This window comes from Hemicordylus capensis, chromosome 1, assembly GCF_027244095.1.
Source record: "Hemicordylus capensis ecotype Gifberg chromosome 1, rHemCap1.1.pri, whole genome shotgun sequence".
Lineage (NCBI taxonomy): Eukaryota > Metazoa > Chordata > Lepidosauria > Squamata > Cordylidae > Hemicordylus > Hemicordylus capensis.
In genome coordinates this window covers 344,446,486-344,562,016 of record NC_069657.1, presented here as the reverse complement: position 1 = coordinate 344,562,016, position 115,531 = coordinate 344,446,486, and the positions used below count along the sequence as shown (strand labels likewise).

At 43.5% G+C, this 115,531-nt stretch overlaps 1 protein-coding gene across 1 annotated transcript; it reads right to left on the bottom strand.

Annotated features, from left to right (window-relative positions):
- Positions 1-12,734: 12,734 nt before the first annotated feature.
- RSPO3 (R-spondin 3) lies at positions 12,735-113,342 on the bottom strand. Its single transcript, XM_053285665.1, has 5 exons — positions 112,244-113,342; positions 59,772-59,963; positions 57,105-57,254; positions 55,100-55,294; positions 12,735-13,956 (listed from the first exon to the last, which is right to left on the bottom strand). Exons 1-5 carry the CDS (start codon positions 112,338-112,340, stop codon positions 13,769-13,771), a joined length of 822 nt encoding a protein of 273 aa, XP_053141640.1. The 5' UTR covers positions 112,341-113,342; the 3' UTR covers positions 12,735-13,768.
- Positions 113,343-115,531: the final 2,189 nt, after the last annotated feature.

Below are 115,531 nucleotides of genomic sequence, written 5' to 3'. Positions count from 1 at the left end.
TTCCAGATGGTTTCCCTTGGAGACTACTGTGCTTCAAAATCTGAACTTTTGTATGGGGTCCCTCAGGGCTCCGTATTGTCTCCGATGTTGTTTAACATTGACATGAAACTGCTGGGAGAGATCATCAGGGGATTTGGTGCAGGGTGCTATCATTATGCTGATGACACCCAAATCTATTTCTCCATGTCAGCATCATCAGGAGAAGGCATAACCTCCCTAAATGCCTGCCTGGAGATGGTGATGGGCTGGATGAAAGTTAACAAACTGAGACTGAATCCAGATAAGTCGGAGGTACTCATTGTGTAGGGTCGAAACTTGGGAGATGAGTTTTATCTGCCTGTTCTGGATGGGGTCACACTTCCCCGGAAGAAACAGGTACGCTGCCTAGAGGTGTTTCTGGATCCAAGGCTCTCCCTAGTGTCCCAGGTTGAAGTGGTGGCAGGGGTGCCTTCTACCAGCTTCGGCTGATACTCCAGCTGCGTCCATTTCTTGAGAAAAATTACCTCTGAACAGTGGTACATACATTGGTAACCTCCAGACTGGATTACTGCCATGCACTTTTTTTGGGCTGCCTTTGTGTGTAGTCCGGAAACTACAGCTGGTTCAGAATACGGCAGCCAGGTTGGTTTCTGAATCATCTCAGAGAGACCATATTACTCCTGTATTCAAAGAGCTACACTGGCTGCCGCTATATTTCCGGGCAGAGTACAAGGTTTTGGTTATAAGCTATAAAGCCCTAAACAGCTTGGGCCCTGGGTATTTAACAGAACGCCTTCTTTGCTATGAACCACACCGCCCATTGAGATCATCTGGAGAGGTTCATCTGCAGTTGCCACCGGCTCGTCTGGTGGCTACTCGGGGATGGGCCTTTGCTGCTGCCCCAAAGCTTTGGCATGTGCTCCCTGCTGAAATAAGAGCCTCCCCATCTCTGATAGCCTTTAAAAAGTCCTTAAAGACACATATGTTCACCCAGGCTTTTAATTAAATACTGTTTTAATATTTTTAAGATTGTTTTATAACATTGTTTTAAAATTTTAAATTGTTGTAATGTTTTAACTTTTTTACTGTCATTTATTTTAACTAATGTTTTCATTTTTTCTGTTGTCATGTATTTTGTTTTGTTGTAAACTACCCAGAGGCATAGGTTTTGGGTGGTATAAAAATATGTTAAATAAATAAATAAATATTTTGATGGCTTATTGCTTGCAGTAAATATACTAGTGACTGACTTCCATCTACCCAATTTCTATGTCAGGTTTTTGTTTAGAGGCGCTGGACCAGAGTCAGTAAAAAAGGGTGACAGCCCAATTGTAGACTGATAAATATGTGTGTGTGGAGAGGGAATAATTTTATTTGTTCACCACATTGTGAAGAGTTTTACTTTTAAAAGGTGATGTGTACATGCATTTCGGTGTAAATGGTGGCTCATGTGGAAATCTTTGCATGTGGCTCCCTGCTTTTAGAATATTCTGTCTCTGGTCTATAGACTGGTGGATATGGCAAAATTATACAGAGAGGATACCTTTTATCAAAGCTGGACTAAATTTGATATCATCAGCTGTCTTGGAGAGAAGACAGAGGAATAAGCTGTAGCTTGAGCATACCTTCCTTTGTGGACTCAAGTCTATTATGCAGTGCAGTTCCTGCTATATGAGAGAGGGAACTACATTTGTATCAAAACTTGAGGAACTATATGAGGACATTGGCTAACTTGTCGTGATGTATTTGTTTTGTGTACAAGATAAACATGTAACTATAAAGGCTGTTCATTTTCTGTCTGCAGTCATCAGTGTTAGAGAAAAATTCCTGACGGAAAGATTTCAAGCAACACCTGAAAACCCTTCACCCAAGCTTTCTCAGCTTCCTAAATTGTGGGGGTTTTAATTTCTGGTTTATTTTAAAATTCAAAACCTGATTTTGGAGTTTTTAATCACTGTAATTGTTTAATTGTTGTTTTAAAATGTTTTTAAATTGTTAAATTTTAAATTGTTAATTGTTATGTTGTTTTTTTAATTTGTTTTAGTTCTTTACTGTTTTAGTGGTGTGTTTTAATTGTAAACCACCCTGAGCCATTTTGGAAGGGCGGTATACAAATCAAATAAATAAATAAATAAATTGTAGTTGGGGTGAGGGTGGGGAATTCCTGCATTTAAGTTGCAGATTTTTGTTTGGACCTCTGTGACATTATTTTATTTGTAAGTTCTGCTGTTTAATTTGTTTTTATTGGATTTTATTATATTGTTTTACTACTGCTTTGCTATGATGACTGTGTGCAAATATTGCCTATCTACCTATCTATCTGCTTATCTGCCCTTCCTGAGCCATTTTGGAAGGGCAGTATATAAACCAACCAACCAACCAACCAACCAACCAACCAACCAACCAAATATATATATATATATATATATATATATATATATATATATATATATATATATATAATGTCAGCTCTGGGATGCAGCCCCTACAGCAGCATCTAAGAGCCTTGCCAGGGTACCTGTGTGACATGTGTAGACTGGGCCAAATAGCTCTGAATGCAGAATCCTAAGTGTCCTTGGAATGGCACAAATACTTCATCACAGGATGTGTACTGTATTTGTACAGTGCTAATTTGCACACCCTGTTTTGTAATTTGTATTACAAAATACAGGCCACTCAGAACCTCTCTAGCCCTATTCAAACATTATTTGTGGAGGCATACAGCCTCTGGAAGCGTGCCAGAAGTCCAGTGTTCCCTCTAACATGGATTTCCAGATGTTGTTGACTACAACTCCCAGAATCCTCAGCCAAAGACCACTGCAGCTGGGGATGCTTGGTGTTGTACTCAACAACATCTGGGTATCCCTGTTAGAGCAAACAGTGCAGAAGTCCCTCCCCTGGTGTGTCACTTACTCATAACACCTACAGCATTCACCTCTTCAGGTGACCACTAAGTGTGGGCGACCTGCTGGGAGGGTCAGTGAATGATGTTCTGGGGGGAGGGGTTTCCAGCACAGTTTCAGAGTCTGTACTTTCACGAATAACTTCTGAATAGGGCTTCTCTATTGCTTAAAATTGAGCTGCTTCTTAACAACAGGGGTTGGTATAACAAAAAATATCAGCCAACATGGTGGTACAGTATAACCTTCTTTATATGATGAATCTGTGATATATCAATGTTGTTTCAGAGCTATTTGACATTTGTTTTGGCCATGTTCTGCTTTTTGCATAAAATCAGAAAGCATGAATTTTTGCTGAGACAACCGTTAGTGATTATCTGTGTTGCTGGGCAGAAAATCTGTGGCCTTCAGCAGCTAGGCTCTGTGATAGTCAAAATAAGGTGAGATCATTGGCAGCTGTATGCTGAAACTAGTAGCACAAAGCACCTGGTTTTGGTCAATGAGTTCATTATACAAAAGGAAGTCTGAGCCAAAACTGTACAATAATCAGTATGTTCAAGAGCATACACAGGGAGCAGAGCAGAGAGCAGATGCTGAACATCATGAGAAACCACAAGTTTGTGCCTAGCTCTTCTATGAGTTAAGTGTTTTAAAGGCCCCTACCCCACCCCCAAGAACAGAAAGCATCTCCTATGATTGTGCCTAGTCACTTTGGCTATGGAGAGAGAGAGAGAGAGAGAGAACTGGATTTCTAGAACACTGTTTGAAAGCCTTTTGAATGTAAGACTTAGCAATGGAAACGTTTTGAATCAAACCAGGTTTAAATCAAGTTTCTGTGTGCAAACTCTTTATTAAACCTGCTTTGGCATAAGTTGGACCCTAATGCACCGTAACGTGTTTGAACTACTGTTTTTGATCACTGAATTTTGTATAACTTTTCAGTGTACTTAATAAAGACAAATTTAAAAAGTTCTCTCAGTCTTTATTTTTGTCTGAAACTATCTTTTGGAGAACTAGTTCCAAAAGCATTCATACTGCCTTAGAGAGCTAAACTTCTAAGACAGAAATACACTTCCAAATAGAAGGGATCTCATTCCGTGACAGATCTCTTATAACAGGAGTCGCCAACCTATGGTATTCCAGATATTGTTGAACTGAAACTTCCATCATCCCCAGCCACAATAAACTGTAGCAGAGGATGATGGGAGTTGTAATCCAGCAACATCTGTAGTGCCACAGGTTAGGAACCCTGTCTTATAACATTCGATAGTCACCACTTTGAATTTGTAAGTCATTCCTATGCTGGGTCAGACATAGGAACATAGGAAACTGCCATATACTGAGTCAGACCATTGGTCTATCTAGCTCAGTATTGTCTTCACAGACTGGCAGTGGCTTCTCCAAGGTTGCAGGCAGGAATCTCTCTCAGCCCTATCTTGGAGAAGCCAGGGAGGGAACTTGAAACCTTCTGCTCTTCCCAGAGCGGCTTCATCCCCTGAGGGGAATATCTTGCAGTGCTGCTCACACATCAAGTCTCCCATTCAGATGCAACCAGGGCAGACCCTGCTTAACTATGGGGACAAGTCATGCTTGCTACCACAAGACCAGCTCTCCTCTCCAACAGATCAAGGGTCCGCTGTCTCATCTATCCCACTGCCTCCTGCAGTGGCCAACTAGATGCCGCTTGGAAGCTCACAAACAGACCAAGAGCATCCTCCTTATCCTCTCCATTTGATCATCATGTATATTGCTCCTGAATATAAAGTTTGAACTCAGCCGTCATGTCTGATAGTTACTGATAGACATAAATCTCCATAAACTGGACTAATTCATTTTTAGAAGGTTGAAAGGCAGGGTACACTTTTGAAAAAATAAACAAACCAGCAGCCTTATTATAATGTTTGACAGATATTTGCTTTCTTCAAAGAACGCCATGGCTGTGAATGTTTATATACAAGTCGTGAGGGATTCTTTCTGCCATGAGAATAAATCTGGAAGGGCTGTCTGGAAATATCACACGCAGTCTAGAGGGCTTGATAACACTTTGCTTCTCTCTGGTGACATTAAAGCCTTGGCGGGGTGGGGCAGGGGGGCAATCAGAATATCTTGGCAAACTGTGAAGCAGCTGGATAAGCATCCCTTCTTTCTTCTGAATCACCAGTTTTATATGATTATGTTATGAGGGAAGGATCCAAGGTTATCTAGTCTGTTCCACTTGCTGAACATCCCAGTGGCTCTTCTTTTTAAAGTAATAGTGCAGCATGTAACCATGACAATGATGTTTTGCCAGTTATAAGGTTGTAATTAAAAATGAAAAACATCTGTGGCTGCTTCAGAGATTGTTTTCAGGGAGGACTCGAGCCCTCTGTCTCTTTGTTATACAGACTTCAGTGGGACTAATTAGGGTGCATCGATGCATATGCAATACACAGCACAATGGGACATCAAACCTTAATTAGTCCCCCCCCCAGCATTTACTATAGCAAATTAATTTATCATAAATAATTCATATTTGGAATTGACAGGAATGGACTGCTGTCAATTAGTCCGTTCTCTGGAGGGGAGGGTGAGTATCCATTTTGTCTTAGATCCCCATCCGGATGGTTTACTAAGCCAGTATAATGATGAAGGATGTTGTTTATGACACTAATATGTTATTCCAAGAGCATATTTTCTCAGTACAATCTTATCCATCCGCCAGCCACTGCCCACACACCTATCCATCCATCCACAGATTACATGATGTGATTGTGGGAAGTCAGCAATGCTTCGAATTCATTTCTCTTTCACAACCCAGTCTACTTTTGATTTTGATAAGTTTTGTCACTGAGGTAAATTAGAAAAGCAATAGCCTTCAAGCCTTGTGAATGGACCAGAGTTACAAAAAGACCACAAAAACAAGGCAGTTTTGACATAGCATCCATCTCTGTGGAAAATTTTAATGTAGAAATACACATTACACATGTTTATGTTTGAGATGTAAAGGCCAGTACACATGTTTATGTTTTATTTGTAAACATTTTTAAAGATGATGTTACCATCTCATTTTCAGGTGGGACAATTCTATATGAAAAAAATCACATGAGAAGAGTTTGACTGCTTGAAATCTCTGGCATAGAAATTTCTTACTGTGTTTTTTTTTTAATGAGGTCATTCAAATTGCTTCCCAATATGAAAATTAGGTGACAAAATCACTACATGTGAATGAATATGTGAATCAGCCCTGTGATCTCATAGATGTCTATATAGAGCAATACTGCACAACCTTGGCCCTCCTGCAGATGTTGGACTGCAACTCCCATTATCCCTGACCACTGTGGCTGGGGACGGAGTTGTAGTCCAACAATAACTGGCCAAAGTTGTGTTGCCCTGATAAAAAGGTATTTGGGTGTCCATCTTTTTCTTTCTATAAGTCTGCACTGGTGTGTGTGTGTACAATACAGACATATATAATATGTATTGTATATTTCCTATTGTGTATATGTAGTGGTGGAGTACATCCTTCCAGAATCCAGAGCCTCCTGGCAAGCCTGTTTGTAAGTTGCTTTTCAGCATTAGCCTACTACACACACATATATACATCTGTATATATAAAGCTCCTTGGGCCTCCCTCACTAAATGACATGAAATTCCCAGACCAAACCACGAAAGATATAAACATGCCATTTTGGCAGGTAGGTTCCAGACCTTGCCCACACTACCAGAAAAATCAACCCCTCCAAAAAAACCCACCTCATTAATTTCCTGGAAAATGTGGGTGAACTCTCCCACTGAAAAAGAATGGGAAATGATGCCTTTTGACAAACTTTGGCAATTTTCTTGGGTACTTTTATAGACAGGAAGTCCAGACTTCCACAAAACGATGAAGAAATGAACAACAGGCTATATTTTTTCAGGTCACTGGATTTCTATCCCTGTCAGATTTCCATGAAACTTGCTTAAGAAATCAAAAACATGAAAAAGCAGCTCTTTGTCAACTAGCGAGGAGTGAAGGGAGAGTGCATAGTTGTTTGGTGGTACAGAAGGAATGCCTGCAATCTGCAAGCCCGTTTTACACGTGGGTGTGTGTGCGTGCATGCATGCACACCCACTATACTCTGTAAAGTGTCTGTAAATATATGCATTTGACAATGCTACATGATGTCCACGTGGATATAAGAAGATTGTCTTCACTGGAGGCCTTCAGGAAAGCCGTAAAGACCCATCTTTTTAGCCTTGTTTTTAATGATATTTTGCTTTAATGTTCTCTAGTTTTAATTGTAATTTTAATCTGCTTTTAATTGGTTTTTGATTTTAATTGGGGTTTTTTTTTAAAAAAAATATTAATGTAAACTGCCCTAAGCCACCTTTGGAAGGGTGGTATATAAATCAAATAAATAAATGAAAGTATAAATAATGTCCAATATTGACTTTGGATTATTGGATTATAGTTTAAAATTATCTCGGCTATGAAGTCACGTGCCTTGGGAAGCATCACAAACCTACCAGAATGGTTGTTCTCCCAAACTTGCCAGAACTGATTGCATAAGCGTAACTTTAGGGGGGGCAGGGGGGGCACATGCCCCGGGCGCCACTTGGCAGGGGGCACCAAAAAGTGCCCCCGCCGATTTGCCGAAAAAAATTTTTTTTAATTTATTATTATTATTTTTTTGCAGAGCAGTCCCCCTCCCCCGCAGCGCAGGGCAAGCTGTCTGTATTTTAAAGTCTTGGGAACAAACAACGTCCCCCTGCAAACCCAGCCGGAGAGCACTGCATAGACCGTGCATGTTTGGTGTGCTCTCTCCAACCCCCGACCCATCTGGGAGATCTTGCTTGCTGCTGTTGCTGTTGCTGCTGCTGCTTAGCTGGTCAGCAGCCACCCTTTCATGCCAGCCGTGAGCACCATTTGTCCCCCTTGGACTTCATCCTGATCTCCTTTGTCCAACTCATTCCCTTAACTGGCACAGATTTCCTCTTGCACCAGCTCAGTCGGGAAATGGAGTGGGGAGGGGGAGGGGCGGGCTGTTCTCCTCAGCTACATTCTGCCTGCTGCTGCCAGGGGAAGGGGAAGGGGGAAGTTTTTTCCAGTTGTATTTTTTGCCACCAGTTCCCCTTTTTGCTCATCCAAGTCCTTCCTCCCCTATAATCTAACCACGTTTTAACTGAAAAGGTTCAGGGAGGGGGAGATGGGGGGCTGTGGAACCTTGGGTTCCACATCCCCCCATCTCTCCCTTCCTGGACTTTTTCACTATGTAATGCAAGCTAATTTAATTATATGTCATCATCAAAATGGATTAGCTGTTTCAGCCCATCAGGAAAGTCTAAACCTCCACCGATTTAATTAACCAGACTGAAAATCAGATGAACAGAGAATGTTTTAATGAAAGGTGGTATATAAATTTAACAATAAGTAAAACTATCATTAGGAGCAATTAGCGATTACTTAAACATTGGTGCTGCCAAGCAATTTGTAAATAAAACTAGAAGCCCTTTGAAAATAAGCTGGAATTAATTGTAGGTTGGGCAGGGGGTGAAAGTGTATACTTCTAAACATTTATTGTTAAATTTATATACCACCTTTCATTAAAAACAACCCCAAAGTGGTTTGGTTTTAGTCATGGATTTTAATTTTAATTGCTCTTTTTGTCAATGTGATGAAGATTAGTTAAATCTGAGTGGTCTTAGGCAACCAATGTTGCATCTGAAATCCCATTTCATTTTTTATTGTCATAAATACTCTCCAACCAATTTAAATAGCAAAGGTGTATATTATCGCTTTATTCAATTGCAGGGAATCTCAAAAAAGCAGGATTTGCAACTAAGGCAGTGCATATCTTCTCTAAAATGGCCCTTTTATAGTTTTTCTAACTTTGAAATCGTAACCTAAAACAAAGCATAAATGCATAAATGCTTCCCCCTCCATTTGAAACCTTTTCTGGTGTAAATAGCGCACGGTTTTGGAAAAGGGGAGTCTTTCTTTAACAGCAGGAGAATAAGGAGTCTTTGGCACTATCACCCTAGTCCCTCGAATTACTTTGGAGTCCTTGGTTTTCGTTTTGTTAAAATACAGTCACTCACAAGGGAAAGTCAGGAACAGAACCAGGGCGTGAGGGAGGGGCATCATAATCATAATAATCATCATTGCATCATAATTCTGATGTTTGAGATACAAGCCAACTTCACAGGGTTGTTGTGAGGAAAAACCTAAGTATGTAGTGCATTTTGAAATTTTTGGTAATTTTTGTAATTTTTTAAATCTTTAAAATAAAAGTTTTCTGAAACATGTGTGTCAGTCAGATGTATGTTGGGGGGGCGGCAGGGGGGGCGCGGTGGGGGGGGCGGCAGGGGGGGCGCGGGGGGGCGCAATTTCAGTGCTTGCCCCGGGCACCGTTTTCCCTAGTTACGCCTCTGACTGATTGCCCTGAGGAATGAGTTCACACGGCGTCATTCTGATTCTAAAATGCTCACATCGAGAATTTGTATATTAGGTATCTGCATCCCTATTGACTTGGGATTGTTTTCATTTGGGTGGTCTCTGTACAAGAGCATGGATGTGCTTTGACTATATGAAGAATTGCATGTACTCACTACTGTGGAACAGAATTGTGAATGTTTAAATACATATAACAAACCATTTTTATTAATCCTTCCACAGTTGAGATCCATGAGCTTCCAGCTCATATACTGTGCAACTTGTATCGTGCAAGTGAATTCAAAAAACCCCAGGCCTATGCATTAACATGGTGTCCATCAGTAAAGTCTAAAAATGATAGTCACTATAAGATGCTGAGTTCTGTTTAAAAAGCGACATATTTAAGCATAACACTTAGGTTTTTATATATGCTTATAATAAAACAGAATACCTTTTAATATCCATTTTCAAACCACAAGCAATCCAGATGGTGCTGCTGCTCTGAAGTGCCGAATGATGAACTCTTGGATGACATTGACTCTGTGATAACAGTATTTTTGCTGTCCACCTGAGGCATGCATTAATCAGCAGTGTTCTGCCTTCTGTTATATCTTACTACTTAATTAACAAATGCAGTGAGGAGAACTTGCAGCCATGGGCACTGACAATGCGATAAGCAGCATAGCTTGCAAAGGGATGTTTTTACACTTTATTTCAAAAATTGTGAACGTTAATCATTGTGGTTTCACACCAAGCAATCACTTCTTCGCCTTGCTACCATTCGCAGTGTGAGTAGCATAAATAACAGTCTTAAAGTGAAGCATGAGCACAAGTGGCTTCATATTCAATACTCTGAAGATTCGCTTTAAGCTTTCATTGTCTAGAAAGGGTAAGACCAAGTGTGCGTCTTTCTTGGAAATTCCGCGTGTGCTGAGTTGAAGCTAATTTAACAGGCAGCGAACTCACGTGGCAGGAGTGTTGCTAGGTACATAAAAGATCCGGGATCCAGGCCGATAAGCCGTGGATAATTAATAATTGAGTTTAATTTGATACCGTATTTTACGGACTATAAGACGCTACAGACTATAAGACGCACCTTAATTTTAATCCACTTTTTCAGAGTTTTAACATATTAAACTGTTAAAACATATAAGACGCACCTGAATTTCGGCGGATATTTTTCAAGGAAAAAAGTGAGTCTTATAGTCCATAAAATATGGTAATTAAAGTCGATCAGCCCCCCCCCCCCCCCGCCGCCGCCGCACACCAGATAATTACATCTGGCTCCTTCTCAAAGGGAAGCTGGAGGAGACAAGTGCTGTACTGGGGGCTAAAGGGCCTGTTTTGTGCCCAGCAGAACATCTTTTAGGGAGGAGACAGAAGCCCTATTTGGTGCCCACACAATTAGAGCGCTGAAGTGGGTTGGAAGTCCTACCCTGGTTCCTGCCACTCCCCACTCAATGTTACAGCTGCGTTTTTCTGCATAGGGAAACACAGTAACTGTGATGGTGCTTCCATGATCAGCAGCGTGGGGGGATCCAGGATCCTGACTGCAGAACCACCTGCCATCGTGGTTACGTCATTTCCCTATGCAGGCAAATGCAGCTTTAACCGTGAACAGTGAATTGGAGGGGGGCGGCTGATGCACCAGGGCAGGACTTCCGACAAACTTTGGTGCTGTAACTGTGTAAGCACTGAATGTCTGGATAGGCCTAGAGATGGAAACAATTGTTGCTGGTGGAGCAACAGGAATGGTAGTGATTGCCCAACCCCCGGTCGAGACAGAGGTGGCTAATGAGATTAGGGGCTCTGAGCCATTCATTGGGAACCTGAGCCCCATGGGCCACCACCTAATGATGGGACATAGGAACATAGGAAACTGCCGTATACTGAGTCAGACCATCGGTCCATCTCGCTCAGTATTGTCTACACAGACTGGCAGCGGCTTCTCCGAGGTTGCAGGCAGGAGTCTCTCTCAGCCCTATCTTGGAGATGCCAGGAAGGGAACTTGGTTGCCCTTGTCACATGGTATATATTGGTGTAGGTGCCACAAGGCGCATGCTGCTTGCAGTGGCCATGTTGAGCTAAGTAGCTGAGAGAGAAGTGCTTCAACCAGATCTAAAGAAGAAAGAAAATTGTGTGGATATGGACATCAAATGGATCTAATACTCAGACATTATGGTTCTAGTACCTTACCTACTGAAACAAAGTAGTTTGAACTCGGCGGAAATGGCTTTTCAGGCTGGGGATAGATGGTGTGCTTTTCAGAGTTGTAGATGGTGTAAAGAAGCCAGTGGCTGACTTCCTGATAACAAAGCTTGCACACAGAGGCTGTGTCCTCACTATTGCAGTGGGTAGGTGTGGGGAGCGATTTTTGGGCTGATTCCCCTGCCTGGAAGTGCTCTGTGCTGTCTCTGAGAGCCGTGCAGCCTTCAGAGACATATTTCTGGAAGGCATAGAACACTATCAGAGGCAGAGGAAATCAGCAAATATCTCTTTCACCCCGCACACATGTGCTGCAGTACTGGCAAAGTCTTCAGCTGCATTAAGAGCAGCCTCATTTTGTTCCTCAAAATGTCAGCCATTGTTGCTAATTTTTTTAAAACAACTGCAAAATCTGTTTGACCAGCAACAATAGTGCAAGGAAAGAAACCACAGTAAACTCTCACCATAAACACCACCATCAGTCTCTATTGTTTGTCTCCAGCCTTAGTGACATCTTGAATTTAGCTCTTGATTAAAATTAAAAAGGAAAACAAAGAGGGCCTTTTCTCACAACATGAAATGCTTCATAGATGAGATGTTGCGGCTATTTAGTTTTCTCGGAAGCTAAAGCTGAAATTGATTTGGCCAGTTTGTGGGGGCATTACTCTGGAGATATTGTTCCATCTGTAGCTCACTTAATCATTTTTGGTCCTGGAGGAATTATAGCACATGAAAGGGAATGAATTCTGCCACAGTGAATGTAGTTTTGGGGGATAATGTAGATTTTCTCCTCCACCCTACTACAGTTTGTTTCATCAGAATAGATGTATGAAGGAGTGGAGTATTAGAACTCTTACTAGGACTGTCAGTTTCTGAACTGGCCCCTGGAGAAATTGGCAGATGCTATACATAGAACTCCATCCTGTGAAGAATTCTACCTACTAACTGCTACAGGTCAATACCCTGTTAAAGGCACAGCTGCAGGGCTGCTTCAAAAGTTGGCTGCACCATCACTTTCCTCCCACCAATAGCTGGTTAGTCCACAGTCAATAATTTGGATTAGTGGAGATCAGCATATACATTGTTACGATGCCCGTGTTGCTTCTGGGTGTTGACCATGTTGAATGAACATGCCTGACAAGCCCCCATCCTCCCACCCGCCCACAGCAAAAAAAAAAAAGCATTAAAAAAAAAAAAGCACCTCTGTCTGGAAATATCCTTTGTTTCTTTTAATTTCATGTACTCCATCCACAAATATATGTGTTTAGAAAAGTGGCATTCATTTATTAGATAGCACATTTCTAAAGATCAGCATCCTTTTTCTTCTTCTCTGTTTACAAAGCAGCATGTGTGATAGTGTTTAATTCAAAGAGAAACGAAACAAATTGACAGTGCAAATGACATTATGTTTCTGTGGTCTATTTTCTCTTTTCTTTATTAACTTGGTGTTTGTTTCCTACAAATATGATTTGCCAGTCACTGGAAGATCCAAAATGTAGATTTAAATTATACAGAGTTGCAAAACGCCTAGAGCAGCACACACTGTAGGATCATGGTTTAGATCAGAAAACATTGTGCTGTGCTGCAAACGGGAGCGCTACATAGCTAAGCGCTGTCACTGGTCCTTCAGAAGAAGAGCTTCTGATGCGTTTACTGTTGTTTCCACTTTTCCCCTCTCCATTTTATTTTAGAGCCCCATAGCTGTTCAGTCTGGAGTTTCTGGGGCAAAATCCAGGGAACCACCAAGTAGCTTTTATCGACTGTGGGGTATAAACTCTCAGATTTCCACCATCTCTTAAGAGATTGTTTTCCTCTTTAGAGGGAAAATCCCCTCTTTATGTAGCATGTATAATTATGCATGTAGGGATACTGTGTCTGTTACTTAGATATCTCTTGCTTCATAAACAATAGATTGAAAAATATTTTACAAAGAACAAAAGACAGTCCCCCCCCCACAGATGTCATTCAATATATTGCTATACCTTATACCATATTGATATTATATACAAAACTTTTAAATTGCCTCTTAGAGATGCATGGAAGCATATAATATAATAGTTTGGAAGTATCCCATTTAAAGATTTGTTTAAAAACATTCTTTGCTTATGTCCGTCTCTTGAATAAACTATGACTGCATGAAGAATATAATACGAATTATTTGGAATGTTGTTTAAGATGTAAGTATAACTGATAATATTGTCCATTTGTGGCTTATTTGGGGAGCACCTGCCCCGGGATCTGGTGGAGATAGCAGCAGCAAAAGTCTTAAACAGTGGTGTCAGGTGATTAGTGTTCAGTGCTGAGGGTTAGGAGTTTCTGCCATTTTTTCCTGCGCTCTTCTTTTCTTCAACTGCATTTTACTTTTATTTTCCTGCTGTTCTCGGTTTTGGCTTCTGGATTCTCGGCCTTTGTTTTCCTGCCTGGCTTCTTTGCTTTCTTCTCTCTTTGGCTTTTTTCTTCTTTCCTCTCTGTTTTTTCTCCCTAAAATAAGATAGATAAATAAATACTAGTTCATTACAAAGCACATTAACATCGGGGGGGGGGAGGCAGGGTGTCCTTTTTTTGTTGTTGCTTCCCCCCTAGGGTGGCCATATTCAAGCTTCCCAAATCCAGTTGGCCTAATTTACATATTATGCAAATTATGCTGCACCTAATTTGCATTTTATCTATTTATTTGACAGATTTATGTACTTTACGCTCCTTCTCTGCCCTCTCATGTGATCGGATCCAGAGAAAAATCTGGGCAATCCAGGCAGCGCATTTGAAATCTGTGTAAATCTGGGTGGAATTTAGTAGCCAGGTGGAGGAGCCAAAATCTGGGGCATGCCCTAAATTCCAGGGGACATGGGGGCCCTATTCCCCCCTCTTTAAATTGGGTGTTCTCAAACTCTGCATTTCTAAATCAGTGAAGTGAAGCGGGGCAGGGCGGCTGACAAAGGGCCTCTTTCAAGGATTACAAGATGCATCAAGACCAAGAACAACTGGAAGGACACAACTTCAGGCTCTTGTCCCAGTTGTGGTAATCCTGTTTGTTTCTCTGATATCCATATGGTACCTCTTTTAAAAAAGGATAAAAAAAGGTCTGGCCTTCCTTCCTTCAGTGTTATCATACACACACAACTTTACAGTCTTTTTGGTGATTATTTGTGTAAAAATGACTTTATCTCCAGCTGTTTGCAATTATCATCTGTATTATAGTCAACAGCCCTGGTGGTGTGTGTGTGTGTGTGTGTGTGTGTGTGTTTTGATCTTGTTCCATATCTTTTTTACCCTTTGGCAATGCTCCATGATTAGAGTTAAGAAGGTATTTTTATATATTAAGGAGATTATGTTAAGAAGGTATTTTTTAAGTTGTAGATCATTTCAAAGATCAGATGCTGTAATAAGAATCTTATTTTACAATAAATTGGTGGACATTAAGGCATTACACCTACAAACTGTGGGGAAAGAAGACATAATAAAGGCAACAGCTTTAATATTTTGTTTTTATTGTTGTAGCTAAGATGGGTAATATAGAGTGGTTGAAGAGAATGTGATTCCTGCAATATATATTTTTCTATGAAGATATGAAACAAAGCATGACAAACAAAAGTCAGCAATTGCTCTGGTTCCAAATGACTATCCTATGGATTGCATTGCTTTAGTGCACTACCCAAAACAATCCACTAAGGGGCACCATTGAGCTTTCCAAGCCTATCTTCTGCAATCTGCTCAATTTAGGATTCTTTTAAAGGGGAAAGAGGGGGACCCACCTCTTCTTAGAAGAGAAGAACCCTTAATCCAGGATTGACAGGAAGAATAGTGCAGAATAGCATGTCACTGTTTGATGTACATCCCCCGCCCCCTTTTCTTTGACAATGCTTGTGCTCTCTGGACCGATTGGCTTACCACATTCAAAGGTTACAAGGAAATAAGTATACAAGGTTATCACTGTTACCCAATTAGGCCTTCAGTTACAGAAATATCTTAACACAAAACTTATTATGCCTTATTGCTTACCCACAGAAAGAAACAAGAGTAAGTATAGATTGATGTAAAATTGATATTAAAATTTGTGACACGGGGTGGGGAGTTGGATAATATACACTGATCAAGATGAGGCATCAATATAGGCTGCTGGGCCTTCACAGACATAGGAGAATTTTGCATAACAGTTCAGCTGTTCTTATTAACAACCCTGTGCTAGTGAAATGATTGCTTATAAACCTAATCCACTCTCATCTGTGTGCACGTACACACACACACACACACACACAGCATTAGATATCAAAATAAAAAGGATGAATACTGTCAAACCAGGTGCATGTGACTGAGAGTCTTATGGGCTATATATACCCCAGCCAGGCTTTTCCTCCAGGGTGCTTTCCAGATTAGACCGGCAATAGGGTCACGATGTATCTCCGAAGTGTGCTTCCACACTTCCTGTGTTGCAGTCTGTGTTGCAGTCTGTGTTGCTTCCACACTTCCTATGTTACAGTCCCTACGCTGACAGCAGGATGCTGTTTGCATTTCTGATGCCTTGTTTCAGATTTAATTGCTGTGATTTATTGCTATAATGTTGTATGTCCAGCGTAAAAAGGTTGCTGTATTTTCCGGTTGTTAGTTTTTGCGAGACTGCTCCCCCTGCTGGGCACTTTGCTATTTATGTTTTGAATGCGATTTGCCTGAACCAAAGCATTTCGCCGGTGTTGAGTGGGTAATCTGGAAAGTGCCCAGGCAAACTTCCCTCCCCCTCCCCCCACTCTACACACCCTGGCACAACTAGCCTTCAATTTAATAACGACATGCCGGGGCTGTGTGAGCCAAGGGAAAACTGAGGTGGACTGCCATACAGCCTATGTCATTTTGCCTTCCTACATCCCATAAAACCCACTAACTGTAGCATAAGGGAAAGTGTGTTTGTTTCTGTAACTCCAGTTATTTCCTGGTGGAGAAAACACACTGGCAGAGTCAACTTCTCAAGAACCACTGATGCAATTCTTGTTTGCTTCTGGGCAGCTTCAAGTCACCTATAGTCTATTAATGCAATACTATGTAAATTCCTAGCTCCCTTCTCATTTCCAAGAAGCATGATCAAATTTTTGGAGGAGGACCAGCTTCCAAAAATACTCAGACCAAGCTCCACAATGTCTGCCAAAGAAATTGGACCCCTCTATCCCAAGGCATCCAGTGCAAAAGAAGCAGCATTTTCATTTGCCAATCTCTTCATTCAAAGAATAATACCACCCTCCAGTATTTCAGGTATGTAATGGCCTTCCAGATGGCAATGGAGGAGGACAGACGTCAAGCTCCCTGCCTCTAAGAAATGTCCTGTTAAGATGGATTGTAGGATGGAAAGGATCTACCACACAACGGTTCCCACTAGCAGAGAGAACAGGAACAAGAACATTATGCATGCTGGCATTAGGACATGTGTCTCCTAAGTTCCCATTAGCAGCAGAGAATCTGCCCTCTCCTGGGCTGGAGCATGTACATGTGCAACTGCACACACAAGCAAAAGCAGCAGGCTTCCCCTCACCACATTTTGCAACAAGACTATTCCCTCCCCCACAGGCCTCCAAGCACAATTTATAAAACATGGACTGGTCTCTATGTGGGATAATAGTGCTAAGAAAATAGTTATTGGGCATGTATTCAATGATAGCTGAATCACTGGAAAAGCCACAACTTCAGACATGTTTATTCAGAGTAGTTCCTTAAAAACTAGCTTTTTTGGTCATTGGAGCTGCAATTCATACCATCGAAAAACTTTGTCCCAAAGAAATATTGGGCTATTAGCTGAAATATCTATATCTGAAAAAGATTGGGCTCAACCTTCAACAAAACAGCTCCAATTATAGTCCCTTGAGGCCATGGATGTTGCTTTTTAGAGAATGCTGTTCAGCTAATGCAGGTGTTTGAGTGAAGCAGAAATTCAAATGTGATGCTGTATTATATCAGAACTACATGTTTAGTCTGCCTTTCGAGAAATAATCAGTAAAAGTTATACATGACAAGAGACAGATGCTCCAACCCTAGCAAATATCTGAACTTTTCACAGTATAATATTACAACAATGAGACAGAAAACCAAGGAATAAATTGATTTCAGGTTAAATAGATTTGCAATTCAAGTGCATTGAAATGAACAATGGTAATATTTCTTTGAAAACTTATCATTTAAAAATAACTGCAGTAGACAAGCATGTAATGAAAAAACAAAACCTCAGATAGTGTAGAAGATAACACAAGCTTATCTTATGCCAGTGCTGCTATAAGTCTCTAGTTTTGAAAAGCATACAACTTCAAGAGACTAGAAGGCTGTGAAGTCCAATATCCCTGCTCCAAATGGAACCAACCTGTGCATCATTTCTGCTGTCTCTCCTTGTCCCACCCCATCTCTGGCTTAACCCACATAATGAGGACCACAACATGTCACCAAAAAGTAAGGAAAGAATCAAGTTGCAGTGTCCCAAGGAACTTGCAGAGCAGATGGTTTCATATGATTGAGGGAAATAAGCCAACCCATATTGGGGTGGGGGGGGGAGAAAAACCCAGAGAGAAATGTTTTCTAAAACTAGAGTAGGAAACAAAAAGCATCTCATTAGGTCACATGCAAATGTTACTGGCTTATATACATTCTGTGAGCCGCACTGAGAACAATTGTTATGGGGTGGCTAATAATAAAGTTGTTATTTGTCAGGGTTTGTTGTCCCAACCCCGTGTCCTGCTTGCCTGGCTGGGTGGCTGTTCAGCAGCCGCCCTGGCTTGCTTGCACCCGCTCCGCTGGGCCTGCCTCCAGCCCCTCTGCCCTCCCAAGCTGCCAGAAATGTGTCAGGCTTCTCCCCACACCGTGGGCCAAGTGTCAGCTGGCAGGGCCGGTCAGGAGGACCCACAGCAGCAAGCAAGCAGATTCCTGACATTATTATTTATTTGAACTCCACCAAGAAACAAAAACGACACACGACCTTGCTCTTGGTCAAAAACATTCCATGTGGAAGGAGTAATTGGTAAGTAGTTTCTTACTTTTGTACCTGGTGTTTCTACTCAAAGTGTTAATTGAAACAGTATATTTACATAATGGATTCTCTGTCAACAAAGTGGCACTCATAGCTGTGTATAAGATGACCTGAACAACATTAAGCTACCTAATAAAACAAGCTAAAACAAAAACCACAAGTTAACACTCAAACCATCAGCAACTATCAAATCAGTTTATTTTTAAAAGATTGCCCGCAGTATCCCACACTAGAGCCAGATTGCCCTCTTGGCACTGACTTACAGAGAAGAGGTGTGTTTCAGCATCTCTGCTACAGAGAAGAGCATTTTGGCAATAATGTTTGACCTGGTCCTGAAGTTGCCCGAAATGTCTCCTAGGGTATAGAAGCCCTTTGGGTCTTGTTTTGTGAACTGCTTGGAACTCCTCCTAGCTGATACCTAGAGTGGTGGCTCCTGTTGGATTAAAAAGTACTATTGGAGAAGTTCACAGAGAACGTCGGTAAGGTTTGATGAAGGATGGGATATAGCAGGCCTTGGTCATTTTAAGGTTTAATTTGTGCTCCTATGCAAGCCTGTATAAAATAGTAGTTCCCCAAAAGGTGCCACCCCACCTAGTGATGGAAAGAAACAACGCACGCAAAGCTGGAGGTACGAACACCTACCTAATCAGCACTAATCACAGCCATAGCATGTTTAGTTGTAGGTACTGAGGAAATGGAGGGGCATAATCGATATACTGTTTCCAAATTGATATGCTGTTTTAGAACGTGCTGAAATGTGGGTCTCTTATGGACAGAGAACCAGAGCACCTGCACGCAAGTGGGAGGTACCGGCAGACCTGGGGTGACCTGCAGATATGTTGGTGTTCAAAAAATCTAAGAAAAGAAAACCCTCACCACAGAGGTCATGGAACTCTGTGGTGAGGGGAGGAGGAGGACTTGAACAAAAAGAGTGGGGGATTTCTCAAGTTGAAGAATACTCCCTCAAGACAGCCACAACCCCTTCTGCTTCTAAGGGGAAAAGCTGTCTAAAAGTCTTATTTTCTCACCAATCTTTTCAGAGCTTTGTGTTTCTAAGGGGAAAAGGAATTTGAAAAAGCCTGGGACTACATACCCCCCCACACCACAAACAAACAAACAAACAAACAAACAAAACAGAAAACACCCAGGAAAAAAACGGGGGAAATGTATATGAAATAAGACCCAGGTTAGAACAGGCACTCCTGGAAACTGGTGTTTGCTTCTTTGTTCTTTTCACCATGCTTAGCCACAGGCTCAGATAACATTTGCGCACCACAGAAATACTGCACATTTTTTCAAATACTGCAGGGCCAGGGGCGTAGCAAGGTTGGAGTGGGCCCAGAGACAAGATTTTAAAATGGCCCCCACCCTCACTGAAGCTCAGCTCATGAAGTAAAGAAATCTTAAATGAGGCTGAATAGTGGTAACAAAAAGCATAGTAAAATGTGTGTGCGCACGCACGCGCACGCCACAATAGACATCATCCTTTAAAAAAAAAAGGTTTTGTAAATTGTGGACGATGCAAGTCATGTAATGGTACAAAAGAAAGACATGCTGTTCTGGTAGCTCCAGGTCTCACTCACATCAGTTTTGGAGGATGAATACAACTGAAGGAAGCCCGGGCGGGTGTGCGGCTGGGGGAGTCAGTCATGTGATTTGCCTCTGCCCCCCCCCCAAGGCATTGGGCCCCCAGACAACTGTCTCCTCTTGCCCTATTATAGTTACGCCCCTGTGCAGGGCCATTCTTGTTATGTTTAGGATCAGATTTGATATCATCTGCAGAATTTTGCTCTGGCTATCAGGAAAAGAAGTCAGTGGTTGACATCTTGACTAACAAAAGACAGAGTCCTTGCAAAACTCTAACAGCCCTCTAGCACTCTTGTGCCAGAGTCCTAACACTTCTGAGCACTGCCCATGCTCTGGAGGTGCTCTGCAAGGTCAAGAACAATTCACTGATGTTCAGCTATGTGTTTTGATCTCTCAGAGTGCTTCTAGAGTGCCGTTAGTGCTAAGCAGTATTAGGACTCTGGCACAGCACTGCACATGCCAGAGGACTGTTGCATGGAGGCTCCCACTGGGTGCCTGCAGCAGGACCTCAAAGCATGTACGCTTCATTAGGATGTCAGCCACGATAGTATCTTTTCGGAGCTAATATTCTTGCCAAAGAAGATGTGCAGTGACCACTGCAGTATAGGCCTCTTTCTGTCTGTAACATGTGAAGTGGCCCTTAGAAACGTAGCTGTTTCTGTTCTTCCCAGTAGCTGCTGTCTTCTACTGCTTTTTATCCTGGCTTTGCGTCTTAAAATTGCAGCTGGTTTTAACCATCAGAAAAATGATCCAGCAACATGTTGGATATTGATAATTCTGCATTGTGCCAACATTTGCTTGAAGCTGAAAATCATGAGGCAAATTTGCATACCCTGGTGGAATTCTGACTTCAACCCAAAATGAAGCTTTATGAGAATATCCTAATGTAGGTTTTATCCTGTTTGGCTTTTGCAAGAATGTGGTAAAATTTAGTCTTCTTAAATCCCCAGCAGACTGAGCAGTGAGTTGACAGTTATTTGTTGTACCATAGCTTTTGCACAAACTGAAATTAGCTGCCAGATTTTTATAAATAGGCTAGGCAAAGGCAGAATGTGAACTGTCAGTGCTCTGATTCATCCATGTGTTTTATTTAATAGGTATCATTGTGTGGGTTTTAACAAGATGTTTACCAACCTGTTATCTTGTCTTATCTTTAAGACAATCTCAAAACTTCACTGTGACTAATTAATATTATAATCATGAATTTGGTTCCATAGCATTCTGCACAAAATTCTTAAATGACTGGAATGTTCATCGGCAGACTGCAACATCAAATGACAATTTGCACAATGAACAGACTCTCAGAAGTATAGCATCACAAGCAATTGTACTTATCAGTTTATCAAGTGCAATACTTTTCAGTGGTATCTGGTCACACTTTCAGTACACAAGTATGCAGTAATCAAATGCAAAGAAATCAAATCACTGATGTCTCTTAAATTTACAAGCAACAATGCATAGGATTTCTTCAGTTAAGGCTTATCTAATCACTAAGAAGATATCCTGGTGCTTATGAAGATAAGAGTCTTGTCAGAGCCTGTCCAAGAGCAAGAGCAGAGATCCAAAGGCTTCTCTTCATACTTCTCACACATGCACACCAATTTGACACTGCCTCCCCCTACTTGGCTATTCATGACTCTGTTTGTTCTTCATTGCTGGGTAGGCAGCAAACAAGGATGCTCTGTGCCCAGCAGCAACAGCAATCAACAGTAGCTCCACTACTGATTAATAGGGATGTGCACAAATCAATTTTTTGGTTCAATTTGTGCCCCAAACAAATCACTCCTGATTTGTTTGGTATCCAAATCTACCCCCTCCAAATCACCCCAGATTCGATTTGCATTTGCTTTGATTCAATTCAGATTTGAACTGATTTGGGCCACTTAACAAGGTCCTGGGGCACCAAATTTGGGTGGTGGGTAGGTCCCCCTTCCACCCAAATTTTAAGGCAGTGGGACACTTGGTTGATTTTTAATGGTTTTTTTTTTTTAAGTTTTTACAGTTTTTGAACATTTCCACCATAGGAAACAATGTGGATTCGAAGTTGCCATATCCTAACTCTAAAATGGATCCCCAGCTTTCTTTTAAAAAAAGAAGAAGCTAAGCTCTAGCCCTTGTAGAAGAGGAGTTATGGTGCAAAATGTGCAGTCATTATTTTTCATGTGTTTGGATTCTTTGGCAAAAAAATAACTTTTCCTCATAATTAATCCCTTTGAGGATTCATTGCACACTTTCATTTCTTCTGCTCATTTTGACTGTCACTGGACAGTGCCAGCTGTCAACTGCCATGTGCCAACTACAACCCCCACCACACACACACACACCTGCAAGGCAGTGGGGTACTCATTTTAATTTTTAGAAATATTGAAATGTTTAGATTCTTTGGTGTCTAATAACTTTTCCTCATAATGAATCCCTAGGAGGATTCATTATACGCCTTCGTTTCTTCTGTTCATTTTGACTATCATTGGACAGTGCCAACTGTCAACTGCCATGTATCAACTACACCCCCCCCACACACACACATACACTGAGGTACTCAGTTTATTTTTTATGAATTTTTGAAGTGTTTAGATTCTCTGGTGTCTTCATTACACACCTTCATTTCTTCTGTTCATTTTGACCCCACTGCTTTGCAGGTGGAGGTGGGGAATTAGTGGCATCCCATGTTCCAATTACCCCACAAACCACAAGCCACTGGGTACTCAGTTTATATTTTAGTAATTTTTGAGGTGTTTAGACTCTTTGGTGTGTAATGAATTCTCATAGGGATTCATTATGAGGAAAGGTTATTAGACATAAAAGAGCCTAAACACTTGAAAAAAATCCTAGAACATAAACTGAGTAGTACCCCACTGCCTTGCAGGTAGGAAAGGGGTGTAGTTAGCACATGGCAGTTGACAGTTGGCACTGTCTAAAAGACAGTCAAAATGAATAGAAGAAATGAAGGTGTGTAATGAACCCTCATAGGGATTCATTGAGGGAAAGTTATTATACACCAAAGAATCCAAACACTTTAAAAATAGCGACCACACATTTTGCTACATAACTCCCATTCTACAAGGGCTAGAGCTTAGCTTTTTTTTTTTTTTTTTAATGAAAGCTGGTAATCTGGGGAAATTAATAGGAGGGATTTGAATTTTGAATAGATTCAAATAGAATCTGGTGGGATTTGATTTGCACCCGAATCCGTTTGCACATCCCTACTGATTAACCTCCAGCCTTACCATCAACAAAGGCTGTGGTGCACAGCTACTTGTATTGGACCAGCAAAAGGTGGTTACAACAAACTATTTAGTAGGCCTGTGCAGTCAGATAGTTTTGACAGTCATGATGGATCCAATAGTCTCCATATCAGGACTATTGGAATTAATTTCAGAACCGATAGGTGGTAAGCCCCAACAGCTGGAACTCTGACTAAATTTCCTCTGATCAGTGGTGAATTAGTCCTAGTTCCAACATTCCTGTCGGAACTAACCTCCCCTTGCCCTCCTACCTCCTCCACCCTTTCCCTGCCCTTTCCTGCCTACCTTTATAGTTGAACGAGTGGCCACTCTGAGTCACCTCTGCTGATCTCCACATCACTACCACTGCTCCTGATTCTCCTGCTTCAGGCTGTCACTGTGCTGCTGCTCCACTGGCAGGTCTCTATTGCCAGGCCTTTGGTGTTGTCACTGCTGCCACCAGGCCGCCTCTGGGCCACTGCACCGCCACCAGACCTCCATTGCCGGCACTGGTGTTGGCCGTGCTGCTACAATGACAGCAATCTTCATTATATGCAAAGCAGAGCGGGAGGGGCATTTTTAAAGGCAAGCACCATATGCAGTGCTTGCTTTTTCTAGGAATGCCAGAAGGACCCTGGGGCTTGGTGCATTGTAGGGATTGTAGTACCTTTAAGGGATGCAGAATTTCACTTTGCACATAATGAAGACTGCCACTGCAGCAGCAATACCAGCACCAGAATGTTGATGATGGAGGTTTGATGGTGGTGCGGCAGCCCAGTGGAGGCTTGGCAGCAGCAGCAGCAACAACTGGAGGCTTTGTAATGGAGGCTCATCAGCAGTGCAGTGGCAGAAGCACAAGTGGCAGTGGTGATGCTGAGGCCCACCAGAGGTGACCCAGAGTGGTGGCAGTGTGTGGGAGGGCAGGGAAAAAGCAGGTGTGGGCAGGGAGGGTAGCTCTGACATTATGTCAGTAAAATGTCAGGTCAATACCAACCTGACTCCAATGGTGCTGGAGGGGCCATCTTGGCCTCCCCGACATTTTCTTTCTTTTGTCTGCTCAGATTTGTTCAGAATTGACCCAACATTTTTGCTGGCACACAGGCCTACTGTTCAACTGCACACTTGCACCTGAAACACAGTAGAATTCTTCTTACTATTTGGCAAGATGGTATGGATAACAAGCTGCTCAGGGTGAAAGAGCACACCCCAAAGTAGTCTGGTTATCTATACAGCCTCCAAAAATAAAAAATAAAAATGGAACTGTGGTAGGTTTCTACTTATAGACATTGGGATGGGTCAGGATTCAGGAAAGAACATGCACCTCTCCCATCCCTCTCCAGACAACTCTCCATATCACTCTGAGAAATTCTAGCCCTTGTTTATTACACAGCTGCATCACAGGGCACACCCTTATTTTAGAATAGCCTCCTCAGCTCTACAGTGTGTACAACATGTACAACAGAGTCTTTAATTCCAAGATGTGTCTTTTCATTTGTCTTAAAAATATTTATCAACCCTACAGTCAGCAGTATATAAATATTCATAACACTAGTATTTCCAGAGACTAATGCTAGTACTATATTAATGCAGTATTTAAAACAGGTCTGAGGGGGTGGTTTGGACTAATCACCTCCCCACCACGCTCACAATTATGAAAAGTGGCATGGCATTCTGGGAAAGGGTGTGAGATGCACATTTGTGCCCCTAACTGCATGGTGCAAAGGGCCAGTCAGACACTTCAACTGAACTGGCCCTCAGGAAACATACGTTCCCCCCCCCCCCCTTTTCTAAGTACTCATCTAGACTTGAGAACTGGAGGCCCGTTTTGCAAGAAAACCTGCTTGGATCTATTCTCAAAACACTCAGGGCACATGGGTCCTTAAGGACTTATTCATGAAGTAGAGATACTGTGATGTATAATGTCAGATGTTTCTAGTTAACAGGCAAAAGTTTGGGCCAATATAACATTGTTTTAATTAAATATAGCTTTGCTAATTGAAGTAAAAAAAATACTATTTGAGCTTCTGCACAGCGAACTGAAAGGCAGAATAAGGAGGGGGAAGGAAGCAAGAAGTATGACCTATTATAGCAACTGTCTGGCTAACTTTATAAATTTGCCAAATATATTGGGTAAAAGGAATGAGGGAGAACAGGCTATTTTCTTTCTTTCCTTTTTTTTTAAATAGGAGCCTGCAGGCCTTAACATATGTTAGAAATTTCTGTTAGAAATCTACAAGATGTAATTAACACTTCTGCAGAGTTAGTTCAGACATTACTTTGTATGGTTGCAATTTGTGGGGAAAGAGGTAGCTCAAACAGGCTATGATACTGTCTCTTTGACTAGCTTTAGGTGGTTTATAGCACTATACTGGCATGGTAGCTGCTTCCATGTGGCTGTAGTTCCATGCTGCAGTGATAATGGGTGGATCACATGAAAAGTCCTCATGCTAGTGTTATACCTCCCTAGAAGCCCGGGTTGCTGCTATGGGTATTTTTCATGTGTCCTGCGTAGTTGCCAGCTGCATGATGCTGATGCAGCATATGGCAGCAATCGCATGGCAATGATATGTATGAATGGGCCCTTCGTTTTTTAAAATAGATGTATTCATGGAGGGTAGTTCTATCAATGGCTATTAACCATGAGAGCTAAAATGGAGATTCTGTATTCAGGAGCAGTACCCTTTTGATTACCAGGTGCATAGCTATAACTGAACAGGTGGTGGGTGGAGGGGGGGACACACACACAAATGTCCCTGGGGCCCTGGGGGTGACAGCTTGCTCTTTGCTCTCCCACTCATCCTTTCAAGAAAAAGGTGGGGAGGTAGGGGCTTGAAGGCCCATCTTCTTGTCCCAGGACCCATTCCAACCTTGCTATGCCCCTCTGGGGACAAACAGTTGAAGATGGCTACCTCCATCAAGCTGCATTAGCACGTTTCCCATGGAATTTGATTGGCTACTGCTGAAGACCAAATGCTGAACAAGATGGATCCTGTTCTAACAGAGCAATTCCTAGGTTCTTTCCACTTGATCAAGCAAGTGAACTAATTCTTCTCTCATTCATGCCCAAGGATGATGTTGTTACACCACTGATTGGATGTCACTCCAAAAACAGCTGAAAGAGAGATCCCACGAATGTATCTGTCGATGTGTCTTGGAAGGTCTTTGAGGAAACAGAAGCAGAAAACAGCTGTGGCTGAGGATTCGGATGTACGGTAACCACTTCTTCATGTTTAGTTTTTGTTTTAAACCACCACTGGGGCCAACTAGACACATAAGTGATTTGACAATCCCTTGATATGCTGAGCAAGGGCTGACACTTGTGCAAGGGCTGCTTACTGGAATCTATGAAAATAGGACTGGGGCTGATCTTTGGCAAGTCTCCCTGGTTGCAAATAAATCTTGGATATGGGCTAAGAGGCAGGCAGGAGGAGCCTACATTCTCAGGCATCTTAACTGGAGTCTAGCGTATTACACAGGCAAGCAAATTCGGACAGAACTAGGACAGAGAGAGAGGCATTCCAGTCTCTTCTTGAGCCCCAGCATTTGCCAGAACTGGGTCCAAACCCAACTGAAGGTGAGCTAACAACAGCTTGATTCAGTAAATCAGCCATTGGACTGAAATGCAGGAGATCTGTGCCAGTTTCGATGGTGTATTTCACCACTGCTTTGATATGTGACTGTGTGCACTACACTTGTAAAACAAGGACAAAACTGGCCTGTGAAACACGGCTGTTAGTACAGCTGACTTTGCTGTACTAAATTGTGCAAATTCTTCAGCTAAAAGGCACTGTATAATGCAGTGCACGTGCAAGCCAGGAGGAAGACTTTTGATTAAATGTAGGCCACATTCTTTGAGTGTGCCCTACATGAAGAATAAGTATAATAAAAGGCAGGTGAAACACCTTATATTGCATTGCGTATTTTGGTGTTACAGAGCTTGGATCACTTATTGGCAAATTCCCCTCCTCCCCTCCCCAGTCATCTGTCCAATTAATGAAATAGATTTGTTGGACTTTAAACTAAATCCTCCTGGTTTTGCAATGCACATTTCTGCGTAGGCAATAAACAGCTGTCATCTGCCATTCATTAATATTGATTATAAATAGTTACTGGCTCAAAGAATCCAAGTCCAGCAGCTGAGATTTCCCCCCAATCTGGCCTTGTTAGATTTGTATAGAAAGTATCCCGTTAAGAGGGATTCTTAAGCTCCTCCAAGCCAACAATAAGTGGAGTTTGCAGAACACAGCATGGAACCAGATCTGTAAGGATGATAGGAAAGAAGGAGCAAAGAAGCAGGAAGAAAATGAAGCCTGGCAGAAAGCTCATTTAAATGTTTACACATTTTAAACTTTTTGTGTAGGCTTAAAAAAAAGAAAAGGCATTGTCTAGAAACATAGGAAGTTACCTTCTACCGAGTCAGACCATTGGTCCATCTAGCTCAGTATTGTCTACACAGACTGGCAGCAGCTTTTCCAAAGTTACAGGCAGGAGTCTCTCTCAGCCCTATCTTGGAGATGCCAGGGAGGGAACTTGGAACCTTCTGTATGTAAGTAAGCATGCAGATGTTCTTCTCAGTGCAGGGCCGTACCCTAAGGGAGTATCTTATAGTGCTCACATGTAGTATCTCATTCAAATGCAATCCTGGGTGGACCCTGCTTAGCCAAGGGCACAATTCATGTTTGCTACAACGAGACCATCTCTCCTCTCTAAAATTATTACATCCATTACATGTTACTGCAAATGAGAGGTTGTGTGAATTAAAGGTGGTGCATCTCATAAAGGTGGTACATTCAGGAATGTAGCAGTGCTTCATGTCTGAAGCCTGTTGTTGTTTTAAACTGAATCTCTTAGATGATGACAAATGGTGGAGACAATGAGAAAGCAAAAGAGCTGAAGTAATTATCAGTGGAAGACCAAAGCAGAGACGTTTATGCAGTTGTAAATCTTTATACCTGGACTGCTATATTCCATAGGCCTAAACTTAGAAGAATTACATTTTGGACAGTTAATTACTGGGGATTTTTTATTCTGCAAGTGGAAGTTTCTTGGTTAATTATATAATCTGTAAAGAAGGGGAAAGAAATAATATAATATGAATGGACAGAGGAAAGTCAGTATTGGGTATACACAATAATTATGATTAAATTATTTCCCCCAGATTCCTCCAGCTATGACATTTAGCTAGGTTAAAAGTTGTGATTTATGCAGCCTGCTCATATAGGTGCTTACACAGAAGATTACTGGATTAATCACTGAAGATTAATCACTGAAGATTAAGATTCACATAACTGTTTAGGTAGTGAAGGCATTCTGGAAGCACCCTGCAGAAATGGTATTTTTCCTGCACTTAAACAACAAATATTTTGTTGCTAGGAATATGTGATTTTCCTCAAGTTGCATTTCATTTTGTGAAGTATGGATGCACAGTTGTCTGGAGCACATATAAGCTGGTGCCTATGATATCACTGGTATACAACACCTTAAGGCTTTCACAAGCAGCCCAACCAAGGCTAGGGCAGACCAGCCTGGATTGGGCTGCTCATGTGGAGCACTGGGATCGAGCCCTTAACCCTGGCATGGGGGTCGTGTGTGTGTGCATGCAGCCCAAACGCACACAGAGTCAGGCACCTAGAGTGCCTGATTCACAAGGAATTCCCCCAGTGCACTGCACCCATTGCGCAGTGCATTGTGGAATCTGGATGGGATGCATTGTCATGACCTCTGGAGATCTGTGCTGTTTGGAACAGCATGGATCATGTGGGCGTGTGATCTGTGTGTCCCACCAATGAACATGGGCAGGGCTGGACTGGGGGCACTGAGAGGGCGGTGGAATGTATGCGGGGAGGGCACATGGTTTTGAGCAGAATGGGTGGGAATATTCACTGCTGCTGAGTGTGGCGGGGCTCAGGGGCGCCCCATGGGTGGGGTGCACCGGGAATATGCCCTGTTGCCCTGTGGGCCAGAGCCTGAACATGGATCGTGTAGGGGGAAGGGAAGACTACCACCCTCCTTGCCCTGGGATTGGTAATGAGAATAGCTTTCTTCTTTCCTCCTGCCATCCTAAAGTTTCAAATTGATTGTTCTTGTTCTTAATATATTTTTGTGCTCTACAGAGACTAATTCCCATTCCACCTATAATATTCCAGCATGGGAGAATCCGTGCATTCTTCATAAATAAAATAAAATAAAATTCCTAAAATAAAATAAAGGTTTAGTATAGTATACTAAGGTATAGTTTAGTATATAAAATGAAGATTTGTTTCCATGTTAGTTCAATATTATATAGACCATAAAGCAAAACTGAGGATACTATTTACTTTAATGATGGTTGCCTTTCCCCGCCTAAGGTGTGGTTTTAGTTTAGCTGCTAGTAGGGTTATAGCAGCTTGATAAATATGGTTTGTATTAGGCAACCGTCTAGACTAGATGATAATTTAACAGTCCCTTTTGGGCCTAATGTCAATGCATTTCAGAAACTGTAACTGTTTTCTAATGCCTGCACTGACCTGGACACTTTCTAAACCACTTCCTAATAAGTCAAACTGACTGTGCCTTGTGGGCCTTCTCTTCATGAAAAAAAAAATAAGAAAAGAAATGTTGCTAAAGGTGATGCTTGGAATAATTTGTCTGAGAAGAGGGGATGCCAGTGATTCTGTTCCACTTTGAAATCATCCAATAAATCCTCTGGCTAATATCACAATAAGTAAATACTACTACACTTTGTGGCTAACAGTGTCGTAACTGTACTGCTATACATGGAAATATTCCATGGAAAAATAATTAAACTAAATTTTACAATAATTACATTAAAAATGACCACTCCTCTATGGCTGACATTTCCAAAATGTTTTGCATACCTTGGCCATGTTTATGAGAGGTACTTATAAATGATTTCTCCTTCTCTTCCTCTCCACTCCTCCTTGCCCCTCCACTCACTCCATTTACAGCATTTAAGACTGAAATACTAACTAGAGGATCCAAGAACGGGTTGTGCCAGCATATCTCTACCCAATCTGTACAGTTCTCTTCCTTTCCACTATGTGTCAGCATTCTCCAAGTTAATAGCCACATGCAGAGCTGAGCAAAACTGGACAGCTTATTATTTATCTTACTGCCACAGGACACAGTGTTTGTTTGGAACAGTCCTGGCAAAGACGCTTGGTAAAAAGAGTTGGGTGTATGAAGGCTATGAGCAGACTGGTTGTTCATGACATGTGTGAAGATATATATATATATATATAGAGAGAGAGAGAGAGAGAGAGAGAGAGAGAGAGTTTGTTTTTACCCAGGCCCCACAATGGACTAAAATGCACATAGTCTGGTTTATGCTACACCAATCTGGCTTCAGTCCAAGTCATTTGGCATAATCAGCATTCATGGGGTGGTTTTTAATGGAATTTTCTTTCTTTACTTATTTATTATAAAATAGATGATACATATCTCACAGTTGATATGCTATTATGGTTTTTAGTCAATGATTTAAAAATACCTATATCAGAAACATATCTTTTTCCATCCTTACTTCAAATTAGTATTGTAAGATTCCCCATAATAGAAATAATTCACGATTTCCTTTAGTATTCTGCAGCCTTTCTGTACTTTTCCAGATTCCCAGTGCCTGTCAAAGATGCAGAAGGTCTGCTGCAGAATATATATCTTCAGCCTTGATGGAGTCTTTAATAAAACCAAACAGCTGCCCTGTCTTTTACAGCACCCACACAAGAGAGGAAGTGTTGCTGAGTGCAGCCTTAGGGCATAAGGACATGCTTGACAGCATAATATCCAGCAGCACTCAGTGCAGAAAGAAACCGCTGTGGTCTTAAGGAATTGAGCAAGAGTCCATTTTGGATGCTCCTTTGCCCTCATATCACATCCTGTGGCCTCACACACTGCCATAGTTGTACAGTTGCTGCTGAAAATATGGAGGGCAGCCAGTACCCTCTAGGTTTTAGAGGGGTCCTTTGAAAAGTCACTCTTGGTGGGCCACCCTTTTGTTGTGGCACTGCCACAGTTCCTCTTCCTCATCATTGCTATTGCCTGTTTGTTCTCCCAGACAGCAAGCTGTTGGGAAAACAAGGGGACAAGCAGCAGTGAGGAGGAGGAGGAGGAGTAGCATCTGCTCCACCACCTATTCCAGAAAAGGGGAAGACGAGCAAGTAGTGGTGGTTGCCACTTCTCTCTTGATGGATGAACAAGCAATGATGCCATTGATGAGTACATAGGAACATAGGAAGCTGCCATATACTGAGTCAGACCTTTGGTCCATCTAGCTCAGTATTACCTGTCTACCCAGATTGGCAGTGGCATCTCCAAATTTGCAGGCAGCAATCTCTCTCAGCTCTATCTTGGAGATGCCAGGGAGGGAATTTGGAACCTTCTGCTCTTCCCAGAGCAGCTCCATCCCCTGAGGGGAATAGCTTACAGTGCTCACACATCAAGTCTCCCATCCATATGCAAATAGGGCAGACCCTGCTTAGCTAAGAGGAACAGTCATGCTTGCTACCACAAGACCAGCTGGAGCTCTGGGGCTCTGGGGAGAGATGGGCCCTTCTGAGGTGCTCCCGTCTCAGCATCTGTTTGAGGCTACCAAATCCTGCTATCCTCAAGCAGCACCAAAAGCTGAGTGAGGAAATGGAAGAAGGGGAACCTTCCACAGCTGCCAGAAAAACAGTTTATTGGAGTAAGCCCAATGTGTGTGGGGTATGGAAACTTAATTCAGGGCAACTGTAAAAACATTCATATACATAATAATTCAGAAAAAAGCTCTTAAAAATAAATAACATTAAAATAAAATAGGACAATATATTATCTTTGAACATAGTCTAATCTACAGATCAAATCACTACCATACTTTCACTAAGCAAAAATAAGTTTTTACCCAGATAATAAATAAACTGACACATTATATTCTGCCTCATTTTACTTTCAGACCCTGGATTGTGAGTGTCTACAATATCTTAAACCAGTCAATATGATGGTTACTGAAAGACGTTAGATGAATGTTTCTTGTAAAATCTAATTCCTTCACCAACTTCTGTGAGATAATGAGGCTGTTCACATGCAGAGGTGCACCTAGGTAATTTTGGAGCCTGGACCTAAAGGCCTTTGGCGCACGCACACACACACACACACACACACACACACACACACACACACACCGCCCCAAAAGTTAAGCATAATCACATAAAGGCCTTTGGAGCCCACCACCAAAGGCCTTTAACATATTCCCATCCCACACATTTCTTTCTCTGCTCCCCCCTCTGTCTCTAAAGCATGCAGCACAGGTCACAATCACACTCAGCCGCCCAGCACAGTCTGGATCATCAGCAACCACACCACTCAAGACAGACTAAAGAGGATTTGGGGTACCCCAGGGAGTGTGGAGGCCCTGGACTTTGGCTTCAGAGATAAGAGTGCCACTGTTCACACGAGCACACCCCGCCCAACTTGCACAGCTCTACTTAGGTAGGGTTTCTCGTGTGGAGCGCCAGGATCAGACCCAATCCCAGTGCTGCCCCACCAAGCAGCCCAAGTTTTCTACTTTCACTGATGAAGAAGGGCCACATTCCTTCCACCCCATTCCACAGCCGTGTGCATGCTCGGGCTACCTGGAGCCTGAGTGTGCACAAAACCAGGCCACAAGAGCGCCCAGCAGTGGAGTAATCCCCCAATGTAGCATGCTTTTGGTGTGGTGCATTGTGGCATGCTGGATGACTTCCTCCTCCAGCTTGCAGCTTTGCTGCTCACCATGGCACCACCTTCAGATTGGCACCGATCATGTGCGGGGAGGCAGGAAGGAGTGTGCCTCCCTCCCCACCCTCCCCACTGCCAGGTACGTGGGTTGTGTGATGACCTTAATATATAACAAATATCCTGAAAAGTGGAAGTTGGACAAATGTAAGGGTAAAATTTTTATCTATCTATCTATCTATCTATCTATCTATCTATTTATTAAAACATTTTTATACCGCCCAAAACTTACGTCTCTGGGTGGTTTACAACAGGAAAAACACAAAGTAAAACATTCGTTAAGACAAAAAGCGGGGGGGTGGGGTGGGGACGACACACACATTATAACAATTTTAAAAATTTAAAATAATATTTTAAAACAGCATTAAAACCATTAAAACAACATTAATTAAAAGCCTGGTTGAAGAAATGTGTTTTTAAAGACTTTTTAAAAGCTGTCAGAGATGGGGAGGCTCTTATTTCACTAGGGAGCGCATTCCAAAGCCTCGGGGCGGCAGCGGAGAAAGCCCCTCCCTGAGTGGCCACCAGACAAGCTGGTGGCAGCTGCAGACGGACCTCTCCAGCAGATCTCAGTGGGCGGTGGGGTTCATGCCGAAAGAGGCGTTCCCTTAAATACCCAGGGCCCAAACTGTTTAGGGCTTTATAGGTTATAAAAAAATGATTAATCTATAAAACTGTGGAAAATTGCCTTGTGTTATCCTCTCATAGTTTTTCTTCACTAGTGGCTGGATGTATGATTCATGCAGATTTTTGTTTTTGTTTTTGAGGCTCAGTTTTTACATTGTTTGAATGGCACTGAGATACCAAAGTGAACTAAGCCACATGAGAACCACTTCACACAAATATTTCCTCATAGGACTAGTTCTCAAATTCCCCGAATGTCATATTTCCATCTATTATGCTTGTACTAGAATAACATTGCATTAGAAAAAATGTAACATGCCCACCAATTATGTCACACTGGCTTCTAATAAATTTCTAGGCAAAATACAAACTGCTGGTTATCATTAGGGATGTGCAAACCGGTTCAAATTTGAACCAGTTCAGATTTGAAATGGTCCTGTTTGATGGTTCAAATTCGAACCAAACCAGCCATCAGGTTTGAGCTGCAGGTTTGAATTCGAACCAAATTGGGGGGGGGTTCGATTCAAACCAGTTTGAACTGGTTCAAACAGCTTCAAACCTCCAAAAGTGGGTGCGGTGGTAGCAAGTACCTACCACCCAACCCCCAAAGCAATCGGACACTTCTATGATTTTTTATGAATATTTGAAATATTTTTAATTATTTTCTTTTAGGGTATAATGGGACTCAAACCAGCCCATTATCCCCTATTGTGGAGCATCTAGGGGCACAAAGTGGATTGGGTGGTGGGCACCCGGGGTGCCTACCGCCCACAAAACCCCAAGACAATCGGACACTCCTCTGATTATTGGTGAATTTTTAAAGTGTTTTTTAATTCCTCATAGGGAATAATGAGGATTCCAGCAAATGTATAGCTTCACGTTGGGGGGAAAGGGGTGGCCTGGAGTGGAGTGTGGTGGGTGGTAGTTCCCAAGGGCGGCAAGGAAGCTACCAGAATTATTTGAAAGGAATTGGGCAAAGGGTTGATTTTTAAGTGATTTTTGAAGTTTACGCGTCTTTAAGGTTTCTCTCCATAGAGAAGCACGGAGGTTTCAGCAGCCCCATAACTGCACTTGGTGGGTGCTGGGGTGGCCCAGAGGGAGTGGTGGTGTAGTACACGGAGGGTGCCAAGCACCCCCATGGGTTGCTAACCCGTGGGGTACTGGGTTTTGTAGTTGCTGAGGAGTTCTTCTGAGTGTAGATTCTCTGGTAGAAAATGAGAGTGGATTCATGGTTTGTCATTGAAAATCTCATTAAAAATCGTAGGAGTGTTAGATTGCTTCGGGGTTTGGTTGGTTGTTGGCACCAATGGGTGCTCCACAATAGGGAATAGTGGGCTGGTTCGAGTCCCATTATATCTTATGAGAAAAAAATAAAAATAAAAATTCAAAAATTCATTTAAAAAATCATACGATTGCTTTGGGGGGTTGGTTGGTAGGTACCCATGGGTGCCAGCTACCACCCCACCCACTTTTGGAGGTTCAAGCCAATTCAAACTGGTTTGAATTGGAACCGAACCAGGGGGGTGGGTTCAAGCACAACCAAAACCAAACCAACCCCTCCTGGTTCGAACCCGGTTCAAATTCGAACCAAACCAGGCAAACCAGTTTTGTGAACATCCCTAGTTATCATCTATAGAGGTCATTCACACAACTGAAAACTATGTCCTACCCAGGTTTGGGAGCTGTGTGTGCTCCCAATTTTCAGTTGTGTGGGTTCAAACAACTTGGTAGGAGGAAGTGATTATGTGGAATCAAGGTAGGAGGAAAAGCCTTTTCCTTCTATCTTGATTCCACACAATCACTTCTCCTTCCTCCTACCTAGTTGTTTGCACCCACACAACCACAAATTGGGAACACACACAGTTCCTAAACATGGGTAGGACACAGTTTTCGGTTGTGTCAAAGACCTCATAAAGTCCTAAATGGTTTAGGCCTCGGGTTCTTAAGAGAGCACCTTCTTCTGTATAGACCTCGTTGCTCTTTACGATATTATGGAGAGGTCTGTTTATAGCTGCCCTTAGCTTGTCTGGGCATCTCAGTGGCTGCTCCTGAACTCTGGAACTCCCTCCCTGCCAAGTTTAAGGGTCTGATTTCTCTTCTGGCATTTAAGAGGACCTTAAAAATGCATCTTTTTACCCAAGCTTTTGGTTATATATAACTGCTCTGTTTTTGTTTTTTTAAACATTATTATTATTTAAAATCATCTAGATGATTTAAACTACCTAGAGACAGCTGATTTTGCTTTTTGTTTTTTGCATATACTTTTTATTCAATTTTCACAACATCAAGAGACAAACACAAATAGTACAAACACTCACAAACACACACAGTAGGGACTTCCATCTCATCCTTGGAACAAGTGTTGTTAACAATAACCAGGATCTTGCCTATAGGTTAAACATTCTCTCCCCAGTAGTTCATATAACGATATCTGTTAATTGTTATCAACACATCTGCATTGGCCCAAAAGATCTATTCTCATATGCGTTTTATATCTATCTAAAAAGAAAGTATACTCCCTCGCATCTAAGATTTGATTCTCCATATGCCATGTAAACCAAAGTGCTCAGCCATATTGAAAGAAAACTCTTGGTGATTTCCCATCACTTTCCCTCAAATCTGTTGTATCTCTATCAGCCTATGTTGAGACAATTCCATTGAAGTCTCCCATTAATATAATCTGTTGCCTATCTATCTCTGATAGTTGCTTTTCCAATTTTCTATAGAATTCTGCTTTTGCCTCATTGGGGGCATATATGCCCAGTACTATGTACTTTGGATCTCCAACCTTTATTTCTACCACCAATACTCTTCCATAATCATCTTTATATAACAATTTTGGCTCTAAAAGGTCTTTTGTATAAGAGACCATGCCCCTTTCCCCCCTTAATATCTAGGATATCAAATTGCTAACCTAGTGCTTTATTTTGTAAATACTTTCTATCTCTCCATTCTTATATGCACTTCCTGTAGGCAAATCAAATCCAGTTTTCTTTTTCTCAAACCATGAAATATTTTTTAGCATTTTATTTTTATGTTTAAGCCATTTACATTTTTAAAAAGAGTTTTAATTCCATACTGACTATTTGTTTATATTGCTAATTCCTCCCTTATTTAGCGCCTGATGTCTTTTGGACGTCGTTTGAGATCTGAAGATCATTCCTATACCTACGAAGAAATTGTTTTACTTTTAGGTCTCCGGTTAGTCTATGTTTCTTATCTTTAAAAGTAAAAGCAACCCCTTGAGGGAACTCCCATCTAAAGGGGATTTTGTTTTGTTTTAAAATATCAGTCATATCTTTATAATCTTTTCGTTTCATAAGAAATCTCCTTGGGATTTCTTTCATCACCATTATAATTTGACCGTTAATTTTCCATTTATCTTGAAAATGGGCTTGCCTAGAGACAGCTGTTTGAGGTGGTATAGAAGTGTAATGAAAGATGAATATAATATATTTTAATGTCATAGTTATGCCATGCAATAATTAAAATATCTAAATAGATTACAGGCCTCCAGCTTATGTTATTTTGCCTGTGCAACCTGTAATGCTTAACAAGCTACCAACCCTCAATAAAGGGTATCACTTAGCATGTCAGAACCAGCACTCAGAATACCAAAAGGTCAGTAAAAGGAAAAAAATTGTTTCATTTGCTTTGTTCAGCAATTTGGAAAAGGTAGACATAGTGTAGTCAGTTGTTAATGTAAAAATAATTAACTGCTTCATTTAGCTGTAGAGCGACAGATTGTTCAACATTGTTCAACATACGTTTTAAAGTTTCAAATTGATTTATAATCTGGTTAATAAAGTTGTTTACTTGCATTACATCCAGCACATTTTTAGCACAAGCTTCAGCGGAGATAAAGTCTGCCAAGTGACCCCTCAGTTACATCTCAGCCTGTCTGAAGAGGGAAGAAGCAAAAAGAAAAACTGGAGGAGGTGAACACAATGAGCAGCCAAGCAATGCTCTGAAGCCCTGGGCAAATGTCAGCATTGTCTTTTGACCATGTGCATATTGGAATTTGATGCAGAAATATGACATGGAACAGTGGTAAGAAGAATGCCAGGAAAGGAGAGGCATTGATCTGGTTCATACCTTATGGGAAACAATGGTTTCTTGCGACAGGGGTGGTTCTCAGAATTGTGGACTACCTTCCCCCTCTCTTTTACACATTAGAGAAGAACAGTGAAAGCTCCACTTTCAGCTTGAACTAAGCTACAGTTCTGTGTTATGTGCAAATTTGGGATTAGGTAGAACAAACCAGGATCAAAAGGTGGTGTCACATCTTGGTTTGTTACTAATAGAGGCTATTCTCACAACCCCTGGAAAGCAGTCTAAGAGAGCCCAGCCCGCTTTCCAGCAGTCGTGAGAACCACTAGGCTCATGGACAAGCCTGCTGGCTAGCCCACTTAATTCACCCTTCTCTAAAATGCGGCTAGCAGAGCAAGCACTCCGACTCCGCTAACTCCGTTTTCCTGATTGTGAGCTGCCGTGGTTGTTCACAAGAAGACCCCCGACCAGGAGGTAACAACAAGCCTACCAGCATCGGGGATCTCCCCAGAATGTCCTGTGCACTCACGTGGGGCATCCTGGGAGTTGTGGGGGCCAGGAGGCCCCCGATCCCCACCGCCCCTACTGGCTCCATGATGGAGCTGGTAATCATGTGGGTGGCCAATCCAGTCACCCAGGGAGGGAGAGGGCTCGTGTGCGGGGAGGGCGGACCAAACCCACTTTCCCCGCCAAACCTTCCTTGGCTCTCCACACTACTGGTGTTGAGAGCCTCATAATGTTTTGAATAAATAATAGTTCCCAAGGGTTCATACATAAAACAAAACTGTGTTCAAAGCAAAACGTGGAAAATTTCACTCTCCTTTTCTTGATGGTGGGAGGGGAGGGGCAGCAAACAAACCTGTTGTTCTGTGAGGCTTGTTCTCATAGTGAGAAACTTTGGTTTTCCATTATATCCGAATCAGGCTATTATCTTTAGCTCCTCTTCCTACCAGCATTCACTTCCAGCAGCCTGGTGGCTCATCACCAACCAACGCCAAAAAAAAAAAAAAAAAAAAAAGCCCTCTTGCATTACACCATGTATTCTAATCCACCATTTGTGTAGCACTGAATCCCAAGGATTCTCTGCTTTCCAATATGCTGCAATCTCTCTCCCACCAAGAGGCTAGAATGCAAATTTATCAGGCACCTCTTTCATTTGATATGACGTCCTAGCTGGGGAAGGGGCTTAGTGGTAGATACTTTGAGTGAAGAAAGTCCCGACTCAAATCCATAGCATCTGGAATTGAAACCTTCTAGAACTGAAAGGTTAGAAAAAGACCTGTGCCTGAGGTCTTAGACAATCACTGCCAGTCAGAGCAGACAGTGGCTGACATCCAGACTAATGCCGCACTAGTGCTGTGGGGGAGCAGAGGTGCTCTTAGGTAATTTTGGAGCCTGGACCTAAAGGCCTTTGGTTCCTCCTGCCTACTCTGGAGGCCCCCTCCCACTGCAAGTTAAGCATCATACCCCTACACACAGACACACAGACAGACACAGACGCAGTATTTTATATGTGGGGTAAATTTATGCAAATATGCAGTAGCAGAAACATTTCAACACACAACTTAACATATTCCCATCCCATATATTTCTTTCCCCACTCCCCCCTCTGTCTCTAAAGCACCTGGCACAGGTCACAATCATACTTGGCCACCCAGCACAATGCAGGCCAGCAGCGACCACACCATCTGGGGATTTGGGGTGTAGAGGCCCTGGACTTTGTCCCCAAAGTCCAGGGGTATGAATGCCACTGTGGGGGAGGAGTGATTTTTCACTAGTCTCTCCTTCCCTCTGAAGCCTACTATGCCCTCTCTCAGCACCAGTGCTGCATTTAATGGATATGTTAGCCAGTATTAGGTTAGATCCAATTTAGTGACAGGCAACTTTATATGTTCACAGTATCCAGGAAGAGCTATATAAGGGTGGTGAGGATTGCCTCTTATCCTTCCTCTCAACTATTTTGGTGGTGTGAATCATCATTGCACACCTTGCTGAAGTCAAATGCTACAAAAAGATCATACTGGGAGGCAGCAACTGAGTTTTCTCTACAGTGCTTAAACTGAAGCAGAAATATGCTACATTTGCTAAAATCATTGCAAGAAGAGGGGGCGGGGGGAATTCCTTGCAGGAAAAATAAACATCAAAAATAAACAGCCAAACTCTTTATAAGATTACAATTACAGTAGTAGCTAGCACTCATAGAATCGAAGTTATGGTGACCCAGCAGTGTATGCAAAATGTCAGCACTGCTGAGATACGGTAATTAGCTGCATGTAAATTTTGAAGCCTCAGCAGCCTGGGGAATAACCACAAAGAAAGGGCATTAACCGTAACCACACTGGTGTCATCATGCTAGTGGATATGCCTCATCTGCAAGAGGCTCAGAGATCCAAGTTCCCAAAGGCAATGTGTTTTTGAAGTGCAGAGGAAAGAAAATAGACTGAGAGCAAATTTTATGCCTCTCAGCCTACATATGTTGGAAAACTGAATGTTGCCAACATGCTTATCAGTTTATAATCCCACCATCGCCCTGGTGGGGATTTGTAAGAGGTCTCATAGTTCTGTACTGCATTCATTCTTTGCCCCTTGCTTTGCTGCACTGTACAGTACTGGATTTAGTCACACGCTGTAAGCTACAGCTTAGGGCCTTACATTATGAGGGGCTTCAGAATACAAAAATATTGACTAAATTTCAAATTTTACATAATGTACTATCATTTAAAGGAATTTCTAATGCAAATAAGCTTATTGCAGGATAACTGTTTTTGTCAGATTATTAGTTATTTGTTGCATCTTTGCAAAGTAAAATAAAGCTTTATTATTTCTATTTTCATTGTCCGTTTTGTTTTGAGAGATAATGCTGCAGGGCCTTTTAATCTTAGGGCCTCTGTAGGTCATAACCCAGCCTTGACTATATACCTTCTCAGTTTCTCAAGGATTGAAGGCAGTGTGTCCTTCTCTCTATTTCATCCACCTCCCACCAAACTGAAAATGTTGGCCTACAGAAAAGTATATTAACACATGATATTGATACCTGTGAGTAGTTATCAGTATTACTAAAAGTATTTTGAGTAATCTGTATTATAATAACCCTACATATGTTATTAACATTAATAATATACCAGATGAGAATCTTATTAATGTATTGGAATTATAATGCTTAATTAAATTGGTAATCTTTAAGTTCCATGGCATGCACTGTTGAATATATTGAACAGAATTGTGTCATATTTGCTTATACAGACAAATTTCATTATATGCAGAACTGCTGTTCGTGGTTTCGCTTATCCAAGGGTGTCAAATAGTCACCTAATCTCCTTATCAGTGGATACAAAAAGGTTACCCACATATCTGTGGTTCCTAGAAGGCCAGACATGACGGCTGAGGTCATTTCTGGCTGCCATTTTGTCCAGAGGAGCCATTTTGTGGCTCATTTCAGCAAAAAAGGGGGGGATCTGTGACTTTTGGGGACTATTTGGGTCTTTCGGAGGACATTTGTGGGGCATTGCTGGATGCCTGCGGACCTGCAGAGCACGGGCACTTTATTTTGGGCACTTTATTTTGGCCCATTTTTGTGATTTTGGGTGATTTGGGGGTGTTTTGTTTTGTTTTTTAAAGTCTGGGAACCTAACCCCTGCATTCCCATAGACTCAATGACTCCTTATCTGACTCATTATCCGCTGCCCATGTCAGTCTGTGGGAACGGCACCCTGTGGATAATGAGGTCCACCTGTACGCAGCCATTTTCTTCTGCCATTTTGTTGAGGATGGAATCTACTGAATCCCCTCATCTGCAAAAAGGGGAACAAGTGAACTAGGTGTGCCTGATGTGCAGCTGATGTGCATGCTGTGTGTACATGATGTCCCAGTCCAGATTATCTCTTACGCCCCTCCCCCACCCAGTTGCTATTGAGTAAAGAAAAAGTAAGATTGTAAAGGCCAAGGATGTATTTGACATCATATGTAGCCTAGCCTTGAGTGATGGTGGTGATGGTGTGCTGAGCTGAAGACAGTTGTCCTGCTGTGCATATTCATGGGGCTGTGCATATTCATAGATGAGAGAAATTAAATGGAATGTAAACACATGAATGGTCATGACTTTGAGAGCTGGTCACATATTCTGGGGCTGAGAAAGATGTGGTAAGAATACATATTCTCTCTGGTAGATGGTCAGAAGGAACTTGGAGACTATGCCTGTGGGCAAGAGCTACTTGAAGCAATGGAACAAAGTGGACTGGCAGGTGCAGTCTACAACACATACACAAAATAATAGAATTGGAAAGACCCTTGAAGGCCATCTAGTCCACTCCCCTGCTCAATGTAGGAAACCCAGAGCTACCACATCCTCAACAGGTGGCTGACCAGCTTCTTTCTGAAGAGCACCAGCAAGAGAGAGGGAATTCTCTCACAGGGAACTTGGCCCACTGTCAAACTGCTTTTACAGTTACAGTTGTAAAGTAACATTAAAAAAATATTCTTTCAAACATTTTGAAGTTTCTTCAACTGTTCAACCCAAATCTACCCTTCTAGCCCTGGAGCAGAAGATAACACATATTTGCCCTCTTTTATGTGGCAGGTATTTGAAGAGTGCTATCCTGTCTCCCATTAGCCTTTTTTCCAAGCTAAACATGCCCAGTTCCTTAAACCTTTTCACCAGTCTTGTTTTCCAGATTCTTGGCCACCTAAACATATCCAGTTCCTTCAGCCTTTCCTCATAAGGCTTGTTTTCCAGATTCCTGACCATCTTCACTTCCTTCCTCTTTGTCTACATCCTTTTAAAACTGCATTGCCCACTGGACACAGTAATCCAAGTGAGATCTGACCAGTGTGGAATAAAGTGAAGCTAATATTCTTTGTTATTTAGAAGCTACAGTTCTATTAATGCATACTATGATCACATTTGTCATTTTTGCAACTGCATCACACTGTTGGCTCACATTCAGTTTGTGACCAAATGTAATCCTGAGATTATTTTCACATGTACTACTGCCAAGCCAGATACTCCTCCATCCTCTACCTGTACATGTGGTGGTTGGTGGGTTTTTTGTTTTTGTTTTTACTAATTGCACAACTTTGTATTTGTTTCTGCTGTTTGCATAGCAAAAGGTATGAGGAAATGTTATTTATGTCCTCTGAAGTATTAGCTATGCCTTCATTTTGTGTTGCATGCACATTTGTCCCTGCAGCACTATGCCAGAAATATTCCTGCAGTTCGATAAAAAACTGTTGATGAGTATGAGTTTCCAAGCAGTTATGAATCTATGTATATGGTATGAGCTAGGATGGTGTTGGCCTATCCTTTAGTTATCAGGTTTTCAGTACAGCATTAGAACTGACTTGCAAAGGGCCTAAGGGTCTGCAAGTGTTTTACTCCCAATGTGGGTATGCTTCTTGAACTTTCCTGAGGTTAACTAGGGCATGCTTCAACAACATGTCTAGCTAGGCACTCCCAGTGTGCATATCTAAATCCCCGATTAGGAAATCAAACAACTAAAGAGTCTCACTTATTTTATTTGATTACACTAATAAGAAAGCTATGTGTTCTGAATATTAATAGCCAAAAATACCCTCTGAAAGAGTTAAGGCAGATAATGCCCTCTACAAGAGATATCAAACCTGCATGAAGGAATTACATAATTATCTTGGTAGAGAAATCATGCAGCTGCAAGAATAATACTGTAGCAAAAATCCAGATTGAATGCTTAAAAACCAGCTAGTGGAAAGGTTCATGGACATTTGAGAAAGTTTCTGAAGCTCCCACTGACTTCATTAATTCTGTGTTCATCTCAGATGTCCAATATAACTTTTGGTCAAAGACGGGTAGGCACCAAAATACTTTGACGGAATCCAAAGTCAACGAGACTGCATAGACTTGGATAATTATCAAACCTTTCTGGCTTAACAGTGTTTGGGGAATGTATGTCAGACTGTAATATATTTCAAAGACTGAATGCAACCATTTCCCCACCTCTTTTATGTGCATCCTGAGCCTATCCATATTTACTCAGAAGTAAGTCCAACTGTGAGCAGTGGAGCTTACTCCAAGGTGAATTAGTTTAGGATGTCAGCCTTTGCTTACTTTGATGGACCCTATTGTGCTGTTTCTGCTAGTTCTCTTTGGTGTAGTTCCATTGAATATTCATTAAATCTACACTCATAAAGGCAATTGTTAGACCACTTTTGAAGAAACCTGCATTGGATCCCTCAGAGCTGGGCAATTATAGGCCTGTCTCCAATCTTCCATGATTGATCAAGATGATTGAGAGGATGGTGGCTTCTCAACTCGTCAGTCTTGGAAGAAGCAGGTAGCTAGATGATCTCCAATTAGGAATTGACAGGGGGAGTGTGACCATGTTGATTCTCTTGGATCTCTCAGCGGCTTTCAGTATAATCAACCATGGTATCTTTCTGGACTGCCTGAAGGTGTGGAAGACACTGCTTTGCAGTGGTTCTGCTCCTACCTCTCGGGGAGATTCCAGATGGTGTTGCTTGGAGATTGTTGCTCTTCAAAGTGAGAACTATTGTATAGAGTCCCACAGGGCTCCATTCTAACTCCAATGCTTTTTAACATCTACATGAAACTGCTGGGAGGGATCATTAGGAAATTTGGTTCAGGGTGCTATCAATGTGCTGATAACACACAGATCTATTTCTTCATATCAACTTTGTCAGGAGAAGGCTTAACCTCTCTAAACACTTGTTTGGAATTGGTAATGGGCTGGATGAGAGAGAACAAACTGAAGTTGAATCCAAACAAGATGGAGGTACTCACTGTGGGAGGCTGGAACTTAGGAAGCCTGTTCTGGATGGGGCTACACTCCTCCTGAAAGATCAGGTACGCAGCGTGGGAGTACTTCTGGACCCAAACCTCTCCTGATATCTCAGGTTGAGGCAGTGGCCATGAGTGCTTTTTATCAGCTTTGGCTGATATGCCAGCTAAGGCCATTTCTTGAGACAAACAACCTCAAAACAGTAGTGCATATGCTGGTAACATCCAGGCTTGACTATTGCAATGTGCTCTATGTTGGAGTGCCTTTGTCCATAAATTGGAAACTACAACTGGTGCAGAATGCAGCAGCCAGGTTGATCTGCGAGGCCACCCACAGAGACCACATTACTCCTATTTTTAAAAAACTACACTAGTTGCCAATTAGTTTCCAGGCAAAATACAAAGTGCTGGTTATTACCTATAAAGCCTGTATGGCTTGTCCCCAGGGTATTTAAGAGAGCGCCTTCTTCTGCATGAACCCTGCCACCTATTAAGATCATCAGGGGAGGTCTTGGTTGTAGTTGCCACTGGCTTCTTTGGTGGTGACCCAAAACTGGGCTTCCTCTAGGGTTGCCCTGAGTCTCTGGAACACCACCCCCCACAAATAAATTCAGAATATCCCCATCTCTGTTTGTTTTTCAACAACTTTTGAAAACACACTTGTTTTATCAGGTTTTTAGTGTATGATATTTTAAAGTTTTATTTATGGTAATTTTAATCTATTTATATGATTTATAGGTTGTTGTCATTTGGATTGTAAACAGCCCTAAGATTTTAGAAAGGGTAGTACATAAATGTGACAGATAAATAAATAAATAAATAAATAGATAGATAGATAGATAGATAGATAGATTTGAGTAGAGATGAACCACACAAAAATGCCTTCCCCCAGAAACACTAAATGAGCAGCCTACTTTTCTTTGCAACCCATTGTATTTCACTGATGTCTGCATCTGCATGGTGTGTTAGTGGGTGTTTAAATAAGAGGAATTTAATCACTTAATAGTTTAAGCCTGGTGGTATTGTGTTACATTGTCTTCAGCTAAAACCACAGCTACCCTAACACTGATGAATGGCTTTGGGAATTTTAGTTAAGCAGTGTTTTAGGAAATCTACTGAAAGCCCAACAGGACGTCCGACTCGACTGCCTCTGTATACACAAGAATCAACTGCATATTTATCAAATCCGGTCTACAAATATGTTGGATGCACTACATGGACACAAACTAATTAGGGATGGATGGCCTGCTCTGAAAAAATAAATAAAGCTATTATATGTGTCCAGAATTTTGATCTTCCTCTTCAAAAACCAAATGAAAATTTTGTATGGATTCCAATGGATATATCTACCTTGCTTCATCAGATCACTTAGATAATAAAGTCGTTCACACAACTGTTACTGGGGCAGGAAGGACGGGAGGTGGAGAGACAGGGTCGAATCTACCTTCTCCACAGATGATCAGTCATTGCCTGTGCAGTGCCCAGCTTACGCACCCACACAATCCATGCTACTCTGAGCATTGCGGGGCGCTGGAGGCTGGGAAAATGAAGCCCGGCCTCCAGAGCCAGGCACCTAGCGCTCTTGGCTTGAGGGGAAATCCCTCAATACACCACTCCCCTTGTGTGGTGCATTTAGGGATACCTACAGGCACCACACCAGGAGCCGGGTCTCACAATCAGTGGGACCCGCTTTGTGAGGATAAGTGGGGAGAGCGCCCCGCAGATGAGCAGGGCGGGAGACCTGGGAGGCCGGATTGGCCACCCACACGACTGCTGGCTCTGGGATGGAGCCGGCGGGGGCTGGGAGGATCGGGGGCCGCACGGCCCCTGGAAGCTCCGGTATGCCTTGCGCGAGTGTGCAAGGCATACTGGAGAGGGAGGCTGCTTTTAAGCCTCCCGGCTGGGGGTCTACTAATGAATAGCCGCGGTGCGGAGCAGTGCCACGGCTACTCACAATTTTGAAAAACGGGTTTGCGCTGCGCTCGCTCTGCAAACCTGGTTTAAGGGGAGGGGTAGTTAAGCAGGTTAACTACCTGGAAGCCACCAGGCTCACCTGCGAGCCCGGTGGCTCACACTGTCAGACGAAATCAGGCTAGGCTCTCCTAGCCCGATTTCGCCTGATCGTCAGAATAGCCTCAAGGAGTGTGGTATACTGAGGGATTTCCCCTCAAGCCAGGAGCACTGGGTGCCTGGCTCTGTGTCTGCTTGGGCTGCTTGAGCATACACATGACCCTGGACCTGGTTTAAAAGGTTTGCTCATGCCCTTTTATCCAGATAAAAGGCTGGGTAAAAATCCCGAGCTACCTGGAGAGGCAGTGATGGAATCGACCTTGGCCCCAGCACTTTTCATGAGCAGCTCTACCTGGGTAGGGCTGCTCATGTGAACAGCCTCAATGGTTTCCAACTATATTCAGAGTTGCCCCACAGTTCTTGGGAAACTGTTCTGGGTTTTTTTTTTTTTAATGTGAAGGTCAGTAATGGCAGAGAAGCTTCCTTGAAAGCAGTTTTGACTGATCTTCCACCAGAGCCACAGCAGAGTGTTGGGCGAGTGTGGCCAAACTCAGTTCACACAGGGCAATGGTGAGACCCAGAAGAGACCCAGCCTGTGCAATGCATGACCTTAGTGTGTACCCTAAAACATGACTGAGAAGCATTTGCAATAGTTTCTTGACAGACAAGTTGATATGCTTGTCTAAAACCCTGCTAACTTGGCAAAGGTACCTTTTAACATGGTGATTATCTTTATTTAGCAGTGGGAGAGTAACTGGTCCTATCCACCCCCAGCACAGTACCTCCAGTGACTGTTGCTGGTGTCTATCTTATGTTTCTTTTTAGATTGTGAGCTCTTTGGGGACAGGGATCAATCTTATTTATTTGTTATTTCTCTGTATAAACCACCCTGAGCCATTTTTGGAAGGGCGGTATAGAAATCAAATTATTATTATTATTATTAATAATAATAATAATAATAATAATAATAATAATAATAATATGGAAGAATATGGCAGAATAGAAGAAAAAGAAATAGAAAAAATAACAAAATACAAAGATCTACAAATTGAAATTGAAAGGCTATGGCAGAAAAAGACCAAAGTAATCCCAGTGGTAATTGGCACCCTAGGTGCAATTCCAAAACAACTTGAAGAGCACCTCAACACCATAGGGGCCACAGAAATCACCATCAGCCAATTACAAAAAGCAACTTTACTGGGAACAGCCTATATTCTGCGACGATATCTATAATAATAACAAGAATATTGTTAATAAAATTCAGCCACCCCAGGTCCTTGGGAAGGACTTGATGTCTGGATAAAACAAACCAGTCAATAACACCTGTCTGACTGTGTAAACAAGAAATAATATGAAATGGATTTCCAAAGAAGAAAGGTTGAAAGTATTTGTCTAATATAAACCCTCTTTCAATAACTGGATATGAACCACAGTGGGACTTGATCCAGAGATACCTACTGTATGTATGTATGTATGTATGTATGTATGTATGTATAAAATGAGGCAGGAGGACATTCACATCCACTCTCTAATTTTCACTAGTTCCTCTTTTTTGCCCATGTACAGAGGTATTCTGCAACAATCTATGTGTCTGAAAGATCAGTGTGTAATTGTAGTAGAAGGTGGAACATTGGACTTGCATCAAGAAGAAATTTCTACCCAGCCTGAAGCTTAATGAATGGCTTAGGGCAAATAGCTATTGTTAACTTAAACTACCTCTCATGGATGATGTAAGAATCAAATGGATACCCCTATGCTGGTCTTGGACTGTAAAAAAGATGATTGATTGATTCCCATACTACCTAAAGGGAAGGTGAAGATACACATCTACATTCTGAGTACTTTTAAAGTACTTTTAATGTGTTTTGCTATTTTAAGTCTGCTATGCTATTTATAATAGCATAGCCTAACCCACCTCACAGGGTTGTTGTGAGGATAAAAATAAGCATGTACACTGCTCTGAGCTCCTTGGAGGAAGAGCGGGATATGAATGTAATAATAAATAAAATAAATAAATTAAATAAATAATTTTGATATAGAATAACAGAATTTTAGAGTTGCAATGAATTTTAGATGTTGAAGGTCTTCAAGCCCAGCTCCGTATTCAGAACAAGAATTGGTGGTCAACATCCTAATGTAGTGCTGGTGCTCTGTTAGATTTGCAGACGCTGCAAATAAGTCCAAGCTAATGCAGCACCAGCACTCATGGTATGTGTGTGTGTGGAAGTTTAACAATTTCCCCTTTCCCCAAGAAGCCCTCTGTTTCACCTGAATATATGTCCCCTGAGGGGTGTGTGTGTAAGTTCAACAATATTCCCTTTCCCCAGAACTGCTCTGTGCCACCTGGAAATATGTCCCTGAGGGCTGAATGATCCTCAGGGGTGTATTTTCAGGTGACACCAAAAGTTTCTAGGAGAATGGGAGGTTGTCAACATTGCCCCACCCCCCATAAGTTCTGGTAGCAGGTGAGTGACCCTGTCCATAGCGCTGGTGTATTTTATAGAGCATCAGCTCATAGGATGTCAGCCGCTATGTGTGCATATGTGTGTTTCTGTTACTTTAAGCCACTTTGTTTCTATTATTTTAAGCTACTTTATATTTTTTTAAATAGAAAGGAATATTTGAAATTGAATGTAAAAATAATGAGAAATAAATGACTCTGATAAACAACAGAAGTACTAAAACAGCCTTGATTTCATGAATAGTGGGATCAAATGTGAGTTGTGCATCTGGAACAGATGTTCTACATATACAGGCACACAGCCCTGCACACAGTTCAATTACCGGGAGTTTTACTCCTGGACTAATGGCTGCTTTCAGAATCCTTTTGGAACTATCTTGAATTTCTGGCTCATATAGTAGTAACATGAAGTGAAATGGGTACAATTCATGTTTCAGTGGATTCTATTTTTGCAGCTTTATTATATGTTTTCTAAAATAATGGTGATTTGGAGCCAAATATATGCTATCAATTGTGATCCCACAATAGAGTTTATTTGCGCATTCAGGTGACAAGTTGTATCAGAAAATATGTGAACACTTAAAGTTCATTTCCCGCAAATATTCAGTTCAAACAACTTTGAAATTTGCTTTCAAGCCAGTAAAAACCAAGACTGTTTGCAGATGGTAACCGCAAAAGAGACATGAAGATTGCTAAAGTACATTTATTGAAATATGTAAGTGAAAAATTGGTGGAAAGTTTGCAGAGTCTTTAAACAGCGACTTCTATTTTCTCAGTATATCACGCATTCTTCTGGAAAATATATATTAATATGTTGAGCTACTGGGAGCCCTTTAACATCTTGGATATCAAACTAATTTGCCATATGTGATGGGACATTCATTAAAAGTTAAAAAAAAATCAGCAATGAAAAAAGAATGAAAACTACTGTGGCCTAAGTAAAAAAGACACCAGAAAAATAGGAAAGTATCTAAACTTAAAGCCCACCAATTCCATGCATTGCACAGCAGAAAGCTTTGCTGATACCAGCCTTCCTTTTCCCCAGGCCTAGCAAAACCTAGGGATACCCGAGATCCAACTACCACATAGCCTAAAAGCTACAGAACACCTTTGAGACTACTGTAAATGGTGGGAGTTGTTGCAATGACTCTTGGCAGGACATGTAGTCTTCTGATCGTCTTGTCCATAAGTTTTTGCAGTTCTCACCAGTCTCAAAAAGGGTTAGTTATTAAGATCTTTCACACAACCAAGTCAAGAACCAGGAGACAGGAGGTAGTAAACCCAGCTTATTCTGCCCATGAGAACCCATGGGATACCTGCCTACCTAGCCCGTTCAAATGTGGGGATCTCAACTTCTTTACATTGATTTTACTGAGGCAGGACAAAAACAGAAGCTGCCCTACTTTGATCTGCCAATGATGTGTTGAAATCACGATTTTCAACAGTTCCCAGCAGCTGGTGGCCATGTTTGTCAGATAATTCTGCGGCTAAAGGGATCAGTCAGAGGAGAACTAGTGAGGGCTGCATCTCTACTGGGAGCACAGTGCATTATGGGATACCTCCCTTGATCCAGAGGACCCAGCTCCCTGATTCTAAAATGGAGATTCCAGCTGCAATTTGCAAGAACCAGAGGCTAGGAGGTAAGACAGTCTTATTTCTCCCCACATGTGATAGATTTTAGTAGCTTTTAAAGTTATTACTACCATGAAGTAACACACATTGACTGATATCATGATGAAATTTACTCAAGGAAGTCTCTGTGAAATTAAGAGCAAAGTTAAACATGCCTAACCAAGAGGGCCATGACATACCAAGGAGGTATTAGTATATGTAATACCCTCCTTGATAGCAGGGCTGGGATATTACTACTAGTAGTAGTATTTTATTTATTTATTTTGATTGATTGCTCGATCATATTTTTATAGTGGGGTGTGCATGGAACTGGCACAGGTGGTTCAGTTCAAATTTGAACTACATTTGAACTGAACCTCATTGTCTGGTTCGTTTGAACCAGTGGCAGTTCAGTTCATGCTGTTGAACCAGTTTGACCCAGTCTGACCTGGTTTGAGTGCTTTGTTTGTAAAGGGGAATCCAGTAAGGATTCCCTTTTACAAGCAATGGGGGATTTCTTATCTAAAAAGGGGTTCAGGGGGGCAGGCAAGAGGACACCTTACCCGCTGTCATGGCAGTGGATGTGGTGGCAGCAGTGGCTCCATGGCAGCCACCCCTCTCAGCCATGCCAGCACTCCTCCACTGCACCATGGGCCAGCAGGCAGCCTGGTTCTTGCCTCTATGCATGCACAGAGGTCACGCAAATGTCCTTTGTGCATGTATGGAGGCCAGAACCTGACCGCCTGCCAGCCCACGGTGCAGGGGGGAGTGCCAACAAGGCCTAGAGGGCCTGCTGCTGCCATAGCAGAGCTGCCACCAGCACTGCCAGGAAGCCACCACCACAGCTGCCACTGTGACAATGGGTAATCTTTACCAGATTCCTCTTTACAAGCAAGGCAACTGAAACAGGCCAAAACAGTGTGTGCTGGGTTTGTAGAGCCAAACAGAGGCTCTGCTAATCTGTCAGGATCAGGGTAGGAACCTCTTTACCCCCACCTGCACCACAAACCACTCCCCGATGATCATGTGAAAGACCTTATTGTGTCGTCGTCGCCTACAATACAGTGTCCCAGCTGCCAATTATGTCTGGGGATTGTGGGGACTTGGCTGATTCTGCCAGTGCCAGTCTAGTGAAGCTGAGTTCTGGGCCATGCCCATACAGAAGGTGATCAGAATAAGAATACGAACATGCCAGAACAGCCCTTGGACTCCAGGCAAAGAACTGGGGTCATGCTAGGTTGAAGAGTAGAGTAATGGAGAGGGCAACAATTAAGCAGTAATTAAGTACTAAAAGGCTAGAATGCCTAGCAGGACAACAAGCCTTGCTTGTCTTATGATCTAAGATTGTTGGGTATGGAATTATCCTGATTATGCCCATCTCTCAATAAGGTGAGAAGAAGCACCACAAGCATTTAAAACAGAACAGCTCGTGCCAGTTTCTGCTCCTTTGCTCAGCAACAAGAGGGATGTTGCACTATAGTATGCTACATCATAGGGAGAAGCAGAAGAGACAGATGGGTATGTGAATACAACTGCTTGCTATTCTTGAAGAAAAAGCAGAAGATGTATGTCTATGGTACACATACAATTTCAAACTAGAATATTCTGGGAACAAAAAGTAAAAATAATCAAGAATATCACATGGTATGACTTGCTGTTAAAACCAGTAATAATCTTGATGGTTCCCATGAGTGAAGAAGACAGATGGTTAAGTTGCTTAGTTATGGCTGGAACTGAAGTACCCAGCTGATAGCTAATGTTTTAGAGAAGAACTGGATATTTTTCATGTTGAAATTAAATAGGGTAGAAAAGTACGAGCGGGAAGGATAATTGAAATCTTATCTATGAGTCCACCTTCATTCATTTATTGCAATTTCTGCGAAGTGGCCTAAGCACATAAACTTGAAAACCCTTCAGTTCTGCACATATGATCAATATACTGAAGATCTTCTCATGATCCATGGGAAGAGCTTCTGTCGGCTCTGTGGGGAGAGCGGGCTTAGCCTGCTCTCCCCCACAGACGATCAAAGGGCAGCCCTGGGGCAGTCTGATCGGCTGCCCACACAACTGCTGGCTCCATCACAGAGCCGGTGGGGACTGCCGGGATTGGGGGCTGCATGGCCCCCAGAAGTCCCAGGATGCCCCGTGTGTGTGTGTCACATCCTGGAGAGACCCCCGAGCCCGGGAGGCTGGCTGCAGCCTCCTGGTCAGGAGTCTACTCGTGTGTTGCCATGCGCCACAGCAACACACAAGCAAAGAAATGAGGTTAACAGAGTGTTCGCTCCATTAACCTCGTTTAAGGGTAGGTTTTTCTAGGTGGGCTAGCTCTCTTAGCCCGCTGTCTGTCGATCGTGGGAATAGCCTCATTCTCTTTTTTTCAGGGTATAGATCCAGCATTGGGTATGGTTCCCAATGCTTCAATGGCTCTTAGTATTTGGGGTCTTGCTAAGGGCTTACCGATTGCAACAACCCTTAGGAAGATTTCAGATTCCAAGGATTGAAGCACCTTTGTTCAGCATGCTGCAAAGCAGTGCTTCATAGTGATGAAAGGGTAAGGATGGAAATAACTTTCCCAATCCCTGTGGTGCAGTGCCACCACAGCTTTTCTGCTGGTCTGCTGGTCTGAAGAATGCCATGGTGATGCAGAAGAGGGGAGAAACCAAAGCTTCTCTCCTAATTTTGCAATACTGTTATTGCTGATGCTTCTCCCACTATGCTGAGACTGGTGTTTAAAGGGCAGGGAATTGTTGGGGAGAGATTAGTTTCCAAGGCTGAGCTGCCTCAGTTTAGCTTCGCAAATGATCCTATTTCCCGGGGGTGGGGAGTGGGAATCAAATCATTTCCAGGCTAGTCCAAGTCAAGCTGTGAAGACAGGGGCGTAGCTAGGGGAGGAGGCCTGTGTTTACCCCTCTCCCCGGCGGGCCCCTTGAATGAGGGAGAGAATGAAGATAATAGGGAGGGGTAGAGCTGGGGGGGCCCTCATGAGCTTGGGGGCCCAGGGTCTTTGAACCCATGCGCTCAATTATAGCTATACCCCTGTGTGAAGAATTCATCCATCTCTAACCCCCCCCCCTCTATGCGTACAATGACCATAGGGCTTAGTACATTGAGTTAGAGAAGGGAGAGAAACAAGTAAAATATCTATAGGGATATGGAATAGGTATGTTACATATTGGAATCACAGAGGTCAGAATGTTTACATTACATTTCCATATCAGATGTTTAGTTTCCCCAAATAAAATGAAGACTGCTGTTCAAGTTTCATTAATATAAAACAGCCAAGCAAGACTAAACATTGACCGTTGGCTGACATTCAGTCTCACATTGTGCTAGCACAAGAGAGGTTGGGTTCACTTAAGGAGTTTGCAGAACTACACAGAGTTGTGGTGATCTGTGATGCTGCGCATTGTATAATCTGTTGTGGAACACTTTGTGCAATTTGTCAGCGTCTTTGCTAGGGCAAGAACTAACTAGTCTGGAACAGGCATTCCTTTCTTTGCGAACCATCGTACTATGCCCTTGTGCTAGGGCAATAGCATTTGTCTGGAGGTAAGGTAATGTTTTTAAGAAATCCTTAATGTATATAAAAAGTGGTATTTTCTTGAAAATTCATAGTTTCACGAAATGACCATATTGGATATCCAGAATAATTATACAGATAGAAGTCAGTTATCTATTTCTCATAGCTAGTGACTCCATATTTTTGTACATATATAAATGAGGAAATAATTCCTTATCATATCCTCTATCATACTCAGTCCCTGCCACCCTCAATGTATAAATGTTGTAATTAATTTTGAGCAAAATGTCTAGCTATTTATTTTTGCTCCTTGACCTTTTGAATTGTGATTTGGGATTGTGATCTGATGTTTGGGAAGCAGCCTTAAAACATAGGGCAGGCTCTTCCAGATGACAATAAACAGCTCTTTGAAAGGAGCTTGCCTGCAAGTTGGAAATGATTGTTTACTCAGCCTCCACATATACCCACAGGCTTGTGTCCCAGCACAAATTGATGGGTTGGTCAGTTGGTCTGCAGAAACCTTGTGCGATTTGTACATCCTCACCTGCCAGCCAGCTCTTGCTTTCTGTAATCAACCCGCCATATTAAATACTACTTTTCTGATGAACAGTGCAGTAGGGGGAAAGGTGGCCAGCAGCTGGCACTGTGGAAATCATGCAAGGTCCCTGCAACCAGCCTATCAGTGCATGCTGGGACTGGGAAGGAAGATGCAAGCCTGCAGGAGGGTGTGAATGCTGAGCAAACTCTCGCTTCCAGCTTGCAGGCAAACTCTTTTCAAAGTGTTGTTACTGCCATCTGGAAGGACCTATAGCTACTGAAAAATGCAGAAAGAGAATTTTGTTAGAAGAAACAAAGCCAAGAGTCAAATTTCAAACATTTCAGTTCTTTCCCTATTCAAAGCCATCATTAAGGCCCATGGATATTCTGAAGAAATAGGTCTCAATAAGGAATTGGTGTCTTTCCTTTCAGATATCTTGAACAATTATAAACCAAATGGTCAAAAAAAGAAAAGAGAAAGTACCTTTTCCTCCTTTCTGACATTTCTTCCTTTGTACAACACATTTTCTTGTCTCACTTGTATGTGGGCATGGGTTGCCCTTTGTAGAATGAAGTTGCAGGATTTCTCTGACCCTTGTTTTATTCCCTCTTTTGAAACATGTTTTCCCTTTCTTTGTGCAAGCGGTCCATGGGCTCCATTCACTAGTTTTACAATCCACTGTAACAAAGATATGAGATCAATAAGACTCATTGTCAGTTGTCTTATATATGTGCAAAGCTATATAGTATATTCTTTTCACACATGGCACATCATATATACATGGCCCAATCTTATGTATCTTTGCTTAGAAGGAAGTTCACTCCCAAATAAGTGTACATAAGGTTGCCGCTCCAGTTGGTATCTGCTAGAGGTCTAAGAAAAATTAATCTCTGTCAAATTCAAAATCTTTATCACTTGAAATATGATCAGTAGATATCAGCATGTGATAATCATTATCTCTATGCTGCGAAGAGCTTCACCTGTTTATTCCTGCACATGAAGCTGCTGTTCAAACCACAGGAACATTTATGGACAGTAGGCATCCCTGACATGGAGTGACTCTGTGTTTTCTGTGACGTAAATGAAAGAAAACCTTGGCTAGTATGACATATGCTCAGCTGTGATGTGATTATATTGATTAGGTATTTCCGATAAAAGTGGGATAGAGAATTTAGCTATTCTTGTCTTTCTTCAGTAATTAAATCACCAAGACCAGGGTTTGTCTGGATGGCTGAGGTGGTAAACGCTTCCTTCAGGGAGGGTCATATTCCTACAGTTCTAAAAGAAGTAGTTGTGTATCCTTTACTGGAAAAGCAATCTGTCTATCTGACTATCTCTGACTATCACAACAAATGCTGTTTGTGTCCAATATAGCATTTCTTGGTAAGGTACTCGAGTGTGTGGTGCCATCTTAGCTTCAGGTTTTCATGGATGATATTGATAAATATCTAAATCCTTCCCAGTCTACTTCAGCCTAGTTTTGGGACTGAAACCACCTGGGTCACCATAGTGGACGGTTGTGCCAGGAGATGGACATTGGGAGGGTGACCATGGACTTTCTTCTGGACTTTTCAGCAGCCTTCTGTACCATCAGCCATGGTATCTTTATGGGATACCTGAATTATATGCGATTGAGGGCACCATATAAAGGTATCTCTGCTCATTCCTGGAGAGTAGATTCCAGAGGTGATGTTGGAGGACTTCTGCTCAACCCCTTGGCCTTTGGCCTATGGAATACTGTAAGAATCTACCTTGCCCCCTATGCATTTCAACACCTACATGAAGCTGCTGAGTTATGTCATCTGAGGATTTGGATTGAGAAGTCCTGCTTTGGCTGCCTGGTACATCTGTAGGCACCTAACTTAAGGAAGGGCCTTCTCAAAAGTGGCACCACTTCTGTGACATGTCCTCCAGACAGGCTTTCACACTATATGCTATTAGACACTGGGTTAAGAGATGTGGCTCGTTCAGAAGGCATTTAATGCAGGCTGATCTGGTGCTTTTGTGAAATTTTCTTATTGAGCTGGTTTTTTATGACTGCTTAAATGAGTGTATTGTTTATCCCTTATTGTATTAGTGTTTTAAGTACTATGTTATGATTCACTTTAGATCTTTTTGAAGAAAAGAGGAATATAAAGTTCTTAAATAAATAGAGGCACTATACTTATGCTAATGTTCTCCTAGTATTTTTTTCCCCTAGCATGTATTTTAGCACAGATGTCTGATTAGGGTAAACTTAAGATGTTTGATCTTCTTTCACCTATCTTAAAATCAGTCTTTGGAGATAATATGGAATTCTTTTTCAATATTCAAATGTATTGAGCTTAAGGAAGAGGAAAATACTTTCCCAAAGTATATGTGTTTTGTTTCGAACGTGGATCCCTTTGCTAACTTTGCCTATACGGTAAGGGCAATCAATGCAGCCAAAAGGAATCCCAAACAGAGAGGGCTGATTGGGTGCAATTATAATGATAAGGAGTTTACTTACCAATATCGTTGCACTCCATAGTGTGATTGTTGGGTTCCAGCCGTTCAGGGCAGTTTTCAAGGCACTTTCCGCGGAGTAAGTAAAACCCATTGTTACACTTTGTGCAGAAATTGCTATTGAATTCACAGGCATCACAGTCAGCTTTACATTCTGAAATACAAGAAATTCAAATGCAAGAAATGATCGATTCACGATGTCTGCTATAGTCAGGTTAATGTAAGATCATATGTAAGACAGAGTTTGTATATGTTAAAGGTGCCAAGGCAAATTTGGCCCATGGAGGAGTCTTATTTCCCCGGTAATTAACACAGATGAAAGGGGTTGTGCGGAGGAAGTAGCAGCTGTACCACCTATAATCTGGTTCTTGATATGGTATGGCTTGCTTATAAATTTTAGGTGCAGACAGATATAATTATTTAAACAGATGAGCTACTATGGAGGAATGTTCACTTCATTGTCTATTGATGTACAATTCCTTGCCTGAGACTGAGCTCCCAGGAAACCACTTCTGCCAGCTTGCATCGGAAACTCAATAAGGTCATTGACATGACCTGTGAGCAGAGTGGGGACGCATCTACCTTCCCCTATTTCTGGCTTTGGCTGTGCAGCTCAGGAGGCGTGCAGCCATCTAGAGTCCAGGGAAACACAAAGCACCACGTGAGGCAACGCAATGCACCCTTAATGGACTAGGGGTGTGCATGGACCGGTCCGGGGCCATGCAAGAGGCCTCTGGACCAGTCCGGAATTTGGCTGGTCTGGTGGTCCAGTGAGGGGGGGAGTGTGGCTTTAAGGGCGGGGGGTAGTACTTACACACACACCCCGCCGCTGTTCCCCCTCCGGTGCTGGACTTTGCTAAAATGTTTTGGGGGTGGCAGAGTTCCTCCCTGCCACCCCTGCCCCCGTTGTTGTCTCCCGAGAATACAAGCAGTAGAAGCTGGTGCCATACATGCACCCGTTGCGGTGCGCACGTGCCCGTCACCACCGGCGCGCACACGCCACATATGTTATTGTGATGTATGCAGCGCGCATGCTGGCAGTGGCGACGGGGGCGTGCGCACCGCGACGGGTGCATGTGTGGCACCAGCTTCTACTGTTTGTATTCTCAGGAGACAACTACGGGGGCAGGGGCGGCAGGGAGGAACTCTGCTGCCCCAAAAACGTTTTAGCAATGTCCAGCGCCAGAGGAGGAAGAGCGGTGGGAGGGGGGGAAGTACTACCCCCCCACACCCTTAAAGCCACATTCCCCTCAGTGCCGGACCACGCCTCCGTGGTTCCGTGCACATCCCTATAATGCACCACATGAGGCGCATGATGCATTGGGGGATTTCCCCACAAGCTGAGTGCTCTAGGCACTTAGCTCTGTGGCTGCTCAGGCTGAAGACAACCTGAGCAGACACACAATGGGGTACTGGGGTAGAAGGGCGCATTTGTGCCCTTTTATTTTGGTAATAGCCTCGGGAAAATATTCAGGCTACCCAGCAGAGCAGCGCTGGGATCAAACCAGATCCTGGCACACCACATGAGCAGCCCTACTTGGGTAGGAATTTGCAAGCCTAGGTAGCGCTGCTCATGTGAACAGCTTCAATGTGCACAAACTTGATTGGCTTGCATTTGTGATATCACAAAACCAACCCTTATTTTGTATTTATTGTAAGATCAAATTTCCATTAAAAAAATTATAGGTAACCATGAACATTCACATAAATAAGAGTTAATGTTGTGCTTTTAAAAAATTTAAGACAGACAGCCAACTGGAAGTTTGAGGGGAAAGCAAGCAAATAAGGTGGAAAGCAGGCTCTCTACAGCAGAAAGAGCTAAGATGAGATTTATTTAAAGGATCCTCAGTTGCTGGCCTAACCACACACAGGAGCACTATATTTGCATCTTCTTTTTAGAGAGGATATTAACAGTAGCAACTTCATAGATGGGTCATTGTCTCTGTCTAAAATGGGATTTATGTCTCTAAAATTTATGTGCTAAAGCTTTTGAGGCATAGTTATTGCTGTGATTATGGTTGTAAAATTTTGGTTCAATATGTAGGAGACAATCTCAACTCACTGACAATGTAGTAAGTAAATCAGCTCTACAGAATCTATGTCTCCTCTCTGTTTTGTGTATGTCTTTGTGTGTATAATATATATATAATATTTTATAATACACACACACACACACACACACACACACACACACTGTATCCCATAACCAATAACATCTCCAATCAAGAACAAAATGTGAAAATCAACCCAAGGTATGCTACATTATGTTTGATAATCAAGAAGAAATGTACACACTGTTTGATAATCAAGAATAAATGCGCACACGCACACACACACACACTCGCACATTTCTTTATAACAGTCATGGAAGCTTCCCACTCAGCCCTGCAAAAAGATGTGAAATAAAACCATGTAATCATAAATAATGAAAATAACATTACCTAAAACAGCAGTAGATTAACACACTTATCATAGAGACAACCATTTGAACCTTATCATAAATTGTACTCAAATGGACACGGGGATCTGCTGTCTGAATAAATCCCAGTTAATGTTCATAACTCTTCTATGAATTCAAAAGTTCAAGGTTTTCATACTGAATCCCAACATATAAAAGCATAAACATAACATAAACAAAGAAATGGTAGCTGTGACTTGCTCCTTAACTTACTTGTACACCCATTTGGTTCTGGAAATCGTGTTCCAAAATATCCACGGGGACACGAAGAAAGACACAAGCCTGTCTGTCTCATGCCACTCCTCTCCAGGAAAAAAAAGTATCGGGGTTTACATGTGAGGCATCCATTGTATTCGGAACATGTTGCACATCCTCCTTGGCAAGCTTGGCTCACATTGGGAGGCACTAAGAAGATAAGTCATGGGGGTGGGGGGAGAAAGGGATTCATCATATTGCTGATAACATCTCTCTGATGGTTACATCTATGAAATGGCATGAATTTTTTTGCCACTTGCAACCCAATATTTCACATGGAGTTCTCTTTACTGTTTTATTAATATTTATCTTCATATGAGAATGTTTTATAACTTGTAAAGAAAAATATAACAATCAATAGTTGCAGCATGACCCTATGTCTGTTTACTCAGAAGTAAGTCTCACGGAGTGAAATAGATAATATTATCTAGAAGTGTAAATAATAGAATTTTAGGCCCATTATTTACGTCACAGGTCTAGTCAGTGCCCTGCGTAAACTGAGTAGTAAACTGATGCCTTACAAAAGGAGTTCTGTTAGATCAAGTGTGTAGCACAGCTCCTCTCTGTACTAAGCAAAGACAGATGGTAAAAAAAAGCAGCCTCATTTATACTATCAACAGAGAAATCAAAGTATTCTATCTTATCCTACCCTTCCTCCAAGGATCAAAGAGCAGGACACATGGTGCTCATCCTCTCATGTTTTATCTTGACAACAGCACTGTAAGGTACAGGGTAGGGGGTGTGATGGAACCGGTTTGGCTGGTTCAGTTTGAACCAAAACCAATGGCTCATTAAAGGAGGGGGTAGCGCACTTGCCATGCTGGGAAGACAAGTGGCAGCGAACAGCCAGGGTAAATAAGTGGCTTTTCCCCACTCTAACCACTGCCGCCACCTCAAGAATGCCCCTTACCATCTCAAACCGGTTTGCCCAAACCAGGCCCAGTTTGGTTCAATCATAGAATGAACCATGATCAAACTTTCGAACTGGCCACGGTTCAAGGAGAACCGGTTCTGGACTAACCATTTGTGCATAGCCTTAGGACATGGACATAGCTACAAGCGGCAGGGGGATGTCCTTGGATCCCCAAGGGAGGGGGGCCACCAGCTGGGCAACAGTTTGTGCTTTACTGTTCCTCTCATACATGGGACTGGGTCGCACGATTCATGAGACCCGGTTTTGTCCGGTGAGCAGGAAGTGTGGGCTAAGCCCGCTCTCCCCACTCACGAGCAGGCAGGGAGCCCTGGGCGGCCGAATCGGCGGTCCACATGATGGCCGGCTCTGAGAGGGAGCCAGCGGGGGGTGGGGGGAGCGGGGGCCGCGGGGCCCCTGCAAGCCCCAGTATGCCTTGCGTGAGCGCGCAGGGCATACTGGGGAGACCCCCAAGCCGGAAGGCTGCTTTTAAGCCTGCCGGCCAGGGATCTACTCACAAGCAGATAGCCTGGGTTTGCAGACCGCTCACTTTGCAAACCCGGGCTAAGGGGTGGGCTACAGGAGCGGGTTAGCCGCTCCAGAACTACCGGGCTCGGCTGCGAGCCCGGTGGTTCTTACGATCACAAAAATTGGGCTAGGATTTTCCTAGCCCGATTTTTGTGATCGTAAGAATAGCCCCCTCATAGAAGAAGGAATAGAGCGGGGAGCAGGAACCATCTTGACTTCTTGTCCCAGGACTCACTCCAACCTTGCTATGCCCCTAGTGAGGTAGGTTAGATGGAGGTAAAAATGTTTGTCCAGTGTCACCCAATGAACTTCAAGGCAGAGCATGAAACTGAACCCAGGCCTCCCCCACTCCCAAACCCAGGAGGAGTTTATCCTTTGTTCCTGTGGATTCTCCAGATCCTCAAGTAGGAACATAGGATGCTGCTATATACTAAGTCAGACCATTGGTCTATCTAGTCCAGTATTGTCTTCACAGACTGGCAGTGGCTTCTCCAAAGCTTCAGGCAGGAATCTCTCTCAGCCCTATTTTGGAGAAACCAGGGAGGGAACTTGAAACCTTCTGCTCTTCCCAGAGCGGCTCCATCCCCTGAGGGGAATATCTTACAGTGCTCACACATCAGGTCTCCTTTTCATATGCAACCAGGGCGTCCCCTGCTTAGCTAAGGGGACAAGTCATGCTTGCTACCACAAGACCAGCTCTCCTCCACATATTATCCATGAACCACTGCCTATAATATAGTTTTTTAATGATCCAGTAGAAAATAGGGGGGGGGGATCATGATAGTTATTTTCAAGAACTTTATTCTGGTTCACCAGGAAGTAAATTAAATTCAGTGCGGCAAAGATTTGCTATGGACCATCTGGACTTACCATGGACCCACTCCATAGACCCCAGGTTAGAACCCCTACTTTAACCACTACACCACATCAACTCTGAGTTATGCTCAGAACAATGAATGCTGAATGGAGATGTGACAGAGATGTGAAAAGCGGTCCTTTCTGGTAGAAACTCAGAAAACTGCACTATTCTATGACACTGGGCTCACTGTTTTCCTGTGCCTTGCTGCCCTAAAAGAATTATTGTTCAACCAACTCAGAAAGCCACAAAAAGACAGAAATGTCAGTAAAAATAATGTTTATCTTGTCTATTCTATAGTTTTTACACAACTGCAACAATGAGAACTAAAAATCTTATTGCTCTCATTGTGAAATGTGTTCTTAAATGTTTCCTCATCGTTCTTTTTTTGTTGAAGCATGCAAAAAATGGCCATGAATGCTGATGGCCATAAAAGGGTTTTAGTTTAAGATTGTCATTTAAAATGTTTTACTGAAAATCAAAGAGAATATTCTAGCAAAGCTGCAAGGCCATTTTATCCCCACTCCCATTTCAAAATCTATCTGTCTATCTATCTGTCTATCTATCTATCTATCTATCTATCTATCTATCTATCTATCTATCTATCTATCTCTCTCTCACCTTTCTCACCAAAGCAACCTGAAGTGGCTTACAATAAAAACAAAAACATAATAATACAGAACTCCAAAATCAAAGAACAAACTTCAATTAAAATATAAGATACAGGTAAGTAATAAACATGAAGTCACAAAATCAGAAGTCAGCAAACCTAGCAACAGTCAGCATCTCTAAAAAATACACTGCTTCCCTGTCCCCCAGCTCAGTCCTGGATGTATCCAAAACTTTGAACCTGGCTATGGCTGGGTTCAGGTGAAATACAAAATTGGAGGTCCCTTCATCTCCGATTTTGCTAACTGAATGTCCGATCCTGGGGAATTACAATTAAAGGGGAAAATGGACCTGCAGTTTCCCTTCCCAAACTCCATTTGTCACCTCTGGTTATCTATAGGTTTTGTTGTCCCAGCCTCCAGTGTACCTGTGGCAGTGGTACATTCGAAATTGGCACCACTGTTAGCCTTCTCTCACTTGATCTTAGCCAAAAGGCCAAGAAGCGATCTGTTAGCCTTCTCTCAAGCTGGAGTTGCGGGGGCAGCTCCTCCCTTGCTCTGGCTGCTATTGGCTGTGCAGGCTGTCCTCCAGGAAAGAAGGAAGCCTGCACGGCCAGCTCCTCCACTTCTCCCCAATGTCCGAATGAGGAAGGGGAGCGGGGGATGATGAGTGTGGAACTGTGGGTCCATTGAACCCATGGTTCCATATTACATATGAACTGGGCCTATGTGGCTTACCTCCTCTCTCTGCCCATGCTGGAACCCAAAACATTACCTCTGTAGTCTGAATCTAACCTGGCAGAAAGTTCAAGTTGTTCTCTTTTTGATAACAGGTCTGGTGCAATATAAAGGCTATGAGAGAGTGAGTGACAGAGAGAAGAACCAGCATGTTCTCTGGCATACTAATACTTCCATTTCAGATAAGTTACCATCCATTTCTCTTACCCATGTGAAACTGAGATGATGGATTGAAAGGGAACAAGGACTATGTCATTTCCACCTCAGAAATGATCATATGTGTCAGTCTGATTCATTCAAGGAAGTGATTTTAATCTTGCTGAATGAACCGTTGAGAAGGGGAAGAATCAACATGCTAACCTCACCATTCTCTACATGGTTCACTTTGATTCTGAAGCTTAGGGATACATTTAGATGGGTTTACTAGCCTTTCTTTCTTGCCAGAGAACACTGGAAACTACAGTGGGGGAGAGTAGGGCAGAAATCTCTGAGAATTCTCACCACCAAACTACAGTTCCCTGGACTGTTTGGAAGATCCATCACAGCTGAACTATTATGAAACCAATATTTATATATGTGTGATGTAGATATTCCTCTTGATAGGCCTAGTGCCGGGGATAGCATTATTGGTCAGTTGTTTATGATGATCCCTGAGACCAACTCTGTACCAATAGCCTTTATGTTGCAGTGGTGGAACAACTCTTTCAGGACCCACCTAGGTCGGTGGGGCCATGGAGGGTCTTTTGAAACCTGGAACAGGACCAGGCTTGACAGTTTGTTTATTAACTTTTTATACCACATTTCTACTAAAAGCGGTCAAAAGAGGTGACATGACAGGAAAGTGCTGGAATGAATGCATACCCTGGGGTTACAGAGCATAGATTTCTGACTTTTGCTTCCTTATCAGTAACATGACCTCTATCTGAAACAAGATGATTAAAAAACAGAGTGATAAATACATCTATAAATTGTTTGTTGTGTTCAGGGACATAGCAAGGTTGTTCTGTCAGGTCTATAAGCAGAATCGGGGGTATAGCTATAATTGAATGGTGTGGTGAAGATACAGATGTCTGTGGGTCCCTAAGGGAGGGAGGCCCTGCTGGCTGGGTGATAGCTTGATCTTTGCTCTCTCCATTATTCCTCTCTGAAGAAGGAGGGGAGGCATGGGCCTATCCTCACTTTTTGTCCCAGGGCCCACTCCAACCTTGCTATATCCCTGAGCAGAATGGACAGCTTATAGACCATTGCTCTGTAACCCCAGTCATCCAAAGACTGATGGTTCCTTCACTAACATGCAGCTGTTGCTCAGCCAACCAGGGATGTGCCAGCCAGCTCAGGTTGAGCTGGGCTCAATGGGTTCAGGGTTAAACCAGACTGGCCTCGGCCAGTCCAAGTTCAAACCAAACCAGACCCAGCTCATACTGGGCCAATTCTGAGCTCTACCGGTAAAGGGGTAGGCAGGGAGGCTTCCCTAAACCTAGAGGGGGTACCATGAGGGTAGTGATTTAGTACTTACCAGTCCCAGCGGCACAAATGGCCTCTGCACATGCATGGAGATCACTAAAATGGCCCCCACATACGCAGAGGCCTGAACTGGGCCAAAAAAGGCCCAAACCCAGCTGCCACCAGCCTGGGCTACTCTAGGGGAGGCTGGCGGGGATGGGGTGGCTGCCACCACCCCTACAGCCACTGCCAGGACTGGTAAGTAGTAAATGACTCCCCTCCTGCCCCCTCTAGGTTTAGGGAAATGCCTCCCCACCCCCCGCCTGACCCTTTACTGGTAAAGAGGGATCCTCACTGGATTTCCCTATAGCTGTAGAGCTCCAAACTGGTTTGAACTGGTTCATTGGTTGAACGTGACTGGGTCCAGTTTGACCAGTGCTAAAAGCAAGCTGGGCTGGGTCGGTTTGAATCTGACCCAGATTCAAACCAAACTGGCCAAGCTGGTTTTGTATAGACCCCTACAGCCAATACTTTCTAAGTGGCTACAGCTTAAAATAGTCACACTTCGCTGTGCCACCATCTTCAGGCAACTGGGATTTGGCTTGCTGCTGATAGCAGTGACTGCCTCAAAAAAAAAATAGGCCCACCAGCGTTGACACTAATGAAGAAGGAAAAAATGATTTATCCAATACAATAGATAAACACAAGAGCACTGGAATTGCGGACCAGGAGGTGAGTCAGAATCATTTACATTTAATTCTGTTTATGAGCTGTCTGTTTATGGATGAGACATCATAAAAGTTTGTATATACTATTGTATTATATTGTAGAATAAGTTCTGCTTTTCATAGCCTGTTTCATATGAGCTTGTCTCAATGAGTTTTGAAAAGACTCAGGCCTCATTCATACATGCACACATACCAAGCTGTACAGGAATGGCATTTTTCTGGTGCTATTCAATCCAAGGGTGGCTTGTGGGGGAGGGCAGTGTGTGTGTGAATCTCCCCTCAGAAAAGTAGTGGCCCCCTCAGCTGCCTCCCACCATTTCTGTTTCAGAAATCTAACACATGGGATTCAGTTCACCCTCCCAGAAATGCTGCTACTATTCTCTCTATATATCTATATCTATATCTATATCTATATCTATATCTATATCTATATCTATATCTATATCTATATATAACACAACATTGTAGATGAGTCTGGACATGTCAGTTGGGTTTGGATGGACATATCTACCTGATTGGCTTCAACCATGTGGCTGGAGTATTCACACGACACAACACAAGGTAGAGCACCCCAAAGAGCTACCATGTAGCTCCGTGTGTACATGTTTCAGCTCTGCTTGGCTTGCTAAATTCTTTTTTTAACACAGCTTCTATTTGAGGAGGAGTTTTTTCATATGGTGACTTTACCACAACTTTACTGTGGGAAGGTGGGTATGCATTTATATAGCCAGATTTACTCCGAATCGACCAGATTTACACATGATTCAGGTCTTCCCCTCTATATTGGAACCTAGCCCTATTTATGTCTGGGATTTTTTAAAAAATCCTCTTTTTGCGTCAGAGTATCCATTATGCCCTGAACTTGCAGTAAAGCCTCGTGGTAAACCCACAGTAAAGCCTGCTGTCTGAGAAAGCTTCTGGTATTACTGTTTTGCATCATAAACCAATAAAATCACCAGCACTGTTCTTTTTTCAGAATACTTTCCAAACTTTTACACTGGCAACAGTGAACACAAATCTTCCTATTAAAACAGGGGAAATAAGGCCAAGGAGCTAGTTAAACCTAATTTTAAGTGGCAGCATAATGTGGATATTTCCACAGAAGGCAGGAAATAATATCCAGAATGTGACTGGATAGATCTTTTCTAAATCAACTGTTGCAATTCACACATCCTGGCTGACATGCTGAGGAAAATTATTCAAAGTAGTCCAATTGAAACTAAAAGGATAAGTTAGACAATGCCTAACTAGGCAATGAGTAATTTACTTCATCATATCAGTTCCTGTCATTAATATTTGTATTAATAAATTCACAATATCAAATGACTGACTAGCAAACATGATTCAAATCCTTTGGAAAATAAGCCAATTAGATATCTAGGATATTGGATTATGCAGGATTTAGATAACCTCATCACTTTATCATTAAAAATTGTTGCAGGTTATTAAATTAGATTTGGCAAAGTGGTCACAGAAGCTTTTATCATAGTTTGGAAAAATTGCTGCCATTAATATGAATGTTCTTCCTCGGATTTTATTTTTATTACTAAATATTCCTTTAACAGTCTCATCTATAATTCTGAAAGAATGGCAACAGCTAATTGTGAAGTTTAACTCGGTATCTAAACCTCCAGATGTTGCAGCTGAAACACTTTATAAATCTTTGGATAGAGGAGGATTGGCTGTACCCTCTCTAAAACATTAATATAATGCAGCTTTATTGTTTCAAATTTTAGTTTGGTACTTACAAGACAGGGCCACCTAATGCCACAGCAGGGAAGTAACTTGCCGAGGGAACAAGAGGTTGCTAGTTCGAATCCCCTCTGGTATGTTTCCCAGACTATGGGAAACACCTATATGGGACAGCAGCAATTTAGGAAGCTGCTGAAAGGCATAATCTCATACTGCATGGGAGATGGCAATGGTAAACCTCTCCTGTATTCTACCAAAGAAAAACCACATGGCTCTGTGATCACCAGGAGTCTACACTGACTCGATGGCACAACTTTACCTTTATTTACAAGACAGAACTATCACACTAGAACTCATGGATATCTATATTCCTTTAAAGGATACATTGTGGTTTTACAATAGGAATATTATATCTAACGTTAAGAGAAACCCGTGTACTAGAGCAGTTTATTTTAATTGGTTAAAATTTAAAAGAAGGCTGCCCGGGCTTATCACCATTGACAGCTTTTTATTTTAACAAGGAGATTCGAAATCAAAATTTGTTTGTTAATTAAAAACTCTGGATTAATCATAGATTCACACCCATAAATAGTCTAGTTGAAAAAGGAACCATGAAGACACTCTCAGAAATCACTCACCTTACAGGGGATAGACCTCTAGAAAGACCTATTTCAATATCTTCAAATAAGACATGTGGTGAATAAACTGCTCCAGGATTTGGGACCTCTAAGGGAGCGGATATATTTTTGATTAATACTTACACAATTTCAAGGCACAGGTAAACTAAGTCTGATTTACAAGACATTTAGACAAATGTAAATCTACATTTTAGATGTAATAATCTAAATATGGACCAACATCTATATATTTATTTCTCCTGGGTGTGCCTTCGAATGCCTGATTGGCTGTGTGGCGGACGCGCCTGATTGGCTGAGGCGCACCCAGGAGAATTGGCCAGCGGCGGGCCAGGCCGTGGCGATGGTGGCGGCGGGTCCGGCCCGGCCGCGGAGGCGAGGTGGAGGGCCCGGCCGCGGAAGTGGCACTCGCCCCAGCAGCCTGGGCCCATTCCCACCCGGAGACTGGGGCAGAAGGTGGGGGTGGGGGTAGAGGTAGCCGGCCCTGAAGAGGCTGCTACAGAGGCGGCACTTGGCAAGGCGGGCTGGCCGCAAAGGCGGCTCCCGGCCAGGAGGTGGCGGGACCAGCTGTCAAGGCCAGGCACCCGTGGGGTGCTGGGGTGGGAGAGAACTGGGCGGCAGGACTTCCCTGTTCATCGCCCGGGAGGAGGAGCGGCAGTGGCGGGGCCCCATTTTGGCTGCCCGCCGCCTGGTAAGGAGAGTAAAATGGGGAGGAGGGAAGGGGGAGGAGAGCGTGGGGCAGGGGAGGGCAAGAGAGCGTGGGGCATAGGGGAGGGGAGGGCAAGAGAAAGTGGGGCAGGAGGGAGAGGGGAAGGGCAAGAGAGAGCAGCAGGGAGTAGGTAGGGCAAGAGAGAATGGGGCAGGGGGGAGAGGGGAAGGGCAGGAGAGAGGAGCAGGGGCAGGGGCAGGGAGGGCAGGAGAGACTGGGGCAGGAGGGTGAGAAAGAGGGGAGGGAGGGGAGGGGGCAAGAGAGTGGGGCAGTAGGGAGGGAGAGGGAGAGGGAGTGAGAGTGGGGCAGGAGGGAGGGGGGAACAGCCGGCCCCAAAGAATGCACAGATGCTCTGTGCGGGTTGATCTGGGTTACCATATTACAGACAGAACATGGTGTCAAATATGGAAAGTTTCTAAATATACTTTAAGTACCAATCTAAAAGGAAACTTTTGTAAAATGATCATATGTTGGTACTTAACACCATTCAGGCTATCTGAGTTATCTGCAGGGGTTCCATGCTTGGGTGAAACTGCGGATTGCGAAACTGCAGATAATGAGTAGGGATGGGTCCGGACCGGTCCGGAGGCCATTCTAAAGGCCTCCAGACTGTCCGGACCAGTCTGGACCTGGTCGGTTCGGTTCGGATGGGGGGGGGTTCCTTTAAGGGCGGGGGAGGGTTTACATACCCCTCCCGCTGCTTTCCCCCCTCCAGCGCTGTATTGTATGTAGTAATTGGGGTGGCAGGATACCTCCCTGCCGCCCCTTCTCCCTCTTCAGTGCAAAAGGCTTCACGGAGCCTTTTGCACACATGCACATCACACGCGAGCTTCACGTCTCCCTGGCGTGCGTGCATGCGTGCGTCACCAAGGCTGTCTCAACCCCATAGCCAGCTCTAAAGCTAGTTTGAAATGGGTCTAGATAATCAGTTTCCTCCAAGAGTGCCTGGAGCTGGTCGGCCACCACCCTCTCAATCACCTTGCCCAACCAAGGGAGATTGGCCTGTAATTATCCATTGCTAAGGGGTCCAGGAAAGGCTTCTTTAAGAGTGGTCTAACCATTGCCTCCTTCAGACAGGGGGGCACCCTACCCTCCCTCAGCAATGCATTTATGATATTAACTAGGCCACCTCCAACAATCTCCCTGCTAGACAGAAGCAGCCAAGTCGGGCAAGGATCCAGAGAACAGGTGGTAGGCCACACCGCCCCAAGCAGCTTGTCCACATCCTCAGGAGTCACAGATTGAAACTGATCCAATCTAATACTGCAAGAGGGATCACTGGACACCTCCCACATAGAACTTGCAGAAATAGTGGAGTCCAAGTCGGCCCAAATACAGGAGATCTTATTTGCAAAGAACCCATTAAAGGCATCACAGCAGAGCAACTCCGGGGACTGATTGGAAGTAAAAGGAACAGAAACTAAACTCCTCACAACCCGGGATAGCTTCGCAAATCGTGAACCTGCAGCCGCAATGCGCGCAGACCAAAATCTCTTTTTCGCTGCACACACTGCCACTGCATAAGCCTTCAAATGGGTCACATGCTGAATCCTATCAGATTCAAACCGAGTTCTCCTCCACTTGCGCTCTAGTCGCCTACCCAACCGCTTCAGCCCCCGCAACTCCTCAGTATACCAAGGGGCCATTTTTGCAGCAGGTTGGAAGGGACGCTTAGAAGCAATCATGTCTACTGCCCTGTTGAGTTCCCTGTTCCAGGTTCCCACCAGGGCACCAACAGAATCACTGGCTGCACCAATGTCAAAATCCTCCAGGGCCTTTTGAAATCCCACTGGGTCCAGCAGCCTTTTTGGACGGACCATCCTAATAGGTCCACCACCCCTGCAGGGGTGGATTGCGGCTGTGAGACCAACCTTAACCAGGTAGTGGTCCATCCATGACAATGGGGAAACCACTGGATCTCCCACCCACGGAACAGCCCCCTGAGCCAAACAAAAGACCAAATCGAGTGCATGGCCGGCAACATGAGTTAGTTTAGAAACTAATTGGGATAGGCCCATAGTTGTCATGGCCGCTATAAACTCCTGAGCCGCACCAGACAAGCCAGCCCCAAAGTGGATATTGAAGTCCCCCAGCACCAACTCCGTGACCAGCTCCGTCAGCTCAGTTAGGGAGTCAGTTGGGCAGCAGGGTGGACGGTACACCAACAGAATCCCCAATCTATCCCTAGTTCCCAGCCTCAAAAATATGCACTTAATATAAGTCAACTGTCTCACAGGGGCCCTGGTAAGGGAAATGGTATTCTTATGGACCACAGCCACTCCACCACCACCACCCCCCGCCCACTTCCCCTGGCCTGTTCCACGACAGAGTAACCTGGTGGGAGAAGCTGAGCCCACACTGGACCACTCGCCTCCCTCAACCGGGTCTCACTTATACATGCCAGGTCAGCTCCCTCATCCACGATCAAATCGTGGACAATTTCGGTCTTATTCTGAACTGACCTGGCATTGCAGAGGAGCAAGGCCAGATTCTGTGGGTCACTGGAGCTGCTCCTCAAGGCCAAAGAGTTGACAGAGCAGTTGGAAGTGGAAACAGTTACTACATTACTGATTTCCCTTCCCCTGTAACAGCCAGCTGTTCTGCCAGCACCGATTCTTCTATTCCCCAACACTATAGTAATAGCTGCTCCCGAACTGCCAGGCACACCCCCAGCACCATCCCACTCAAGAGAGCCCAAACTCATATCTGTAAAAGGCCTGGCCCAACCCAACCCCCCAGCCCTCAGTTCCACCCCCAAAGGCCCAGCCCCAAAGGCCAGCCCCCTTTGGCCTTTGGCAAGTCTCCTTGCTTTTAAGCTTGCAAGCCCCAGAAGCCACTCCTCTCATGAGCAGCTCCCAAGACAGGCAGCAGGTGGAACGATTCAGCAGTCTGGGAGGCTGGCAACCAGCCAGCTGGAACTTGGCAGCCGACAAGCAGGTTGCACTCTGTCTGAGCTGGAATGTCCACAGGAGGCAAAGGGGCTAGATGGTGAGTCCCAGCAAGGCAGATTCTCTGGCCACCGTCTCAACCTGGGACACTAGGGAGAGTTTTGTGTCCAGAAGCACCCCAGACTACGCACCTGTTCCTTCTGAGGAAGTGTGACCCCCATCCAGAACTGGAAGATCAAAATCATCTCCTGAGTTCCAACCCTGCACAATAAGTACCTCCGTTTTATCTGGATTCAGCCTCAGCTTGTTACCTCTCATCCAGCCCATCACTGCCTTCAGGCTGGCATTTAGGGAGGTTATACTTACACCTGATGATGTTGACATGGAGAAAAAGATTTGGGTGTCATCAGCATACTGATAGCACCCTGCACCAAATCTCCTGATGATCTCTCCCAGAGGTTTCATGTAGATGTTAAACAACATCGGAGACAATACGGAGCCCTGAGGGACACCATACTGAAGTTCCCCAAAGGACACCATCTGGAATCTGCCTGAGAGGTAAGAGTGGAACCACTGCAAAGCAGTCCCACCCCGAACCTCCTCAGACACTCCAGAAGAATACTATGGTCGATAGTATCGAAAGCTGCCGAGAGGTCCAAAAGGACCAACAGAGTCACACTTCCTCTTTCAATTTCCTATTAGAGATCATCCATCAGGCCGACCAAGGCAGTCTCCACCCCATAGCCCACCCGAAAACCAGTCTGAAATGGGCCTAGATAATCAGTTTAATCCAAGACTGCCTGGAGTTGGGAGGCTACCACCCTCTCAATTACCTTGCCCAACCACAGAAAGTTGGAGACAGGCCTATAGTTGTTCAACTATGAGGAATCCAAAACAGGCTTCTTCAGAAGTAGTCTAATAATTGCCTCCTTAAGACAAGGAGGCATCCTGCCCTCCCTCAGAGAAGCATTTTTGATCTCTACTAGGCCTTCTACAACAACCTCCCTGCAGATAGTATTAGCCATGTCGGGCAAGGGTCAGGAGAACAGGTGGTAGGCCACATCGCTCCAAGCAGCATGTCCACATCCTCATGAGTCATAAACTGAAACTGATCCAGCCTGACCACATAAGAGGAGTCGCTAGACACCTCCGCTTCAGATACTGCAGTAATTGTAGCGCCTAAATCCAAGTAGGTCCGAATACAAAAGATTCTATCCACCAAAAAAATAATTAAACACGTAACAGCAGGTAATAGATGGTTCAAAATACTGATTCAAGGTAGGAGGGGCACTTTCTAGCCCTCTCACAACCCTGAACAACTCTGCTGGATGTGAACTTGCGTATGTAATACATGGGTTGTGTGTATGCTTGGTCTGCATGCAGCCTGAGCATACACAGTCTCACGGGGGTATCCCCCAATATACCATCCTTACTGTGCAGTGCATTTTGGGATATCCAGAGGCTGGGACACATCATCCCAACCTCCAGAGATCCGCACTGCTTGGAGCAGTGTGGATAGGCTGGGAGCGTAAGCCACACTCTCAGAAGCATTACTTTGATTGTCTTGTGGGAGAAGTAAGTTGGACCCTGCCTCCCCCACCCACTGCCCTCCTGGTCATGTGAATAAGCTTAAAGATGTTTAATCCATGGCACAATTAAGAAGATCTACAAAACCAAACACAGAATAATGTATATTATGAACATGCACCAATTACGTAATATAATTGAATTTAGAACTTGCAATTGTATTGCTTTACAAAGTTAAAAACCCTCACCAGAAATGGCCAAGAAGAACAAACTGGGAAGAATATTCAAGATACTGGAATACTTTTCATATAGTATATAATGTTAAAGGGTAAATACATTGAGCCTGATAATGGGATTAAAATCTAAACCATAAACGTCTGATCTTGAATTGCTGAGAAATTGCTCCAAAGTTGAGAGGGGGAAAACACCAAGGAAGAATGCATAATGTATTCACTCCTTTAGTTTCTTTACCACAACAGAAATAACCTCCGGATTAGCCACATAAACCACAACTGGTTTGCTCCAAGATTTTTTATAAATAAACTGAGAAGAATTCTTTTCATACAAAGTGAAAGGAAATTTCTCTCTCTCTCTCTGCACTCCACTTAGTTTCTCTAAAATTTATAGAAGGTCAATTAGAGCAAAGGCACAAATAAATCCAGAGGATTAAGGTATTTTTAACTAGGTCAGTATAGCTTGCTTTGAAATGGAAAATCCAGGCAGCATAGCAAGACTCCCAACAAAAGGCACTAATAGGCACTTTTAGCACGGTGTTTATTTACCATTATCACGGGCATAGGCAACTTTCTTTCCCCTCTCCACCCCCATTCCCCCCAATCTTGACCTACAGAACACAAGAGGTCTATAAAATATAATACTTCTTGATAACTGAGGGCTGCAGGCTGTATCTTCCATCCAGGAAAGAGAGCCTACAATGATTAAGGGTTGACCCCTTATTGACCCCTACTAACTGGGCAAAGAGGCACCTTTTTAACATGGTGATTCTCTTTATTTAGCAGGGGAAGAGTAACTGGCCCTATGCACCCTCAGCACAGTACCTCTAGTGTCTGTTGCTGGTGTCTGTCTTATGTTTCTTTTTAGATTGTGAGCCCTTTGGGGACAGGGAGCCATCTTACTTATTTATTATTTCTCTATGTAAACCTCTTTAGAAACCTTTGTTGAAAAGCGGTATTTAAATTGTTGTTGTTGTTTGTTGATAAGGGGAATGTTGAATCAGCAATTTACTGTGTTTAATGAAGACTTGTCTCACTACATTGTCAGTGAGGCTGTTCACATGAGCAGCCAGATCCAAGCTTGAGCAGCCCTGCCTGGGTTTGGCTGCCTGTATGAAGTGCTGGGGTCAATGCCTGCCCCGTAAACCCAGGAATTTACCACAGGTAAATTCTATCAACTTTCTCTACATCATGCATGATCTTATAGACCTCTATCATGTCTTCCCTCAGTTGTTTCTTTTTCTAAACTAAAAAGCCCCAGGTCTTGTAGCCTCACCTTCATAAGTAAGGCCCCTGATCATCTTGGTTGTCCTCTCCTGCACATTTCCCAGTTCTACAACGTTCTTCTTTAGTTCTCCAAATGTGGCCACACCATAGTTTTGTATAAGGGCATCATAATATTAGCAGTTCTATTTTCAAACCCTTTCCTAATTGACCTTTTTGACAGCTGCCTTACATTGACACTTTCAACAAGCTGTCTACCACAACCCCAAGTGCCCTTTACTCCAGATACCAGATCATTTGTGTGCTCGATGCAGCCCGAGAACACACAGTGTTGGATGCCTAGAACACCCAACTCAGGGGGGAATCCCCCAATGCACCACAGTGGTTGTGCAGTGAATTTTGGATATCTGGAAGCCAGGTATCCTCCCCCCGACCTCCCTGCTGTTGCACTGCTCACTGCAGTTGCACTCATCTGACTCCAAGAAAAGTAGTTGTGTGCATGACCTCTTTGTGTTGCTCAGCCCCTAGGGGCTGGTTCAGATAATTTGGTGGGGGTAGGACGGAAGATGGATTGTGCAGTTTGGTTCTGTGCAGACAGTGAACTTTCCACACAGAGAAGCTGTGCAAGCATGATGCCCACACATGTACATCTGGACGCACATCTGGTGGACTCAGAGGTGAGGCAGTACTCTAAATGGGCAAGCAAGTAGCCATCATCCCACTCCCCTGCCACATATAGCCGGTAAGGTCCTCTGCCAGAACTATATAAGGAAGCTATTCTTTAGTGCCAGTTCCTTCTGATTGTGTCCTTTTATCAATACGAACATCCAAGATGCCACTGTGAGGATACCGAATTATCCTGATTGGTACGGTCAAAAGCAAAGTATCTGCTGTTTGTTGCCACAACAGATTTCTAGCTTAACTGCCACTCAAGTCCTATATAAAGGGGCTACTTAGGTGTGCTCAAGAGCTACTTGGCTGTGTCCAGGGCTTGTGCGCATTATTTACCTTGAAAAGCAAACCATATCACAAACTACTTTTGAATATTCACTTTGAAAAACAGTTTGCCATGGGGCATGAGAAGCTGCTGTTTGAAAAGCAGGTCTACATCCAAGCCTTTGAGCCCCTGGACATGATAACAGGCTTTTTGGACCTTGGCCAACGTCTGTGATTAATAGCTCTGCCTTTGCAGAGGCTTCCGATTCACTTTGGTGAGAAACAAATGTGTTTTGAACTGGCACAGACATATCTCAGCACTCATAACAAGTGATTCCACATCCTCCAACATTTCACTGATGAAAACAGGGACATGCCTGTGAATGTGTAGAGGATGTGGCCAAACAACCTGGGAGGTGTGGCATACAATTCTGTCTACACGTATAGCACAAATGGAAAGCAGTTAATCAAGTGCGTGCAGAACACATTATGCCAGATTTCCAAAGGAGATGAGCCAAGTTTCCATCAGCTAGGGAATGGAGAGTTCGTGTTTGACCAAGGCCCCGCATATAATCAGCTGTCCGACTATGGCTATAATGCAGAAGAAAATCACATTTCAGTGGCGCTTCTAACAAGTAAGTTAGTTTAGACCTAAACCTATTGTTATTCATCATAATTCCTTGCCAGGTTTTACAGCTGCAGTTGATATTTTGCACAATAGCAAAGAATGCAGTCCGAACAAAGTACTGGGAAATCATTGAGTGTCTACTAGTGTAACAAAAGCTGAGCTTAGCTATTTGGTTGGTAACTTTAGAGATGTCTGTTGTTGAATACTGCATATTTGCTAAACTCTCAAGCTATATTGGCCAGGAATCATTCCGCTCGTACCATTGACATTACACAACTACAGTGGCATTTCCAAGTTTCCGGACAGTTTTCTGAGACCAGCTTTTGTAGGGCATTTTAAACACACATTAGAAACAACAGAAAGAACAGCAGGAACATATTTGACTTTAAAGGCTCTTCTCCCCCCATTCCACAACATATAAACTACAAAAGGTCTGTAAGCCTGTCTTAGAACATATGATGCTGCCTGCAGTACTGGGGGTGGGGGAGGGGGCAGAAGTAGTCATTGTCCTTTATTGCAAACTTGCACAAATTACAACTCATTAGACTGAACACAACCTGACATCAGTCATGTCTGGTGATTTCTCAGGTACTCAGTGCTGCTCTTTTGTTTCTGAAGTTCAGACAAGCACCCCAAACAAGGATCTTTGTTGATTGAGTGCTTGAGGGAGAACTCTGTACATGGCTATGTTTGGCTTGGGGCATCACACATACAGCCATGGCTATTATCCCTGTTCAGAACTTACCCTTCCATGGTCATGGTCCTGCCACAATCCCATTAAATGTGTGGAGGGAGGGCAAGTGGGAGCATTGACTGGCCATTCCTTCCATATGCCAAAAACACCCATTGGCAATCCCCTTCATCCTGGAAGTCCCTGCATTCAGGGCTTCAAAAATATATATATTACTCTAACAAAAAGGCATATACAAATATATTATTTATATTGAAAATATAAATAATAAAGCTTTATTTTTACTTGTCAAAGATGCAACAAAAACAAATAATTTAACAAAAATTGTTGTCTTGCAATAAGCCTATTTGCATTAGAAATATCTTTAAATGAAAATATATGGTGTAAAACTTGAAAATTAGTCATTTTAAAAAAAAAAATTGGAGGCCCTTCCTAATGCAAGGCCCTAAACCGTGGTTGGGACAGGAAATATAAGGTAGGAATAAATGGACAGTTCTCTAAATGGAGGGAAGCAAGATGTGTGCCCCCACCACCCACTCCCGGGATTTGTACTGGGACCAGTGCTCTTTAACTTGTTCATAAATGATCTAGAAGTTGGGGTGAGGAGCGAGTGGCCATATTTGCAGATGACACCTAACTATTTAGGGTAGTGAAATCCAAAAGAGATCATGAGGAGCTCCAAATGTATCTCTCCAAACTGAGGGAGTGGGCAACAAAATGGCAAATGTGGTTCAGTGTAAGCAAATATAAAGTGATGCATATTGGGGCAAAAAAAACCCCCAACTTCACATATATGCTGATGGGGTTTGAGTTGTCAGAGACTGACCAGGGGTGGGATCTTGGGGTCGTGTTGAAAGCATCAATGCGAGGCAGCTGTCAAAAAGGCCAATTCTATGCTTGGAATCATTAGGAAAGGGTTTGAAAATAAAACTGCTAATATTATAATGCCCTTTTACAAAGCTATGGTGTGGCCACATATGGAGAACTACATGCAGTTCTGGTCACCGTATCTTAAGAAGAACGTTGTAGAACTGGGAAATGTGCAGGAGAGGGCAACCAAGATGATCAGGGCCCTGGAGCACCTTCCTCATGAGGCAAGACTACAGCACCTGGGGCTTTTTAGTTTAGAAAAAAAAAGACAATGGAGGGGAGACATGATAGAACTCTATAAGATCATGTATGGTGTGGAGAAAGTTGATAGAGACAAATTTCTCTCTCACACACATAATACTAAAACCAGGTGTCATCCCATGAAACTGATTGCTAAGAAATTTAGGAGAAAGGGAAATTCTTTTTCACACAATGTATAATCAACCTATGGAATTCCCTGCCACATTATGTGGTGACAGCCAACAGCCTGGATGGCTTTAAGAGGGGTTTAGATAAATTCATGGAGGACAGGTCTATCAATGGCTACTAGTCTGAGGGCTATAGGCCACCTCCAGCCTCAGAGGCAAGATGCCTCTAAATACCAGTTGCAGGGGAGTAATAGTAGGAGAGAGTGCATGCCCTCAGCTCTTGTCTGTGGGCTTCCCAGAGGCAACTGGTGAGCCACTGTGTGATGCAGGATGCTGGACTAGATGGGCCTTGGGCTTGATCCAGCAGGGCTTTTCTTATATTCTTATGCAGCTTACTTAGCCTAAATCCAGTACTGCCTGCATTCAGTATGTATTTGAATGCAGGGAGAATTCTTCTGCATGGTTTAGGACCATGGCCAGCCAAGAAAAGTGTTGAATGTGCAGGTGCCCAGGGATGTAGCCAGCAGTGTCAGAGAGCTGCAGGCTCATGTGTTTCTCCTTCTTGTTCCTTCTTTGTCACATACAAGAGGAGCAAAGTGTAGGTTTTTGCTTTCACTTTGATAACATATTTCAGGTCTGTGTTACTGTATTTACCTGTATAGAAGATGACTCTGAATTTGAGACAACCCTCTAAGAAAAGGTTATCCTGTATTTACTCCAAAGGAAGAACATTCTAAATGTAAAATGACCCCCTCCTCCAATTTCTAACAAATAACTTGGGGGAAACCTAGTCTTGGATTCAGGTAAATATGGTACATGCGAACTCAGAGAACTGCTGTTGGATTGATATCCTGATTTGTTCTAACAGTAGTAAGTTAACAAAACACAGCTCCCTGAATTGATAACAGGGAACTACGATGTGGTCTTAAAGTGAGAGTGGAAACTTTCATTCTCCCCGTACACAAGGAGGAACGTAGGGGAGAAATCAAGTCAATGACTCTCTGTGGTTCATCTGTATAGCTGGAAAGCATGATTTCTTTGTCATGGGTAGCCTATAGGTAGAATCCCCGCTGGTACTATATCGGGCAGCAGCGATATAGGAAGATGCTGAAAGGCATCATCTCATAATGCTTGGCAGGAGGCAATGGTAAACCCCCTCCTGTATTCTACCAAAGACAACCACAGGGCTCTGTGGGTGCCAGAAGTTGAAAAATTGACTTGACGGCACACCTTACCTTTAGTCTAAATACTGAGGTGTGAAAAGTCATCTTTCTGGGGTTTTGGGTTTTGGTTTTTTGGTAAACTGCCATGAGATGTTAGTATGAGGCAGTATATAAACAAACAAACAAATGGACAGACAAATAAATAAATAAGAGGCAATCTGCAACACCTTGTTATATCTGCACCCAACCTATGAAAACATCATGAAATGTTATATGAGACATCACACAATGTAAGTACTTTTTCATTTTTGAGATGCTGCGTTTTGGTTTTCTAAGCAGTAGTCTGGTACCTTAAGATCTGACATTTGTATGGTGACATAAGTTTTCCTGGAACAAAGCAAAAGTGAAAAGAGCTTTGTTTGGCCCACCACAGGTTGCACCACAATAAATGTATTAATCCTTAAGGTGCATTATTCTTTGTTTAATGCCTGTTCTGTTCTGATTATTTGCACTTTGATAAGGTTCTCCTAAATATTTAACCTATAACTGTTGTAGTGAATACTGAAAGTTGGTGGTATTCCACACATACTCACACACACACACACCCCGATGAAAACAAGGAAAATAATTTTATTTCTTCACTTTTATTTGGTTGGTACTGTGTCGATCTCCTAACATCATAAAAATGCAACAGAGGAGTGATTAGATTTCTTGCCGGGTTTCCTAGCAACCACCTGAAATTTACTTGTGGGTTTTGCAGGAATCTGTATCCTGTGAACTCTGCTCACTGCATCCTGTGAAACATCTAGGAGAGCACTTGGGTGACTCTTCATAAGATAGTTCTGGTACCTCCTGCTGATATCACTTGGTTAGAAGAGTCCAAAGAAATAAGTTTATCCATGTCATAGTAGAATTTAAGGTATCCTACTGTGTAAACAACATGGGGCCATTCACAAGACTGGGCAGGCAGGCAGTGGGGGGAGGCTGCTCCAACTCACCTACCCCCCAGACGATAAAAGAAATGCTGCTGGGAGTGTGGATTGTGCTCCCAGACGATCCATGCTGCACCACGTAGTGTGGTGTTCCGGAGGCCAGGACAACGCATCCCAGACTCCAGATATCCCTCTATGCACCGCACCACAAGCAGAATGTGCAACTTTGTTTGCTCTGCTATTGCAGTATTAGTCTGCAATGAATGTTTATTTCAGTGTCAGTGAATGTTTATTTATTTATTTACACAACCGGAAATCAGAGCTAAGCATTTCAAAAAGAAAAAAGGAAAGTGCAGTTCTAATTAATTTCACTGTCCTAATTTATGATGGTTAAGTAAAGGCACAGTACCAATGATTTGCTACAATTTGTACGTTAGGAGTTAATTGTTCAAATCAGTACCTAATTATTGCTTGCCAGAACATGCAATCACTGTGACCAGCTGTTACAGAAAACAGGGGTCATTCTGCTTGCATGGCTACCAGCCAGTGGCACAAGACCCAGAAAACAGAAGCAAGAGACATTATCCTAGAAACTCATAACTAGACCAGGAAACTCATTGGACTCATAGCCAGAACAGGAGCTTTTTCAGACCGCAACTTTGCCACAACTTTACTTTGGGAGGGTGGGTGTGCATTCACATATTGGCCAGATTTACCCCAAAGTATGTGCAATATTTCAGAGAGCACTTCACACACAATTCGAGATTTTCTCTCCGTACTGGAATCTAGCCAGATTTCAGGCGTGGAGCCTGACTGCCAGCAGCCCGTGTGTGGTGGCGACGGCAGCCCCGCTGACCCTGCCCCCCACATCTGACGGTAGGAGCTAAACTAAGGCTGGTGCTGCTTTTGCAGCACAGTCAGGAGCGGCTCTTCCCGGAGAAGAACTGCTCCTGACTGGGCTGTGAACGCAGCACCAGCCTTCTAACTCCTGAAGGGGCCTTAGGCAGGGAAGAGCTGCTCCTGGCTGCGCTGCGAACACAGTGCCAGCCTGGCCGTGCGGGAAACCAGCACCCCCGCGTCTGGCGTCAGATGCGGGGGCGTGTTGAGTCGACGAGGCGCAGCCTCTGATTGGGCGCGGCCCTGGTTCTTTCAACCCGTTGGCCCAATGGTGGCTCCACCCCTGCCAGATTTATGTCCAAGGTGAAAAAAATTCCTCTTTTTGCATCAGAAAATCTGTTATGCCTTGAACTTGCAGGTAAGCCTCATGGTAAATCCATGGTAAAGTCTGCTGTCTGAAAAGCCTCCAGGTGAGTTTGCTGACCACACCTGTACCTATGACAAAGGGACTTAAGGTATATATAAGTTTCCAGTAGCCAACTGAAAATATCCAAACAAGAATAAGCTGGGATATACATTCTTAGCATTCCACTTTTAACAATGGGCTCCTTTCTGAGACACCATCTTTTCTCCACCAGACTATTCATGATCATTGTTTTCACTAAAGTGGACATATAAGTAGATTTCACAGTGGGAAGTCAGAAATGAAGGAAGGAAGGAAGGTTGGTAGAACTTAACAAGAAATGATTTAAGTGGAAATTGCCAGTTAGCCAAATAAAGTTAATACATTGCCTGACATAATACTATTTACCACATCGGGGCTGTTGTGGACTCATAAGACAGCCCCAGTGTTGCAGAGAATAAGCATTTGCATATGGGAGTAATTGTGATAGTGCTGATGATTGCACAACTGCTGGTTCTCTCCAGAGTTGGGGCTACCTAATGAGTCCACAGCATCATGTCAGCCATTGTTAGAAGAACCAATAAGGAACATTGACATTTCAAGGAAGGCTTGAAATGATTTCAAGATTTAGGCATTTGCAGTTTAACATATTGCCCATCAAAAAACAAGGGACAACAAAGAAATGGTTTTGGTACAATGATTTGGTAATCATGGTTTCCCCTTAATTTAGACAAATCTGCAATTGAGCTACATAATATAAATATTTGTTGTTTTATTTATTGGCTGACATAATGAGGAATCTGAATGGGGTACTTATAGAGATTTGTTATATTTTCAAGAGAAGGGCTGTAAATTAAAAAATTTAAATGAAGTACAACATTTCGTTAGTAATTGGTTCCAGTATTTTAAGGTTGGGTTTGTGGATCAAATGTCGAGATTTGAGAAGGAGCTTTGTGAAAATGATGCAAGATTAGTCTCTAAGATGTATGAGTTGTTGCTTTTGGAGGAGACAAGAGATGAAGTGGTCAAAACGACCATGATAAAATGGGCTCAAGATGTGGGTCATAATATAGACATGGCTGCTTTGGAAAAATTATGGAAAACTGTTTAAAGGTTTACCGCACATTATACTTTAAAAGAAAATTATTATAAGATGATGTATAGGTGGTAACAGACACCAAAAAAATTAGTGTTAATGTATAAAAATGTTTCAAATAAATGTTGGAAATGTGGACAATGTGAGGGAACTTTTTTCCACATGTGGTGGTCATGCGGGAAGACAAAGGCCTTTTGGGATATGATATATAATTTGCTGAAGAAAATTTTTAAAGTGACATTTCTTAAGAAGCCAGAATCCTTCCTGCTGGGAATAATTGGAAGAGAGTTCTCTAGAAGAAATTCAACATTTTTTATGTATGCAACCACGGCAGCCAGGATAGTATATGTGCAAAAATGGAAAGACACTAAAATGCCCTCAAAAGAAGACTGGTTGATAAAAATTTTGGAATATGCCAAGATGGCAAAAGCTTACAGCACTTATAAGAGACCAAAATTTGGAATGTTTTAAAGAAGATTGGGAACCATTTTTGCTTTTCTTAAAGAAACATTTTTCTAATATGGACTTTTCAGTAGGGTTTGAAATATAGTAATAACAGCAATAATAATAATAATAATAATAATAATAATAATAATAATAATAAATAAAAAATCGAGTAGTATTGTGGAGTATGTATGTTTGGAATTATTATAGCAATGGTTTATATGTATAGTTATTGAAAACCGTGCAGATAGGCAAGTGGGATGTCAATATTTACTTATGTGTAGAATTAGATAAATGAATGTAATTTGAAGGTAAAAGCTATTGTAAAATTCAATAAAAATTTAAAAAGGAAAGTTACTCAGAGTAGTTCCACTGAAAATAAAAAGATGTTTTTGCCATTGACATTAATGGGGTAATCATTATTTCCCCACAATTTAGACAGATCTGACAAATATTTATACACTGCCTTATCTCATGGAGATGATGTGTGTGGCAGGCAGTCTAGTATCTAGGTGCTGACCATATCCACCCCTGATTAGCTTCAGTAGGATTATTGCATTATCTGTCTTATATGTGGTGCACTTTGAATACTCTAAAGCCCAGTATGAAAAAATGTTATTAGTATGAGTTTTTGCCCGAACCAGCTAACAATTGCATATACACTACATATCATATACCACGGCATACAGTGTAATGGTGCAGCATCCTATTTTAGCCTAAACCAGCTTAAAGGTGGGCTTAGTGTTACTCAGAGAGGCAGCATGTGCCTTATAATGTATAACTGACTTTGTGGCAAATTAAGATGAGAGCATGAAGCCCATTAAAACCAATGAACTTTGGTTCAATGAACCTTGAAGCACCAAGGCTGTCAACTTGCCTTTGTAGGAAATACTGTTGCATTGGAATGAAAGCCTTCAGTGTTGAAGAAACCATAGTTTCCTACTATTAGCTATAAGTAGAATTTACAATTTTCTTGTTCTATTATATTACAGCTAAATAGCTTGTCTCTTTTATAAGAAAAGCAGGGAAAGTATAGATCTGCACGTCTGGGAGCAAGCAAGGGAGAGAAAAATCTCACTGCCTAAAAGTAATCTGCCAAGATAAACCTTGGAGCACTTTATAAATTAATTCTGCTCCGCATGTTTGTTTTTCTTTTGGAAATTCTAAAAGGAGACTGTTCAAATCATCTTATTGGCAGCAGCATATTTTTAGAGGGATTAAAAAAAATAGTTAGGGCTCTGTGCTGGAAGGTGCTTGCTGTTTTTTTCACTGAAAATATTCTTCCCTTCTGACCTGGCATATTAGATAAGATTTATACTTCTGACCTGACATTAGGTAGTGAAGATTTATTCTTCTATATTAACTTTAAGATGCTTGCAAGCTATTTATTTACAGCATGGGGAATGTATTTATGGCAGAAGAAGAAAAAATTGTACTTTAAAAATGTTAGGGAGAGTCCCATGGATCAGTGAAAATAGCAGATGCCCCTGCAGCTGCTTCCCTCCGGCTTGGGGTATTTCCTTTGTTGTTTCAGCTTTAAAATTAGAGCATTTCAAATCATTTTGACTGAGATTAACTTAATATGGTTCCAAAGATTATATATCTAGTATATATCCAGCATAGATCCAAATTCCTCCTGAAGTATGAGTTACCAGTGACAAAATAGGTTGTTCCTAAATCCTATTGGCAATGACTGACTGACTGACACTAAGCACAATCAGCCAAACATTAATCTCTTTACTGTTCCTATTGATTTCCAGAAGAAGTTGAAGCATGTGTTTACATCTTTCCCATTGAAATCAACAGACCTTCAAAGGGCTTAGCTTTGGTTGGATCATACCCGTTGGCTGGGTTCAGATGAAATGATGGTTGGTTGCTTTCACTAAACCATGGTTTCATGTTGGAGTGGTTCAGTATGCCATGCAGAACCTAGGTTAAAGCCTGGCACCATGTGATTCCAAGTCTTGGGGACACTCCACACCACATGCCTGTGTGAGTCTCTACTTCTGGTTTAAGTTTAAATAAACCAAAATCAGTTGTGGGCAAGCTGGCTGATTTTGGTTTATTCTAACATACTTGAAATAAATGCAATCTGAAACCAAGGACACATTGCACAAAACTAACATTTAACTATGGTCCTGTGTGACAACTAGACCCACCCATTATGTCTGATATGATAAATGCTAAATATGATAGGTAAATAATGTCTGAACAAAATGTTGCAGTGCATCCTCATCAGAGGAAGAGTACTGTTCGGCCAGTCCCTCCTAAAAACAACCCTGCAAAGTGTAACAAGGGGAGTTTCTTATCCCTACATATTCTGAAAGCTTGGGAACAAATCTGGAAATTTTACAGAAGTCTGGAAGCTCAAAGGACCATTTTGGGTGCTTAAAAATGTATTTTTCTTCCAATTTACTAACATATATAGTTCTGCATACCTAATCAGAGTATGTTGAAATCACTACCTCCTCCCGCCCCCCGTGGTCTTTTTTCACATCCAAACTGGCACTCAAGCAATGAGTTTTCTTGAGTTCTCCAATAAAGATGCTTATATGGCAAACAGCAGATTTGGAAAGACTTACGAGCCCACATGCTGTGCAGCATAATGTGAGTGGTGGCAACCTGCCCATGCTGCTGCAGCCTCATAGCAAAGCACTAGCATTGTTGCGTTTCCATGCAAGAGTGCAAATACTTCAAGAAGCACATATGCACTCTGGAAGCACTATTTGCTAATGGTCAAACAATATATTACCAAGCTAACTGGTGATTCCAGTGTGGATATGCTACTTGAAGTATTTGCACTCTTTTACAAAAGTACAGCACCATTGTTGCTTAGATACAAGCCCGCAGCAACAGTGGTGGATCTGCATCACCCACAGTATGTTGAGCAACATGTGGGCCAGTGAGACTGAGAAAATGGTGTTGAGGAAAGGTTAAAAATCACATCAGCAGCAAAACCCTCTCTCTGATTCTCCTCCCCACCCAGTGGCTGCTTTTACCTTTGGGGGCAGAGGAGAAATGGCTGATTGAGTCATGGACAACTCATCATCTTGCGTAGTTTCACCTTTAGTTTGTATTCTTTAATCACTGAACAAATGTTACAAAAACAAACAATTGAAAGACAATACTGCTATAGTCACTCATTAACAGTGACATTCAAACCTTAGTAATGATTCCTGCAGGGCAGGTTTTGCCACCAACTTCACCTGACGAATTGTGACGAACAGTGCACACACAGGATGAGATGGCTAAATGGGAAGGTGAAGGGAAAGCAATAATTCCTTACACATCTAGTCTAGTCTACAAGTACAATAATAAGGAATAGTACAGTAGATGAGGAAGGGTGAAGGAATGTAATAGAGGACAATGATGTACAGGGCAGGAATGTATGGGCCAATCAGCCCAGCCAGGAGCAGCTTGAAGATTTTCAAATCAGCAGGTATCAGCTACACACATACCCTTGGAAAAGCCGTCCAATAGTAACAAGGCAGCATATATGGCACCATTTTGCCAGCCATAGGGTAGGGCAAGACAGAGTGGTTTAGGATAGCATCTGGAGGCTCTCAGAGGAGATTTGCATGCAAAAATCCAGCACAAACTATGGTTTGCATGTAAGTTTGGAATATAAATCATAGGCCACATTCACACGTAATGCAAATGGGGGAACTGGCTGCTGGACTTCTGCCTTCACATGAAGGACAGCCGTAGCAGCCAGCGGGAATGGAGAGAGGGAGGAGCTTCCTTCCCTCAAATCCGGTCTCGGAGAAGGCTGCCTCCAGTTCAGTGTTCAGATGCAACACTGCTGAAAGCAAAGCTCAGGTACAAGCAGCAAAACTCACAACAACCTGAGGGTTCAAACTGGAGTTTGGGAAGCGTTAACCTCAGGTTGCTTTTTGAATGGGACAGAGGTTCCATGCATTTGGATGTACAAGAAATCCAAACTCTGCCCCATTTCCAATTACATATGAATGCGGTGATAGCTCAGTCCTAAACTATGGTTAGTGCAACCCAGGTTTTCCAGGTTAGCTTTTTATCTAAATAAACCTAGATAATACATGATAGTTTTGATAATCGTAACAGGAGTCATAATTGTAACACAAGGAAGAGGGGGGAAATGGGGGAGGAGGAGGATTAAACTAGCTAATCTGTGATTAATATTAATATGCCTGTGAGAGTAAGAAAGGAATATGAGGAAAAAGAAAACCAATTCACATTCAAGGAAATAGTTACAAAAAATAATTTAGGGTTTCCCTTCCAAACCTTTGGAGCTATTCTGACTATCAGTGGAAAGCGGGCTAAGGGTGCTTAGCCTTATCCACCAATCGTGAGACTCACTGGGCTCACAGTTGAGCCCGGTTGAGTCAAAGTGGGTCACCCGCTTTTGTAGCCCTCCCCTAAGCCTGAGTTAGCAGAGCGAGCACTCTGCTAACCCGGCTTCCTGATCGTGAGTAGCTGCAGTGCAGCTCTGCAGCGCGGCTACTCATGAGTAGAACCCTGGAGGGGAGGTGAAAAGCTGGCTCCGGGGGTCTCTCCAGTATGCCCTGCGCACTCATGCAGGGCATACGGGAGCTTCCGGGGGCTGCGCGGCCCCCAAACTTCCCAGCCCCTGCCAGCTCCGTCATGGAGCCGGCAATCATGTGGGCGGCCGATCCAGCCACCCAGGGCTCCCGCCCCGATTGTCTGCGGGGAGAGCTTCCCTTCTTAAACCGGGTCTCACTGATCGTGAGACCCAGCTCTTAGTCTATTAGCCTAATCCTTGCTTATTTGGATTTTACAATGCCAGTCTCAGCACTACCACTTAATGTGTATGTTTATATATGTACTTAACCTAAGCAGCAGCTTCCAGACATTACTATAGTAAAAATAAATAGTGATGCTTTAATGTTTTGTTTTGTTTTTTAACTAAAAATTTAATTTAAGAAATAGAACCATATTTCTTTTACTCTCTCTTTTTTAATCTTAATTTAAAATCTTCTGCTCTTTGTTCCTTAGATAACTGGCTTCCGTGAAAGAACTATGTCTAAGCAAACCGATTGGCTTCCGTGAAAGAACTGAGAAAAACAATCGGTTTGCTTATACATAGAAACTGAGTTGTAAGGGTCTTGTAGGCCATCTAGTCCAGCCCCCTGCTCACTGCAGCATATCCAGAGCAAAGGATTGTTTAGTCTCTGCTTGAAGACCTCCAAAGATGGAGAGATTACCATACCACTGGGAACTGCTTTGATTGTCAAACTGCTCTTAGTATTAAAGATGTCCCTCTATTGTTCAGCCAGAATTTATCCTTCTGTAACTTAAGTCCAGGTCAGGTGCTGCCCCCTGGGGCAAGAGAGAACAGGTCTTTGCCCTCTTTTATGTGAAAGCCAGGTATCTGAAGAGTGTTATCACCCTCCTTGGTCTCCTCTTCTCCAGCCAGAACTTGGGACCTAGGGCTTGTTTTCCAGACCCCTGACAATCTGTTGCCTTCCTCTACACCCATGCCAATGTGTCTACTTTCCAGAGATGGAAAATTCCACAGAAAAAAATCCCCTTACTTTATTTTTCAGTGGAAATTTCTCCATTTCTAAAATTTCACTGGCTAACATCTAAACTACCATTGCACTGTTGCTTGAGCAGGGGAAGGAGCATTTTTCACCCTTTCCCCTTCCCTCTGAAACCGACTGTGCATCACCAAATTATGTCCCAGAGAGTTGTGCAATCCTCAGGGACATACTTTTGTGACCTACAATGAGCTTCAAAGTGAAGGGGAGATTGGTGGGAGTCACCCCTTCCCCTACTGAAGTTTCAGTCCATTTCAAAATGTTCTGGAAAACCCACATGTCTGCTACATTCTTCTTAAAATTTGGCTCCCAGAACTGGACAAAGAACTCCAGATGAGGTGTGCCTAGTGCAGTGTAAATTGGAATGATTACTTCTTGTAACTTGGGAACCATGGTTCTATTAATGCAGCAGGATTTATTCTTAACAAATCCATCCTGGCTTCCACTAATCTGTGCCACCCTTGGAGAGGAGTGATTCTTAGGGATGTGCGAACAAGTTTGGGGTCTGGCAGTCTGGGGGTTGAACTGAACCCCCCCCCCCCCGGTTCCATCTGGATCGGAACCAAACCCTCACGCAAGTTCGCTTTTTCTTTTTCTTTTTTTAAAAATAAACTTCTTTTTACCTTCAGCCCCTTTGGGGGGCTTCCTCTGGGCCATGGGGGCGGGGTGTCTGTGAAGGTTACCCCCCCCCTGCCAGCCTCTCAAATCACCTCCGCAGCCCATCCGGGCCCTCTTTTGGGGCCCATTTTGGCCTTGGTAAATCATCACAGTGGCCATTTTGGAGGCTGCTGCACATGCACAAATGGCCTCTGTGAGGCCTGGCATGGTCCTGGTCCTCACAGAGACCATTTGTGCATGTGTGGTGGCCATTTTTTTTCAAAAAAATTTAAATGGCCACCAAAACCAAAATGGCCACCATGCATGCGCAAATGGGCCAAAAAAGAGGGTCTGGACGGGCCACGGCGGTGATTTGAGAGACTGGGGGGGGGGCAGGAGAACCTTTGTGGACACCCCCACACACAGTGGATAGAAAGCCCCCCCAAAGGGGCAGAAGATTAAAAAAATTGTGGAACACCTCCCCCCCCAGACCAAACTGGCCCAGACCGAAGGGTGCTGGACAGAACTGGCCCAGTCAGGTTCGAGTCTGGTCCAGACTCAAACTGAACCGGGCCAGCCAGTTCCATGCACACCCCTTGTGATTCTGGGCGAAGAGGAGAGCATTCCCCCCCCCAACCCTATGAGTGCTGGTGCTGAGTTAGTTGATCACATCTGTAGCACCGATGCATCTCATGGAGCACTGGTACTTTGTTAGTCAAGATGTAGTCAGTTCTCCTTTTGCAAGAAGATGGAGACAAAACAGGAGTTGAGTAGTTACTGCCTGCATAATCTGCACCATCTGCATAGTCATTTATCTTAGGTATTCCTCTCTCTTTTTGTAGTCCTCTGTTTTACAAGAAAAATTGACAAGACCACCACCTGAGCCCCGAGGTCCTTCACTTTCCTTCTCAAAGCCTTGTCATCAGATTAGATACGTTCACAGCTGTGCCTAGCATTTTAGTTTCAGACTTGATTCGGTGTTTGAGTATCTTTATAAAGCATTTATTTAGGAATTGGAGAAAAGTTTTAGAGAAGTTTTCGTTTAGTATATATTTACGGTCTTTGACCAAATGATACAACACATTTACATTTACAAAAAAGAGAAAACAAAACATACTTTCAGAAAATTTGAAACATTAAATAAAAACCAGTTAATCACTTGAAATGGAGTACATGTGCGTATTGTAGCTTCCCAGAAGCCTTAGAGACTATTCCTTTGAAGGCCATAATCTTGAGGCCACATAACAAAACTTGGCTACTGCGGTAGAAGTTGATATATCCTTGTCATCTAATAAGTACGTTACCACCAGGTCATCGTCTTTTCCATTCAGATCTTTTAATAATTGACCAATTAATTGATGCCTTATGTCCTGATATATAGGGCATTTCAATAAAGTGTGGGCCATAGTTTCGACCGCCTGATCGCAAGGACATTTCCTTTCTTTATAGGGTAATTTTGCGTATTTCCCGTACAGTAAAGCCGATGGGAAAACGTTGAACCTAGCCCTAGAGAAGGCCCATCTAAATTTACTTAAGGTGATTGTAAATAAGTATGCTGCTGGAGTAAGATCCTCCTTAGCATAGATTGATTTGTAGAAAAGCGGTAAGCTGGCCTTCTCAGTTTGTAAATCTATGTCTATCAATCTCTGTCTCACCAGTCTATGGGCCATGTTTTCGCCGGCCTCCAGCAGTAGGGCAGGAGATAGTCCACTTTGACTAAGTTTGTCTGTTTTAGAGAAGAGTTATGACAATGTCTAGAAAGAGATGCAGTAAAAGTAATAAAATACTGCAGATTCTGATATTTGTAGCTTTTGGTAGACAAATGTTTACTGTTTCAAAGAATGGCTGTGGGAGACCTACTACAGGCAACCTCAATGCTTTCCCTCTCTCTGACCCACAGAGCTGATAGGAATCAAATACCACGCTGTTAACACTGCCTTCTCTAAACTCTGTTGGGTTATTGAATGTGCTAATAATGGACATTTCTTAAAAAATAAAATACATTAAAGTGCCATGTTTTTGCAGCTTAGATTTGTGCTTGTGGATTCAAGACAAAGTACAGGTCTTTCTACATCAGTGCCTCATTTCTACATCTATGATTTATATTTGGATTCAGTTCAAATATACTCAAAACTTTTTTTAAAAAAATGCCCGATGTTGCCAGGCAACACTAGATACTATAGGTAAGCTAATTTTAACCTTATCTAAACTGGAATTCTTAGAGGCTATTCCCACAATCACTGGAAAGTGGACTAAGGGAACTTAGCCCACTTTCCAGGGATTGTGGGAACCACTGGGCTCGCAGGCAAGCCCAGTGCTCCCAAGGCAGCTAGCCCGCCTAATTCCCCCTCCCCTTAAATGAGGTTAATGGAGAGAGCGCTCCTTTAACCTCATTTAGTTGCTTGCGTGTCGCTTCAGCGTGCAGCGTGCAGCAACACACGAGTAGACTCCTGGGCTCAGGGGTCAAGCACGCGGGGCATCCTGGAACTTCCGGGGGCTGTGTGGCCCCTGATCACCGCAGCCCCCACCAACTCCATGACAGAGCCAGCCGTTGTTTGGGTGGCCGATCCGGCTGCCCAGGGCTGCCTTTTGATCGACTGTGGGGAGAGCGGGCTAAGCTTGCTCACCCTGCAAACCTGGAAGAAGTTCTTCTCACTGATCATGAGAAGAGATTCTTAATGTAGTTTCCCTCTTGGTAATCCACAGACCTCTCACCACAAGGTGGCTTTTGGATGGTCACCATGGACTTTTACACACAGCAGGTTTTACAGCAAGTTTACAGGATGGCTTTACTGTGAAATCGGAGTCGTCCCCCCAAATAGTGTAAATAGTGGATTTTTTTACCCTGGATATAAATCAGGCTACACTCTAACACACAGTGAAAACCCCGAATTGTGTATGAACTGCTCCCTGATAACTTTCAGGGACTTCGGGGTAAATCGAGCTGATATGTGAATGCACCCCCTACATTCCAGATGAGATGCAAATTAAAGGGCTTCAAAAGCCCCGTGTGAAAAGCTTCCATGCAGAGAAGACCAAATAGAACCCATTCCTTTGAGTGAGTCTGTTCCCTTCTAGCCCATCTACATTTGTCAAAGCTCACACATCAGGCTTGCCAGGTGCATGGTGAACTCATTCACAAATTCCAGAGCTGTAGCTGTTTTAGTCTGTTTTAGCAAAAACTAATCTTTTGGCATCTTCAACTATTCTTAAACTTAATCTTAAAATATTCATTGTAGCATTCCACAAAAGCTTAATCCACAGTAAATTTGGTTGCCCATGAAACTGTATACCATAACAAACCTATTATTCAAGGTGCCACAAGACTCTTTGTAAATTCACACATACAAGGTAGTAGAAAGTAATCTAATAATAGGAAAGTAGTTGTGTATATAAGAGCTACATCTATGTGAATTGTATGTCACAGATTGTTAAAGTCACCAGTGATTACTAAATCCAAAACATTGTGGAACCAAAAGGCCCTTTGCCACGTACATACAACAGACCCTCTCTCTGCCACATGTCTTCACACATAGATATGGAAACAGACTATTAACATACAGAGCCCCATTCCTCCTACACACACTATCAGGACTCTTTCACCTACAGACCTATCTTAATAACAAGGTGCTTAAAGGTAAAAGATAAAGTGTGCCGTCAAGTTGATTTCTACTCCTGATGCCCACAGAGCCCTGTGGTTTTCTTTGGTAGAATACAGGTGAGGTTTACTACCATTGCCTCCTCCCGCGCAGCATGAGATTGTGCCTTTCAGCATCTTCCTATGTCACTGCTGCCTGATATACCAGTGGGGATTTGAACTGGCAACTTTCTGCTTGTTGGTCAAGCATTTTCCTGCTGCACCATTAGGTAGCTAACAAGGTGCGTAGGCTGCTTTAAAACAAATCTTCCTGTTTGCTGGACCAAACATGTGCTGTTTGCCTTTCAACATGGTAGGGAGAAGGGAAGGGGAAGAGGAGACTGACATGTTTGCAGAGATGTGAAGCACACTTCCTACCATGCATTAGCTAAAAAGGAACCTATCTGTGTGGCAAGGTTTTTTCTTTCTTAGGAGACTCTGGTGGAACATGTTTGGGACTTTCCTCTTCCCTTATTCCAGCTGACATAAAAGGTAACAGGAGATGTATGCTTCTTCCAGCAGCTTGAGATAACATTTAGAACATATATCATACAAGTACACTAATCAGAAAACCAGGTTCATTTAAAGTGTACACACAATCATAATGCAGGTTTGCTGTTATTCAGTGTGTGGCATAGAGAAAATGCCATTGCAGGATTACACATTACAGGTGACTTTTCAGTAACCATATTGTTAAACTGATAGATCAGTTTAATAATGCTAATTATGTCTTCTAGTTTGTATGTGACTGCATTTTCTGGTCCTGTTTCAGATTCTGTTTGAGATTTTTTTTAATGTTTTTGTGGATTGGATATCACTTCAAGTGTTGCTCAGCAGAAAATGTGGTTTATGCATTTAAAAAGTATATAAACTTCCAGCCTGCACACGGTAGACACTGCAGTAAATAAAGAGATGAGAACCAAGTGTTGGGCTGAAAACAGCCATAACTTCATTAACTCTTTAACTGGATTTGCAGCAAATACCTCTACCCCAGTGTTCCTTCTAAACAGGGATCCCCAGATGTTGTTGACTACAACTCCCATTATCCCCAATCAAAGGCTACTGCAACTGAGGATGCTAGGAGTTATAGTCAACAACATCTGGGAATCTCTGTTAGAGAGAACAGTGCTCTGGCCTAACATAACTTGCAGTGCAAGTGTCATTATGTAGTGCAGGGGTTCTCAACCTGTGGTACTCCAGATGCTGCTGAACTACAACTCCCATCATCCCCAGCCACAATAAATTGTAGCTGGGAATGATGGGAGCTGAAGTTCAGCAACATTTGGTGTACCACAGGTTGGGAATCCCTGGTGCAATGGATAATGGGAAAAGAGTCCGTTCTACTGCCTCCATCTCTGGGCAAGCTCCACCTGGTTCTGGAACCAGATAATGGAACCAGTTAATGGCAGCTCCTGCTTCTTCATTGCCTGGCACGTGAATGATGAGTTGAAGGAGGTCATGCTGGGTCAACCCGCCCCAGGCCAGCTAACTCCAGGTGGGTGAGTCAGATATGCCCCCAAGGGTGGCTTGTCCCATAACCTCTAAAAGGTTGTTCTGAGCTTCTCAGTCTTCACCCTTTGTTTGATGCCTCAGGACACTGATCAAAATGTCTCTAGCTGATCCCATTAAGCACTGTCCCTGCCAGCTGGGACCAAAAAATGTGGGGAGCGGCTATCTAAAGATACACAGTATCTTAGCCAGGTGGTACAGAATAGCTGGGTGGAGGAGGGGGACCTTGTCCCAAGACCAATGCAAGTTAGCAGGGGAAACATCCTATTTGGCCCAGATAAATAACCAGGTAATCCTGCAGGAGGGTAGACGCATGGGTGCTCTGCTGTTCTAAACTGAAATATGAGCAGGAAGGTGGGCTAACCTGCTTATATGCTGGCCCAGTGCTGCCTCCAAGGCAAGAAACTTGACTGGTCATTTGGGCAGTCCCTCCACTGGGGCAGTCCCTCCCCCACCTACCTGCAAAACTACTCTCCCAGCCAGCTGCTGTGTGTGTCTGGGGGAAGAGATGTATCTGTCAGGCAGTATAAAATTATGATGAATGAATAAATAAAATAAATAATATACTGCTCGATGCAGTCTTATTGAATGGAAGCTCACCTTCTGGAGAAGAGGGGAAAGAGGGGTCCTTGATCCAGCCCCCTCCAAAAAAGAAAAAAAAAATCCAAGTAATTAATAGTGTCAAAACTGAACCTGTCAGGTGGGTAGGCAGTCCAGGGCTGCATATGACATACAACATAAAAGATTGTTAAACAGTAACATCAAATGGACCACAGGAACCTGTATTTCCAGGATGCACTTCCAGGAGGGTATTTCCAGGACCGTCAGGAGTGGATGACATGACAGTAAAGGAGAAAGAAAACTAGGGTGGGGTTCTGTGTTCCCTGTAACAGGGGTTCCCAGATGTTGTTGACTACAACTCCCAGCATTCCCAGCTGCAATAGCCTTTGGCTGAGGATTATGGGGTTATGTTGTTGTAGTCAACATCTGGGAATTCCTGTTACAGAGAACACCGTTGGGGTTACTTCTGACTCATCTTTAGAGATAAGATGACTGCTGAATTTTTTTAAAAAAATGTCTCTAATGTCCCCTAACTGGAGATTTAGAGCCACTAAACTTACGTCTTATTCTCATGGGTGATTTCTGCATTACACGTTGCAATAGTTTTGCAACACGTTTGCTAAGTGCCCTTCGTATTGCCCGTGTTTTGACATCGCAGTTGCTGCGCTGTCAGCAGGGTGCCGTCCATATTTCCAATGCCTTGTTTTGGGTTTTATTGATGTGTTGTAGCCCTATAATGTTGTATATGTATTGCAGGAAAGTACCTGTATTTTTCCATTGTATGAGGCTTGCTCTGTTGTTTATGCATTACAGTGTGGCATGGTGTGGACGGTTCAAATGGCAGTGCAACAATTTGTTGATTTTTACAGACCCTTTCTGTCCAGTTCATGAAATAATTTTTCCATCCCATTCATGAAAGGATTTTTTTTAGAGGTCCACCTGGGTTTTTGTGCAGAGGTGCAACCCAATTCTCATCTGCTTTTGATTTCAATCGCATTTGCTTCTGTTTTTCATCAGAGTTTTTCTGGACACGTTCATGTTTCCTCCTTTTGTGTGTGCTGTGGATTGGGTGGCTCATTTGACAAACCCCTGTAGCCTGGGGTTTGTTTGTTTGTATGTTTTTCTGGATCACTTGTGCAAGGGTGCAACGCTGCAACTTAATTATCATTTTGGAATGGCGCTTTCCCTGCTACTGCTTTTTGTTTTTCATCAGACTTATTTTTAAGACATGTTCATGTTCCCTTGAGAAAACATGTTTCCTCCTATGGGAAGCGGCCTTATACAGAGTCAGACCATTGGTCCATCTGTCATCATGCCCCACATGTTCCCAGTGCTCTTGCTAGCGCAAAGCACAGCAGATAGAGCTGCAACCCTGGTTGTGACTTTGTGCAAAGACAGAGAATTTCTTTTTTTAAGTTTGTTGCATCAGCGACAGGCCTATTGGCCGGAAATGGAGGAGGGGGGGGGGAGTGAATGCGATTCAGGAAGAATATGGACACCCCCACCTGGAAAACCTGCTGCAGTGGTAGACAATATGAATGGCCAAAACCCTGTCACAACTGAAAAACACATCGAGAAATGCTGTACTCGCGGTTTCAAGCCTCTGCTTCATAGCATCACACTTTGCAACACTTTAACCAGCACAAATCTTGTAATCCAGAAAACGCCCTGATCACAGTGATTTCTGGTAAGTGTTAAATCCCAGATTGCCACATCACATGTGCTCTCAGTTAAATGTCTGTTGGTGCACTGCCAAATGGGGATCAGGAGGTTCTTTGAAGCCCACACAACAGGGAATGCATGTGGTTTGGTGATCTAGGATTCTCATGATGGAGGAAAATTGGCCTAAAGAAGCCCAGCCCGTTTTCCCCCATTGTGAGACCCAGTGGGCTCACGGGTGAGCCCAGTGGTTCTCTGGCAGCTAGCCTGCCAAAGTAGCCCTCCCCTTAGCCCAGGTTAGCAGAGCAAGCACTCTGCTAACCTGCATTTTCTGATCGTGTGCCACCACGGCGCGGCTTCATGCCATGGTGGCACACGAGGAGACCCCTGCTGGGAGGCTGCAAGCAGCCTCCCAGGCTCGGAGGTCTCTCCAGGATCCTGGAACTTCCAGGGGCCGTGCATCCCCCGATCCCCGCAGCCCCTGCCGTCTCCGTGATGGAACTGGCAGTCATGTGGGCAGCCAATCCGGCTGCCCAGGACTGCCGTTTGATCATCTGCAGGGAGAGCGGGCTAAGTCCGCTCTCCCTGCAGAACCCCCTCCAGTGCTTCACACCGATCGTGTGAAGTGCCTCAATGTTAACTGGGGATCACTCTGATTGTGAGAAGAAGCCCATAGTCTTCACATTAGCATTATGCAGTCTATCTCCCTTTACTAAGAAAATTATGAACATTATAAGATTCTTCATTCATAACGTTAGTTAGATGAAAACCGGATATTCCAGCACTGTGTATGCTCCCGTGGAATATATTTCAGTGATCTGCACTTGGCAATGCACCAAAACAACATGAAGTCAAGTTCCATAATCTTAGATATAATCTTGGCTTGTCAATGTTGGCTTCATGTTGGTTTGGCACACTGCCAAGAAACGTACACCAAAAAATCCAGGGTTCACATGACATGCACTGTTAGACTCTCCAGTTTTAATCAAACTGATGTTAGAGTCATTGTGTGAATCTGCCTTGTGATTCAATTGATTTCAGTACATTTTAAGATGTACATAGATTTCCACCAAGTATTGTTTTGATTAATATAACTGAATGAAAACATATCCATATATATTTAACTAAAAGCCTATTTTATATGGCAGCAGTTGTTAACATATGTTTAAGAATGAATGTTTCCATCTTTTTAAAGTGGTTGAGGTTAATAACAATGGCTGCTTCATTCAGCTGCTATAGTCCCCAAATGTTTGGAATATATTTTCTACAGTAAAAGAAAACCGCACTTGCCAGCAAATCATTTACTCTGACAAAACAATAGTATAATCTTCAAGGAGAAAACATCAGCTGAGCATTCAAAGTATGCTTGCTTTGAAAGAAAATCCACAATGGCCAATTTAATCCCAGACAAGGACAAATTCATCTGGTTAAGGGGTGTAGACTTGCCTAATAGTACTTTCAAGTCCTGGTATCTTTGCAAACAATAAAGGTGCTTACTATGACACATATTTAAAACCTCCACTCACTATCAGGGGAGAGCATACACTGCATACTTGTCAAGGGTATATCTTCCTTAACTTCAGGTTTGTTTGTTATATCTTACTTGTACTTCATGAAACTCTGGAGAGCACCAAGATAGTTTTCCAAACACTCTTCAGGCCCATGGCGTGCCTGCTAGCAATGTAACGGATGGGGAACCATATTATTTGGTCAGGGGACATTTCTTTCTTTATATATCTATCTGTTGTAGCCTGGTCCCGAACATTCTATGTTTGTCATACTGTGGTGTACAAGAGTATGCTAGAGAAACAAAGGTCAAAGAACTAATTGTCAGAAAGGAAGGAAGGGAGGCGATGCAGTAGAGACACAATTCCTCATTTCCCCCTTTCTTCATGCACGTTATTGAACTGGAAGAGGTGTCACCTGAATGGAGAAGAGTACCCTTCCTTTTCCCTGTGCTGCAAAAGAACAGAAAGTATTGCTCTAACAGAATGTCCAGCAACCCAGTTGGTTGTGCTTCTGTTCCCTCAAAGGCAATTTTCAGATTGTTCTCATAAGGGGCTTAAACAAATCCATGGAGGACAAATCTATCAATGGTTATTAGTCTTGGTGGCTACAGGCTACCTTCAGGCTCAGAGGCAGGATGCCTCTGAATACCAATTGTAGGAGAGCAACAGCAGGAGACAGGGCATTTCTTCATCTCCTGCTTGTAGGCTTCTCAGAGGCATCTGGTAGGTTACTGTGGGAAACAGGATGCTGGACTTGATGGGCCTTAGGCCTGATCCAGCAAGGCTCTTCTTATGCTCTTTTTACAAGAGTCATTGGAGAAAGAAAAGAGAGAGATCAGGAGATGGAAGTGATAAAAAATATTGCAGAGAGCAATGAGGTGAGAAGGAGGATGGAGGGCTACATATAGCAAGGGGAAGAGTAGGAGGGCAGGAGATAGAAAGGGATAGAGGATGGACAGAAGCAAGTGGAATGTAAGGAAACCCCCCCCTCCCCACTTCTTCCCCTTCTTTCCAAAATCATCTCCTATCTGCCCATGAAAATACATGGGCAATTATCTACATTTAAAATAAAACAATAGTCCATTCAAATGAAATAATTGTCTGATATGAAATGTTCTTTAACCATGTAGTCCTTTGGATGAACTACACAGGAATGAAGCTGCACTCCCACAAAGACATTTTGCACCCATATAGCACCAGAAAGAGAAAAAGTGATGGGGCATGAAAGAACTTCATGTTGACTTCATGCCTGCCATGTGGATTGTCCACAGTGGTCCCATTAATACTTTTAGTTGCAATTCAAATGGGAGAGAGGCCAAGGCACAATGGGTACATAGTGTGAACTTCACACACAGGCATACATATCACAAGGAAGTGCAGGTACATCACTACTTTCATGAAACTTCTACCACTTCGGAATTGCAAAAGTCATTGTGAATTCTGAAAAAAATGCTGAATCAATCTCAAGCTCCTTCTTTCATATATGTAATAATATTTGTTACAAAACATAGGTGGAACAGTTGACTGCTGCTAAATATTGTCCGCTAGTAACTTTCACTCATCTTTCTATTGACTAAACTCTCTATAGAATCTCTGGTTAATTTGTCTTGAAAATTTTATATTGATTTTTGTATATGTGACAAAAAGAGTGCAATCTTACGATCTATCGAGTGCTATTATCCTGATAGGCTTATGCTCTGAGGGAGCTAATGTCTCATGCAAAGAGTAAATAAACAATATAATTTCTTAATCATAAGAACTATCATCTGAATAAAATGCTTCAAAGTTGATATCTTCATCCAGGCCCTTATCCATCCTTAATTTCAGTGGAGAAGGAATTGTAGGTCTTTATATTATATAAATATTTTAAGAACATAAGAACAGCCCTGCTAGATAAGGCCTATCTAGTCCAGCATCCTGTCTCACACAGTGGCCCATCAGATGCCTCTGGGAAGCCCATGAGCAAGAGGTAAGGGTATGCCCTCTCTCCTGCTGTTGCTTCCCTGCAACTGGTATTCTGGGGCATCTTGCCTCTGAGGCTGGAGGTGGCCTATAGCCACCAGAATAGTAGCCATTGATAGACCTGTCTTCCATGAAGTTGTTTAAACCTCTTTTAAAGCCATCAAATCTAGTGGCCATCACCGTATCCTGTGGCAGAGAATTCCATAGATTAATTATGCACTGTGTGAAAAAGTACTTCCTCTTGTCAGTCCTGAATTTCCCAACCTTCAGCTTCATGGGGTAACCCCTGGTTCTAGTGTTGTGAGAGAGGGAGAACAAAATTTCTCTGTCCACTCTCTCCACTCCATGCATAATTTCATATACCTTGATAATTTCTCCCCATAGTTAAATTTGTATTTGTTATAAAAGAGTGACAGGGCAGTTGGGCCATTTAATTTCATCTAGCTGAGCTCCAAAATATTTAAGTATTCCTTCCCAAAAGTAAAAATGAGAAATTATGTCTCTGAAAAAATGGGGGGGGGGATTCTTTGGAATTGACCTACAAAGCTGCCTTACACCAAGTCAGATCATTGGTCAATTTAGTGGTCCAAGTCAGATCACTGGTCCAAATCAATGTATTGTCTGCATCGATTACAGTGGCTTTCCAAGGTTTCATTGCAGACAACATAAGGGTCCTTCCCAGCCCTCTCTGGAGATCCCAGGGATGGAAATTGAGACCTTCGGCAAGCAATGAATGTGCTTTACCATAGAGCCAGGGGCATAACTATAATAGGGCAAGGGCAGACAGTTGTCTGGGGGCCCACTGCCTTGGGGGGGGCCCCCGAGGAAAGTCCCATGACTGACTCCCCCAGCCGTGCATCCACCCGGGCTTCCTTCAGTTGTATTCATCCTCCGAAATTGATGTGGGTGTTAAGACATGGAGCTACCGGAATAGCATGTCTTTCTCTAGTGCCATTAAATGACTTGCATCATCCACAATTTACAAAACCTTTTAAAAAATAATTTAGAATGACGTTTTATTGTGGCACATAGGAGATATATATATATATATATATATATATATATATATATATATATATATATATGCTTTTTGTTACCACAATTCAGCCTCATTTAAGATTTCTTTACTTAATGAGCTGAACTTCAGTGGGGGGGGGCATTTTAAAATCTTGTCTCTGGGCCCACTACAACCTTGCTATGCCCCCTGCATAGAGCTACAGCCATTTTAGTTATATGACCCCTTCTAAAAAAGAGTGACAAATATGTTCTCCTTTTCATTGCAATTAATTCATTGATTTTTAGTAAGCAAGAATTGCTTCATTATAAAAATATATAGTTATCAACACCACAAACTGGTTAGAATTTTAGAAAATAATAAAAACTCAATGCTGGAAGTCCATTTTTGGCTTGCACAGAGAATGCCAAACCCTGATGAATCAGGAAGGCAACTCTACTTATTTCCTTTTCTGTACTGGCTGCCCACTAGATGAGAATGTTTTGACCACATATCACTATTTTATGGGGCTGTGGTCAGAGTTGTTTCCCTGTTATTCTACTGGTTGCAGCTTGACTGTTCTAGCCTTTTCATTCATTACTCATACTCTCATAATCTGAAACTGAGAGGAGCTTCAAAAGCAGTTTGTGGTAGGGCATGAGGATCTGTTCTTCAAGGGTGGGGGCATCACAAGTCTTATTAAGTCTGCTTAAATTGCTCTGACTCCCCAGTTATGAAAAACTACTAAGGAAATTTCTCCAGCCCGATGAGGGTGGTTTGGGATGAATAGGCAGCTGCAGCCCACCAGGGGTGCAGATCCCCTCCTAAGCATTTGAGGAGTCCCCCCCCTCATTTTATATAACCCCCCATCACCAAACCTAATAATCCATATATTGTCCCCAAAAGCGTATTTCCTTCACCCCTCAAAAAACGTGAGGAGGTGCTCCCCAGTCTTTTCCTCTGTTACGCCCTTACTCCTCACAGCTTGGACCTCGCCCTTTCCTTCGCCTTCCTCCTTCATTCCCAGCCCTGCTAAGCAAACTCCTAAGTGGAAGTCGGGAGTGTAGGAAACATATAGCCCACTTCATTCATTCCCCGTCCTAAACTTAGGTCCCATGGACGGCGAGGGGTGGGTTGGAGTCGGTGGCACATTGCCTGCCCCCAGATCAGTTCCCAACACTGTTTCTCTCTCACAGCAGATGCTTTGTGTGTAAAGTAGAAGGGGAACCCCCTCCCCCGCCCCCGCCGGGAGTCCAGGATTTGCATGTGCTGGAACTGATGAGTTTAATTATTGACAATGAAGCTGGGGAGTTGGAAAATACCCGCCGAGGAGCAATGAGTAATGAGCAAGACGCTATTATAGCCCCTAAGGCTAGTTTTATATGACTGCCAGCATGTATCTAAATGCATAAAGAATGCCGATGTAGCAATCCCTTCCCAGCCATCTTCTAAAGTTGCACTCACGCCTCTCTTGACCAGTTCTCGTCCTCCCCGGCCTGAAGGCAAGACTCAGGGGCGTGTCTGCCTTTAAAGTCCCTCTTTTATCTAATTTACATTGCCTGATTAGGTTCTAAGGACGATAAGAAGTGATTCTCTATCGCGCTGTTCAAACATCTGTTCTTCTGATCTCGTCGTCATCTGATCCCTTCCACTCAATTTCGTCCTCCCCGCCCACACGCCATTCTCTCCCAAGTTTAGGAAGCCAGACTGAGATCCTTTTGAAGTCAATGGCAAAGCTCCGAAGGGGACATTAAATTGGTTGTCCGCATCCTGCAAAGAGCTCCGGACCCACCATACGCCCTATAGTGCTCTAGCGAGGGTTCGGCTCTCCTCGTCCTTCTCCGTCTGCTCGCACCTGCAGAGAAGGCTGCGGCGGCGGGGTGCGTGTGTGAGAGCGCAGCGGCCGCCAGGGGTCGCACCGCTCACAGCTTTGCAGCTGGAAGAGATGCGAGTGCGGAGAAAGGCGAAGAATTACCTCGTAGTGGGCAGATGACACCCAAACAACTCCCATGATCCATGAAGTATTCTCAATTATTTCGGACGAATTTGGGGGTTTCTTCAAAAGTGGGGTTGAATGTTTTGGGAACTTTCTCATATTGCCACATGCACTAGGTTAGCTATAGCTTTGTTTCTTTTTCCTTCCAGGGAAAAATTAAGACCAGAGAGTAAATAATAGATGAGAAGATGATACACAGGTATTTTCTCTCTCTCTCTCTCGCTCTCTCTCTCTCTCGCTCTCGCTCTCTCTCCTGGCTCACCTATGGATGCACATCCCTTGTTTAGACCTGATTGCGCTGCATTTGATGACCAGCAGCTGAATCTGTAAGTTGACTCCCATGGAGCGTAGCCTTGGGGAAGAATTGCAAATTTGGTGTTGGATCGCTGATGGACTTGAAGGTCACTCCCTGTGCTACTGAGTGATGAACTCTTCTTGTTCTTTCATGGGCTGAAGGGAGCAGGTTTCAGAAACCACGGGCGGGAGCAGGGTTAAGGTTACAGGCCAATTTCCATTTGTTGAACTTCCTATAACAAGGTCCAAGAGGCAACTTGTGTAAATGTGCAAGTTGTGCAAATGCCACTGGGGTCTTTGGATTAGCAGCACCATAATAAGATTTGCTCTAGAAAGTCCCAGAGGCCTTTTATAATTGCTTCTGCAATAAGCACAAAGTAAACTTATGTAGAATTAACAGAGTTTATTAAAAACAACAACTCCATTTTCTCCTTCTGCTTTCCCTCCTTTCCCCTTTCTGACTCCACCTCCCACACTCTCTCTACAGGATCCCCACTTCGACAAACAACAAAACATAAAAGATTACTAGACAGAATACAACACATCTCTCCTGTCAATTCAGTAACAGAATTGAATTAATATAAAATTCATTTCAAAGTCTTGAAGACTTTTAAGTGGTCTCCTGTCATGCACACTTCGCCTAATTCTTGGGTTCTCTGCACAGGAGCTGATAGTGATGTTTTTCTTTTTCTTTCCCCCTTTCTGGTAAAGAGAACTGTCTATCACTTTCATCAGCCTCCTCTGTGAGGTCAAAACTGGAGGGAAGATCAAATTCATCTCCAGTTCCTCTTCGGAGATCAGACTCCCTTCCCTCTTTTCTCATAGTATGCATGCTGGAAATTCTTGAACGGTTCCATGTCTTTCTATCATCCAGTATGACAGAATCTCCTTAGATTTCAATTATTTGTTTTGGTCCAGAATATTGGGAACATCTCTTTCTCACTTTATAAGGCAGCCATATTTGAACAAAGTTCCCCACCTGAAATGTTCTCTGTTTCATACACCATTTATGACCCACATACATTTTTTAATTTGTGTTGCCTCTCCCATACCCACTCACAAATCTCTGCATCCTGAGCATGAGATGGCATGTAAAGTCCTACCAGTTGTTGCCATTGGGTAAGTTTGGTGATAGCTTTGTGTCCTCTCAGTAGTTCAAAAGGTGATTTCCTTATAGTAGAATGAGGAGTTGTTCGATAAACAAGTTTCACAAATTGCTTCTTTCCAGGGTTGTTGTTGCATAGTAGCCAGCTGTAAACATTCTTTCACTAATCTGTTTATTCTTTCCACTAAGCCATTCCCCTGAGGATGGTACATGGAAATAGTCTTGTGTTTTATCCCATGGTTATTCAAATATTGCTCCATTTCAAATGAGGTAAGCTATGTACCATTGTCAGTCACTAGTTCCCTAGGAAGACCTTCTCTCACACAAACTGCAGCCATTAACTGGATCGGCTTGTTTGTAGTAATGTTGTCAGCAAATTAAACTTCTGGCCACTTGGAATAGTAACCCACCATTACTATAACAAATCTTTGTTTTGTGGGTTGGTTATCAAAAGGCCCCATTATATCCAGAGCAAGTTTTTCCCAAGAACCACTAGGATACTCTACTGGAGTCAAGGGGGTGTTAAAAGTCTTCCGTGGTTTGTCACTTAAAGCACAAGCCATATAAGCCTGATTACATTTTCAATGTGTTTGTCCATACTTGGCCATCAAAAACATTCTCTGATTCACCTTTTAGATGAGCTCATGCCCAGGTGACCTTCGTGGGCTATTTGACTACTTTTGCTTGTAAGAAGGGTGGCACCACCAAATGATCAGTCCTCCGCACCAGCTCACTGAGAAGAGACAGCTCACTTGCTATGTGCATGAACGGTTGATGATGTTTTTTGTATGACCATCCGTTAGTTATATAAGGAAATGAATGGAAAGTAGCCCTCAGTGCTTTCATAAGTGCTTAACACTTATGAAAGCACTTAGGGCCACTTTCCATTCAGCAGATGTGATCACCCCCTGAGTGGATGAACCTATTTATGCAATTACTACTCCTTCATCCTCATCTTCTGGGATCGCCTCTTGGCCTAGAAGTGGAAGGCGAGATAAATAATCTGCAGTTGTATTCTGAAGACCTGGAAGGTATTCCACCTGAAAACCCCTGCTAACTGGGCAAAGAGGCACCTTTTAACATGGTGAGTCTCTTTATTGAGCAGGGGCGGGGAGTAACTGGCCCTGTCCACCCCCAGCACAGTACCTCCAGTGACTGTTGCTGGTGTCTATCTTACATTTCTTTTTAGATTGTGAGCCCTTTGGGGACAGGGAGCCATCTTATTTATTTATATTTCTCTGTGTAAACTGCCCTGAGCCATTTTTGGAAGGGCGGTATAGGAATCAAATGAATGAATGAATGAAAATCAAAATCCATAAGTCTGGTGATCCATTTGGCTGTTCTTGGGGTTGCTCAACTTGATCCCCGAGCAGTAAATAAAACAGATAGGGGTTTGTGGTTTGACCATAAAGTGAAATTTCTGCCCCACAAGTAAGTCCTGAAGTGCCTCACTACCCAGAAACATGCTAGAACTCCCCCCAACCCCACCCAATGACAAAATACATCTTCTCTGAAGCACTACACACCCTGGAAGCAAAGGCAACTACCCTTCCCCTTTTTGCTGGGTCAAGTTGACATATTCAGAAGCATCAGTGGTTACAATAGTGTGCCTGTTGGTGTCAAAGGAAGTGAGAGCAGGGTTTTCAGCAATGGATTTGATAGTCTGAAAACTAGCCTTGCAGGATGCATCCCAGTTAAATGCTACATTATTTTTAAAAATAAGATGCAGTGGAGCAACTTTTGAGGAAGTTTGTCTAACAAATTTCTCTAGAGGCTGTTCTGACATGCAGCTAACCCACCAAAGAGGCCTACCTGTTAGCTGTTTAAATACTTGCATGTTGGTGCAGCATGGTGCTGACAGAGGAGCAGCCTCCTGGCTAGTGCCAGGGGTGATCCCCCAAATGCACCGCACATTCATGTGGTGCATTATGGGATTTCTGGGGTGGGGGGGCTGGGACAATGTGTCCTGGCCACCAACCCTCCACACTGCCATGGGCAGCCTGTGTCCATCTGGGCGTGCAATCCACATGGACCCAGTGATTGTCTGTGGGGGAGGTAAGTTTCAGTAGCCTTCCTCTCCAATGTTCATGAGAAGGCCCCAGAGTCCTAAAAATGATCAAAGTGCATCCTTGTTGTTTAACTCTGCTGCTTCTCAAATAGCTTTCACCAAGTATGTTTTGGGATGTACACACTCTGAAATACTGTGTTTCCCATGTACATCACTGAGTGTGTGCAAAACCGATGTTTCTCTGCAGAAACATGTCCATGTTGCTGGAGTTTTCTTCTGTCATTTTAGCATCATGCTCCACAATGTTTTTGCCTTGTGTAATCCCAAAGGTAAGTTATCCCATCTGTAGTCCCAAAAATTGCATGTATCATTTTATGAAATACTGAAGCTGCAGAGGCTAATCCAAAGGGTTGTCTTTTGTATTGAAAAAGGCCCTCTGGGGTAATGAAGGCTATATATTTTGAGCAGCAACTTCTAAGCAGAGGAATTTGATGATAAGCTAAAGACAAGTCCCAAGCTGTGAACATGGAGGCCTCTTTCAGAGTAAGCAGTATTTCATTGATATTGGGTAATGGATGACAATCCACTACCATGTTGGAATTCACATCTCTTAAATCTATGCACATTCTAAGTGTACCATTTGATTTCCACACAAGAACAATGGGAGAAACTCATTCTGATGAATCAAAAGGCTCTATTATGTCAGCATGCTGTAGTCTTAAGAGCTCCTCTCTAAGTGGTTGTATTGTACAGGAATTGCATTTGCCTCCATCTGAAGTTTATGTTTGAAATGTATGGCAGTGCCAGGAGTATCAGCAAAAATGTTTGAGAAATCAGCAAACATATCAGCATATGGATACTCCATCATCTGTAATACGGATTTTGTACTATTTGGGTTTAACACTAACTGTAGATTTTTCTGATATTTTCAGCCCAATATTGAGACTCCTTTTTGTGACACATACACGTTCCCTTCTGCAGTACAACCTTTGTAATCCAGGACAGCAGTGAAATATCTATTTGTGGCAATAGGGGGACCTCCATATCCCCATGGGTGGATGTCTGAAGGCTGCAAGTGCAGATCTGATGTAGTGAGGAGTTTTTTGTAAAGTAGACGGGAAATGATGGCATATGGAGAACCAGAATCAGCCAGCATCCACACTTCATGGCCATTGAGTTTAACTTGACAATGTAGAGAATGTGATTCTGTCACACTTAAAATGCTGTCAGGAAGTGGTTCATCTGCCATCCATATCATATCGTAAATCAGTAATGGAGTGGACAGCAGACCAGCAAACTTTAGCAAAGTGTCCTCTTTTTCCCCGCACCTGTTGCAAGTGACCTTCAGTGCACAACAATGAGCAAAACTGGCTTTATGGAGTCTGTGCATTGGTAGAAGTGGTAGCCAGAGGCGTAACTATGGGGGGGGCAGGGGGGGCACGTGCCTCAGGCGCCATCTTTTCTGGTCACGTGGGGGGGCGCCGCCATGACCAAATTTTTAATTTTTTTTTAATTTTTTGTTAATACAAATGTTTCCTGCTCAGTGCAGCAGCGCTGCAGCAGTCAAGGGAGCGCGTCGGTGCCCCCTTCCCCACGAGCGGTCCCTTCCGCGCTGCCTGCGCCCCCCCCCCATTGCTTTGCTGGTGCCTGGCAGCGAGTCAGTGGCCTGGCTTGGTGGTGGCGGCGGGCGCTTGTGAGGAAAAACCTAAGTATAATGTAGTATGTTGGGGGGGCGGTGGGGGGGGGCACCATTTCAGTGCTTGCCCCGGGCGCCGTTTTCCCTAGTTACGCCTCTGGTGGTAGCTCCTCCTTTCTTGTGCTGCCACTTACAGGGTAGTGCCATATGAAAAGATTGGGTTTGAAAGGATTTAGACTGAACAGCCTGGATTTCAGGAAGTTGGATTTGGGGTACCAAAGAGAGCTATTTGTCACAGTGAGGAGCATTTTCCACCTTCCTAGCCATCTCTCTAACTTTATCCAAGATAGGTTTCTGCCCCAATAGCAGTTTTTCGTGCAGTATGGAGCAGTTTGTTTTCATAACAATCTGATTCCTGATCCTTTCATCAGTAAAGCTGGCAAACTCACCGGTTACACTGAAGGCATACAATGCTGTGACATACTGATTGATAGGTTCTCCAGAAAGTTGGAATCTAGAATGGTACTGTATCTTTCAGTAATCATTTTCAAAGTAGGGTTGAAATGATAATCTAAGGCTTGAAGAGCAGCTTTATAAAAATTGGCACCCTCTTCCAAGCTGGCAGAAAAGGGGCAAATGATTATATATACTTTGTCCTTCAGGGTCCTTCAGGGTCCAGGTAGTGAAGCAATATAGTCTTCTGCTTGGCTGGAGTAAAATCAGGGGTCTGTATAGTATAGTAAGGAGGTAATTGCAGAAATAGGACCTCCGTTGTTTCCAGTGATGAGCAGTTTCTCTTGGTGTGGACAAGAAAAAGGATGATGGTGGGATCTGAGCCATGCTTCAGTGGGCATCCAGTGAACAACAGAGTCCAGGATGATAAGGAAAAAGTACCTTCAGGTATTGTGCAGGTCAGGAAGCTGGAGAAACAATCAGCAGCAGCAAGAGTAGAAAACTGTTCAGGAATGTAGGCCGAGTAATGCAATGAAATGAGGTTGCAGAAACATTCAAAAGCTTTGCAGGCTTACGTGCTTGGCTGGTTCAAAATCTCGCCGCCGAATGTATTATTGCTGCTTCCCTTATAAGCACAAAGTAATCTTATTCAGATTTAACTAAGAGTTTATTCAGAAGCAACTCAATTTTCTCCTCCTTTCCCTCCCTGTTCCTTTCTGATTCTACCCTCACACTCTCTCTACAGGATCCCCACTTGGACAAAATTCGCAACAGTAGAACCAGTGGATGGTGAGGTTGGCACTGGGAGAGGGGTGCAGCGAGAGGTCTAGTGGTACCACTGTCACCTGCAAACCGGCATGAGCAGGGGCACCCTGCCCAGCACCCCGCATGGAGGCTGCTGTGGCTCTGGCACTCACCTGGCCTCCTCTGTGCATGCATGGAGGCCAGGTGAGCGCTGGAGCCCTGGCAGCTGCTGAGGGGGATGCTGGGTGGGGTGCTATGGCTCACAGTAGCTTGCAGGTCAGTTTGTGAAGGCACCTCTCCCTGCCCCCACCACTGTAAAAAACATAAAATATTACTAGATAGAACACAGCAGCAAAGCCATTTCCAAAGGGGGGGGGGCCATCCTCTTTCTAGTCACCACAGTGCCAGTTCTGCTTGAAAAGTAAACCACCTATGATTTTGGACTTCTGAAGTGGCTGCTTTGGAAGATGGCAGCTTTCCCTCTGGGAAGGGGCCATGGGAAGCTCAAGCAAGTGCAAATCCTTCAGTTGTGCCGGAACATGGTTCGGCGGTTTGTCCTGTGTTAATTGTCCTGTGTTAATCCCAGCTAACTTGGTGAAGAGGCACCTTTTAACGCGGTGATCCTCCTTATTTAGCAGGGGGAGAATAATTGGCCCTATTGTCTATCTTGTGTGAGGTTTTTGTTTTTGTTTTTAAGATTGTGAGCCCTTTGGGGACAGGGATCCATCTTATCTATTTATTATTTCTCTGTGTAAACCACCCTGAGCCATTTTTGGAAGAGTGGTATAGAAATCGAAATAAATAAATAAATAAATAAATAAATAAGCCCTTTCCCCGTTCGCTTTGCTGGGCAGCGCTGAGGACTCTCGCCAGTGCGAAGGGAGACCCCTGGTCCAGCGCAAAAGCGATCTTTTCAGGGGACCTTCGGTGAATCAAACCTTGTTTCCCCGAAGCCAATCGTACAAAGGCAGCTTTCAAGGGATACGCGTGCCAAGGTGCAGAAAGGAAAGACTGGGTAAAACCTAGGAAATAACCCAGTGTACTCCCTTCTTTTTTAAATTGAATACAGACTGCCGTGTGTTCTGTTTCCCCCTTCGTATCAGGACGGAGCTGTCAAGCCAGAGGGAAATCAACAGCCCTTTTCACAAAGTGCTAAAGGAAGCCCAGAGGGCAGGGGCGGAAATATCCGAGAAGATGAAGGAGGTACGCTTGCGGGACTTTTCTGGGGGAAAGTATCTGGGGAGGGCGTTACAGAGATAGGAAGACTCCTTCTTGCATAGATCGTCACTTTTTAAGGACTGACTACTTACTACTAGGGAATTCGGGGCAGGGGAGACCAAACCTTCACAACGTCACAGAACTCTATTTCTCAATACTGCGCAAACTATCCGGAAGAGATCAGGCCAAACACCCCTCCCCGCACCCCGTTCTTCTTTGCTAATCCCTTTCATCTCCCCCGCCCCCGCACGTGAATCTGGATTCCGAACTCAGCCATGGGCAACCAACCCAATTAAGTCCTTATATGTAGCGGGGTGGGTGAACTGCCTCCTCCTCAGACATCCCAAAGCGCACCGACTTCTGTCGCGCATGTAGTCCCATCAGCCGACTAGAATGCAGGGTTCAAACGGCGCAGACTTGGCCCTGCCAGGATGGAGGAGACCTCCTAGGACACGCATGTAAGCTACTGAACTACTACTTCAAGAAAGAGCAGCGTAACAAATACAGACGGACTTGGAGGCTGCGATCCTAAACACACCTACTGGACTCCCATTGAACTCTGTGGGACTCACTTCGAAATAAACATGCTTAGGATTATTAGGCTACACACACTTCAGGGATTGCCACGGGACTGCTATCTAAATCCCCCTCACTGAAGTCAATGGGACCTAAAAAGGGCTTAACATAGTTGACCCCTGCCCAATATAATGATACCGTCGACAGTGGTCTATAGTTTTCCCTTTTGCATTTTTTCCCCCCTGGTATGCCCTGACTGCCACTTTCTGCCCGACCATGGATTTTTTTTAAATTTTTTTTTAAAGAGGCTGACAGTCTGAATTTCACTTCCAGGAGATGAAAAAAGAGTTGGAGGTGCAAATGCTCGCAGGCAGGCGCCCTTATTCTGAACAGGAATTTTCTAGTTTCTTCAACTAATGTCCTCCCCTTCCTTTCCCCCTTCTCTTTCTTTCTTTTTTTTTTTAAATGTGCGCAGCGTAGAACCTTTCCAGTCAAAGATAAGGGCTGCTGGCAGTGGTTGCCCCGCGCACTTCAGACTTCAGGGGGAGGCGGACCGCGCTCGAAGCGCCCAGGGGCGCAGATGAGGAGCCGGCTGTTCGCTGCCTAGAATTCAGCTCCGCATCCAGCGCCAGCCCAGCTGCGTGCGGGAGAAAGACGGTTTACAAAACAACCCTGTGAGAGTCTCCATGATCACCGGGTGTGGGGTACTGCTTTGCTTTCTGGCATCCTGAATCGTGGGTTGTAAAACATCGCGCCAATAACTGAAAACAGATCATTTAAGTTTCACCTTTAGTTACTCTAATTTGGCCTGAATAAGTGATGCATTTCTAGCCCTTGGTAGAGGGAGGAGGACACCGATTCCCCTTAATCTTTCTTTCATGCTCTATGTAGGCTGTTGTTATATCGTGAAAGGTGCGCAGCGCCATTCTGTGAACGTTACTCGAAAGTATCATTGAGTTCTCCGATCCTATACACACTTACTTGGGAGCACGCCTGGCAGGGCACTACTGAGCACAGTAGGACCTCTGAGTAAATATGCTTAGGCGTGCTCTGTTAGTTCTGAGCAAAATGTTTAGGATCGCGGTGCGTAGCCAGCAACAGCGCGATCCTATACAGCTTTGCTCCGAAGTAAACTCCACTGAGTTCAATTAGACTTACTCCTTAGTTAAGTGCGCTTAAGATTACAGCCTAAAAGGGCATCACACTATTACACTCAGTGGGGGCTCAAACAGTCCCATTTAACTCAGTGGGGTTTACTTCGGACATTTCCGAAGTAAACATTTCTGCTGCCTGCCTGCCGCGAGGCTAGCCCTCTCCAGACCTGCGGCATCCAAGCATACCGGGAGAAACCCCAGAGATGACTTCAAGCCCTGTTTCAGAGAGATTCCGTAGGAAAAACTCGCACTTACTTCTTCCCTGCCGTCGGACTCTGGAAGGGTGCCGGCTGCCAATGTATTCCATCAAGTTCAAAGTGATAAAGAACCAAGAAACCAGTCGCAATTGCATAGTAACCCTGTAAAAGTTCACGTCTCTTGTCCTTGGGGGGGAGGGAGAGGGAGAGGGGAGAGGGGGAAGGAAGAGCAGCAGAAATACCTGCCTCTGAGACTGGCTCCCGGTCCTTCTCCTTTTAGATACAGATAGACAGAGACACACAAAGTATTTATGATGAGGAGGAGGAGGATGGTGAATTATTGCACTTTCCAACTGGCCCAACGCTTGCCTGCAGGGAGTCTCATCCGAAGGGTGGCAAGGAATGGCAGGAGCCCTGGAGCAGGAGCGACGGGCCTCGTCGTTGCCAGGGCAGGTAGCATGTTGCAGCGGTTGCGGGAGAGCGCAGTGGCCAGGGTGGGAGGAGGGTCTGAGTGAGAGCGGCGGCGCGGGTTGGGGGGCTCTCACACGCTCGGCTCCAGCGAAAGGTCGGCGGCCTCCCGCCGGGACTCCATGGGCAGGTGTGACTTCCTCGCTGCGGCGCTCACGTCTGTCGAAGGATGCCTGAGGGGAACCCCATAGGGCGCGAGAAGGCGCAAGGAACCTCGGTGGTGGTGGTGCAGGCAAACCAGGGGGCTCCGCCGCCCCGTCTTCACGGCGACCCTGGCTGGGGGTTGCCGCCGCCTCAAGACGCCTCTAGCCCAGCAGCAGCAGCAGCATCTCTGGCGGGAAAGGCGCCGTGGGCAGGAGCGCCGCCGCGAGCCTTGCCCACGCGGCCAGGCTTGCGCCTCAGACAACTCTCAGGAGGGCAGCTCCGCGCTGAAGGGAGGCTGGCCCGTTAGAACAGCTGCCGGGTTCCTGTGGCACTGAAGTCGGCGGCGGTGGGAGCAGCAGCAGCAGCAGCAGCACCAGCAGCAGCTCCTTCAGCGCTGAAGACTCCGGCTGACGCTCAACTTGGAGGGGAACCGACTGAGCAGCCGCTCTGGAATACTGGTGGGCTCTGCCTGAGCGAACGAGCGAGCGCTTCCCCTTTTCTCCTCCTCCTCCCTCTCGCCGGCAATCCAGTGGTATTTTGGAAGCTCGCATGAAGTGTGGAAAGCAAACTCCAATAGGACGTGCGGCAGCCTGGGCGAGGAACTTCCAGTCGCCAGTTGGTTGGCGGGAGGCTCTGGCTCGCTTTGCAGAGGGAGGGACGCTGCGCGGGGAGGGGAGAGAAGGGATGCGCGCGCGCCCCCACGGGCATCGCGGGGAGGATTCCACTGCGCTGCTCGTCCCCCTGTCAGGAGTGTTGCCATTCACGCGACCCTCCCAAAGGCACTGAAGCTGGTTAGGGGGAATTCCCTGAGGGGGCCTCCTCCACACAGCTCAAGAAGTCACACTTTCACCTCTGTCATTACTCACATAGAGGAACGGTCCTTTATTAGGACCAAGATAATGAAGCAGCGAGCAAGCTTTTGAGTTTCACAGAACTCTTTCTCGGATTTTGTCTAAGAACAAAAAGATTCAGAGGGTGAGAGAAATACCTTGATGCAGGGCGCTCTCTCTCACTCTCTCTTTCACACACACCCCACACAAACACACACTTTTAACATGCAGGTAACCAAAAGAGGAACAGTGTCGTAATATAAAGACCAATTAGCAGTGAGCTAGCTCTCGAGTTTCATAGAACACCTCCTGAACAATGATGCTTTGGGTGGCAGGCAGATGAAGGAGAAAGAAAGGATAAACAAAAATGTTGAAGCAGGGCATGGTGGAAGCCCAATCTGAAATATTTTACAGTTTTAAATCTCAGGGAAGACACCTGAGGAACATAGGAACATAGGAAGCTGCCTTATACTAAGTCAGACCATTGGTCCGTCTAGCTAAGTATTATCTACCCAGACTGGCAGTGGCTTCTCCAAGATGCTCTCTCAGCCCTATCTTGGAGCTGCTGCCAGGGAGGGAACTTGGAACCTTCTGCTCTTCCCAGAGCGGCTCCATTCCCTAAGGGGAATATCTTACAGTGCTCAGAAATCAAGTCTCTCATTCATATGTAACCAGCTAAGGGGACAAGTCATGCTTGCTATCACAAGATCAGCTCTCCTCTTGCACCAAAGTATGCTGTGGTAAAAAGAAGCAATGGACTCCTTTTGAAAATATAAAGGTCATGAGTTCCTCAAATTTGTCTTGAACAGTAACTGAACCTTGCTAGTCACTTGTAAGGGAAAGAGGAGAAGAACATATAAATGTGGTCATCTTTGGAGAACTATAGTGCTAGATAAAGATGGAATAACTGCTGGCTTCTCCATTTTATAAGGGAGTGACTATTGCTTCCTTGTCCCACTATGCTTTGATGCAACCTGAGATCTCTTGCACTGGACACAAACTTACTAATTATTCTGAATGACCTTCTTCAGTCTCAACATATGGGGCTTCCACTATGCCCTGCACCGCATCTTTTGGTTCACAACTTAAAACACACACACACACACCAAAAACATTTAGGGGTGGGCATGGGACCACTAAGGGCAGTTCAGTTCAAGTTCAAACTGAACTTGAACCGAACCGCCAAGTTTGTGAGCCACTTTGCTCAAACTGGTGGTGGTCCAGTCCAAGTGGTTGAACTGGGTTGAACCAGGTCAAACCAGTTCGACCCATTTTAGATGTTTATAAAGGGGAATTCAGTAAGGAGTCCCCTTTACAAGCATGGTTTTTTTTAAAAAATGAGTGGGGGAAGGTGGGAGGTTACCTTCTGTGCTGCAGCGGTGGTGCACCTCTGTGGCAGTGGCCAGCTGGCGGCGGCACCCTTAGGCCCCACCAGTGCTCCCCCCACTTCAGCCCAGGCCAGTGGAGGCCTGGTTTGGGCCTCTGCACAAGCATGGAGGCCCAAACCGAGCCCCTGCCAGCCCAGGCTAATGTGGAGGAGTGCCAGCAGGGCCTAGGGGAGCAGCCGCTGGCCCGCCAATGCAAAGGAACTGTGTGCTGCGGCAGCATGTAAGGTAACCTCCTGCCTACCCCCACCTGCCCTTTTCCAACCCCAGCGCTCAATGCTTGTAAAAGGGAGTCATTACTGGATTCCCCTTTCCAAGCATCCAAACCGGTCAAACTGGGGCTAGTTGAGCTCGAACTTGGACAGCCCCCCCCCTTTTGAGGGCTGGTCTGGTTCGAGCTTAAACTGGTTGAAATGGGCTTGTTCGACTTGGTTCAAGCTTGAACCAGTTCGCACACTCCTAAAAACATTATGCTTAGAGATAGCTTGATTACACTTGAAAGGTAGCTCTTTGTGATGC

What these genes read in the sequence shown, in the direction of transcription:
- RSPO3 (XM_053285665.1), bottom strand. Translation starts at nt 112,340, where the DNA reads ATGCAATTGCGACTGGTTTCTTGGTTCTTTATCACTTTGAACTTGATG. An exon ending in AGTCCGACGGCAGGGAAGAA is followed by an intron (nt 59,964 to 112,243) that starts GTAAGTGCGAGT and finishes TTATCTTCTTAG; the next exon opens with TGCCTCCCAATGTGAGCCAA. An exon ending in ATGTCAGAAAGGAGGAAAAG is followed by an intron (nt 13,957 to 55,099) that starts GTACTTTCTCTT and finishes ATCTTATTTTAG; the next exon opens with GGAGAAAAAACAGAGAGGAA.